Source organism: Oncorhynchus gorbuscha, linkage group LG04, assembly GCF_021184085.1.
Source record: "Oncorhynchus gorbuscha isolate QuinsamMale2020 ecotype Even-year linkage group LG04, OgorEven_v1.0, whole genome shotgun sequence".
In the NCBI taxonomy this organism is placed as follows: Eukaryota; Metazoa; Chordata; class Actinopteri; order Salmoniformes; family Salmonidae; genus Oncorhynchus; species Oncorhynchus gorbuscha.
Genome location: NC_060176.1, coordinates 60290401 through 60434579, shown reverse-complemented (window position 1 = coordinate 60434579; position 144179 = coordinate 60290401). Strand labels below are relative to the sequence as shown.

At 43.1% G+C, this 144179-nt stretch overlaps 3 protein-coding genes and 1 pseudogene across 3 annotated transcripts; 1 reads left to right on the top strand and 3 right to left on the bottom strand.

The window, feature by feature from the left end:
• Nucleotides 1-4378: 4378 nt before the first annotated feature.
• Nucleotides 4379-16097, bottom strand: LOC124034387 (cationic amino acid transporter 4-like). Its single transcript, XM_046347516.1, has 5 exons — nucleotides 15973-16097; nucleotides 13747-14803; nucleotides 12832-13550; nucleotides 9132-9240; nucleotides 4379-7197 (listed from the first exon to the last, which is right to left on the bottom strand). The coding sequence occupies exons 2-5, from the start codon at nucleotides 14726-14728 to the stop codon at nucleotides 6980-6982; spliced, it is 2028 nt and encodes a 675-aa protein (XP_046203472.1). The 5' UTR covers nucleotides 14729-14803; nucleotides 15973-16097; the 3' UTR covers nucleotides 4379-6979.
• A 1080-nt stretch (nucleotides 16098-17177) lies between these two features.
• On the bottom strand, nucleotides 17178-22940 carry LOC124033019 (annotated as a pseudogene).
• Nucleotides 22941-24171: 1231 nt separating this feature from the next.
• Nucleotides 24172-67190, top strand: LOC124033018 (rasGAP-activating-like protein 1). Its single transcript, XM_046344946.1, has 22 exons — nucleotides 24172-24303; nucleotides 24616-24672; nucleotides 26560-26673; nucleotides 27141-27202; nucleotides 38790-38919; nucleotides 40534-40615; nucleotides 40743-40883; nucleotides 41061-41152; nucleotides 41384-41501; nucleotides 41934-42087; nucleotides 44644-44708; nucleotides 44962-45074; nucleotides 48169-48361; nucleotides 48537-48674; nucleotides 49162-49300; nucleotides 54088-54263; nucleotides 57688-57825; nucleotides 57957-58092; nucleotides 61635-61755; nucleotides 62393-62444; nucleotides 63677-63710; nucleotides 63852-67190. The coding sequence occupies exons 1-22, from the start codon at nucleotides 24239-24241 to the stop codon at nucleotides 63998-64000; spliced, it is 2469 nt and encodes an 822-aa protein (XP_046200902.1). The 5' UTR covers nucleotides 24172-24238; the 3' UTR covers nucleotides 64001-67190.
• Nucleotides 67191-71939: 4749 nt separating this feature from the next.
• LOC124034386 (E3 ubiquitin-protein ligase DTX1-like) lies at nucleotides 71940-123302 on the bottom strand. Its single transcript, XM_046347515.1, has 9 exons — nucleotides 122632-123302; nucleotides 90532-91312; nucleotides 83948-84009; nucleotides 83635-83796; nucleotides 77758-77819; nucleotides 77460-77609; nucleotides 76981-77142; nucleotides 76054-76143; nucleotides 71940-75620 (listed from the first exon to the last, which is right to left on the bottom strand). Exons 1-9 carry the CDS (start codon nucleotides 122888-122890, stop codon nucleotides 75396-75398), a joined length of 1953 nt encoding a protein of 650 aa, XP_046203471.1. The 5' UTR covers nucleotides 122891-123302; the 3' UTR covers nucleotides 71940-75395.
• Nucleotides 123303-144179: the final 20877 nt, after the last annotated feature.

Below are 144179 nucleotides of genomic sequence, written 5' to 3'. Positions count from 1 at the left end.
AGAAGTAGTATCTTGGGGGGTCGTATAAACACAGATGTCATCGTTGGCTGGGTTGATTGATCTCACAACCGAAGCATTTTTCTCTTATATACTCTCCAATCACCACGTCTAAAAGTGCTGCTACAGAGGCCTTGATGGTGTCCACAAAAGTAGTTCTGACCACCCCATCAAACACATCCTCAGGCGGTTTAGAATCAGGCAATCTGAACGCTGTGCGTTACAGGGAAGACATCCTCCTCCCTCATGTGGTACCGTTCCTGCAGGCTCATCCTGACATGACCCTCCAGCATGACAATGCCACCAGCCATACTGCTCGTTCTGTGCGTGATTTCCTGCAAGACAGGAATGTCAGTATTCTGCCATGGCCAGCGAAGAGCCCGGATCTCAATCCCATTGAGCACGTCTGGGACCTGTTGGATCGGAGGGTGAGGGCTATGGCCATTCCCCCCAGAAATGTCTGGGAACTTGCAGGTGCCTTGGTGGAAGAGTGGGGTAACATCTCAGAGCATGAACTGGCAAATCTGGTGCAGTCCATGAGGAGTAGATGCACTTCAGTACTTGATGCAACTGGTGGCCACACCAGATATGGACTGTTCCTTTTGATTTTGAGATTTTGACCACCCCCCTTTGTTCAGGGACACATTATTTAATTTCTGTTAGTCACACGTCTGTGGAACTTGTTCAGTTTATGTCTCAGTTGTTGGATTTTGTTATGTTCATACAAATATTTACACATGTTAAGTTTATATATATATTTATTTTAGCAAGCTAGCTTCATACTTTTTCTGACATGCCGAAAATGCAGCATTGTTGATTACATTTGACATTTCACCGCCACCAGAATTTGACATGTAACTACAGTTTGCATTGAATTGTGGGTCATATCAACCCCACAAGTGACCAAAGTTGTTCACTTTGAGGGCAGAGGGGGCAACGTTAGTGAATTGGACCTCCACTTAAGATGGCAATCAAACTGCATCCAGTTTCTACTGGGATTCCCCTGAGGGAAAGTGGATAGCGCAAGGGATGAGGGGGTAAAAATAACATATTTAGACTGCAGCCTTATTCCAAACACTTAAAAGACACACTCTATCCTATCAGGCCTCAAATTAAGTGAACACTTCTGATGACGTATCATAATGTTTGACGAGTATACACTTGCAGGGCAAGGGGTGAGGGAGTAAGGAATGATTTTTAAATGGACCACCCTTGGCCGGAAATTCATCATTGGATCATCCCGCGATGATTGTGTTTTCAGCCACCTGGAGCTTGTGGGTGCTTTATATGCGCTATGAGTGCATGTCTACTTATATTAAATATATAATTATTAATATACACCTGCTTTATGATAGCTAGCAAACTAATTAGCTAAATAACGTTAGCCTGCCTAGCTGGAACTTCTGAAAAAGGAAAATGTTTTATTTCTACTATTTCCAAAAGATAGCCAAACAGAAACATATTTATCTTTTACGAGACGTGTTTGTGCCGTCATGTGCATTAGTAGCACAATTTCTAACTTGTTTACATTCATTTTTATTTAGACTTTTATGTTGACTTCTCCATTGATTTTGTTTTGAAGTTTTCGCTGAATTTTCTTAGCGGATGTACAATTGTCGCAAATTGAATTATGGGTAGTTTCAGGCCCAGAGTGAACATAATTGTACAATTGCAAACTCGACTAAAACGAGGGGGGGAGGGCTTAAGTTGCAAACTTCCCTTGCTTGGCTAATCATTTGGCCCGCTTCCCAAGATGGCAATGGGGATTCCCCCAAAGATATAAGGCGAGGGTAAGTGGACAAGAGTGTTTCTTTTAGGTGTTGGATAGCCCGCTAATATGATCCATAGTTGGGAGGAACATTTCTTGAGTGCTATTCGATCTATAGTACATTTACACCGTGATTTCAAACTGACCAACTAGTGGGTCAGGCGGCGCCCCTCTGTCTGATTCATATCGCTTGATTTCTGATGATAGTTGTCAATTATATCGACTGATTGCAATTGTATCGGGTGCCTATTCAGAGGACCCCACCTTTTCTTAGTGTCTTATTGGTCAAGGTCACACCAAACACTTATCACCACACCCTATTCAGCCTATCAGCAGCCTTGATTCCCGGGACTTCAGTTTCAGTTGGTATAGCTCTTAGAAATAGCTCTCAGCATTCTTATAGAGAATGGCACTCAACATGTACTGCACTGACACAAATGACTGATAATTGGTTAAAGGAAATTGATAATAAGAAGTTTGTGGGAGCTGTACTGTTCAATTTCAGTGCAGCCTTTGATATTATTGACCATAACCTGTTGTTGAGAACTTAAGTGCTATGGCTTTTCAACCTCTGCTATATCGGGGATTCAGAGCTATCTATCTAATAGAACTCAAAGGGTTTTCTTTAATGGAAGCGTCTCTAATGTCAAACATGTAAAAATGTGGTGTACCGCAGGGCAGCTCTCTAGGCACGCTACTCTCTTCTATTTTTACCAATGATCTGCCACTGGCTTTAAACAAAGCATGTGTGTCCATGTATGCTGATGATTCAACCATATACGCATCAGCAACCACAGCTAATGAAGTCACTGAAACCCTTAACAAAGAGTTGCAGTCTGTTTTGGAATGGTTGGCCAGTAATAAACTGGTTCTGAACATCTCTAAAACTAAGAGCATTGTATTTGGTACAAATCATTCCATAAGTGCTTGACCTCAGCTGAATCTGGTAATGAATGGTGTGGCGGTTGAACAAGTTGAGGAGACTAAATTTGTAACGGCGTTCGTCTGTTGAAGGAAGAGAGTCAGCCCGAAATGCAGCGTGTTGGTTACTCATGACTTTAATAAATGAAGAGCGTAACATGAAATAACTCATAAATACAAAACAACAAACAGAATGTGAAACTTATTACAGCCTATCTGGTGAACACTACACAAAGACAGGAACAATCACCCACGAAATACAAAGCGAAACTAAGGCTGCCTAAATACGGTTCCCAATCCAAGACAACGAGAATCACCTGACTCTGATTAGGAATCGCCTCAGGCAGCCAAGCCTATACCACACCCCTAATCAGCCGCGATCCCAAATAATACAAACCCCAATACGAAAACAACATATAAACCCATGTCACACCCTGGCCTACCCAAACATATAACAAAAACACAAAATACAATGACCAAGGCGTGACAAAATTACTTGGCGTTACCTTAGATTCTAAACTGTCATGGTCAAAACATATAGATTGAATGGTTGCAAAGATGGGGAGAGGTCTAGCCGTAATAAAGAGATGCTCTGCTTTTTTGACAACACACTTCAAAAAGCAAGTTCTGCATGCTCTAGTTTTGTCTAATCTTGATTATTGTCCAGTCGTGTGGTCCAGTGCTGCAAGGAAAGACCTAGTTAAGCTGCAGCTGGCCAATAACAGAGTGGCATGTTTTGCTCTTAATTGTAATCAGAGGGCTGATATAAATACTATGCTGCCAGTCTCTCTTGGCTAAGAGTTGAGGAGAAACTGACTGATTAACTTCTTCTTTTTTAAGAAACATTAATGTGTTGAAAATCCCAAAGTATTTGCATAGTCAACTTACTCACAGCTCTGACACACTACTTATCCCACAAGACATGCCACCAGGGGTCTTTTCACAGTCCCCAAATCCAGAACAAATTCAAGAAAGCGTACAGTATTATATAGAGCCATTATTGCATGGAACTTCCTTCCATCTCATATTGCTCAAATAAACAGCAAACCTGGTTTCAAAAAACAGATAAAGCAACACCTCACAGCACAACACCTCTCCCCTATTGGACCTAGATAGTTTGTGTGTATGCATTGATATGTAGGCTACGTGTGCCTTTTTAAAAATATATGTAGTTCTGTCCTTGAGCTGTTCTTGTCTAATGATGTTCTGTATTATGTCATTATGTTTTGTGTGGACCCCATGAAGAGTAGCTGCTGCTTTTGCAACAACTAATGGAGATCCTAATAAAATACCAAATACCAAATAACATGGCACAAGTGGGCGGGTGGCCTCTGTTGTGCTCTATTGTGAGGGGGCGATGACATTAGAGAGCAGAGAACTCCTTCAATTGCCAACTCCTTAAATTTCACAATTGTGTCTAGAAAAACACAATTGTTTACCCTTAAGTGTGTGTACTGTACTCTATTTATACTTGAAATATAATTGTTCAATGGAAAAAGTAAAATAGATACTGTAGCTGGAGTGTGTCTTTAATGTTGCCTGTGGTGTGTTTGTCTCTTGCTTGACAGACTGATTTAGCCTAATTGTTAACACACAGTACTTATCTCTAAAAGCTAAATGGACAGTGTATAATCCATTTTGTTACGTTAATAGTATGGGCAAGAAACCCTGTAATAATAACAATATTCAGAATGCTGCTTCAAAACATTTATTTGTCACGAAATAACACAGCTTCTTTTAGACTTTATACAACAAAAAATACTTAGAATTTGAATGTGTAAGTACAGAGTACATAGGTACAGTCAGAGCCCATAGCGCATTGTGCTTACTGACACACAAGACAGAGAGCGTAACTCATCGAGGTGAGGAAATGTTCAGCTTGCCAAAAGCACCATAGTGCCAACACCTGTCACTTGCCCACGCAGAAAAAACAGAGACACGCTGGTAGAGAGACACAGACAGTCGTTTGCAGTTAAAATCTTAAACTATGTGCAAAGTTGTACAAAAATCCATTTAATATTTTGTTATCCCCACATCCACCAACATTTGATTACTTCAAAGGCTGTATCTGTTGTTGAAATCAATTGAATGGAATATAGTAGTTTACAATATAATATCCTATGAATAAATACTGAGATTATAACAGGGTAAACTACTTGGATAGAGGTGAAAAGCTACGTAAGCTTTGGGAATCATTCTGTACTCATGAAAACATCTTTAAGGCCATTGGTTGCTTGTGTCACATATTTACATAAACAAATGTATGTTTACAATAACTAATAAATAGTGATAAATAAGAGACAAGACAAACATATTTTTGAGTACAACACTAAGGTGAGCTACAGACACGTGTGAGGTTGGTAGCCGGTAGTGAGGGACTCATGCTTATTTTTCATCATTCTAAGGACTGTGATATATAGAAAACGCTAATAACATCAAGGCAATGTTGTAGTTACATTATTATTATACAGATAAATGGTAGACGTTTTACCGCAATCTCCAAATGTGACAAACAGACAAATATACACCTTATAGGTAACAAAATAATCCGTTCTCAGGACTTGACTGAAAACCTTAGCTATGGGAATGTTATGATTATCACGTTGAGACAATGTTACATTGTCATGACATCTTACTGCCCTCTCGAACACTGTGCTATCAGACAGGGTAGTGAGTAACTGGGTGTGAGAGCGCAATCCCTCTCTGAGGAGGTCAGTGTAATCCAGCACTGCGAGTGAGAGTGATCTGTGCGTGTATGTAATCTAGATCAAGCTATTGGTCAACCGCAGGGACTGCTGCAAATCTGCTGGATTACAGAGGTCTCATGAGGATAAGAGATGTCCTATGGCTGGCATAGTCTGACAAAACACTCAATCCCTGTTTGTTAATATGCTTCTAAACAGCAGCACCAAATACCCTGTTCAGGTACATCATGAACTGGGTTTGTGCTTGCCTTACAAAAAGCATGTATTAAAACACACGTTTATAACTCTCGTCTCGCATTATCACTGTTGTGTATGAGGAGAAATGAGAATAAAACCATAGCTAAAATAATCCAGGTGCTTTTATATTAGATGGTTGTATAAACTAATCTCATGCTAGCACACAGAAGGGGAATGGGTCGCTGTCTAGTTCTTGTGCATTGGGGGAATAACCCTTCTCAGTAGATATTAGGTTGATTGCAAAATCTGGGACACATAAGAGTGAGTGAGGTCATTGGATGGGAGTCAGTGGATTAAGCGAGAGGTTGAAAGGCCTACTCCGCCTTAGAAGAAGAGAGTGACAATCTCATGTGATTGAGACAGAGAACATTAACAAGTGGAGTCGGGTCATTATGATACGAAGCGAGGTACAAAAACATCCCAAAACAGAACATAATATGTGTGTGATATGGCATCAGTGAAATGCAAAATTAAAATGATAAAACAGACTGTTTCACAGCTCAGAAACTACATGCAACAAGTCCGAAATAATCATTAAAATAGAAAATGTATGTAAATGATTTGCGTTTGGCTGAGCAGCCACTAGTGCAGGGGAATGAGGGGGATCTTGAGGTGTGTGTGTGTGTGTGTGTGTGTGTGTGTGTGTGTGTGTGTGTGTGTGTGTGTGTGTGTGTGTGTGTGTGTGTGTGTGTGTGTGTGTGTGTGTGTGTGTGTGTGTGTGTGTGTGTGTGTGTGTGTGTGTGTGTGTGTGTGTGTGTGTGTGTGTGTGTGTGTGAGAGAGAAAGCAAATGTGAATATGTGTTTGTACATGGGTGTGTCTAAACAAAGGTCCTTTCATTCCAGTGGTTACAAAACGAAAAATGCAGCTTATCAACATGACTCAATGTATGCTATGACCAAAAGTATCATCCTACTACCAAACACATTAAAAAGTGAGTGACTGAGAGACATTAAAAAGCAGATCAATTGAGGAGTTGAGAGAAATGCTAACAAGGAAATAACACCTGTGCTGGTTTATCTACCATTTTGTTTTTAAATACAGTGATTATAACCAATAGCAATATCCTAAACAATGCTAGATAGCTTTATTACTATGTTCCCATATTAAGAGATACAATATGTAAAAATAAATATAAATATGTTTCATAATGAGAGAGTGTTAATGTCATTGTGTGTTGTGTACTTACTAACGCAGAGAAACATAGCCTTGTCGCAGTACACACTGATTGTATGAGGCCAGTCACGAGAGGGAAGTCAGAGGAGAAGAGAGTGAGGTAATGTATGAGTAGGAGCAGATAGATGATAAACGGCCCACTGAAATAAAGATGGCTCCCTTCATAGTTCCTACACATCATCTCTTTGCCTGCTGCTCTTCAGCAGACTGGGCGGGGGAGGGGGTGGTGTGGAGGGCGCTGGCGTCCCCATGTCCGTTCGGCTGCACTGACTGGACTGTCTCTACCAGGCTGCCACTAGGGAGCACCACGTACCTGGCAGCCATGTCCTTGGGCTGCAGCTCCCTCAGGCCCTCCTTACTGTGCCATATCCCATAGCCAAAATATACCAGTAGACCTAGAGAGGTGCAACATATACTGTTAGGACCAAAACACATGCTGTTGTTATTGTTATACTGTCATACGGTATGTGCTTAGAAGACACAGCTATAGCGGGAATATGGTGCTAGGAATTGATTACTTAGACATGGCTCAGCCCCTGTCATGTTCAATATTCCCTGTGAAGCCTCTGTAGGCAGACAGGCAGGGTTTGGTAGGTTACTTTCTAAATGTAATCCATTACAGTTATTAACTAAATTGCAATCAGTAATGTTTGGATTTCACAAACTCAGTAATGTAATCAGATTACTTTGTTACTGTTAGATTACTTTCCCCTTAAGAGGCACAGGTTAGTAGCTGGCACAAAGTCATAAAATGAGATTTATAACCTAACCTTAACCACATTGATAACCCTAATGCCTAGCCCTAACCTTAAATGAAGACCAAAATGCAAGATTTTTACAATATAGCCCATTTTGAATTTGCAGCTTGACCCATCTAGCAGAAATTGCTCTGTTTTGCCTCAAGGACGAGACTCGTCCCAATAAATATCAACCTGTTTAAGAAGCATTAGAAGAAAACAAAAATTAATGACCTTAATTGCAGGATAAATCAATGTTAGAGTTTACATAGCTGGCCATAAATGGATGTTGCAGTTTTCTTTATGGGTTGGTTATGTACAGTAGGCTTCTTCTAACCCATTGCTTTCTACTACAGATAATAGGATTAGGCTATATCTTTAAATTGAAAAAAAATCTAACTGGGTCTACCAGATTTCCAGTCATTTCAATGAATTTAATACCCATTGATCTTCAAGAATATGAATTGAAAAGATGAAAATATAGATTAATATGGAAATATAGATTAATATGGAAATCTAGATCAGCCAAATTGTTTTATCTGAGCATAACCCAAAAACTAAGGACTAATCAGCCTAATCTGTTGTTTTTTATTTTGTTGTCATGGAGGTCTGATAAGGCCCATTGCTTTGAACTGCAACAAAATGCAGCCCTCGGAATAGCGTGCTTTGAGCACTACCGAAAGTGCTATTTGCATGTGAAAAACTAGATGGTCATTTTCCATGAAGAGAATAAAAGTCCCACTAGTGGTCTTCTTAAATTAAACTAGTTTTTTTTACAATAATGGAGCACAATACCACGGGGCAGTTTAGAAGGGATGAACTCAAACTTTTAATCCACAGTCTAGGATCTGCAATGCAGCTGTTGCAAGAGTGCTTTTTTCACCGCCTGTCCACTGGGGCGTATTCATTACTCCGATTATGTTGCAAAACGTTTCTTAAACAGAAGCAAACAGAACAAAACGGGGCGGGACCTACCTGACTTTGTCCAACAGAAACTCTAGTTTTGCTCTGTTTGCTTCCATTTGGTTCTTAAACAGTAAATGGTTTCCGTAATGAATACACTCCTGACCGCAAAAACAATGATTGATAAGCAGTTTAAACTTCTTCAATTGAACCATTATTGGGTTAAAATACACAGCATATACATTTGTGAACAGCCATCCACAACAACCACAATATGTAAGGCACAAATAAATTAGAGAGCAGCAGTGTGATTCACATCAATGCGCTACGTAGCCTAAATATCTTCTAACTGCAGCAGGCGCAGGCTAGGAAAGGGTTAACTCCCTCCAGTCAGGCCTTGACTTACTTGGTAGGTTTACTCTCTGTAAACACAAAGTAACCTGCATATGTTTTAATACAAACATGTGCTATGTACTAATAATTTAATAAAACCCTGTTTCATATCCTGTTGTCGATGATCAACCAGTAATAAGTATCCATACTATTTGTCCATCATTTAGGTTAAGAGGCACTGTATTTCAACCACTGAAGGCAAGAGTTCCAGTTCAGTCTGACATGATGTTTCTGCGCTACATAGCACATGGTCCTCACACAACACACATTTGTGCCATTAGTGGAAGTAATCTTACCTGCAGCCACCCATACGGTAAAGCGGATCCAGGTCATTGGGCTGAGCTTCAGCATTAGGAACACATTCATGAGGATGCTTGCACCAGGGATGAATGGGACCAAGGGTACCTAGGAAAATTACAGCAAACAACCTTCATTCTGACATGTAATAAAATGTGTCAAATAATCAATGCCTTCCTTAATTCAATAAGTGTTTGTCGTTGAAGAAAAGGAGGTTGGAGAGCCTAAAAGACCACTAGTCTTGACTAAAATATTAAAAGTCCCAATAGGAGTACTTAATATAATTCAAAAGAATGATCAGGTCTTCATGACAAGATTTTATATTAGGTTGGTGCCAGAAGGAACGTGGGCCCTGCTTGAGCTCACAGAAACAGCTTTTATTTTGTATGAAGAGCAGATCAACCACACGGCAGGGAGTGAGTGTCTGCTGTGACTCAGCTTCAGAGCTGGGTGAAAATGTCACATTAAATGTTGCAGTTCCTATCTACTGGGCTCGAGGCAGTCGGAGTAGAATTTAGCATCTCTAAAGGTGGAGAGACTGCTACAAAAACATCTTAAAACACACAGAGTATTCTTAGTTTATCATAACTACATAAAGACTTAGGGAAATATAACAGGCTCAAATAAAATGCTATTTGTCACATGCCTCGTAAACTTCAGGAGTAAACTAACAGTGAAGTGCTTACTTACGGGCCCTTCCCAACAATGCAGAGAGAAAGAAAATAGCTAAATAATAGAAAAGTAACAATAAATATGCAATGAGTAAACGATAATTTGGCTATATAAACTGAGTATACCAAACATTAGGAACACCTTCAGGGCATGAACTCTACAAGGTGTCGAACGCGTTCCACAGGAATGATGGCCCATGTTGACTCCAATGCTTCCCACAGTTGTATCAAGTTGGCTGGATGTCCTTTGGGTGGTGGAACATTGTTGATACACACGGGAAAATGTTGAGTGTGAAAAACCCAGCAGCGTTGCAGTTCTTGACGAACTGGTGCGCCTGGCATCTACTACCATAAAGGCACTTACATTTTTTGTCTTGCCCATTCACACTCTGAATGGCACACATACACAATCCATGTCTCGATTGTATATAGGCTTAAAAATGCTTCTTTAACCTGTCTCCTCCACTTCATCTACACTGACTGAAGTGGATTTAACAAGTGATATCAAGAAGGGATCATAGCTTTCACCTGGATTCATCTAGTCAGTCTGTATCATGGAAAGAGCAGGTGCTCTGAATGTTTTTTTGTATAGTCAGTGTACACAGGGTACCAGTACTGAGCTGATGTGCAGGGGTACGAGGTAATTGAGGTAGATATGTACATATAACTAGGAATAAAGTGACAGATATTAAACAGTAGTAACAGCGTATGTGTAAAAAAAGTCAATTAAAAAAGGGTCAATGCAGATAGTTACAGTTCAGGAAGGAGACGCGTTCTGTCTCCTAGAGATGGACGTACTTTGGTGCGAAAAGTGCAAATCAATCCCAGAACAACAGCAAAGGACCTTGTGAAGACGCTGTTCCGAATGGCCGATTAATTAGGGCCGATTTCAAGTTTTCATAACAATCGGAAATCGGTATTTTTGGGCACCGATTTGCCGATTTTATAAATATATACAGTGGGGCAAAAAAGTATTTAGTCAGCCACCAATTGTGCAAGTTCTCCCACTTAAAAAGATGAGAGAGGCCTGTAATTTTCATCATAGGTACACTTCAACTATGACAGAGAAAATGAGAGAAAAAAAATCCAGAAAATCACATTGTAGGATTTTTTATGAAGTTATTTGCAAATTATGGTGGAAAATAAGTATTTGGTCACCTACAAACAAGCAAGATTTCTGGCTCTCACAGACCTGTAACACATTCTTATTTTCAATGACGGCCTAGAAACGGTGGGTTAACTGCCTCGTTTAGGGGCAGAAAGACAGATTTTCACCTTGTCAGCTCGGGGGATCCAATCTTGCAACCTTACAGTTAACTAGTCCAACGCAATAACGACCTGCCTCTCTCTCATTGCACTCCACAAGGAGACTGCCTGTTACGCAAATGCAGTAAACCAAGGTAAGTTGCTAGCTAGCATTAAACGTATCTTATAAAAAACAATCAATCTTAATCACTAGTTAACTACACATGGTTGTTGATATTACTAGATATTGTCTAGCGTGTCCTGTGTTGCATATAATCTGACTGAGCATACAAGTATCTAAGTATCTGACTGAGCGGTGGTAGGCAGAAGCAGGAGTGTAAACATTCATTCAAACAGCACTTTCTGTGTGTTTTGCCAGCAGCTCTTCGTTGTGCGTCAAGCATTGCGCTGTTTATGACTTCAAACCTATCAACTCCCGGGCTGGTGTGACCGAAGTGAAATGGCTGGCTAGTTAGTGAGCACTAATAGCGTTTCAAACTTCACTTGCTCTGAGCCTTGGGGTGGTTGTTTCCCTTGCTTTGCATGGGTAACGCTTCGATGTGGTGGCTGTTGTCGTTGTGTTGCTGGTTCGAGCCCAGGGAGGAGTGAGGAGAGGGACAGAAGCTATACTGTTACACTGGCAAAACTAAAGTGCCTATAAGAACATCCAATAGTCAAAGGTTAATGAAATACAAATGATATAGAGGGAAATAGTCCTATAATAACTACAACCTAAAACTTCTTACCTGGGAATATTGAAGACTCATGTTAAAAGGAACCACCAGCTTTCATATGTTCTCATGTTCTGAGCAAGGAACTGAAACATTAGCTTTCTTACATGGCACATATTGCACTTTCACGTTCTTCTCCAACACTTTGTTTTTGCATTATTTAAACCAAATTGAACATGTTTCATTATCTACTTGAGGCTAAATTGATTTTATTGATGTATTATATTAAGTTAAAATAAGTTAATTCAGTATTGTTGTAATTGTCATTATTACAAATACATTTTTTTTTAATCGTCCGATTAATCGGTATCTGCTTTTTTGGTCCTCCAATAATCGGTATCGGCGTTGAGAAATCATAGTCGGTCGACCTCTAGTAGAGATAGTCTGAATGATCGGCTATGAAAAGCTAACTGACATTTACTCCTGAGGTGCGGACCTGTTGCACCCTCTACAAACACTGTGATTATTTTTTGACCCAGCTGGTCATCTATGAACATTTGAACATCTTGCCCATGTTCTGTTATAATCTCCTCCCGGCACAGCCAGAGGACTGGCCACCCCTCATAGCCTGGTTCCTCTCTAGGTTTCTTCCTAGGTTCTGGCCTTTCTAGGGAGTTTTTCCTAGCCACCATGCTTCTACACCTGCATTGCTTGCTGTTTGGGGTTTTAGGCTGTGTTTCTTTACAGAACTTTGTGACATCAGCTGATGTAAGAAAGGCTTTATAAATACATTTGATTGATTGATTTGATGATGGTGTTGATGTGAGTCATGACCAGCCTTTCAAAGCATTTCATGGCTACAGATGTGTGCTATGGGGCGATAGTCATTTAGACAGGTTACCTTGGCATTCTTGAGCATAGGGACTATGGTGTCTGCTTGAAACTCTGCAGGCAGACAACGTTATACAACTAATAATTCTAAGGCGAGGGTTTAGTTCTGCTTCCCTAACTTTATGTGTAGGCCTATACAATAAAGTAAAAGTCAACAAAGTTGCTGCTTTGCATTTACACATTGGGCATAAAATGAAAAACGGAGAATTTGTTTGGCTCACCTGGAAGGTTTTGGTGTTGATATGTGGTTCATGGGCATATATGATGACCAGGCTGAGGAGGAAGGTTGAGCCAAACACCACTATTAGCACGGCGAAGCTCCACGTAGGAAGCTGCAGCTGGTTACTCCCAAACACAAAAACGGCACAGAGGGACACAGAGCTCACCATCACCGCCAGCACAGAGAAGGCCACCACCTCCCCCGGCTCAAAGTCCCCTAGCAACCTGCCCAGGTAGGGCTCCCAGCGGGCCTTCAACACCCCTGGGGCGCTGCGTTCCCTGGTCTTCTGCATCTCCACCAGCTGTAGCTTGTCTGAGAAGGACTCATACTCCTTCAGCTCCCCGCTGTCCTGAGCTATGATCTGGGACTCGGAGGCTTCGGGTGAGGGCTCTGGGTTGTAGTTGGTGTTAGGGGAGGTAGTGGAGTTAACCTTGGAACTGGTCTTCTCCTTCTCAGGCTGGAAGCGCAGCACAATGACACTGGCTGCCACAAAGGTGTAGGCCAGGAGGGTGCCGATGGACAGGAACTGGACCAGGGCCTCCAGGTCAAAGATGAGGGCCATGACGGCCATGAGGAGGCCAAACACCAAGATGGCATTCACAGGGACCTTGGTGACAGGGTTGACCTTGGCGAAGAAGGCGAAGAAGAGGCCATCCTCCGCCATAGCGTAAACAATCCGAGGGAGGGAGAAGAGGTTGCTGAGGAGCACTGTGTTCATGGCTGGAAGAGGGGATGGACAGAGAGTCACATGATCATCAATGCAATCAAAACAGCGAGCTACTGTATGAAGTCAAGATAAATAAAAGTCATACACATTTGCCCTTCAATCAATTATATCATCAACTGACCCAAAGAAACTCAATGACATGATACATTGGTGTGGTTACAGTGGTTAAGTCTTTCAAGAGACACTTACCACAGATGGACCCTACTGCCACGATGTAGCCAGCCCAGCTGTAGCCTCGGCGGAAGAAGGCGTCAGACAGAGCGGAGTTGGGATCGAGGGAGTGCCAGGGCACCATGAGAGTGAGGACAGTGGAGACCAGGATGTAGGCTGTGGCTGCCATGCACAAGGAGATGGCTGTGGCCATAGGAATGGCTCGCTGGGGGTTCTTTGCCTCCTCGCTGGAGGCTGCAATCACATCGAAGCCAACAAATGCGTAAAAGCAGGTGGCTGTGCCTGCCATAACCCCAGACACACCGAACGGTGCAAAACCTCCTTCTTTCTGGCTCCAGTTGACTGGATCGGCCAGCACGAAGCCAAACACCAAGATGAAGAGTATGACAACCAGACTAACAGCGGAGAAGATGTGGTTGAGCCAAGAAGAGACTCGCACTCCGAAGGTAATGAAGATGGTGGCAACCACGAGAATCCCGGCGGCCAGCAGGTCAGGGTAGTGGGCGATATAGGGAACATTCCACTTCATTATGTGGTTCTCTGTGTAGTTCTGGATAGTGTGGTTAAACATGGAGTCCAGGTAACCACTCCACGCCCGCGCCACCGCGGCCCCACCAATCATGTACTCCAACACTACGTTCCAGCCAATGAGAAAGGCCCATATTTCTCCACAAGAAACATAGGTGAACATGTAGGCTGAGCCCGTTCTGGGCACGCGAGCCCCGAACTCAGCATAGCAGAGGGCGGCCATCAGGGAGGCGATACCTGCTATGAGGAAGGAGAGGACCACGGCAGGTCCCGCGGTGTCCTTGGCCACAGTGCCTGTCAGGACGTAGAGACCAGAGCCCACCATGCCACCAACACCCAGCAGGGCCAGGTCCACCATGGTCAGGCAGCGCTTCATTGATGTCACCATCAAATCATCATCCAGGGTCTTCAGTCGGTTCAGCCTTTGGCAGAAACGCACTGCCGGGACGCAACCACGCCCACAGGTCGCCATGGTTACAGGATCACACTCGGCAACTTATCAGTCAAGATGCTCAAACTGGATCCATTCTCCTCCTGATTAATTGACCTGAGAGACAAAAATACAAAATACATACCATCATACAGGGACAAAGCCTGTGACCGCAGAGCAGGTAGACAAAAGCAACTCATCCTAATGAGGACTTCATCTAACCTTTATCTGAATGACTCCATCCTCTCACCACTGCTGCCTATCTCTGAGCATGTTGTATTACACCTCTGCCCTTACCAAGTGGAAGGTGGAAACTATTGCTTTTCTATTTTTAGAATTGAAGACTAATATTCTTCAACTTGGCTTATTAGGATAGCTTGATACATTTCAGTTAGGACTATCTGAGTAATGTCAAATCTATAAATAGGCATATCTATAAATTATGTAATTTAATACATGTTTTGAAAGATATCATTTAGTCTATTACTGATTAATAACTGCCCATGAAAAAGAGATCTGTTTGATCTGCTCTGACTGTTTGACACGTCTTCTTTTCTCTTGAAGACTAATGTTGAAGGTAATATCCTATTGTAGCCTATGTAAGGCTATATTCCGCTTACATCCTGCGAAGACTAAAAGTGTCAGATATCTCAGCAAATAAAAGTAGCCAACCGAACACACAACTATTTGGGTAGGTTAAACGCTGTGGAGCCAAAATCAATCATCAAAGGTTACGTTTTATGCGATAGAATGGGACCAGCCCGGGATCCGACTCTTTTTGATGTGCCGTTTCCAATTACTGCGTACGGTAGGCATATGGCGAGTTCTGCCGCCCTCAATGCAAGAAATACATTACGTAAAGCTTTTATTCCCTACTGAAATAAACACTGATACAAAGTGAAACGACCATACACCCGTCCTCCATAATAACTGTGATTCGTGTAATAATTGTGGAGTCATGGCGAGAATGAATCGCTTTAAGTGCGTCGTTTTTACAAAAGCCAGCCACATTAATAATTTATAACAAAATGGAAACTCATACAAATGTTATTAATGACAGGCTATTTCAATAAAGCGATGGCGATAGCTGATTATTCTATGAAATTGTACTTGTCTGCGTTTTATATATTTTTTTTATTATGGCACGAACAAGGTGTTGTAATAGGTAGATTATGGCAAAAGCCAGGGGAGAAACTCTACCATTACTGCTATTCTGCATAAATAGTCTAATTTATTTGATTTAAAAAAACGTTCTAATATGGTAACAAATAAAAACATGTGTTTACCTTAAATGCTGAATATCGCTTATGAGTAGCCTATCTCAGGCCCGGTTGATATCCTTTGAAACCCTCAACGACAGACAGGGAGAAAGGTGGAGATGGAGAACGAGAGGATAGAGAGCTGAGCTCTCGATTCTTAAAGGCACAGTACGAGTTTATTGTTCATCTGATGACGACGGGATCAGCCATCAGATAAGGTCACGCAAGGCCAGCGTTTAAAGGTCCAATGCAGCCGTTTTTATCTTAATTTCAAATAATTTCTGGGTAACAATGAAGTACCTTACTGTGATTGTTTTATTAGCTTTTTAGCAATGAGCAATTTCCCAAGCAAGAATTTAGCTAAGACTGTCTGGTAGTGGTCTGAGTGGGAGGGCAAGCCTGATGGCCAAAACTCCATCCCACAAATCAGGCTGAAATTGCAAACAGCTCTTATGCTAAACGAGCATTATCATTATCACAATTTCACAGTATTATTTTAGAGTGGAAATATATAAAACATAGGACAATCACGTTTTTGACTGCACGGTAACATATGCCTAAAGTAAAGTTGTCAAAAGGGTTGGTTTTCATCTACCATAATAACAATAACTGGATGCTACAGTATCAGCATACAAATGACATTCAAATCATCTAAGATTGTATAGTACTAGTACATTTAAATACTTTACCCAATGTTTTGCCTATTGTCACTCAACTAGACTAATAATGAAACAATGAGTCACAATCAAATAAATACCTTTTAATTCATGAACACATTTTACATTGGCCAAAATCATGGTAAACATGAATAACATTTTTGTTTAAAAAAATATCACAAACATGATAAGTTGGATGGATAAGATGACTTATTTCCATTTGGCATCTGTGTGACTGAGTGGCAACACAAATGCAAAAGTATCTACAGCCTTCAGTGATTCTTCAAATTCATACACTCTCTTCACAGCCCCATTGTCATCCATAACCAGTCATTTCTACATAGATTCACAAAGAAATACAACTTCTTGGTTTCCATGTGCATTGAACAGAACACACACAGCCCCTGAGGACATGAACCTCAACATGTTGGAAGAGAATGTGTATCCTGAGCCCTGCTCAAGCTCTCATTAACAAGAGGACAGGATGATGCTCTTGTGTCTATCCACTCTTGGATATGCTCTTTAGTATCCAGTGCTTTCACACAATCAGACCCTGTCTATCGGCCTGTCTGTCTCTCAGGACAGGCCTCCTTACTGGGACTCTTTCTGTAGAAGTTTAAGTATCCTTCTGAGCCGGTTCATCTGCATTGTCAACTCCTCAAATGACAAGAAGGGAACATGAAACCTCCGAGCCATTATTGTCAACGAGCAGCGCAGTTCTGCAAGAAGAAGAATTCTACACATGGCGCACGCCCAAAAACACTTAAAAGTGGCTTGCACTCTACTGCCTCTAGGATATGCTTCCAGTGAAACAGCTTAAACCCTAAAATAATGGTCTTCTTTGGCTAATCCTGTAGTGTAGCAAGGCTATTTCAATTGTGGAGACAGAGACTCTACCACCATCTATTGGACATTTTCCTACACTGCAATCTGTGTTTCACCCCTTGACCCCGCTGGCAGTGCACTTAGCTTCCAACACTTTAAGACTACAAGACTCTCTTTAGGACTCAAGGCACATATTTCACTAAAAAAAATCAAGATTACTTCAACATTAGAATGATAACAAACTACATCTATCATATTTGGTAGAATAGACATCTGGTTATGAGTATGAGCTTATGTAGAGGTGTAACAGGGTTGGTTATGTTTCACATTTAAACCAGTCAGTCCATCATGTTGCATAGACTAACATCATAGAGGATATTAATTGATTCACTCACAAACATCCACTGTCCCAACTGCACTAGATAGATGAGTACATATAGATACAATTTACTTTGCATTTAGTAGTCCAACAGCACAAGGAATGAATGGGTGTTGTACACATCGATCCAGAGCACCCCAAACATGTTTAATGGGTGACATGTCTGGTGAGTACGCGTGCCATGGAAGAACTGGGACATTTTCTCCTTCCAGGAATTGTGTACAGATCCTTGCGACATGGGGCCGTGCAATATCATACTGAAACATGAGGGGATGGCGGCTGATTAATGGCACGACAATGGACCTCAGGGTCTCATCACGGTATCTCTGTGCATTCAAAATGACATCAATAAAATGTAAATGTGTTCATTGTTTGTAACATGGGGCTCATTATTCACAACTTTGACATCAGCAAGCTGCTCGCCCACACGACGCCATTCGGGTGTGAAGGTCGGTTGGACGTACTGCCAAATTCTCAAAAATGACATTGGAGGCGGATTATGGTAGAGAAATTAACATTCAATTCTCTGTCAACAGCTCTAGTGGACATTCTTGCAGTCAGCATGCTAATTTCACGCTCCTACAAAACTTGAGACATCTATGGCATTGTGTTGTGTGACAAAATGGCACATTTTAGAGAGGCCTTTTATTGGCCCCAGCACAAGGTGCACCTGTGTAATGATCATGCTGTTTAATCAGCTTTTTGATATGACACACCTGTTAGGTGGATGGATTTTCTTGTTGAAGGATAAAATATTCACTGACAGGGATGTAAACACATTTCTGATGAGGAGGAGTAGTAGGAAGGATCGGAGGACCAAAGTGCAGCGTGGTAAGTGTCCATTTTGATTTAATAGAACAATCGAACACTGAAACAAAACAATAAAGCCACAACGAACTAAACGAAACAGTCCTGTACGGTGAATACACAGAACAGAAAATAATCACCCACAACTCAAGGGTGAAAACAGGCTACCTAAGTATGGTTCTCAATCAGGGACAACGATTGACAGCTGCCTCTGATTGAGAACCATACCAGGCCAAACACAGAAATCCCAAATCATAGAAAAAAGAACATAGACTGCCCACCCCAACTCACGCCCTGACCATACTAAAACAAAGACAAAACAAAGGAACTAAGGTCAGAACGTGACAGATGTGCCTTTGTATGTTGTTGTGTAAGAGTTCGCTAGCATGCTTGAGATGTAATGTCGCATTAGCCCCTGCTAATTCAGTTATTTCCATGCTGACAAATCACGAATCTACAGCCATCAACATAGTGTTGTCCTGCACATCTAATGTATTTGTATTTATTATGGATCCCCATTAGTTGCTGCCAGCAGCTAACCTCTTCCTGGGGTCCAGCTAAATAAAGGCAGTTCATACCATTTTAAAAACATAACAATACATTCACAGATTTCACAACACACTGTGTGCCATCAGGCCCCTACTCCACCATTACCACATATCTACAGTACAAAATCCATGTGTATGTGTGTGTATAGTGCGCATGTTATCGTGTGTGTGTGTGTGTGTATGCATGTGTCTGTGTCTGTTTGTGTTGCTTCACAGTCCCCGCCGTTCCATAAGGTGTATTTTACTTTACGGAATGCAAAATTACAATGCTTGTCTTTCATAATTTGGTCAGATACTGTATACTTGGATGTGTAGTGTCAGCATTTGTTGCTGGCATGGCATCGCTAAGTTTGATGGAGCTGAGTTTGCTTTTTTCCACAAAATGTAATTTAAGGTGCTCCAAAGTTTTTTACTATCATTCTTTATGTCATTTATCTTTGTTTCATAGTGTAGTTTCTTCTTTTTATTCAGTTTAGTCACATGATTTCTCAATTTGCAATACATTTGCCAATCGGTTGTGCAAGCCAGACTTATTTGCCATTCCTTTTGCCTCATCCCTCTCAACCATACAATTTTATAAATCTTCATCAATCCACAGGGATTTAAGTTTTTACAGTCATTTTCTTAATGTGTGCATGTTTATTAGTAACTGGAATAAGCAATTTCATAAATGTGTCAAAGTGCAGTGTCTGTTTGCTACTCTTTACACACCACAGACTAACAAATATTCTTTACATAAACAATATAGGAATCACTACAAAACTTGTGTCTACCGACCTCTTATACACAATATTAGGCCCAGCCTCTGGAACATTGGTTTTCCTAGATATGGCTACTATATTGTGATCACTACATCCAATGGATTTGGTTACTGTCAGGACCCGGTTATGAACCCGGGTCTCCAGAGTGAGAAACAGTCACTTAACCAACTGAGCCACGAATAGTCGGCAGAACCCAGAAGATGAGGCAGACACAGTACTTGAGACGGTGTATTTAATGAAGTAAAAAGTGAAGTTCTTCAGGAAAACATGTAACTCCACAACCTCAAAAGGAATTCCATAAGAACAAAGGTAATCCTCCAAGACAAAAAAGGTAAATCCACAAGGTGGAAGGTATTGCACAAAAAGCCTCAAAAGATACTCAAAAAACAAACAAACAAGAACACAAAAAAAAAACAGAATTCCACAAGAGAGTCCACCGGGATCAACAAGAGTACACAGAGTACTAGGGCTGGGTGCTAACATACAAACACAGAGCACAGAACTGAGGAAAACAAAGGGTTTAAATACAATCAGGGGAAACGAGGCACAGGTGCAAATAATAATGGGGATCAAGGGAAAACAAAAGGTCAAAAGGCACAATGGGGGCATCTAGTGACCAAAAACCGGAACAACCCTGGCCAAATCCTGACAGTTACTGCTTTCAAACAAATCTCTGCAGCATTTGTAAAGATATGATCAATAGATGTTGATGATTTAATTCCTGTACTGTTTGTAACTACCCTGGTAGGTTGATCGATAACCTGAACCAGGATGTAGGCACTAGTTACAGCTTGAAGCTTTCTCTTGAGTGGGCAGCCTGGTGAAAGCTAGTCAATATTTAAATCACCCAGAGAGTTAAGCTCTTTATTGACATCACATACATTATCAGGCATTGCACACATGTTATCCAGATACTGACTGTTAGCACTTGATGGTCTGTAGCAGCTTCGCACCAGAATGAGCTTTAGGTGATGCAGATGAACCTGCAGCCATATTACTTCATTAGTATTTGACATGAGATCCTCTCTAATCTTTACAGGAATGTGGTTCTGAATATATACAGCAACACCTCCACCATTAGCATTTCTATATTTTCTGTAAATATTATAACCTTGTATTGCTACCACTGTATCATCAAAGGTATAATCTAAATGAGTTTCAGAGATAGTCAGAATATGAATGCCATCTGTTACTAGCAACTTATTGAGCTTAAGCCACATGTGTTAACATGGGCTATTTTGAGCACTTTTCTTCTGGGATGCTTACTTGTTTTTATTGCTTTACTCGGAAGCTTAGCAGCAGTAGATGTGCTCATGTTCTTCGTGCTAGTGCAGGGTGAGCTGCACACAGTGGATTTCCTCCTAGGGCACACTGGCTCAGTGCTAACAGTATAAATAGGGTTCGTTGGCACATGATTACTGCATACAGTAGCTGTAGGATCAGCAGAGGCACTCAGAACAGTTAGAGGAACATACATGATGTTACTTACATTGTGTCTACCGACACCTCTGGTGTAATGTACATTTGCGGAAGCATTATGACCACACTGCGTCACAATGTTAGGGATTATCTGAGCTGGGCTTGGGTCATTGATAAGTCATTGTCTTGTGTCTATTGTCAGAATAAACAACAATCACCTGGGATCACTGGCTGGACAGTCCTTTCTTTAAAAACACAGCACATGACAGTTACGAAGTACGATCACATCTGTTACACTGATGCAGAGACCAGTCTTCTTGTCTTTGCTGGGTATCTGTTACAGAGGACATTGAATCATTTTGTTCATGTATCTGCCATATGCACTAGAATGTACATTTACAAAGTGTTGATTCAACTGGGGATTGGTGGTTATTTAGAACCCTGGTGTTCTGCTGGTTTATAACCTTTTGGTCCATCTCCACCAAAATCTTGTCATCCATCATCTGTTCCTCTCTCACTTGAATCTCCAGAGCCTGATAGAGACAATTATGTCCTCAGACATGAACAACAGAAATCAGTTATGTGGCTGTGCTATAGAAGGATGTTTGGGATCATTTAACAACACATCAATAACATGTGTTTGCAGTCAGTCCACAAACTGAATTTGAATAATGGTATGATGCGTTGTCAATTCCATACTTCTGTTTCTCCTTGTCTATTTGTTTACATAACTACAAGGTTGTGTGATTTGCAAACCTGCAGGGCTTCTTTATGCTTACGAATCAAATCCTGCTTGAGTACTGGGCATGAGGAAGATAATATTGAGACATTGTAATGGTGAAATCCCTCAGATTCCTTGTATAATGCCACACTAACATACACTCAAGTGGTTTTTGATAAGACAGAGAACATGTGAAACCTAAAGAGAGCGAGACCTTGATGCTCACAGTGCAGATTTAGTCTCTGGTTGTACAGATTCAGGTGTTGGACATCCAGGAGTCCCTATACTATATCATACACTGTTCCATCTATGAGTCTCAGAGCCAGGTCACTTAGTGTGGTGTAGGACAGGCGCTGCTGGAAGGAGCTGGACATGGGGGTAAAACAATAAACAGAGATTACTTCCTGGACCTGGAACCAGAGGTCAAGTTACGTTTCTGTAACTCCCTATTCAATAGGAACCAAAATGCCCGAAATGGGGTGGTTCTACCTAAACTTGTCCAATAAAAACATTCTGGCATGCTTCTGATATCTAACAACTGTAAATAGTTAGGAACAATGAACGCACGTAAGACACAGGGAGAATCTCAATTGAATTTTCTTGATTCCCCGTGCCCTCTCTCCTCACCTTCTCAAAGCAAAAGATCTATGGGAAGGGACATCTGACCTCATCCAATGGGTTTTAAAATGCGGAGGCGGCAGAGAGAGGAAGTGAGAAATGAAGGAAATGCAATTGAGATTCTCCAATGATGCTGGGTTGGGATGGGCAAATCTTTGATAAGGGTTTGTAGTTCTGATGTATGGGAGTTTAGTTTTCTCAGCTAGCTCCGTGCTAGCAATCAAACATGCTTGCTAGCTAGCTAGCTTTACTCTCAGCCATAGCATAGGTTATTAGCATTTAGCAAACCTTTGTAAAAGCTTTGAGGAACCACATAGGTACCTAGCTACAGTTATCTTTAGAAGTTCATCAAAATACAGTATACACAAAGTAGTGTGCATTCCTGCTGTAGTTGGAGGCTAGCTACTGATGCTCGGATGCTCTGCCTGTGGAAGGACAGAAAAGTCTAAACCAAATCCTTGGAACCACAGAAGACTGCTGAGGGGATGACGGTTCATAATAATGGCTGGAACAGAGCAAATGGAATGGCATCAAACACATGGAAACTATGTTCATCTCACCAATTCTGCTCCAGGTATTACCACAAACAAGCCTGTCCTCCCCAATGAAAGGTGCCACCAACCTCTTGTGCTTGGGAGGTCTCAACTCTGACATAACCCCATTGAAGTTGACATTTAAAATGGTTAATGTTAGGGTAGCGGTTAGGGTTATGGTTTAGGGTAGGGCCAAGGATTCCTATTAGCACGACCCATGGAAGGGTTTGTTATCTATAAGATACCTGCTTGTAATTCATATTTTAGACTTGATTTATTACTTTTATTTAATTGCAGTTTTGTCATCATTCGTGGTATTTATCATATTAGCAAAGATACGTTAAATGGAAATATATTATTTTACAGCGACAAAAGAAAGTGTAGGGGTCGCGAGAACAAGCAGGAGCTAAATTCGTCCGCCAGATGGCGCGCGCTGTACACTGTCAATCGAGCGAAGATTCTACAGTTTCCACAGGTTGATCGTGTCATGTGTCATTTCGGCAAGTCGTGTGTAGATTGATGAGAAGGCAATGAAAGCCTAAAGATGTCATGTTTTTAAAAGTAGCCACTGCATTTTTTGTTGTAAAATAGTAGTATGATATAGGCTACAAATGCCAATTTCCTCTGGAAATGAAAAAAGAACGCATGGGATGATTATTTTCTTGAAATGACCCAAATTAGGAAAGTAAATGGCAGTAATTAGTAATTGGCACTATACTTTACATATTTTGTTTTTCCTCGGGTTGTTTCCACCCAAACATTTTATAACATTGTTTGCTTACTTTACTTACCTTACTATTATAAATGTGCAACGTTGCTGTTAATTCTGTATCAAATAAGCCTACTGTACATTGAAAACGATAGATCATTGATTATAACATAGGCACGATACGCCGTCATGCGCAAAAGGTGCCAGAAATGAAGAGGACCCAGTTGCGGAGGAGGCGAGCACCATAGGGAGCACCGTTGAAAGGATCACGGATGTAGAGATTAAATAAGTGGCAAAACCATTCTCAGTTGTCAAAAATGGCCAAAAACACATCCCTATATTTCCGTATTATAGAGGGCAGGAGCCTTCCAGTCAAAGACGTGTAAGTATGTCTTAATTGTACTTATTCAACAGGCAGCAATTACTCCTATTTGCTTATTTATGTTTCTCGTTGTGTGAAGTACTCGTATACTAGGATGTACACTTGTTTGGAAGTTAAGAATACCTTTGTTTTACAGCACTTATTGAGATATTGATGGTAAAATGTGACTCCAAGTAGCCTGGACTTGACAGGTGGTTAAGATATTTCTATCAATAATGTATTTCGCAACTGATAAGGGAAGAGCATATCTGTAGGATTCCTCTGCTACCTTCATTCCATCTTTAAACATATATTTGTATTTTATTTGTCAAGCTCTGGGACCAGTGACCCATACTGCATTGTAAAAGTTGACAATGAAGTTGTGGCCAGGTGAGTCCATCATATCAGTCATATGTATTTTTGTTTTGTTTGCTGCTTAATTTGACTGTTTTTCAAATGTGATTGATAAATGGGCTAAACGTTTACTTCAGAATTGTATGTGACAACAAGTGGCATGCTGCTGCCAAAAACGTTAAAACTGATAGGGCCCTACTGTCAATACAATGGCAAAACATATTTATCAGTTCATAGGAAACCGTGTTGTATCCTATCATGTTGTATTTACTCTATGCCAAACCTCTGATTGCTCTCACACACGTTGAATTCAGAACAGGATAGGAACAGGATGTATAATGAAGCAGTCGGTTGCTGGACTTTGGGTACCCCGCTATGTTTTATACAGGCTAGCATGGCAGGAGTGTGGTATAGTAGGCTAGGTGTGTGATCACTGATAAGGACTGTGGTGTTTTTAGGTTGAGCCCCCCAAGTGCAATTGAACCTGATCCAGGGCTGGCCTTTAAGACACCAGTAGGTAACCATGGAGAGGGGGCATAAATTATTGCAGGGAGCTCCCGTTCCCATTCCCGGCTCCAGGCAGGGGCATGGAAGGCTGATGGTTCATGCCGCGCATTGCCCCGTGTTTGGCTGTGTGTGTGTTCACACAAGTATATTCTGTATATAAATGTCCCATATGTTACATTTGTTGTCTTTTGGGAACTATGTTCCCTGGTTCATTACCTGTCGCATTGTCCTCATGTGGAATGACTAACGAGTTAATCAAAGCGACTAACGAGTTAATCAAAGCTCCCGGGTGGCGCAGTGATCTAGCTGTGCCACCAGAGACTGTGGGTTCGAGCCCAGGCTCTGTCGCAGCCGCCCGCGACCGGGAGGTCCATGGGGCGACGCACAATTGGCCTAGCGTCGTCCGGGTTAGGGAGGGTTTGGCCGGTAGGGATATCCTTGTCTCATCGCGCGCTAGCGACTCCTGTGGCGGTCCGGGCGCAGTGCACGCTAACCAGTTCGCTAGGTGTACGGTGTTTCCTCACATTGGTGCGGCTGGCTTCCGGGTTGGATGCGAGCGTGTTAAGAAGCAGTGCGGCTTGGTTTGGTTGTGTTTCGGAGGACGCATGACTCTCGACCTTTGTCTCTCCCGAGCCCATACGGGAGTTGTAGCAACGAGACAAGACAGTAACTATTAACATTTGGATACCATGCAAAAGGGGGTAAAAAAAAAAAAGAACCCCCCGGCTAATCAAGAATCCCAACATCTCTTTTCTGACAAACTGATGTTTCAGCGGTTGATAAAATGCATTTGTTTTGTCTTTTCATTGAGTTGTTTCCTCTCCCACAATGAGAGGAGTTGGAGGGTTGGCTGACTGCAGAGATCTGCATCAGTCTCTGGCTGTCTCATTCTCAGCTCACTGACTCATTGACTGTGTGCTTTCTGGACACCTTGGTGCTTTGACCCTGCTGTGGAGTAATGCTGTCTGTAAAAACAGAGTTGCATTGTAATAAAGGGATGCACATTACTGATGAAAATAGACCTTCCTGCTACCCATTGGCATAGAGGACATGATGTTGAAGTCATTCCTCAATTTCATGTCTGGACAGCAGGTGTGCAATCTCCAGTTTATGGTTAGAGAATTTGCAGTAGTTAATGTTTCATAATGAATAAGGCAGATTTTAAAATGATTGCATATAGACTTGTATTTTGTTATTCCACACACTGCCTTTTGAAGTTATTGCATTGTTATACTGTCACCGTATCATTTCTTTCAACACATCACAATATTCCGCACACAGCCTTCATTGTAGATTGTTGTCTTTCATTGTTACTGACATTCACAATGAAAGGGATTATGGTTATGAATAAGAAATAAGGGTCATGTAGTACTTGCTGTGGTTACGGTCCCTATAATTTGCACTGTTATCTTGCAGGACAGCCACAGTGTGGAAGAACCTCAACCCTTTCTGGGGAGAAGAATACACACTGCACCTCCCGACGGGGTTCCATTCGCTCGCCTTCTATGTCATGGATGAGGACACCATTGGGTAAGATTGCCTTTAACAGCTGTCAGAGAGAATTATTGTAGTGTTTGTGTCGACAAGTTAGCTGATAATTGTGTATAAACAGGGTATAACCGGTAGAGTTATCATAGTTTTGTAATTGAAGAGATGTTCATGATTGTGTTGGCTTGTTTTACCAGAGGCTGTGATTTTAGAGTTTTGTATCCAGACTGAGTGGGTGAAGAATCATGGATGTGTGTTTTGGAAAAACCTGAAAGCTTTCAATAAACAAACATCAACATACAGATGGTACCACAGATTGAGAAATGAAATACTATCTCAGTCTCCTGATCAACAACCTCCTCAGTCTATGCATATATTCTTACTGTATTATGAAGTCACTTTATAGGATGTTAAGTCCTTTTTTGAGAAATACCTTATGTGAAGACCCTTAATTTCAATTATACGTTTTTGTTAATTGTGACATATGTTCTCCCTTTTTTTTGCGCTAGCCATGATGACATCATTGGAAAGATATCGCTGAGCAAAGACACCATCGGGGCCAAGGTTAAAGGTAAACCTGTTCACTATATGTCGCAATACTGTTTGTGGCTTTAAATGAGTGGGTGGCACTGAGATGATGGGAAAAACTACCAGCACAGAAAAACATCTAAATGCTTATTGATTTATAGAATTGTCACACTACGGTTGTGGGTCTACTTCTCTGTCTATGCCATGCTAGAGAGGGTAAACCAAAAGAGCAAAGGGTCATCAGAGAGGGGTTATTCCCATGACTCCGAGTTAGTCTCTGCCATGTAGGTCACTGTGATTGAAGAGCTGGGTCTTTTTTAGATCCTGTTGCTGGGAAAGTTTGCCAGTGTGTTCTCACAAATCCATAGGTTAATTTAGAGATTCATTTTCTGACTGCTATGCTTGTTAGTTTGATATACACATACTATTACATAGTATATACACATACTATCACATACTCTTCCCTACTGATTCGTCTCTATGAGCCAAACAGCTTCCTTCTCATTGGACAGCGTACAAACAGGGAGAGAAGGGCCTGTACATGGTTACATTTGTTTGCAGGATTGCTTCTTGAGTCAGGGTTTGCATCAACTCCAGGATCATGCATTGTACAGTGCAGCTGTCCTTTTGTTTAAAACACCACTGTAGTCTGTGAGAAGCAACCGAAAGCTTTTCAAACAGCCAGCCTGCACCTTCCTTCACCACAGCACACCTGGCTCTCCTACAGTAACTTTTAATGTGGGAATTAGTTAGAATATATAGCAATAATGTCTTTGCTGTGCTTTTCCTTATCCATGGCAACTGGGAATAAGAATTATATTGTTACTTAGAATGTGTTTTGACAATAGACAAAAGACACTTTCTCTGTTAGTTAGTGTCTTATACCAATGTCTCGCTCCAGGGAACATTCTGCATTCAGTCTTGATTCACTGCAACATGTTGCCACTGAGTCAACAACTCCTTCACAGGATCTTAGGAATTCTCTCATCTTTTGGCTGTGAAACTGAAGTTACTGCCCTCACCACCTTTTATCTCAACCAGAAATGTCAGCACCAGTCCTCATATTATCACGCACAAACAATCCTCTTTTTTGATACTATATATACAAAAGTATGTGGACAGACCTTAAAATGAGTGGATTCGGCTATTTCAGCCACACCCATTGCTGACAGGTTTATACAATCCAGCACACATCCATGCAATCTCCATAGACAACATTGTCAGTGGAATGGTCTTACTGAAGAGCTCAGTGACTTTCAATGTTGCACCGTCAAAGGATGACACCTTTCAAATTTCTGCCCTGCTTGAGCTGTCCCACTCAACTGTAAGTGCTGTTATTGTGAAGTGGAAACATCTAGGAGCAACAACGGCTCAGAGGTGAAATGGTAGGCCACACAAGCTCACAGAATGGGACCGCCGTGTGCTGAAGCACATAGCGTGTAAAAATCTTCTGTCCTCGGGTGCAACACACACTACCGAGTTCTAAACTGCCTCTGGAAGTAATGTCAGCACAATAACTGTTCGCCGGGACCTTCATGAAATGGGTTTCCATTTCATGCCAAGCGTCAGCTAGAGTAGTGTAAAGCTCACCGCCATTGGACTCTGGAGCCGTGGCACTGCGTTCTCTGGAGTGATGAATCACGTTTCACCATCTGGCAGTCCGACGGACGAATCTGGGTTTGGCGGATGCCAGGAGAACGCTACCTGCCCAATGCATAGTGCCAATTGTAAAGTTTGGTGGATGATAAATAATGGTCTGGGGCTGTTTGTCATGGTTTGGGCTAGGCCCCTTAGTTCCAGTGAAGGGAAATCTTAACGCTACAGCATACAATAACATTCTACAAGATTTTGTGCTTCCAACTTTGTGGCAACAATTTGGGGAAGGCCCTTACCTGTTTCAGCATGACAATGCGCTAAAGCACAAAGTGAGATCCATACAGAAATGGTTTGTCGAGATCGGTGTGGAAGAACTTGACTGGCCTGCACAGAGCCCTGACCTCACTAATGCTCTTGTGGCTGAATGGAAGTAAGTTCCTGAAGCAATGTTCCAGCATCTAGTGGAATGCCTTCCCAGAAAAGTGGAGGCTGTTACAACAGCCAAGGGGGGACCAACTCCATATTAATGCCCATGATTTTGGAATGAGATATTCGATGAGCAGGTGTCCACATACCTTTGATCATGTTGTATATGTACCAGACATTTATCCAGGGGAGGACTTATCAGTGGGAATGTGTTTAAGGTTTGAGTAAATGTTCACAATAACAGAGCCAGGCACTGCCCGTTAGAGACACTAGGCATTATTGGTATAGTACTAGGCTGTCTGTTTTCTATGATTTCCCTGATAGGCTTTATTAAATGCCACATACAGTGCCTTCAGAAAGTATTCACACCCCTTGACTTTTTCCACATTTTGTTGTTACAAAGTTGTTGTTACAAAATATATATATATATTTTTTTGTCAAACACTAATTATATCTTGATTACATAAGTATTCAACCCCCTGAGTCAATACATGTTAGAATCACCTATGGCAGTAACTACAGCTGTGAGTCTTTCTGGGTAAGTCTGTAAGAGCTTTGCACACCTGGATTGTACAATATTTGCACATTATTCTTTCAACATTCTTCAAAAATATGAAAAGTGGTACAGTGATGTGTTGTGTTGGATTTCCCCAAACATAATGCTTTGTATGTCGGACATAAAGTACATTTCTTTGCCACATTTTTTGCTATTTTACTTTAGTACTTTATTCCAAACAGGATGCATGGTTTGCAATATTTTTTATTCTGTACAGGCTTCCTTCTTTTCACGCTGTCGATTAGATTAGTATTGTGGAATAACTACAATGTTGTTGATCCATCCTCAGTTTTCTCCTATCACAGCCATTAAACTCCGTAACTGTTTTAAGTCCCCATTAGCCTCATGGTAACATCCCTGAGCGGTTTCCTTCCTCTCCAGCAACTGAGTTAGGAAAGACAATCTGTATCTTTGTAGTGGCTGGGTGTATTGATACACCATCCAAAGTGTAATTAATAACTTCACCATGCTCAAAGGGATATTCAATGTCTGCTTTTTACATTTTTACCCATCTACCAATAGGTGCCCTTCTTTGCGAGGCATTGGAAAACATCCCTGGTCTTTTTTGTTGAATATGTGTTTGAAATTCACTGCTCGACTAAGGGGCCTGACAGATAATTATGAACTCAGCAAAAAAAGAAACGTCCCCTCACTGTCAACTGCTTTTATTTTCAGCAAATATAACATGTGTAAATATTTATATGAACATAATAAGATTCAACAACTGAGACATAAACTGAACATGTTCCACAGACATGTAACTAACAGAAATGGAAAAATGTGTCCCTGAACAAAGTCAAAATCAAAAGTAACAAGTCAATAACTGGTGTGGCCACTAGCAGCATGTTACAATAATGAGTGAAGAGGTGTGGAGTCAGGCGCAGAGAGCAAAAGATGTGGGAAAAACGACACGCTTAAATGTCCCGGAAACATAACATGTACAAAAGTGAAAACACAAATGAACAGAAATATAAACGGACAGCGTGAAACCCAAATGCAAACAAAAATACACTCAACCAACAAAACAGACGAACAAGCCCGCACGAAACAGAAGCGGGCTAAACAGACTATATATAACCCTATCCTAACAACCAAACTAGAAACAGGTGCTACCAATTAGACAAAACTAAACGAAAACAGAACAACGGATCGGCGATAGCTAGTAGACCGGGGACGACGACCGCCGAGCGCCACCCGAACAAGAAGGGGAGTCACCTTCGGTAATATTCATGACAGTACCCCCCTCCTGACGCGCAGCTCCCGCAGCGCGCCGATGCCGGCCTCGGGGACGACCCGGAGGCCGAGGCGCTGGGCGATCCGGACGGAGGCGATGGAATTCACTCAACATGGATGGGTCTAGAATATCCCTCGCCGGAACCCAGCACCTCTCCTCCGGACCGTACCCCTCCCAGTCGACGAGGTACTGCAAGCCTCTCACCCGGCGTCTCGAGTCCAGAATAGCTCGTATCTTGTACGCCGGGGACCCCTCGATGTCCAGAGGGGGTGGAGGAACCTCCGGTACCTCATTTTCCTGCATGGGACCAGCTACCACCGGCCTGAGAAGAGACACATGAAATGAGGGGTTAATACGATAATACGAAGGAAGTAATAATCGATAACAAACCTCATTTATTCTCCTCAGGACTTTAAATGGCCCTATACACTGCGGACCCAGCTTCCGGCAGGGCAAGCGGAGAGGCAGGTTTCGGGTCGAGAGCCAGACCCTGTCCCCAGGTGCAAACACGGGGGCCTCACTGCGGTGACGGTCAGCGCTCTTCTTCTGCCTTATACTCGCTTGGCGTAATGACTCCTGGACTGCCCTCCAGGTCTCCTTAGAGCGCTGTACCCACTCCTCCACCGCAGGAGCCTCAGTCTGGCTCTGATGCCACGGTGCCAGGACCGGCTGGTACCCCAACACGCACTCAAATGGTGACATGTTGGTAGAAGAGTGGCTTAGAGAATTCTGGGCTATTTCTGCCCAGGGAATATATCTCGCCCACTCGCCTGGCCGGTCCTGGCAATACGACCGCAGAAACCTACCCACCTCCTGGTTAACTCTCTCCACCTGACCATTACTCTCCGGGTGATACCCTGAGGTAAGGCTGACCGAGACCCCCAGACGTTCCATAAATGCCCTCCAAACACGGGAGATAAATTGGGGGCCCCGATCAGAAACTATATTCTCGGGCACCCCGTAGTGCCGGAAGACATGGGTGAAAAGAGCTTCCGCAGTCTGTAGGGCCGTAGGGAGACCGGGCAATGGGATAAGACAGCAGGACTTAGAGAACCGATCCACAACGACCAGGATAGTAGTGTTACCCTGAGAGGGGGGGAGGTCAGTAAGAAAATCCACCGAAAGATGGGTCCACGGCCGTTGTGGAACGGGAAGAGGTTGTAATTTACCTCTTGGCAGGTGTCTAGGAGCCTTACTCTGGGCGCACACCGAACAGGAGGAAACATAGATTCGCACATCCCTCCTCAAAGTGGGCCACCAGTACTTCCTCTCAAGACCTCTCACTGTCCTATAAATACCTGGGTGACCCGACGAGGGTAGACAATGAGCCCATCGAATCAATTGATCACGAACAGCCAGCGGCACGTACCTACGACCCTCCGGACACTGTGGAGGCGTAGGTTCCCCCCTTAGTGCCCGCTCGATGTCCGCGTCCACATCCCATACTACCGGTGCCACCAGCTTAGCTGCCGGAATGATGGGAGTAGGATCGATGGACCTGTCCTCAGTGTCATAGAGTCTTGACAGCGCGTCAGCCTTAGTGTTGAGGGAACCTGGTCTATATGAGACAGTGAAATGAAATCTGGTGAAAAACATGGCCCACCTTGCCTGACGAGGATTCAGTCTCCTAGCTGATCGGATATACTCCAGGTTACGATGGTCAGTCCAGATAAGGAAAGGGTGCTTAGCCCCCTCAAGCCAGTGTCTCCACACCTTCAGGGCCTTAACCATAGCCAACAACTCCCTATCCCCCACATCATAATTCCGCTCCGCTGGCCCGAGTTTCTTAGAAAAAAAGGCACCGGGGCGGAGCTTCGGTGGCACACCCGATCGCTGTGAGAGCACCGCTCCAACCCCAGCCTCGGATGCGTCCACCTCTACTATAAACGCCAAAGAAGGGTCCGGATGTGCCAACACCGGCGCCTTAGTAAACATCGCCTTCAACTTATGAAAAGCTCTGTTCGCCTCTGCTGACCACTGTAAACGCACCGGTCCCCCCTTCAGCAGTGAGGTAATAGGGGCAGCTACCTAACCAAAACCCCGGATAAACCTCCGGTAGTAATTGGCAAATCCCAAGAACCGCTGCACCTCCTTTACCGTGGTCGGAGTCGGCCAATTACGCACGGCCTTAACGCGGTCACCCTCCATTACCAAACCAGAGCTGGAAATGCGATAACCCAGGAAGGAAACTGATTGTTTGAAAAACTCACATTTCTCCGCCTTCACATACAGGTCATGCTCCAGCAGTCGTCTAAGAACCTTACGCACAAGAGATACATGCGCAGAGCGTGTAGCGGAGTAGATCAAAATATCATCAATATAAACCACTACACCCTGTCCGTGCAGGTCTCTGAGTATTTCATCCACGAAGGATTGAAATATAGCTGGAGCATTCTTTAAACCGTATGGCATGACGAGGTACTGATAATGGCCCGACGTAGTGCTAAATGCAGTTTTCCACTCATCTCCCTCCCGAATACGCACCAAATTATAAGCACTCCTGAGATCCAGTTTAGTGAAGAACTGCGCTCCGTGAAATGATTCCACTACCGTAGCAATGAAAGGTAGTGGGTAACTAAAACCCACTGTGATGGAATTTAGACCTCTATAATCAATACACGGACGCAAACCACCATCTTTTTTCTTCACAAAAAAAGAAACTCGAAGAGACAGGTGACATGGAGGGCTGAATGTACCCCTGTCCCAGAGCCTCGGTGATATAATTTTCCATAGCCACCTTCTCCTCCTGGGATAAAGGATACACATGACTCCTGGGAAGTGCAGCGTTAACCTGGAGATTTATGACGCAATCCCCCTGCCTATGGGGTGGTAATTGGGTCGCTTTCTTTTTACTGAAAACGATAGCCAAATTGTCATACTCAGCTGGAATGCGCACGGTGGAAACCTGGTCTGGACTCTCCACCATTGTAGCACCGATGGAAACCCCTACACACTTGCCTGAACACTCATCAGACCACCCCTGTAGTGTTCCCTGTTTCCACGAAATCGTAGGATTATGAATAGTCAGCCAGGGAATCCCCAGAACAACTGGAAACGCAGGTCAATCGATAAGGAACAAACTAATTCGCTCCTTGTGATTCCCCTGCGTAATCATCTCCAACGAAATTGTGGCTTTCTTCACCAGCCCTGACCCTAATAGTCGACTATCTAAAGAGTGCACGGGAAAAGGGGGGTTTACTTTTACTAACGGAATCCTCAACCTCTGAGCGAGTCCGCGATCTATAAAGTTTCCAGCTGCGCCTGAATCTACCAGTGCCTTATGCTGGAGAGAAGGAGAATAATTTAGGAAACAAATTAATAGGAACATGTGACCAACAGGAAACTCTGGTAGAGTGTGGTGCTTACTCACCTGGGGTGACCGATGAGTGTTCTGCCTGCCCTCATGATTCCCAGATGAATTCCTCCAGCACCGACCAGACGTGTGCCCTCTCCGGCCACAACTGGTACAGGAGGAGCTTCCTCCTCCGATCTCCCTTGATGCGGTACCTCCTAGCTCCCTCGGAATAGGGGCAGGAGGATCAGGAGGTAGAACTGACAGGACCCTTTCAGAACGTCCACGAGCAGCTAGCAGATGGTCCAACCGGATCGACAGGTCTATCAGTCCATCCAGGCCAAGTGTAGTATCCCGACAGGCCAGCTCCCTTCGGACGTCCTCTCTCAGGCTACACCTGTAATGGTCTATCAGGGCCCTGTCGTTCCACCCTGCTCCCGCAGCCAAGGTCCGGAACTCCAGCGCGAAGTCCTGCGCGCTCCTCGTCACCTGTCTCAGATGGAACAATCTCTCACCCGCCGCACGACCCTCTGGAGGGTGATCGAACACGGCCCTGAAACGGCGGATGAACTCCGGGTAGTTGTCTTTCGCCGAGTCGGGCCCGTTCCAGACCGCATTAGCCCACTCCAGGGCTCTACCAGTCAGGCAGGTGATGAGGACCCCTACTCTCTCCTCCTCTGAGGGGGCCGGTCGAACGGTGGCCAGGTAGAGGTCTAATTGCAGCAGGAATCCCTGGCACCCTGTCGCTGCTCCATCGTAATTCCTCGGAGGCGTCATGTGCAGAGCGCTGGAACCGGATCCAGATGGGGCAGATGGTATAGTTGCTGGTGGGAGGGTCGGTGGAGTAGTAGGGAAACCATTCCTCTCCCAACGATCCATCCTCTCCTCCATAGTGGGAAGAGGAGTGGTCTCCATATCATGGTGCGGGCTTCTGTTACAATAATGAGTGAAGAGGTGTGGAGTCAGGCGCAGAGAGCAAAAGATGTGGGAAAAACAACACGCTTAAATGTCCCGGAAACATAACATGTACAAAAGTGAAAACACAAATGAACAGAAATATAAACGGACAGTGTGAAACCCAAATGCAAACAAAAATACACTCAACCAACAAAACAGACGAACAAGCCCGCACGAAACAGATGCGGGCTAAACAGACTATATATAACCCTATCCTAACAACCAAACTAGAAACAGGTGCTACCAATTAGACAAAATTAAACGAACACAGAACAACGGATCGGCGATAGCTAGTAGACCGGCGACGACGACCGCCGAGCGCCACCCGAACAAGAAGGGGAGTCACCTTCGGTAATATTCGTGACACAGCATTAAGTACTGCAGTGCATCTCCTCCTCAAGGACTGCACCAGATTGACCAGTTCTTGCTGTGAGATGCTACCCCACTCTTCCATCAAGGTACCTGCAAGTTCAAGGAAATTTCTGGGGGGAATGGCCCTCACCCTCACCCTCTGATCCAACAGGTCCCAGACGTGCTCAATGGGATTGAGATCCGGGCTCTTCGCTGGCCATGGCAGAACACTGACATTCCTGTCTTGCAGGAAATCACGCACAGAACGAGCAGTATGGCTGGTGGCATTGTCATGCTGGTGTGTCATGTCAGGAAGAACCTGCAGGAAGGGTACCACATCAGGGAGGAGGATGTCTTCCCTGTAACGCACAGCGTTGAGATTGCCTGCAATGACAACAAGCTCAGTCCGATGATGCTGAGACACACCGCCCCAGACCATGACGGACCCTCCACGCCCAATTTGATCCCGCTCCAGAGTACAGGCCTCAGTGTAACGCTCATTCCTTCAACGATAAACGCGAATATGACCATCAACCCCGGTGAGACAAAACCGTGACTCGTCAGTGTAGAGCACTTTTTGCCAGTCCTGTCTGGTCCAGCGATGGTTGGTTTGTGCCCATAGGCGACCTTGTTGCCGGTGATGTCTGGTGAGGACCTGACTTACAACAGGTCTACAAGCCCTCAGTCCATCCTCTCAAAGCATATTGCAGACAGTCTGAGCGCTGATGGAGGGATTGTGCGTTCCTGGTGTAACTCGGGCAGTTGTTGCCATCCTGTACCTGTCCCGCAGGTGTGATGTTCGGATGTACCGATCCTGTGCAGGTGTTGTTAAACGTGGTCTGCCACTGCGAGGATAATCAGCTGTCTGTCCTGTCTCTCTGTAGCGCTGTCTTCGGCGTCTCACAGTACGGACATTGCAATTTATTGCCCTGGCCACATCTGCAGCCACATCTACATCATGCCTCCTTGCAGCATGCCTAAGGCACGTTCACACAGATGAGCAGGGACCCTGGGCATCTTTCTTTTGTGTTTTTCAGAGTCAGTAGAAAGGCCTCTTTAGTGTCATAAGTTTTCATAACTGTGACCTTAATTGCCTACCGTCTGTAAGATGTTAGTGTCTTAATGACTATTCCACAGGTGCATGTTCATTAATTCTTTATGGTTCATTGAACAAGCATGGTGTGTTTAAAACGGGATCGATATGATAACAGCCAGTGAAAGTGCAGGGCACCAAATTCAAACAACAGAAATCTTATAATTAAAATTCCTCCTACATACAAGTATTTTACACCATTTTAAAGGTAAACTTGTTGTTAATCCCACCACAGTGTCTGATTTCAAAAAGGCTTTACGACGAAAGCACACTAAACGATTATGTTAGGTCAGTACCTAGTCACAGAAAAACACTGCCATTTTTCCTATCCAAAGAGAGGAGCCATAAAAAGCAGAAATAGAGATAAAATGAATCACTAACCTTTGATGATCTTCATCAGATGACACTCATAGGACTTCATGTTACACAATACATTTATGTTTTGTTCGATATAGTTCATATTTATATCCAAAAATCTCAGTTTACATTGGTGCTTTACGTTCAGTAATGTTTTGCTTCCAAAACATCCGGTGATTTTGCAGAGAGCCACATCAATTTACAGAAATACTCATCATAAATGTGATGAAAATACAAGTGTTATGTATGGAACTTTAGATAAACTTCTCCTTAATGCAACCGCTGTGTCAGATTTCAAAAAAGCTTTACCGAAAAAGCACACCATGCAATAATCTTGAGTACGGCTCTCAGACACAAAAACAAGCCATACAGATATCCGCTATGTTGTGGAGTCAACAGAAGTCAGAAATATTCACTTATCTTTGATGATCTTCATCAGAAGGCACTCCCAGGAATCCCAGTTCCACAATAAATGTTTGTTTTGTTTGAATCCATCATTTATGTCCAAATACCTCCTTTTTGTTCGCGCCTTGAGTTCACAAATCCAAATTCACGAACTCGCAGGCCAGACGAAAAGTCAAAAAATTCCATTACAGTTCGTAGAAACATGTCAAACGATGTATAGAATCAATCTTTAGAATGTTTTTAACATAAATCTTCAATAATGTTTCAACCTGAGAATACCTTTGTCTTTAGAAATGCAATGGAACGCTACCTCTCACGGGAGCGTGCCTGAATGAGCTCATGGCACTCTGGCAGTCCTTCACAGTAGAAGCCTAAAAAAGGTTCTAAAGACTGTTGAAATCTACTGGAAGCCTTAGGAAGTGCAATCGGACCAAATTTCAACTGTATCTTGGATAGGCAAAGAGTTGAAAAACTACAAACCCCAGATTTCCCACTTCCTGGTTGGATTTTCTCTCTGGTTTTTGCCTGCCATATGAGTTCTGTTATACTCACAGACATCATTCAAACAGTTTTAGAAACTTCAGAGTCTTTTCTATCCAAATCTACTAATAATATGCATATCTTAGCTTCTGGGCCTTGGTTGCAGGCAGTTTACTCTGGGTACCTTATTCATCCAAGCTACTCAATACTGCCCCAAGCCATAAGAAGTTAATTAAACCCTTTACAATGAAGATCTGTGAAGTTATTTTGATTTTTATGAATTATCTTTGAAAGACAGGGTCCTGAAAAGGGGACGTTTCTTTTTTTTGCTGAGTTTATGTGTTGTGTACAGAGACGAGGTAGTTAGCTTAGTGGTAAGAGTGGCAGTTAGCCTAGTGGTTAGAGTGTTGGGCCAGTAACTGAAAGATTTGTGGATCAAATCCCCAAGCTGACAAGGTAAAAATCTGTTGTTCTGCACCTTAACAAGGCAGTTAATCCACTCTTCCAAGGCTGTCATTGTAAATAAGAATTTGTTCTCAACTGACTTGCCTAGTTAAATAAAAAGTTATTCAAAAATCATGTTAAACATTGTTATTGCACAAAGTGAGTCTATGTGACTTGTTAAGCACATTTTACTCCTGAACTATTTAGGCTTGGGGTTGAAAGGGGTTGAATACTTATTGACCCAAGACATTTCAGCTTTTCATTTTTTATTAATTTGATTTTTTTTCTAAAAATATAATTCCATTTTGACTTTATGGGGTATTGTGTGTAGGCAAGTGACAAAAAAATCTCAATTTAACACAACAGAATGTAGAAAGAGTCAAAGGGTGTGAACACTTTTTGAAGGCACTGTATGTGTTATAATGTCCCCTGTGTCCAGGGCTGGATAACTGGCTGAATCTGACCCGGGTGGACCCGGATGAGGAGGTGCAGGGGGAGATCCACTTTGGTCTGGAGCTTCTCAGAGATGCCAAAGGTATAGGACTACGATGCCATTTCATAGAGGCCAGGTAAGGCACGTACTTTATTGGTTAACAATTGATGCGACTTTAAGCTGTTATGGTCTCTTGTTGAAATGTATAACTGCTTCTTCAATCTCAAAAGATCGGCAAAATGATCATCCTCTTTGACATTTCATCATACAGTGACTAATGTGTTGTGGATGAATTCACAATATCTGCAATGCTCAGCAATCAATGTTGTTGTTGTCGTCTTTATTCTTAAAGTAAATACAAGCCCTAGAGGATATTGTGTTTACCTGCCTGTTGAAGTGTCAGCAGACACCAAAGCCAAAGAGTTACAGAAAGCAGATTTTGAGGAGGATAAGCTCATTTCATTTAGCAAAAGGAACGTGCCACAGAGACATCCATAAGAAATAAGAGGCAGAGAGGTCCCTGAGAGGGCTTCAGTAAGAGGATGGAGACTGAGCACTGTGAGCATGGCCGCCATCCATCTTGGCTGTTTCTGAAGGCTTTATGCAATCATTGGTAACATTCTCAATACCCTCTGAAGGAGGGCTTCCAACTAGATCTGGCCTTCTCTCAGCACTGCCATACGTTTAAAATGAGGGGGTTCAGTTGATTTATTTTCTACTAAGAAATCCTAACATTTTCCCACTGAAGTCTTCCAGCTAACCTCTGCACAGAGGGTGACAACCAAGAACAATGAGCATAGTGTTCCAGAGAATTGAGATTAGGGGATGAAGCAACTTTGTTTTCTCTCTTGGAAGCAGAGCACCGCATGGAAAGCAGATTTTAGAATGTCTGGTGCTCCTTTGCCTTTGTGTCCTGTAGACAAGCCCCCCCCCTCCCGGGTACACTTACTATCTCACTACACTCACTATCTCACTACACTTACCATCTCACTACACTAACTATCTCAATACACTTACCATCTCACTACATTCACTATCTCACTACACTCAGTATCTTACTGTCTCACTACACTTACCATCTCACTATCCCACTATACTCACTATCTCACTCTCACTACACTCACTTTCTCACTACACTTACTATTTCACTGTCTCACTACACTTACCATCTCACTACACTTACTATCTCGCTACACTCACTTTCTCACTACACTTACTATTTCACTGTCTCACTACACTTACCATCTCACTACACTTACTATCTCGCTACACTCACTAGCTCACTACACTTACTTCACTGACTGTCTCACCATCTCACTACACTTATTGTCACTACAATTACTATCTCATTACACTCACTATGTCACACTCACTACTACACTCACTACATTCACTATCTCAGTCTCACTAAATATATAATCTCACTACGCTTATTATCTCACTACCCCACTATACTAACTATCTCACTACACTCACTCTCACTACACTTACTATCTCAACACACTTACTATCTCATTATCTCACTACACTTACTATCTCACTATCCTTACTATCTCACTACACTTACTATCTCACTATTACAACTATACAGCCCCTCAAAGTTCTTTCATCTTTAGATTTGGCAGACTAATGCAAAATGTAGGAGAATGATATATGCATATATCACCCCACTCATTGAATAATTCCAGCACCCTGTAAAAGGCCAGGGGTTGCTCATGCACTGATGTGATTCTGTTTGTTGACCTCTTAGAGACTTGGCACCAAGAGACATTTCTGGAACCTCTGATCCCTTTGCCAGAATCCTCTACAATAACCACAGTGCAGAGACTTCGGTAAGGAGGGAGATGAGCTGAATAATGTGTACGTGTCTGAATGAATCATCAACTTTAGCGGAGACAAAGATTATATGAATATGTTAAATAGTATATGAAATGTTTTTCTTCTGTGTTTGTCTGTCAGATCATTAAAAAGACTCGTTTCCCACACTGGGGTGAGACCCTGGAGTTGGAGCTTGAGACAGAGGAGCTGTCTGAGGGAGGGACTGTCACAGTGGAGGTCTGGGACTGGGACATGGTGGGCAAAAATGACTTCCTGGGAAAGGTGAAGTGGTTATGTTCCTAAAGTCCAATCCCTCATACTGTTGTTAATCTGTGAGGACACGGTATACTTATCTCTACTATATAGAATGATTCATACTTTTACAAATACAAATATTTGGTGGTATAATACCTTTTCAGTTTAGTGTATGATGTATTGGTTATCTGTTTTCATGTTCAGGTGGAAATCCCTTTTGCTTGCCTGCATAAAACACCTCTGGTACAGGGTTGGTTTCGTCTGCTGCCCCTGGGAAACAATGAGGATGATGCTGGGTAAGGAGTGTGTGGGTGTTAGTGTGGTTGTGTGGATGTGTATCGGTTTGTGTGTGTAAGAGAGAGAGGGAGGGGGTGTTTTTTATGTATATTGTGGGCACATTCCCTTGGTAATGCTCAGCACTACCTGTTCTATAACATTCTTGTGCTAAGCGAACTTCTTGTGAGTATTGTTTAATTAAGAATGTCGTGACTGTAGTGTCTCTGAGGCCTTTCTCTCGCTGTCCACAGAGGTAAGCTGGGTGCGCTGCGACTGAAGGTGCGTCTGGTGGAGGACCATATTCTTCCCTCCATGTACTACCAGCCTCTCATTGACCTGCTGGTGCAGTCAGTCATCTCTCCTGCTGAGGTCAACATCACACTGCTGTCACATACACAACCCATTGTTATTTACTAATTCTACAGGATATTTTTCTGATTTGTTCAACCACTAATGTGTTACATTTTTCATGCCATTTTTAATGTTAAATGTAATCTTTATTTAACTCGGCAAGTTAGTTAAGAACAAATTCTTATTTACAATGACAGCCTACCGGGGAACAGTGGGTTAACTGCATTGTTCAGGGGCAGAACGACAGATGCCATGGTGCGTGATTCCTTTCTATGAAAATATATTTACTTCTTTAGATTTCTTACAATATAGCACATCCTTTCACCACAGTTTATACACTATATAGAGCCTACTGTGCCCCATGGCTGACAGACACATAGCCAGCTTCCTCTCATAAATGAACAACTGGCTAATAGACCCTGACTGTCTCCACCCTCTGACCGATCCCAGGTGGAGGACGGCAGCCCCCTGACCATGCTGGAGGAGGTGACCACAGTGGAGAGCCGGCAGGACGTGGCCATGACCCTGGTCAAGATCTACCTGGGGCGGGGCCTGGTGGTGCCCTTTCTGGACTACCTCAACACCCGCGAGGTCAACCACACCTGTAAGATATAATGGCTGTCTGGGGAATTTAACATAGGACAGGAAAGTCATATTCCTGAGCGTAATGCTTTTCTAGATGCTCTTGTCAAAAATCATGGTTATATGACCACTGTCTCTTGGATGTAGTGAAACAAATCCATGTGCAGCTGTGAACAACCAGACATTGTAGGTTAAGGTAATGGGCAGTTTTGGAAGGAGCTTGTGGCTGTGAACAACCAGACATTGTGTAGGTTATGGTAATGGGCAGTGTTGGAAGGATCTTGCAGCTGTGAACAACCAGACAGTGTGTAGGTTAAGGTAGTGGACAGTGTTGGAAGGAACTTTGAGTGTATATGTGCTAGGCAGATTCAAAAAGAGCCCAGTTGATCACCTGCTCTTGTTCCTGCGTATCCTGCAGAGGCTCTAAGCAATGCTGGTATTTAACTCTGATTTGACGCTCTCTCTCTAATCGCAGCAGTAGCCACGGTCAGTCTGTCTGTGTGGGCGGGCGGTGCAGCATTATATTAATCAGACCTCCAGCAATTATTCATCCTTACAGTTGTTTGTCAAATTCTGGGTGTTCATTAATTATGTTCCTGTCTCCACTCGGGTCCCCAGGCTAAGTCACAAGGAGTTTAGTTGTGCTCTTCTTCTTTTTTCACTTTCTGTTACTGTGGCTTGTGATAACAAGCAAAGTTTCCATAGCAACTCCACACGATCTAAAAATGGAGCTCGTTGATCATAAGATCAAAATAGATATTGGGGAGTAGAAAAATCTGTGAGAAAAATATGTAAGAAAAAAAAAGAGAAATTCATTTATGCTGAAGAAGTGGTGTGGTGGAACAAACTTTTAACATCATTTTTAATAACATAAAAGAGCAGGCAGCTCTTCTCTTCTCACAAATGAGCTTCTGGCCTACAACTACACTGATCAAAAATATTTACACAATATGCAACAATTTCAAAGATTTTACAATTGTTACAGTTCATGTAAGAATATCAGTCAATTTAAATAAATTCATTAGGCCCTAATCAATGGATTTCACATGACAGGGAATACAGATATTCATCTGTTGGTCACAGATAGCTTAAAAGGGTAGGGGCATGGATCAGAAAACCAGTCAGTATCTGGTGTGACCACCATTTGCCTCATGCAGCACGACACATCTCCTTTGCATAGAGTTGATCATGCTGTTGATTGTGGCCTGTGGAATGCTGTCACACTCCTCTACAATGGCTGTGTGAAGTAGCTGGATATTGGCGGGAACTGGAACATACTGTCGTACACATTGATCCAGAGCATCCCAAACATGCTCAATGGGTGACATGTCTGGTGAGTATGCAGACCATGGAAGAACTGGGACATATTCAGCTTCCAGGAATTGTGTACAGATCCTTGCGACATGGGGGATGTGCATTACTATGCTGAAACATGAGGTGATGGTGGCGGATGAATGGCACGACAATAGGGCTCAGGATTTGGTATCTCTGTCTATTCAAATTGCCATCGATAAAATGCAATTATGTTCATTGTTCGTAGCTTATGCCTGCCGATACCATACCCCTACCGCCATCATGGGGCGCTCTGTTCACAACGTTGACATCAGCAAACTACCCAACGCCATATATGCTGTCTGCCATCTGCCCAGTACAGTTGAAACCAGGATTCATCCGTGAAGAGCACACTTCTCCTGTGTGCCAGTGGCACAAGGTGGTGAGCATTTCCCCACTGAAGTCAGTTACGACGCCAAACTGCAGTCAGATCAAGACCCTGGTGAGGACAACGAGCACGCAGATGAGCTGACAGTTTGTGCAGAAATTATTTGGTTGTGCATACCACACTTTCATCAGCAGTCCAGGTGAATGGTCTCAGACAATCCCGCAGGTGAAGAAGCCGGATGTGGAGGCCCTGGGCTGACGTGGTTACATGTGATCTGCGTTGTGAGGTCGGTTGGACGTACTTCCAAATTCTCTAAAATGATGTTGAAGGCGACTTATGGTAGAGAAATTAACAATCAATTATCTGGCAACAACTCTGCTGGACTTTCCTGCAGTCAGCATGCCAATTGCATGCTCCCTCAAAACAGTGGCCTTTTATTGTCCCCTTCACAAGGTACACCTGTGTAATGATCATGCTGTTTATTCAGCTTCTTGATATGCCACACCTGATAGGTGGATGGATTATCTTGGCAAAGGAGAAATGCTCACTAACAAGGCTGTAAACAAATGTGTGCACAACATTTGAGAGAAATAAGCTTTTTGTGCTTATTGATATTTTCTGGGATCTTTACATTGCGTTTATATTTTTGTTCAGTATAAAACATTTTGCCCGGCAATAGGTCATATCACTATGACTACATCAATCCCTCCAAGGATAAAGCTAACTTTGGTTGCAAATGGTGTCAATGAAAGTCCTCTTTGAAATTAGATTAGCGCTAGTATTAAAGTAGCCCTAGTTGACCAAGATCAGTATTTGGTTTATTACTCCTCTTGGCCCCATACACAGTGGTTTAGAAATATGATGTCCCTGAAATGTATAGCCTACATTCCTCTACTCTTTAATGTATCTCTCTGACAGTGGATCCAAACACCCTGTTCCGGTCCAACTCTCTAGCTTCTAAGGCCATGGAACAGTTCATGAAGGTGAGTAGGAATTCGAATCATATTGTCTGGGCATGCTCCCTCTGACAATCCAACGTGTTAGCTGGATTCTCACTTTGCTCTTCCCAGTCTCACAGTAAAGCACTATAGCCTAGTCCTAAAGACATGGGAATGACTTAAATCTAAGAACCATTGTTGTTCTGAATAACTGGCATTAGCTGTGTAAACTGACTGGATATATATAAAATTGCTTTGAATGGATGTTTTCTAAATGTGAGGTATTGTGCACTGGCAGGCTGTGGGGATGCTGTACCTTCATGAGGTCCTGAAGCCCATCATTAACCGCATCTTTGAGGAGAAGAAGTATATTGAGTTGGACCCGTGTAAAATTGACCTGAACAGAACCAGGTAAACAGAAAATACTGGTGTCGAAATACAGGTGTGATGATTGTTTACACCCTCAGAGATACACTAGTTTCCTGGATAACAACCCATAACATCTACAGTATATGAGACTTGCATCATAGCATAATCCCCACCTCCTCCACAGTGTAACTGGAGACGACAACATCAAGACATGAAAAAGGAATATAAAAATGGGGGAAGTTTGTTGCCTGGCAACCAGAGAGAACCCCCTGAGATGCCAATCTCTGACACCCACCCATATCCAGTATATATCATCCCTATATCTGCCCAGACCAGACCAGACCTGATCATTTACACAGACTGATCCTACATCTCCTTAGGCTTAACCTGCTATCTACTGTACCACATTAGTGCTCAAGTTTCCACAGACGTAATAACACTGAGGGATCTATTGAGACATGAAATGTATAAGATGGCGCCTGATTGACAAGATGGTGCCGATAGAGATAGCAGGTTCGCTTCTAGTCCTTAGGAAACTGTGAAGTATTTTTTGTATGTGTTATTTACATTTACTTACATTATTAGCCCAGCAAACCTTAAGTGTTATTACATACAGTTGTGAAGAACGATTGGATATCAGAGACACTGTCACGGATGTGTGGAGAGATGGACCAAGGCGCAGCGTGATTAAAGTTCCACATATTTATTCCAGCGAAACTTCCAAACAAAAATAGAAACAAACAACGAACCGTAACATCAGAGGTGCTACATGCACTAACTCAAAACAAGATCCCACAAAAACCCAGTGGGAAATGGCTGCCTAAATATGATCCCCAATCAGAGACAACGCTAAACAGCTACCTCTGATTGGGAACCATACCAGGCCAACATAGAAATAAAACAACCTAGATTACCCACCCTAGTCACACTCGGACCTAACCAAAATAGAGAATAAAAAGGCTCTCTATGGTCCGTGCGTGACAGAGACGTCAACTTACCAGCACAAACAACACTACGACCAGGAATACGACTTTCCCAAAGCGGATCCTTTGTCTGCACCTCCCAGGGCATTTGAACTGATCCCAGAGGCTGACCCAAAATGGAGGAGAGGGTGCCAGAGCGGTCTTTTAGTGAGGCTTCGGATGCGAGCACACCACCCACCGCTTCCGAGTATATTACTCGCTGATGTCCAGTCCCTAGTTAACAAAATCTACGAAATCAGAGCAAGAATTGCTTTCCAAAGACATATCCGGGATTGGAACATCACGGAGATATGGCTCGCTGGGGACATGCTGTCGGAGTCTGTACAGCCAACGGGATTTTCAGTGCATCGTGCTGACAGGAACAAACATCTCTCCGGTAAGAAGAAGGGCGGGGTGTATGTTTCATGATTAACGACTCATGGTGTAATTGTAACAACATACAAGAACTCAAGTCCTTTTGTTCACCTGACGTAGAATCCCTCACAATCAAATGCTGACAGTATTATCTCCCAAGAGAACTCTCCTCGGTTATCGTCACAGCCGTGTATATCCCCCTGCAATTGGATACCAAGACGGCCATCAAGGAACTTCACTGGACTTTATGCAAACTTGAAACCATATATCCTGATGCTGCATTCATTGTAGCTGGGGATATTAACAAAGCTAATTTGAGAACAAGGATACCTAAATTCTATCAGCATATCGATTGCATTACACGAGCGAAAAACACGCTCGACCCTAGCTACTCTAACTTCCACGATGCAAACAAGGCCCTCCTTTTGGCAAATCTGACTGTGACTCCATCTTGTTGCTCCCCTCCTATAGGCAGAAACTAAAACAGGAAGCGCCCATGCTTAGGTCTATCCAACGCTGGTCTGACCAATCAGATTCCACGTTCAAGATTGTTTCGATTACGTGGACTGGGATATGTTCCGGGTAGCCTCAGAAAATAACATTGACGTATACTCTGACTCGGTGAGCAAGTTTATAAGGAAGTGTATAGGCGATGTTGTACTTTCCCTAACCAGAAACTTCAGAAAATACAGTGCCACCGATGCAGCCCGCTACCAAAAACTGTGGGCTCTCCAGTTTTTTTTGCTGTCCCCTAGCCACATTGATGGGACAGCAGTGGAGAATGTGGAAAGTTTTAAGGTCCTCGATGTACATATCACCGACAAACTGAAATGGTCAACGCACACAGACAGTGTTTTGCGAAGAATGCTCAACTTCAGGAGGCTGAAAAAATGTGGCTTGTCACCGAAAACCCTCACTAACGTTTGCAGGTGCACAATTGAGAGCATCCTGTCGGGCTGTATCACCGCCTGGTACAGCAACTGCACTGCCCACAACCGCAGGGCTCTCCAGAGTGTGGTGCGGTCTGCACAACGCATCCCCGGGGGAAAATGACCTGCCCTCCAGGACACCTACAACACCCGATGTCACAGGAAGGCAAAAAATATAATCAAGGACAATAACCATCCGAGCCACTGCCTGTTCACCCAGATTCCATCCAGAAGGCGAGGTCAGTACAGGTGCATCAAAGCTGGGACAGAGAGATCAGATTGTTAAACAGCCACCACTAGCACAGAGAGGCGGCTGCCTTCCTACAGGCTGATATCATTGGCCACTTAAAAAAATGGAACACTAGTCACTTTAATAATGCCACTTTAAGAATGTTTACAAATCTCACATTACTCATCTCATATGTATATACTGTATACTGTATCCTTCACTATCTATTCTTACTATCTATTGCATCTTAGCTGCTCTGTCACTGCTCATCCATATATTTTATACTTATATATTCTTATCCCTTTCCTTTACAATATTGTGTGTTTTAGGTTTTGTTGTGGAATTATTAGATACTACCTGTTAGTTACTGCTGCACTGTCGGATCTAGAAGCACAAGCATTTCGCTACACTCGCAATAACATCTGCTAACCATGTGTATGTGATCAATTACATGTTATTTGATTTGATAGATGTTGATGTATTGATTTGGCCAGTGCGCAGACTTCATAATTAGTGACAATGCTGTCTGTACAAAGCAAAGTTCACAGTATGGTTCCCGCAGGCCTTTGTGTTTCAGAGCTCTTTTGAATTGTCAGTATACATTTCATTTCAATGTAACACTGACCCCTGTCTCTCTGGAGGCGTATCTCATTTAAAGGTGCGGTGTCTGAGGCTGAGGTGAGGGAGAGCAGTGTGGAGATGCTGCAGGGCTATCTGTCTAACATCGTGGAGTCCATCATTGGGTCAGTTACCCAGTGTCCACCTGTCATGAGGGTGGCCTTCAAACAGCTGCACAAGAGGGTGGAGGAGCAGTTCCCTGAGCCAGAGAATGAGGTCTGTTTCAAACCCAGAGGTCAAGGGTCAAATTCAGCTACAAATGTCACCTAGATGAAGATGTGTTTTAATAATATAATCATTGCAGGATAGTGAATAGACATGGGGATGTTGTCAGTGCATGTATTTTATTCATCTCTGTTGCACACCTTCCCTCCTGGCCCTCTCCCCTTAGGATGTGAAGTATCTGGCCATCAGTGGGTTTTTCTTCCTGCGTTTCCTTGCCCCTGCTATCCTCACACCCAAGCTCTTTCACCTGAGGGACCAGCATGCAGATACACGCACCAGCAGGACACTGTTACTACTGGCCAAGGTACGGACACACACACGCATACGCACACACATGCACAAACAGTTTTTATCCTACAACAGTGCCACACAGTTCCCGCAGAGTGAAACAGCTGTGGAGAATAGCGTTGCTGTCCGTGGTGCTGAAGTCCTGTTGCTATGGGTCCTCTACAGAGAATGGTCTATTTTTACATCTGTGTGCAGCCAGGCTTGGGTTCAAAGCAGAGCTTCAGAGAGGGGTCCTTCAGAGAGGTTCCCATGCCAGGTGTGGGCAGGACAAAGAGGGCCTCACAGCAAGCCTGCTCATGGGGATGTTTGATGTTACTCAGAGACACATAGGGAGAGAGAGGGGTGTAGTAGTCTGTTACAGGAACCATAAGCACATCCTGATGATACTGTGCTGCTCATTTAATATCAGAATTGATAACGGCACTCCCTGCCCATTTGACACAGATGGTAACAGTACAGTAGAGAGTGGTGGGTGAACATGGCTGTGTTTCTCTATGTGCCAGGCAGTGCAGAGTGTGGGGAACCTGGGTTTGCAGCTGGGCCACGGTAAGGAGCTGTGGATGGAGCCCTTGCATCCCATCATCCTTTATAGCGTGGCCTCTGTTAAAGACTTCCTGGACAAGCTCATCGACATTGATAGCGGTAAGAAGCACCAGCAGGACACTGTTTATTCAGTAATGCATTTTTTTAACCTTTATTTAACTAGGCAAGTCAGTTAAGAACAAATTCTTATTTACAATGACGGCCTAGGAACAGTGGGTTAACTGCCTTGTTCAGGGGCAATTAGGGGCAATTAGAGATTTTTACCTTGTCAGCTCGGGGATTCGATCTATCAACATTTCGGTTACTGGCCCAATGCTCCAACCACTAGACTACCTGCGTCCCCATAAGACCTGGAGTTTTTCCTCACCATGTCACCTTACCAGGGGGAAACTCTAGGCCCTAGTAGTAATGTATCAGTAGCCTGCTGAAGAGCAAGCAGATAACCGTAGAGATCAGAGATAAGGTAGAGCCACTGGGGGGGGGGGGGGGGGGGGGGGAGCAGAGCTTGGCTGGGCTCCTATCCTGGCAGGCTAGCCAGTTATTGCTGGTATCAATAGATACAATAAACCCAGTGGTGAAATATTCATAGGCAGCTGGGAGCTGATACTGGGACTAAAATGGAGTGCGGTGGGCTGCGCGTTGAACTGTGGAGCCCTCGCCACCCCTACACACCACACTGGATACATAGCACACCTATGCCCTTTTCTCATCATCGCTTGTCAGCCAGTCCATCTTATCCCTCTGGAATATCATATTCCAATCTCCATGTCATCTCAGCCACTGGGCTGTCCCTCAAAGGCCACTTTGACATTTAATACACTTGATGTGAATGTGTTATGCAGGAGTGGATTTGTATCGTTCCATCTGTCTGAGGGTGTGCCCGTGTTCATTTTGGCACTCTGTTTTAGATTTACTCTAGTCTTAGTCATTTTGACTAAAATATCATTAAGTCACATTTTTGTCATTTGAATAATGATTTAGTCTAGTTATTGTTAAAATGACTAAAATAGTGGGCCATTTTATTCAACAAAATGCCCTTTAATTTTAGTCACAACACATTTGTATTGCCTCAACCTATAGCGGCAAAAACATACATAGCCTTGTCCTACCAACATATTATTTCTGCATAACTTCATATTCTCTTCCCAACAGCAGAAATACTGTATGAAATAATTCATAGTAAATAGATATTGCACATTACATACAAAACAAACAGACACAAGCAAGCGCAGAAAAAGAGTTGCACAATCACCAGATGGTTCCGCAAAGTATTGCCGAAGGGTTGCACCTCCGTCCGGATGGATTGCACCTCCGTCCGGATGGATTGCACCTCCGTCCGGATGGATTGCACCTCCGTCCGGATGGATTGCACCTCCGTCCAGATGGATTGCACCTCCGTCATTCAGTCACGTCATTGCCATTGTTATCAAGGTTCCACAGACACATTGGTGTCCAAGAGTAAAATGGGAGCTAATGACTGTTTTTCCCAGTGATGTAGTAGTCACTGAACCTCAAGTCCGAATCAAGTCTCAAGACGCCTGTGCTCCCGAAGTCCCTAAATCCCTAAGTCCAAGTCCCAGTGCTCAAGTCTGAGTCACTGGGTCAACATTAAATCTAAATAAAGTTATTTACCCAGTCAGATATAGTGTAGTGGCAAGAGGAATTTAGTCAATCAATTGTTTGCTATCCCTTTTCTTTCTGTGCCTCCAAATGTTTGCATATAGGCTACTAGTAATGTTACAGGGCCAGATAGAACCCATGAATAGAGTTATTCCATATTCAACATATTAGAGCCATGTTTGTTCTACATAGAGATACGATATCTGAACGTTCCAAAAGGTTGAGTCCTGCTGAACGTGTCCCAGGTTGGCTATAGCTAGCTAATGAGGTAACATGACTGAACAAGGTGTAGCCTAAACAAATTATTAACAGTCCAGAAGTAGCCTCATTTAGAACGGCCTGCGATGTGCTTAATGGATGTAAAATACGGCTCTCCAATGCACCATAGAAAGAAAAAATCATAGCGTTGATATTATGGGTCATATCGTTTGAATGGTAAGGGCTAGCTAGAATCAAGCCGTTTTCTCTGAGGAAAAGCGGGAGACTTTGCTACGTTGTTTACAGAACCTGGCTATGAAATGCAGTGGGGAAAGTGGGAGGGTTGAGCATACTCAAGGGATAGAAAAACATACTGTTGTTTTACTATTAAACTCTGTAAAGGGTTGCGTCAATCTAATCTGGTATCTGTAATGCTCCGGGTGTCGTGGGTGTGGAGTCAGACGCAGGAGACAGAGAGTGCAATGCTGTGCTCTTTAATGCACCAACGCACCACAGGGTGTCTCACAATAATAACGGCCCCACACACGGGGAATGAAAAATGTACAACTGAAAATTCACGACCAGGAACAAACACGTTCCTCTACTACAGAGCCGAAGGTTACAATGATTAATCCCTCCCAACAAACAGGCGGGCCCGGCTGTCTAAAGAAGCCCAACTAATTATCACAAACAGGTGCTACCAATAAACATACAAGGAGGGGGAGGAAAGACAATCAGTGGCAGCTAATAGGCCGGTGACGACGACCGCCGAGCGCCACCCGACTGAGAAGGGAAGCCACCCTCGGTCAAACTCGTGACAGTATCGGGATAAAGTGTAATTCAGAGTCATCAATTTTCCTTCAAGTATTTATTTAACTCAAGCAATAAATGGTAAATGCGGATTTCGTATATGCGGGCTCTCTGTCACACCTCGCAGGGCAAACAGAGAACTGGCCAACACCCTAACGGTATCTTCTTTAATACTCTGACAGAAGTAGTTCCTACTTCCGAGCTGGCCTGAGTAGAGACCAAGTGTGGTTTAAACTTACTCAGCCTATCGTTGGCGCACAGGCTGGTCCCAGCCTCTTGACGCTCCAGTTGATAGATGTAACTGTTGCTGTGTAGAATATCTATGTGCTCGTACCCTAGATACCGTTATCACACATCTGGTTTCTATTATTGCTAGGTTTGAGTTCTAACCATTGCTACACCATGTTCTATATGTGTCCCCCACAACTCATGATAACTGCCTATACCCAAGGTTAGCCATAGCCTTTCCGCTAATGTTACTTCTAACACACACAGACACCCTCATGATAGGCCAAGGTCTTCCCACACATCGCTTGCTCCAAACAGCTGATGTGTGCGGACGGAGTGTGGTGCGTCCTCCCATTGTTGAACAGAACTGCACGGCGCATCTGTGCTGCTAATATTCATTGTGCTTATCACTGAAAAGCTCTCAATTTCTCCAAAGATTATTGTCCAGTCCACTTAGGAGTCAGATTTTAGTCACAGAGATATTTTTGTCTCGTCTCATTTTAGTCAACTGAAGAAAAACAATAGTTATAGTTTATTCAACTTGTATAGTTATGTCTTATTCAACTTGTAGTTCTGAAATGTTTATTGCTTGCCTACATTTCATCAGGCAAGAAAATGGCCTTGCCGAACCCTCCCCCTTCTAATTTCCTTAATTAACTTTGTGACAACAGTCGAATACTTTCTGTGGCACACATCAGAGTCGAATACTTTCTGTGGCACACATCAATACTTTCTGTGGCACACATCAGAGTCGAATACTTTCTGTGGCACACATCAGAGTCGAATACCTTCTGTGGCACACATCAGTCGAATACTTTCTGTGGCACACATCAGAGTCGAGTTCTTTCTGTGGCACACATCAGAGTCGAATACTTTCTGTGGCACACATCAGAGTGAATACTTTCTGTGGCACACATCAGTCGAATACTTTCTGTGGCACACATCAGAGTCGAATACCTTCTGTGGCACACATCAGTTCTTTCTGTGGCACACATCAGAGTCGAATACTTTCTGTGGCACACATCAGAGTCGAATACTTTCTGTGGCACACATCAGAGTCGAATACTTTCTGTGGCACACATCAGAGTCGAATACTTTCTGTGGCACACATCAGAGTCGAATACTTTCTGTGGCACACATCAGAGTCGAATACTTTCTGTGGCACACATCAGAGTCGAATACTTTCTGTGGCACACATCAGAGTCAAATACTTTCTGTGGTACACATCAGAGTCAAATACTTTCTGTGGCACACATCAGAGTCAAATACTTTCTGTGGCACACATCAGAGTCGAATACTTTCTGTGGCACACATCAGAGTCAAATACTTTCTGTGGTACACATCAGAGTCAAATACTTTCTGTGGCACACATCAGAGTCAAATACTTTCTATAGAACCAACTTCACGTCAGGATAGGCAACCAAAATTAATAATGAAATGCATACTAACGTGATCATTGATGGCTGCCTTGAAGGACACAAATAAAAAATGCTATGTGCTACTAAGATCAGTGAAATGTAGGCTAAACTGACAACGGAGTGAATTGAGTGTGTACGTGTTCATGCAAGGGGGCGGGGGGGAATCTGGCACCTGCACCTCAAATGTTCTACTGCTCGAGCTCCTGTTTCACCTAATATAATATTAGCTGAAAAGTATTGTGGAGCTCCTGTACCTAAATAGTCCAAGTATTTTTATCACTATCTTTGACAAAATGAACACGGGTGTGCTGAACACAAGGGTGACAAGGGAGGCAAGAAGACACAAACAATGATGTACAATGAGATAATGCATCATGTGCTGTAATGTAATTCAACAATATGTACACATTAACCATAACTGTACTGCTACAGCTCTACCTTGTGGACATATCGATAAAACATAAGAACTTCTGTTTCTGTGCTCCCCTTTTCACCCATCACATTTCTCTCTTCCTTTCTCTCACTCCCTTCACCTCCATCACTGTTCCTGTTCCATCTTTTTCTCCCTCTCCTTCCCCTCTCTTTTCTCTTGCTCCCTCTGTCTGTCTGCAGTGTCAGAGGTGCCCCAGAGGGCTGTGTTCCTGCCCTCAGTGACAGTGAAGGAGGGATATCTCCAGAAGCACAAGGCCGAAAGCCCCCAGCTCCTGTCCCGCTTTTCCTTCAAGAAGCGATACTTCTGGCTGAGCAGTGAGACACTGTCCTATGCCAAGACCCCGGATCCCTGGCAGGTCTGACCCATACATACACAATCCTACCCATAACCAGCTCTATTGGCAATTCCTCCATTCTTTTACATCAGATAAAGACAAAACAAGAAAACATGAAGTCCTCTGAAAGTAACTCATTATAACAAGGTAACACCATTTCCTCTGGTGATGAATTGGCTCCTGTACCCTTCAAAGGGTGTTTGATCGTCATCCTGCCTCGTAAAAAAATACATTTGCATCACCCGTCTGCCTTATTTGTGTTTCTCTCTGTATGAGAACATCATTAGTAGGGAGGCTATTATATCATGTGATGCCCAGTCTCTTGATAATGAGCTTCTCTCATTTGCCTAGCCAGTCCAGGACAGGAGTGGGGATTAGGGAGAGAATGATAGGGGGTAGAAGGGGAAGGAAGAGAGAGGGGCAGAGAGCGAGCGAGAAAGAGAACGAGAGAGAGGGGGGGGAGGGGCACGAAAGAGAGGGATAGAAATAGGTGGGGTCAGAGGAAGAGAGATGTGGAGAATAGGCCAGTGAAAGAGGGTTCTCTTTGAGCGGACTTCTTCCTTTGTGTGGCTGGAGTAAATGCTAGGTTCATTGAAGGCTGTGGATATTCATACTAACATTGCAAATCCAACTGTGGACCATATCCCCTCCCACTGTGCTCTAGCCTGAGTGAGGCAGGCTTCCCGTGGAAGCGGCTGATTTATACCTGTACATTAAAGCAGCCTTCCTGACATTTTTCTCCTGCCCTGCTCTCTCCCACTTTCTTCTCCGTCTCTCCACCACTCTTTTCTCTTCAGTCCTTTTTCTTTGCGAAATGGTCTTGAATTGCTTAATGCTCAATAAAAAGTAGGGGAAGGATGAAAGCAGACATACTCTATCTACTGTACCCATAAGGGTGGCACGGGCCTAAACTCGCCTGAGGAATAGCTGATAACTGAATGATTCCTTTGATGTGTATTTGCCTGCATCAGAAAATTGCCTACAAAGAGTAATACAGGAGTGCAACATGGAGCTGTGTGCTTTAGAGTTCGACCGATTATGATTTTTCAACACCGATTATTGGAGGACCAAAAAAGCCGATGCCGATTAATCAGACAATTTATTTGTTTGTTGTTGTAATATTGACAATTACAACAATACTGAATGAAGACTTATAACTTAATATAATAATTCAATAAAATCAATTTAGCCTCAAATAAATAATGAAACATGTTCAATTTGGTTTAAATAATGCAAAAACAAAGTGTTGGAGAAGGAAGTAAAAGTGCAATTTGTTGCCATGTAAGAAAGCTAACGTTTAAGTTCCTTGCTGAGAACATGAGAACATATGAAAGCTGGTGGTTCCTTTTAACATGATTCTTGTAGTGATCTTCGTCTGTTGTTTGTAGAAAGTCAGACCGAAATGCAGCGTGTAGGTTACTCATGACTTTTAATGAAGCTAATACGGTACATGAAATAACGGAAGAAGAAAACAACAAAAGAATGAAACTAATACAGCCTATCTGGTGACTAACACTAAGACAGGTACAATCACCCACAAAATACAACGCGCACTCAGGCTACCTAAATACGGTTCCCAATCCGAGACAACTAGAATCAGTTGACTCCAATTAGGAATCGCCTCAGGCAGCCAAGCCTAACTAGACACACCCCTAATAATACACACTCCCAATTAATACAAACCCTAATACGAAATACAACATATAAACCCATGTCACACCCTGGCCTACCCAAACATATAACAAAAACACAAGATACAATGACCAAGGCGTGACAATTCTTCAATATTCCCAGGTAAGAAGTTTTAGGTTGTAATTATTATAGGAATTATAGGACCATTTCTCTCTATACGATTTGTATTTCATATACCTTTGACTATTGGATGTTCTTATAGGCACTTAATTATTGCCAGTGTAACAGTGTAGCTTACGTCCCTCTCCTCGCTCCTACCTGGGCTCGAACCAGGAACACATTGACAAGAGCCACCCTCGAAGCAGCGTTACCCATGCAGAGCCAGGGGAACAACTACTCCCCGCTAACTAGCTAGCCATTTCACATCGGTTACACCAGCCTAATCTCGGGAGTTGATAGGCTTGAAGTCATAAACAGAGCAATGCTTGAAGCATTGCGAAGAGCTACTGGCAAAACGCACAAAAGTGCTGTTTGAATGAATGCTTACCGGCCTGCTGGTGCCTACCATCGCTCAGTCAGACTGCTCTATCAAATAATAGACTTAATTATAACATAATAACACACAGAAATACGAGCCTGCTGGTGCCTACCATCGCTCAGTCAGACTGCTTTATCAAATCATAGACTTAATTATAACATAATAACACACAGAAATACGAGCCTGCTGGTGCCTACCATCGCTCAGTCAGACTGCTTTATCAAATCATAGACTTAATTATAACATAATAACACACAGAAATACGAGCCTGCTGGTGCCTACCATCGCTCAGTCAGACTGCTTTATCAAATCATAGACTTAATTATTACATAATAACACACAGGTCATTAATATGTTAGAATCCGGAAACTATCATTTCGAAAACAAGACGTTTATTCTTTCAGTGAAATACGGAACCGTTCCGTATTTTATCCAACGGGTGGCATCCATAAGTCTAAATATTCCTGTTTACATTGCACAACCTTCAATGTTATGTCAAAATTACGGAAAATTCTGGCAAATTAGTTCACAAAGAGCCAGGCGGCCCAAACTGTTGCATGTACCCTGACTCTGCATGCAATGAACGCAAGAGAAGTGACACAATTTCACCTGGTTAATATTGCCTGCTAACCTGGATTTCTTTTAGCTAAATATGCAGGTTTAAAAATATTTACTTCTGTGTATTGATTTTAAGAAAGGCATTGATGTTTATGGTTAGGTACACGTTGGAGCAACGACAGTCCTTTTTCGCGAATGCGCACCGCATCAATTATATGCAATATAGGACACGCTAGATAAACTAGTAATATCATCAACCATGTGTAATTATAATTAGTGATTATGATTGATTGTTTTTTATAAGATAAGTTTAATGCTAGCTAGCAACTTACCTTGGCTTCTTACTGCATTCGCGTAACAGGCAGGCTCCTCGTGAGGCAGGTGGTTAGAGCGTTGGACTAGTTAACCGTAAGGTTGCAAGATTGAATCCCTTAGCTGACAGGGTAAAAATCTGTCGTTCTGCCCCTGAACAAGGCAGTTAACCCACCGTTTCTAGGCCGTCATTGAAAATAAGAATGTGTTGTTAACTGACTTGCCTAGTTAAATAAAGGTGTAAAAAAATCTGTATATTTTTTTAATCTGCAAAATCGGCTTCCATAAATACCTATTTCCAATTGTTCTGAAAACTTGAAATCGGCCCTAATTAATCGGCCATTCCGATTAATTGGTCGACCTCTAGTGTGCATACTGATACTGTGATATCTGTGCATCCTGCAGGTGCGCTCCTCCATCCCCATCCAGTGTGTGTGTGCTGTGGAGAGAGTGGATGAGAATGCCTTCCAACAGCAGCATGTGTTGCAGGTCGTCACCCAGGACAACGATGGACAGATGCACACCATCTATACCCAGTGCAAGGTATTGACAGACCTCCAGTCACTGACCACACTATTACTGACCCTTGACTGGGTTGACTTTGTGGTGCTTTCTTTTCATCACTGTTCTCTGTGGTTTGTGCATACGTTGTGTCTGTCTGACTGTGTCTGCAGAATGTGAATGAGTTGAACCAGTGGCTGTCAGCCATCAGGAAGGCCAGTATCTACAACAGGCGCATGCTGCCCTCCTTCCACCCAGGGGCGTACCGAAGTGGCAAGTGGACCTGCTGCCTACAGGCTGACCGCGCAAGTAATTAAAACATTGACTTATGTAGGAATCTTTGTTGAAGTACCACACTTAACATGTTAGTGCTTCCTTAACACTTCATAATTATCTTTTTATCTCACATTTATGTGCACTATTAACACCAGCACATATGTATTTGCTCACTTAGACTTAGAATCTCACAGACAGATTACCATACCCTTGTCTGTACATTATGCCTTGAATCTATTCTTCCGAGCCCAGAAATCTGCTACTTTTACTCTCTGTTCTGAACGCACTAGACGACCAGTTCTTATAGTCTCTACCGTACCCTTATACTACTCTTCCTCTGTTCCTCTGGTGATGTAGAGGTGAATCCAGGCCCTGCAGCCCCCAACACCACTCCCATTCCCCAGGCACTCTCATTTGTTGACTTCTGTAACCGTAAAAGCCTTGGTTTCATGCATGATTTCCTAGCCATGTCTGAATCCTGGCTTAGGAAGGCCACCAAAAATCATGACATTTCCATCCCTAACTATAACATCTTCCGACAAGATAGAATTGGCAAACGGGGCGGAGTTGCAATCTACTGCAGAGATAGCCTGTAGAGTTCTGTCATGCTATCCAGGTCTGTGCCCAAACAGTTTTGTATTCTACTTTTAAAAATCCACCTTTCCAGAAACAAGTCTCTCCCCATTGCCGCTTGTTATAGACCCCCTTCAGCCCCCAGCTGTGCCCTGGACACCATATGTGTTTTAATTGCCCCCCATCTATCTTCAGAGTTTGTACTGTTAGGTGACCTAAACTGGGATATGCTTAACACCCCGGCCATCCTACAATCTAAACTAGATGCCCTCAATCTCACACAATTTATTAAGGAACCTACCAGGTACAACCCTAAATCTGTAACCATGGCCACCCTCTTAGACATCATCCTGACCAACTTGCCCTCTAAATACAACTCTGCTGTCTTCAACCAGGATCTCAGCGATCACTGCCTCATTACCTGCATGTGTAATGGGTCCGCGGTCAAACGACTACCCCTCATCACTGTCAAATGCTCCCTAAAACACTTCAGCAAGCAGGCCTTTCTAATCGACCTGGCCCGGGTATCCTGGAAGGATAATGACCTCATCCCGTCAGTAGAGGATGCCTGGTTGCTCTTTAAAAGTGCTTTCCTCATCATCTTAAATAAGCATGCCCCATTCAAAAAATGGAGAACTAAGAACAGATATAGCCCTTGGTTCACCTCAGACTTGACTGCCTTTGACCAGCACAAAAACATCCTGTGGCATTCTGCATTAGCATTGAATAGCCCCCGCGATATGCAACTTTTCAGGGAAGTCAGGAACCAATATACTCAGTCAGCTAAGGATAGCTTTTTCAAACAGAAATTTGCATCCTGTAGCACTAATTCCCAAAAGTTTTGGGACACTGTAAAGTCCATGGAGAATATGAGCACCTCCTGTCACCACCGATAGGATGCACTGTCACCACCGATAAATCTACAATAATCAATCATTTAATTGAGCATTTCTCTACGGCTGGCCATGCTTTCCACCTGGCTACCCCTACCCCGGCCAACAGCTCAGCACCCCCTGCAGCAATTGCCCAAGAACCCCCCCCCCCCGCTTCTCCTTCCCCCAAATCCAGACAGCTGATACTCTGAAAGAGCTGCAAAATCTGGATCCCTACAATTCAGCTAGCGTACACAATCTGGACCCTCTCTTTCTAAAATTATCCCCTGGAATTGTTGCAACCCCAATTACTAGCCCGTTCAATCTCTTTTTCGTATCGTCTGAGATCCCCAAAGATTGGAAAGATGCCGTGGTAATCCCCATCTTCAAAGGGGGTGACACTCTAGAACCAAACTGTTATAGACCAATATCCATCCTGCCCTGCCCTTCTAAAATCTTTGAATGCCAAGTTAATAAACAGATCACCAACCATTTAGAATCACACCGTACCTTCTCCACTATCCAATCTGGTTTCCGAGCTGGTCATGGGTGCACCTCAGCCACACTCAAGGTCCTAAACGATATCATAACCGGCATTGATAAAAGACAGTACTGTGCAGCCATTTTCATCGACCTGGCCAAGGCTTTCGACTCTTGTCAATCACCGCATTCTTATCGGCAGACTCAATAGCCTTGGTTTCTCAAATGACTGCCTCGCCTGGTTCATCAACTACTTCTCAGATAGAGTTCAGTGTGTAAAATCGGAGGGCCTGTTGTCCAGACCTCTGGCAGTCTCTATGGGGGTGCCACAGGGTTAAATTCTCGGGCCGACTCTTTTCTCTGTATATATCAATAATGTCGCTCTTGCTGCTGGTGATTGTCTGATCACCTCTACGCAGACGACACCATTCTGTAAACATCTGGCCCTTTGGACACTGTGTTAACTAACCTCCAAACGATCCATATGCCATACAACACTCCTTTTGTGGCTTCCAACTGCTTTTAAATGCTCGTAAAACTAAATGCATATTCTTCAACCAATTGTTGCCCGCAGCCGCCCGCCCAACTAGCATCACTACTCTGGACGGTTCTGACTTAGAATATGTGAACAACTACAAATACCTAGGTGTCTGGTTAGACTGTAAACTCTCCTTCCAGACTCACAATAAGCATTCCAATCCAAAATTAAATCTAGAATCAGCTTTCTATTTCGTAACAAAGCCTCCTTCACTCAGGCTGCCAAACATACCCTCATAAAACTGACTATCCTACTGATCCTTGACTTCGGCGATGTCATTTACAAAATAGCCTCCAACACTCTACTCAGCAAACTGGATGCAGTCTATCACAGTTCCATCAGTTTTGTCACCAAAGCCCCATATACTACCTGTACGCTGTCGTTGGCTGGCCCTCACTACATATTCGTCGCCATATTCGGCACCAGGTCATCTATAAGTCTTTGCTAGGTAAAGCCCCGCCTTATCTCAGCTCACTGGTCACCATAGCAGCACCCACCCGTAGCACGCGCTCCAGCAGGTATATTTCACTGGTCATCCCCAAAGCCAACACTTACTTTGGCCGCCTTAACTTCCAGTTCTCTGCTGCCAATGACTTGAACAAATTGTAAAAATCACTGAAGCTGGAGAGTCTTATATCTCCCTCTCTAACTTTAAGCATCAGCTGTCAGAGCAGCTTACCGATCACTGTACCTGTACACAGCCAATCTGTAAATAGCACACCCAACTACCTCATCCCCATATTGTTATTTATCTTCTTGCTATTTTGCACCCTCTACTTGAACATCATCATCTGCACATCTATCACTCCAGTGTTAATGATAAATTGTAATTATTTCGCCTCTATGGCCTATTTATTGCCTTATCTCCCTACTCTTCTAAATTTGCACACACTGTACATAGATTTTTCTGTTGTGTTATTGACTTCACGTTTGTTTATGTGTAACTCTGTGTTGTTGGTTTTGTCACACTGCTTTGCTTTATCTTGGCCAGGTCACCGTTGTAAATGAGAACTTGTTCTCAACTGACACCTACCTGGTTAAATAAAGGTGAAAAATGTTATATATAAAATTAGAAAAGTGAATACACTGTATGGCCCCTCTCTTTTGTTCAGCTTCAGGTTGCAGTTGCACTCACTCTGCAGTGACTCTGGGCGACTGGAGTGACCCATTAGATCCAGACGCAGAGACCCAGACCATCTACAAACAGCTTCTTCAGGGAAGAGACAAGCTCAGGTCAGTGGAATACACTTTGACATGAGACATTTGGAGGCTGTGATAAACCTTGACAGACAGACAGACAGACAGACAGACAGACAGACAGACAGACAGACAGACAGACAGACAGACAGACAGACAGACAGACAGACAGACAGACAGACAGACAGACAGACAGACAGACAGACAGACAGACAGACAGACAGACAGACAGACAGACAGACAGACAGACAGACAGACAGACAGACAGACAGACAGACAGACAGACAGACAGACAGACAGACAGACAGACAGACAGACAGACAGACAGACAGACAGACAGACAGACAGACAGACAGACAGACAGACAGACAGACAGACAGACAGACAGACAGACAGACAGACAGACAGACAGACAGACAGACAGACAGACAGACAGGGTGCAGTTCATTTACTTGTCATAAGGGGTCTACATTGTAACACTAGGACTACTCTTATTCATTAGAATATAGCCTGTCACTCAGGAACACATCAGTGTGGACTATGTTCAGCCTCTCTCACACAATACTTTCATACTTTGTTACAAAATGTTTAACATTGATAAACATGTTGCTCAGTGTGTTCATGTGAGTGTGCTGTGCTGTGCCCTGTGCTGTCCTGTGCTGTGTGCTAAAAGGAAACAGTATGTGGAGGTGGAGGCTGAGATGACCACAGAGGAAGAGAATAGAGTGAACTCAGACAGACAGACAGACAGACAGACAGACAGACAGACAGACAGACAGACAGACAGACAGACAGACAGACAGACAGACAGACAGACAGACAGACAGACAGACAGACAGACAGACAGACAGACAGACAGACAGACAGACAGACAGACAGACAGACAGACAGACAGACAGACAGACAGACAGACAGACAGACAGACAGACCCAGACAGACAGACAGACAGACAGACAGACAGACAGACAGACAGACAGACAGACAGACAGACAGACAGACAGACAGACAGACAGACAGACAGACAGACAGACAGACAGACAGACAGACAGACAGACAGACAGACAGACAGACAGACAGACAGACAGACAGACAGACAGACAGACAGACAGACAGACAGACAGACAGACAGACAGACAGACAGACAGACAGACAGACAGACAGACAGACAGACAGACAGACAGACAGACAGACAGACAGACAGACAGACAGACAGACAGACAGACAGACAGACAGACAGACAGACAGACAGACAGACAGACAGACAGACAGACAGACAGACAGACAGACAGACAGACAGACAGACAGACAGACAGACAGACAGACAGACAGACAGACAGACAGACAGACAGACAGACAGACAACAGACAGACAGACAGACAGACAGACAGACAGACAGACAGACAGACAGACAGACAGACAGACAGACAGACAGACAGACAGACAGACAGACAGACAGACAGACAGACAGACAGACAGACAGACAGACAGACAGACAGACAGACAGACAGACAGACAGACAGACAGACAGACAGACAGACAGACAGACGACAGACAGACAGACAGACAGACAGACAGACAGACAGACAGACAGACAGACAGACAGACAGACAGACAGACAGACAGACAGACAGACAGACAGACAGACAGACAGACAGACAGACAGACAGACAGACAGACAGACAGACAGACAGACAGACAGACAGACAGACAGACAGACAGACAGACAGACAGACAGACAGACAGACAGACAGACAGACAGACAGACAGACAGACAGACAGACAGACAGACAGACAGACAGACAGACAGACAGACAGACAGACAGACAGACAGACAGACAGACAGACAGACAGACAGACAGACAGACAGACAGACAGACAGACAGGGTGGGACTACTCTTATTCATTAGAATATAGCCTGGAACACATCCTGGTGAGAGACTGTCAAAGCAGTGCAGAGGAAGAGAATAGAGTGAACTCTGGGCGGCTCCCTGGTGAGAGACTGTCAAAGCATTGCCTTTTTAATATGCAGTTCGATCAGTTTTAACACCTTAGCTGTCAGAGAGGTTGGTTCCCTAGACATTTGTACTGTCATTTAAAGCATTCACGTTGCTTCAAATCTCTCTCTCCCCCAGATGGAGCAGACTGTAGCGTGGAGCTCCTGAAGCACAGGCAGGCTGCAGCGGTTCGGCTACTTGGAGTGGTTCTGGATCTGGAGCAGGCCCATGCCACCTTCCAGCGGCAGGAAAGAGTGGAGGCTGGTAGCCTCATCCTGACCCCCTAGATTGGGCCTTCCCTGGGGCCTGAGCCCGGGTCTGAAGGGGAGAGCAGAGTCCTGTATCAGACTCAATGGAGTAGGAAAACTAAGCGACCTGCTCCCTGTCACGTTGTCTGTTACATGTGATGTCTAGAGGAACTCTCTTCTCATCCAGATTACTACTTCATAAGCCAGAATGAAGAGGATACCCATTCTGTAACATCCTTTGCCTGGGATGTTTGATATCACCCACTGGTTTTCAGCTGTGGCGGAGAAGTTATCTAGTGAAATAACTGATTGCCACAGGTCTTGCATTCAGATGAACTGCGACATAAACTTCTGCTACTCTCCCAAAGCTTGGGTTCTTATCGATTGAGCAGGACACAAACTGAAGCAGGGGCACGCATGTAGTGTGTTATTCCGTGGTACTGCATTATCGTATCAAGGAATGCAGTGCATGCCCTGCATCCAGCGTCTGTGTAATGTGAAGAATTTTGTTTATATTCAAATCATTATATGGGTCGTTCCAGCAATTCGGTGCCTTTTAAGAAGTGTAACTTGGTAAAAAAAAAAAAAAGAATTGGGGGGGATTTCACCTCATTTTAGCATTCTGTCATAAAGAGCACACGTTTTCCCATCTCAAGAGGTTCAATTAAAACAATTACTATAGTAAGTGCCTTTTAAATGTCAAATAAAGTAACAGGGTTGCGAATTTCATCTTAAAATCAGCCATAAATCCCCTTTTGACAGGGGGAATGAAACAGGGAGTGGCAATTGAATGCAGGCTTCCCATTTGTATGTATTTGTTGTTACAACATTTCTAGCCTGTCTATGGGTAACACTAATAAATAATAATCTTCAGAAATGACTTTTTCAGAGCAACAATAACTAGGGCTTTACAATGATGGTGAATATGTGGAGAAATGTTGGGGTTAAGTGGGTAAAAAACATCCTCGAAGTCACAGAGGGTAGGGACGGAGGGACCTCCCTAGAAGTCACAGAGGGTAGGGACGGAGGGACCTCCCTAGAAGTCACAGAGGGTAGGCACGGAGGGACCTCCCTAGAAGTCACAGAGGGTAGGGACGGAGGGACCTCCCTAGAAGTCACAGAGGGTAGGGACGGAGGGACCCTAGAAGTCACAGAGGGTAGGGACGGAGGGACCTCCCTTGAAGTCACAGAGGGTAGGGACGGAGGGACCTCCCTAGAAGTCACAGAGGGGACACGGAGGGACCTCCCTAGAAGTCACAGAGGGTAGGGACGGAGGGACCTCCCTAGAAGTCACAGAGGGTAGGGACGGAGGGATCTCCCTAGAAGTCACAGAGGGTAGGCACGGAGGGATCTCCATAGAAGTCACAGAGGGTAGGGATGGAGGGACCTCCCTAGAAGTCACAGAGGGTAGGGACGGAGGGACCTCCCTAGAAGTCACAGAGGGTAGGGACGGAGGGACCTCCCTAGAAGTCACAGAGGGGACATGGAGGGACCTCCCTAGAAGTCACAGAGGGTAGGGACAGAGGGACCTCCCTAGAAGTCACAGAGGGTAGGGATGGAGGGACCTCCATAGAAGTTACAGAGGGTAGGGACGGAGGGACCTCCATAGAAGTCACAGAGGGTAGGGACGGAGGGACCTCCCTAGAAGTCACAGAGGGTAGGGACGGAGGGACCTCCCTAGAAGTCACAGAGGGTAGGGACGGAGGGACCTCCCTAGAAGTCACAGAGGTGTAGGGACGGAGGGACCTCCATAGAAGTCACAGAGGGGACACGGAGGGACCTCCCTAGAAGTCACAGAGGGTAGGGACGGAGGGACCTCCCTAGAAGTCACAGAGGGTAGGGACGGAGGGACCTCCCTAGAAGTCACAGAGGGTAGGGACGGAGGGCCCTCCCTAGAAGTCACAGAGGGTAGGGACGGAGGGACCTCCCTAAAAGTCATAGAGGGTAGGGACGGAGGGACCTCCCTAGAAGTCACAGAGGGGACACGGAGGGACCTCCCTAGAAGTCACAGAGGGTAGGGACGGAGGGACATGCCAACGTGCTGAATTTTAGCAAGTATTTATTCATATAAAACAAATTGGATTTATTGAATTATCCATGTGGTCTATTTTAAATGGTACTTCATTTAATATAACAGGCTTTTAAAATTCAATATCGGTGCACAATGTCTAATTAGAATATCAAGGGGCTCCAAAAGGCACTGTTTTCATGTAACGACCCATACCTTGGAGGACGATTATGCAATCTACTGTAGTTTTAGATGGATCTACCTGAATGTATGCTATTTGGATATTGCTTTTATTTATGGGTTTTTTACTCTCTAATTTATATATTTCAATTGATAACATCCACAATGTTGTAGTAAGATTGTGCTGTGTTCATATTAATGATGGTAATGCCCTGTGAGATTTCTAAGTAAGTGTTTTTTATTAATACAATGACACACACGCCATAATTGCTTGAACAGTCACTTGTTTGCTATTAGTATATTGTTTTCACTGTTGCCATAGTGAAGCTTGTGTTTGGTGCTGTTGCTCCGTGGATTTATGGGAAGTAACTCAAACTCAAATGTGTGGCTTTGATATGAAAAACATATTTTACATAGTCCACAGTTGATTGGTTAATTGGTAAAAACGTGTCTTTGAAGCAGTACTACTGACAATATTAAACAGTAGATCAAGTGGCATGTTTACTGTTCTCAGCTCATTGTATTTGAAGTCCTTTTAAGACAGCTGAGTTTGAGTGATGTGTCATACAGTAAATGTCATTCTTTTGTAATGAATGGAATTGAACATATGTAGATCATTTCTGTTCTACTCTAGTTAGGGTCCCATCACCCTCTGTAGAGAGCTAATGATGTCGACTCACAGCCGTTTGAGCGTATCCGGTCTTAGCCATACCTTAGATTTTGTATACATGTATGTATTTCCTACAATTTTGACCCAATTCAGTGTGCTGGTTTTGAGCCAAGCTCAGAGGAGTAGAGATGATCCAAGCTCAGAGGAGTAGAGATGAGCTAAGCTCAGAGGAGTAGAGATGAGCTAAGCTCAGAGGAGTAGAGATGAGCTAAGCTCAGAGGAGTAGAGATGAGCTAAGCTCAGAGGAGTAGAGATGAGCTAAGCTCAGAGGAGTAGAGATGAGCCAAGCTCAGAGGAGTAGAGATGAGCCAAGCTCAGAGGAGTAGAGATGAGCCAAGCTCAGAGGAGTAGAGATGAGCTAAGCTCAGAGGAGTAGAGATGAGAGCTCAGAGGAGTAGAGATGAGCCAAGCTCAGAGGAGTAGAGATGAGCCAAGCTCAGAGGAGTAGAGATGAGCTAAGCTCAGAGAGAGCTAGAGATGAGCTAAGCTCAGAGGAGTAGAGATGAGCTAAGCTCAGAGGAGTAGAGATGAGCCAAGCTCAGAGGAGTAGAGATGAGCTAAGCTCAGAGGAGTAGAGATGAGCTAAGCTCAGAGGAGTAGAGATGAGCTAAGCTCAGAGGAGTAGAGATGAGCCAAGCTCAGAGGAGTAGAGATGAGCTAAGCTCAGAGGAGTAGAGATGAGCTAAGCTCAGAGGAGTAGAGATGAGCCAAGCTCAGAGGAGTAGAGATGAGCTAAGCTCAGAGGAGTAGAGATGTGTGTTCTTGCACATTGATGAGTTGTCAAACTCCAAGTGTGTGAGATGAGTTTCGTGGAATGGCGTGCACCATTGAAAATGCTTTCTGTGGAGGTGTGTGAGATGAGTTTCGTGGAATGGCGTGTACCATTGAAAATGCTTTCTGTGGAGGTGTGTGAGATGAGTTTCGTGGAATGGCGTGCACCATTGAAAATGCTTTCTGTGGAGGTGTGTGAGATGAGTTTCGTGGAATGGCGTGTACCATTGAAAATGCTTTCTGTGGAGGTGTGTGAGATGAGTTTCGTGGAATGGCGTGTACCATTGAAAATGCTTTCTGTGGAGGTGTGTGAGATGAGTTTCGTGGAATGGCGTGCACCATTGAAAATGCTTTCTGTGGAGGTGTGGGAGATGAGTTTCGTGGAATGGCATTGAAAATGCACCATTTGAAAATGCTTTCATGTGGATTCTACGTATGGGTGGTCCCGGGAGATGAGTTTCAGATGAGTTTCTTGGAATGGCGTGCACCATTGAAAATGCTTTCTGTGGAGGTGTGGGAGATGAGTTTCGTGGAATGGCGTGCACCATTGAAAATGCTTTCTGTGGAGGTGTGAGAGATGATTCAAATGCCAAACTGCATTTGTTGCCATGGTAAATCGTGTACTGTCTTTAATTTAGTAGTATTTTCTTTAAATTAGTGACAAGGAAGTTTTTTTTCTGGATCAGTCTTGTCGATTCAAGAAAGAAAAGCTAAGCGTATTGGATTGTTACAATTACACAGTTATCAAATTATATGTTACTGATATCCGAGTAGATTATTGACCTATTATTGTAATCTGTTTAGTAAATTGTATTTAACTTGGCTGGCTATCTTTAGAAGGTTATTATAGACCACTGTTGAATTCCGCTGAATTTCATTAAGCCGCCTCTCAAGTTCAAATCCGGACAAATATTGATTGTTGCTCGTTGACTTGTTATTTGTTGAAAGAGGGCTGCAATTTAGAAAATGAGCTTACATTTTATATTGCTGACACAAAATGATTGCATGCACAAAGCGGATGGTTACAGATTGGTGGCAACATCAGCTGTATTACTGTGAACTGTATTGGAAATATTGAGTAAAATGTAATGTTACCGCTACTACTTAGTTTGAATCTGTGTTCATGCACACACTGAAAAACCTTTTGAATTTACAATGCTTTTCCTTCACATTGTTGTCCAACCTTACCCATTGTACCCATCTCAATTAGGATGAGGTCAGGTGATTGTGGAGGCCAGGTCATCTGATGCAGCACTCTATCACTCTCCTTCTTGATCAAATAGCCCTTACACAGCCTGGAGGTGTGTTGGGTCATTGTCCTGTTGAAAAACAATGATAGTCCCACTAAGCGCAAACCAGATGGGATGCGTATCGCTGCAGAATGATATGGTAGCCATGCTGTTTAAGTGTGCCTTGAATTCTAAATAAATCACTGACAGTGTCACCAGCAAAGCACCCCCACACTATCACACCTCCTCCTCCATGCTTCATGGTGGGAATCACACATGCGGAGATCATCCGTTCGCCTACTCTGCGTCTCACAAAGACAAGGCGGTTGGAACCAAAAATCTCAAATTTGGACTCATCAGACCAAAGGACAGATTTCCACCGATCTAATTTCCTAAGCTTGTGTTTCTTTGCCCAAACAAGTCTCTTCTTATTATTGGTGTTCCAATAATGTGGCTTCTTTGCAGAAATTCTTTGCAGCAATTCAACCATGGATGCTTGATTCACGCAGCCTCCTCTGAACAGTTAATGTTGAGATGTCTCTTACTTGAACTCTGTGAAGCATTTATTTGGGTTGCAATTTCTAAGGCTGATAACACTAATGAACTTATCCTCTGCAGCATAGGTAACTGGATCTTCGTTTCCTGTTGTGGTCCTCATGAGTTTCATCATAGCGCTTGAAAGTTCTTGAAATTTTCCGGATTGACTGACCTTAATGTCCAAAAGTAAGGATGGACTGTCATTTCTCTTTGCTTGTTTGAGCTGTTCTTGCCATAAATGAACTTGGTCTTTTACCAAATAGGGCTATCTTCTGTATACCACCCCTACCTTGTCCAAATAAATGGACATATTGGATATATATCGACAGAATTAATCGAACAAAAGGACCATTTGTGTTGGCTGGATTCACAACAAGTGTTGCTTTAATTTGCTATCTTGCATGTGTGATTTCATGAAAGTTTGATTTGTATAGTAATTTATTGAATTTGGCGCTCTGCATGTTCACTGGCTTTAGGCCAGGTGGGACGCTAGCGTCACATATCCCAGAGGGGTTTTGACAAAGGCACACCTTTAATTGAAGTGCATTCCAGGTGACTACCTCATGAAGCTGGTTGGGAGAATGCCAAGAGTGTGCAAAGGGTGGCCACTTTGAAGAATCTCAAATATAAAACATATTTTGATTTGTTTAACACTTTTTTGGTAACTACATGATTCCATATGTGTTATTTCATAGTTTTGATGTCTTCACTATGTACATTGTAGAAAATAGTAAAACATGTGTCCACACGTTTGTCTTGGTACTGTGTATATACAGTAGAAGTCAGATGTTTACATACACTTATGTTGGAATCATTAAAACTAGTTTTTCAACCACTCCACAAATTTCTTGTTAACAAACTATAGTTTTGGCAAGTCGGTTAGGACATCTACTTTGTGCATGACACAAGTCATTTTTCCAACAATTGTTTACAGACAATTTCACTTATCATTCACTGTATCACAATTCCAGTGGGTCAGAAGTTTACATACACTAAGTTGACTGTGCCTTTAAACAGCTTGGAAAATTCCAGAACATTATGTAATGACTTTATAGAAGCTTCCGATAGGCTAATTGACATCATTTGAGTCAATTGGAGGTGTACCTGTGGATGTATTTCAAGGCCTACCTTCAAACTCATTGCCTCTTTGCTTGACATCATGGGAAAATCAAAGGAAATCAGCCAAGACCTCAGAAAAAATTAAGACCTCCACAATCTGGTTCATCCTTGGGAGCAATTTCCAAATGCCTTAAGGTACCACGTTCATCTTTGCAAACAATAGTACACAAGTATAAACACCATGGGACCACGCAGCCGTCATACCGGGGCGGCAGCGTAGCCTAGTGGTTAGAGCGTTGGACTAGTAACCGGAAGGTTGCGAGTTCAAACCCCGAGCTGACAAGGTACAAATCTGTCGTTCTGCCCCTGAACAGGCAGCTAACCCACTGTTCCCAGGCCGTCATTGAAAATAAGAATATGTTCTTAACTGACTTGCCTGGTTAAATAAAGGTTTTAAAAAATAATAATTTTAAACGCTCAGGAAGGAGATGTGTTCTGTCTCCTAGAGATGAATGTACTTTGGTGCGAAAGTGTGAATCAATCCCAGAACAATAGCAAAGGACCTTGTGAAGATGCTGAAGGAAACAGATACAAAATGATCTATATCCACAGTAAAACCATATATCGACATAACCTGAAAGGTCGCTCGGCAAGAAAGAAGCCACTGCTCCAAAACTGTCATAAAAAAGTCTGACTACGGTTTGCAACTGCACATGGGGACAAATTTTTGGAGAAATGTTCTCTGGTCTGATGAAACAAAAATAGAACTGTTTGGCCATAATGACCATTGTTATGTTTGGAGGAAAAAGGGGGAGGCTTGCAAGCCGAAGAACACCATTCCAACCGTAAAGCACGGGGGGTGGCAGCACCCCCACAACCCCCTGTGTTCAGCACTAATGCAACTGTTTATGTCCAAAAAATGTGTTGTATTTTTGCTCTGGTTGTCCTGAAAAGAAAATAGTAAAACACTTCATTGTGAAGCTAAATGTAAGGACAGAAATGAAAGTCAGATAAATGAAAAGCTGTTTTTTTGCTGAGGTCTCAGGACTGATAGGGTTAACACCTTCCTTGGTGATGGAGGTGAGTGATGAGAGGAATGGGCCTCAGCTGGGAGGGAGGGGGTCTGGGGTGTCAGACCATCTGAGCTGCTGTGTCACGGCTAGGACTGGGAAAGGGGAGATGCGCCCCGTGACAGACACCATAGGTTGTCCTCGGGATTACCAGGGAGACCTCCCATGACAGCTCCACAAGCTGTTCCTCCAGGTCTGGAGGGGAAGCAGGAGGACTGGGGTATATCTGTTTTAGTATTCACCCCAGTGCCTGCATGCATGCATACCCAACCCCCATCTTTCTCACACATCACCAATATTTATCAGCCAGTGACAGAAAATGACCATAAAGCAAAATTGACTGCATAACGATGCTCAGAGCACAGGGCAGCCCGGAGAAGAGGAGAACAGAAGAGCAAAAGGACGAGGACATGGTGGTAACGAAAGACAGTAAAGAACGAGAGGAGAGAGAAGGTCAAACAAACTACCCCGTTGAGGGCACATTTATTTTCCACATGAAACAAACAAACATGCAACAAAATCATCCCAATCCAATAGAGACTGGTTCAGATTCAGAGCCCTTTAATGTCTAATCAATGTCTCTAATCTTGCCTTTATTTTTTTGCCATTCATTTTATTTTACACTTCAAATCTCCATTTCTCTTTGTGTGTTTAATTGAATGCTTTATATGTAATATGTTGCTTCTGATGAGAAATTAAATGTGAATGTTAAACCATAACCACATTGTTCTGACATTTTGTCTGTAAAAAAAAAAAAATCGTCATTGAAAATGCAGATGATGACCTGATGACCTTTTATGTGAAACAGAGAGAGGAGCAGCAAAGTGCTATTTCATGCTCATCTCTTTCCATCAAACCCTCTTCAGAGATCAAAACACACAGATAAGTATGGAGCAGTCCACCATGCCAGTCCACACAGGACACAGCTCGATGACATCTCTAATGATTTCATTACATTTTTCACCTAGAACATTTTTGCCTTGTCAGCAGACTTGTTGACGTCTTGAGTAACATGCACTTCTATGACATTTTTTAATTTCAGCCCCCAAATGTCTACTGTTTGAATATTTTAGAAGTTTAAACCAAGCATTTTCGCACACACGCGCACACACACACACACACACACACACACACACACACACACACACACCAATTTGTTGCAGACATATCTGTGTACACAGATAAGTGCAATATGCTGTTGGATGTTTTCAATATGATTGTGAAGTAAACTCCTCATGAGACTGGATACCACACCTAATCAATATATGCTATGGAGAATCATATGGAATGTTTCTTTAATTACTGTAATATAACAATGTTGCACACTATGAATGCTCAATTGAAAACAATCAATCTTTTAAAAAATACATCAAAAATATGTGTTCTCCTATATGGAGAATTTGAGCTATACCTTTGGATCACTGTCTCCTTTGGTCACAAATGGACACGCCTTACAGAATGTTGAACATCCATTCTTTCTGTCCCCAACACCTCCGGATCCCTCCTGCTACACAAGGTACAAATTGGTCGCATATATAATTGCATAAATTCTATACCTCTGTCCAAAACTAGACCATAAAACGTCTGCTCACAATTAAGCTCCCATGTACAGACCACTGAACGTATACGGACTGTATGTGCACACCTGAAAAGCTGAGGAGGCCTAGACAATGAAATATTTGATTAATATTACAGGTACATATGTAAGCATTTGGAGACTGGAAATCTGAGCATGATCTGGTCTTGAAATATTATCTGAAAACATTTTCCCTGTACAACTCAATGAGTCTCACTTAAAATGGAAAATTCCCTGATAAGACTGAAATCATTTCTTTCATGTTTTTCCCTATTACGAGGGTGACAAAAAGCTTAACATGTGTCAACTTGCAAAAGGATAAAGAAGAAATTAAAAGACCAATTGGCTCTTGTTTTTCATTCTCACCAGTTTGAGGTACTGACAGTATCCTCCTAGTGGTTCTCTTAGGTTATACAAGGTAAATAACAGAATTAGAATTCTATGGTCAATGACCCATCTGGAGTATAGGGTCGACGTCATGCTGCTAAACTCCCCCCAGCCAATAATAAAGAGGAACTGCTGTACTTACTGAATCCCTCAGGGGCTCCACTTCACAGAATCTACATGAACAACAGCAGCAAACGCTAAGACTACTGCTAATACAGTATAAGACGCTCATAACCTAGCATACACATTTCAGCAGTCCCTGACATACTGGCAAATCACATATGCCAGATGTGATCTACTCATTTGACATGTTTCTGTGTGTATATAGATATGTGGGCGGGTAGATGTGAATGTTTATTTTCTTATATAGAAGAGTATAAAAATAAATTAAACTTATACCATATGACTCAAATTGAGCATACATGTACATTTAAAGGTAGATCACATTTGCAAATGTATAGATATATACTGTATATATATATATTTGAAGCAATACAAGACAAGATTATAAACATGAAAATAAAAAACAGCAGCTATAGTAGCCAATACATTTAAAGACATCTTCCAAAAATGAAAGGATTAATTAAAGAAAACTGCTGCCTCAAAGTGCTACGGAAGACTATGATTCAGTCGAAGATATTCAAAAGCATTTAAAGGATCAAACCCTGTGAAATGGGTGGCGCACCATAAAAACCTCAACAAGAATCTCTTCTGGATTATACCAACATCTCCACTCATTAAAATGGATGAGTTAATATCAATAAGGTGCATACCGTTTTAACAAACATCTACCTGGTCGGTTAGATGCTTATGTATGAACCTATATCAGGTTTCACTTCCAAAGGCATCCTCTCTGGTTGGCACACCATTAGAATAGACATTTACTGTGAGACGGCTGGGTCCTCAGATCCTCTGACTGGCTCTCTGTCAGGTGGTGCATTTGAACAATCAATAGACTCATTGGCCAATGGTGCAAAGCCCTGTGAAACAGCCCTGTGTAGCCAATCAGAGATGTCCTCTCTCCTTTCTGAGAATCACATAGCCGTGACCGTCAACTCAGATCTACAGACAGCTTTGGTGTGGAAAACCACCAAGCTAAAACTAGCAATAGGCCTCACTTTTAAAAGACTCTCACGAGCAACCACATCTGATGTCATAAGTTCAACTGTGTAGATTTGGTGTGAATTAGACTAATGCAATTCTGATCTGGAATTGCAACCATGCTTTTCAAATTATATAAGTAAATTCTGCATATTAAAATTATCCTGAAGACTTCCACACAAACACCAACTACAACTTGATAAATCACTTCCCTATTCTTTCAAAAATGCACATCTGAAAAAAGTTGAATAAATGTGGCCAGACATGTAGAGCCTTTGGAGCCCTAGCCAACTGTTTAGCAAAAGTCGCAGTTATGTGGTCAACATTCAATGCAAACTCTGGGCCATATGTTTCGGTGGTGAACATTAACAGACATCTCCTCCAATGCCATGATGTCAGTACAGAAGAGAAGGTTCAATATCCTGTCTCAGAGGAATCAATGACTGTTGATGTGCATCAATGTCTAAACCCCACAATAGCCAGTACACATTGAGATCAGTTTTAAATCCTGTCTTTACATTCCTTTAACCTATCAGGTTGAAATTTTGGCAAAAACACACCTGCTCAAGGCATGGACAAAGAGACATCAGTCGGAAAAGTTTTACACTTATGTTTAGGTAAATGCAAATAACAGTATAACACAATCATGACGTTGTCGTGTCATTATTATGTCATTTGCTATATATTAGTTTGCCCACATACAGAACATGAGGGTCTGTAGGTCTGTTCTGGGTGTGGGGAGCAAAAGACAGCTATCTGGCCTGCATGTTGCCTCCTCATTCAGAGGCCCTGTCAGATATGGATATGGGAGGTGGTCCTCTTGGGCCTCTCTGTCCCCCCCCCCCCTCAGTCCTTCAGGTTGTCCTGTCCCACCCCTTGGGCTGACAGCTCTGTCAGAACGTTGTCCAGGTAGTTGGGGTCTGGGTAGCCGTGCCCCGTCAGGTTGGAACCAAACTCTGTCTTGTGGTGGATCTCATTCCACACCACTGTGTCTGACTCTCCCGTGGTGCTGGACGTGCCGATGGTGAAGATGAGGCGGCGGTCCCACGCCATGATCAGGAGCTTCAGGACCTGGGGACAGACAGATGAGAACCCAGGTAGATGACATACAGCAGTTCACAGTGCACTGTAATCACCATCTCTCTTTCTAGTTCATTCAAGGGGGGTATGAAAGGGAACTGGGATACAGTACCTAGTCAGTTCCACAACTAAATGCATTCAACCGAAATGTGTCTTCCGCATTTAACCCAATCCCTCTGAATCAGAGAGGTGACGGGGGCTGCATTAATGGACGTCCACATCATCGGCGGTCGGGAGTAGTTGTTGTTGCCTTATTCAAAGGCAGAACTGCAGATTTTTCCACCTTGTCGGCTCGGGTATTCAAACCAGCGACCTTTCGGTTACTGGCCCAATGCTCTTAACCGCTAGGCTACCTGCCTACTACATCATGTATTTTGAAGAACTGTTCTTCCCATATACAGATAGATAATACTGTAAGTCTTACCCTCCTGCCTTTGTTATTGTCTGGGAGGTAGCAGTGCCGGGGGAACCCCCTAGCGCTGAACTTCTTCCCTGGGTTGGGATGCTCTGTGGTCTGGTGAAAAGGACAGAAACAGTCACAACCCCTCTCTTTCTCTTTCAATTAACATTCAGCCAAGAGGGAAATGTGCCCCCGGGACAAGCTTGTATATTCGTAGTCTGACTACTCTGGTGGCTTTATTTGCACTCTTTTAAAGCATTAATTTTTGGGGAAATGGCTGCCCCTCCCAAATGAACCCTTTCCCCCTTTCATCAAGAAATGTTCTTTATAAAAGCTGTAAAACAACCAATTAACTGTCATGCTGTGTGATGCAGGTCTTATGTGTTGACATGCCACACCATACTCATTGTACTCCACTCTACTTCAGAATGTACTGTATCATTACTATATCATGACTTTCTTACACAGAGTACAGCTGTCAGTGTAGATGTGTTAAAAGGGGGGAGTGAGGAGTGTGAGTGGTGTGGAGGGGCACTGTGAGTGGGCCGTGGCATGTTGTTCTGCTGCAGTGTGGATGACAGGGGACAGACAGCCCCAGCCTCTCTCTCCCCTGCACAGGGATGCTCAGCCTGCTCTTCTGGTAGAAAGGTCACTTTATTGACTCTATTAAAGCTCAGCTCTGCAGAAAGGATGAAATATGCAGCCCTCTCCTCTCCCTGCAAAGAGAGGAGGTGAATCGTTCTCTCTTTCTCTTTATGAGGATGCAGTCACACGGCTTAGGGACACTTCAATCCCCTGAGCAACACGAAACACGTTATCAAATATCCTCTGAAGCCTCCTCATGTCAGACCCAGCAGTGTTATAGCACCGTAGATGGAAGAGAATAGACTTAAGAAGGAGAGCCAGTGGATGAGTGGACTGTGTGAGTGTGGAGGATATGAGGGTGGTGACCTGTAGGCCAGCAGGAATGTCATAGACGATGCGGATGGTCTTGGCCTCTGGGTAGCCGGGCAGGCAGTGGGGGATGACATGGTACTCCATCTTCCCAGGGGGCTGTGTGCCAGTCTTCTCCCCATAGATAGCCTTACAAGTGGGGCACTGCAGACTGCCATCCTGGATGGGGACAGATTCAATGTTCAATATTCATAACTAATCTAATCAAACAAATTTAATCTATTCGAGAGTTGGTTTCTTGACAGTGATCCTTCTTCTGTCCTTAATTGACTTTTAAAATGACCATGAACTGTGTTTAGCAGAGTAAGACCCGCTTCCGATTAGTTTGATATCAATCTAATCTAATTGTTATCATAGCATACCCCATCACATCAAATGGGGGGTGTAATTTCACCCACTACTATACAATTTCACCCACTACTATACAATATAATATTGATACCATAACAAGCGCTGGCGCGTATGCGCCTTCTCACCTTGTTGCCATTGTTGTACATGGCAACCAGGCACAGCAGATGGTACATGTGCCCACATTTGCCAAGTTTGCCCACCACCTCTGGCTTTATGCCCTTGACACCCTCGTAGCCTGACGACATCACCAGCCTCTCCCTGCAGATGGTGCAGTCCTGGGAAGGGAATGTGAGTGGGCACCAGTTAGACCATAAGAGCTACTGCATGTTACTGTAGGGTTGGGATGCATAGCAATAATACACTGTACAATGATTACAAACTGTATTAAAACTGTGTACGTGTGTCATCCAGGACTCTCCTTACCTCATCAGGGGCTACTTTCACTTTCTCCGTGTATCGCCGCACCACATCCTCTGGGTTTTTCCCTTGCAATCAAACACAACATTGAAGGCATGTGGTTGAAAGGAACAAAAAAACACTTACTCACACATAATCATTACTCGCAGACAGATGTGTTTTGTCCTTTGAAGACCCAAAGATGACTAGATGGATCTACATAAAGAGGCTTCTATTTGAGCAATAGGTAAACCCAGTGACTGGTCTGGGTCTAAATTACCATAGCCCTGCTTGATTGTGATGAGACCAGTCCAAGAAGAGAGTGTGGGTGAATAAATACAGTGTGTGATGTTGAAGAGGAGGTCACCTTCAAAGTGACACAGAACAATGAGCCATCACCCACACACTAGGCTAATCTCAGAGTGAAACCAAGCTAGCATAGCTGACAGGAAGAGAGGAAGAGACAGAAAAACAAAAGTGACAATGTGATTAATCGATGGAGAGGGTGAGAGAGAGAGAGAGAGATGGAGAAGGTTTGAGTTAGGGGAGAGTGGGGTAAGTTGAGACATCTTTTACATTCAGTATCACTACGTCAAGGAAAATATAGTATTCTTTCAGGATGTTGTGTATCTCTGGAAGTAATCAGAATTCATGTAAACAACCGTTTTGAAAACATAGCTTGGCACAATTTACCCTAAGTATGGAGTAAGTTGAGCATAGGTTGGGTACGTGGGTGATGATGTCCTGTGACAGTGGGTGATGGTGCTGGTAGGTCAAAGTTGAACTCATGGAATGGGGGTGTGGTATATTGTATATCTTAAATGTATACCCACATTCTTTTCAGATATAGATCTATCTGTTCAATATCACTTCCCCTTCCATTTCTTGACCAGTTGTTGTTTCAATGTGACCATCCGTAGGCAAGTTCTCTGCATTTGAGGCTACTAAGCCTATGAAACGGTCTGTGAAATTCTTGATATGTTTAGCATCTCAGACTCAATGTGATCAGATGAGACCTTGTGTTCCTCTGCTACTCTATCATAGCCTCACTTTCACACAGGTACATTCTCATTTTCTTTTTTTCCTTCAGTGTCATTCAGTCTATTTTATCATCCCTTGCTGCAGCTCGAATTGGACTTCTTCCCTTCTCTCACTTCCTTGGCTGCTCTCTCAAGAACCTCAAGGGGGGCCATACTCCTGCTTTATGTTTGTATAAACGGGAATGATGATGACAGCTTTGTAACAATAATAATGCACTATCTTTTAAAAACTTTTTTAAACATTTATTTAACTAGGCAAGTCAGTTATGAACAAATTCTTATTTTCAATGACGGCCTGGGAACAGTGGGTTAACTGCCTGTTCAGGGGCAGAACGACAGATTTGTACCTTGTCAGCTCGGGGGTTTGAACATGCAACCTTCCGGTTACTAGTCCAACGCTCTAACCACTAGGCTACCCTGCCGCTCCAAATCTTGAGTTCATATGCATGACACATTGCAAAAATATTATGCATAAAATGGACTAAATGTGATCATTATTTGTATGGGGTATCATAGTCATTGGCTCAACTTACCCCAAGGCAGTGGTGGAAAAAGTACCCAATTGTCATACTTGAGTAAAAGTAAAGATACGTTAATATAAAATGACTCAAGTAAAAGTGAAATCACCCAGTAAAATCCTACTTGAGTAAAAGTCTAAAAGTATATCGTTTTAAATATACTTAAGTATCAAAAGTAAATGTAATTGCTAAAATATACTTAAGTATCAAAAGTAAAAGTATAAATCATTTAAAATTCCTTATATTAAGCAAACCAGATGGCACAATTTTCTTATTTAAAAAAAAAAGTTACAGGTAGGCAGGAGCATGCTTCAACACCGCAACATAATTTACAAAGGAAGCATGTGTTTAGTGAGTCCACCAGATCAGAGGCAGTAGGGATGGCCAGGAATGTTCTCTTGATAAGTGTGTGAATTAGACCATTTTCCTGTCCTGCTGAGCATTCAAAATGGAACGAGTACTTTTGGGTGTCAGGGTAAAAGTATGGAGTATAAAGTACGTAATTTTATACTCTGTCAATCACCGTATTCTTATTGTCAGACTCAATAGCCTTGGTTTTTCTAATGACTGCCTCGCCTGGTTCACCAACTACTTTGCAGACAGAATTCAGTGTGTCAAATCGGAGGGCATGTTGTCTGGACATCTGGCAGCCTCTATGGGGGTACCACAGGGTTCAATTCTCAGGCCAACTCTTTTCACTGTATATATCAAATCAAATTTATTTATATAGCCCTTCGTACATCAGCTGATATCTCAAAGTGCTGTGCAGAAACCCAGCAAGCAATGCAGGTGTAGAAGCACGGTGGCTAGGAAAAACATCATATATCAATGATGTTGCTCTTGCTTTGGGCGATTCCCTAATCCACCTCAATGCAGACGACACCATTCTGTATACTTCTGGCCCTTCCTTAGATACTGGGCTAACCTCCAAACGAGTTTCGATGCCACACAACACTCCTTCTGTGGCCTCCAACTGCTCTTAAACGCTAGTAAAACCAAATGCATGCTTTTCAACCGTTCGCTGCCTGCACCCGCACGAGCGACTAGCATCACCACCCTGGATGGTTCCGACCTAGAATATGTGGACATCAATAAGTACCCAGGTGTCTGGCTAGACTGTAAACTCTCCTTCCAGACTCGTATCAAACATCTCTAATCTAAAATCAAATCTAGTCGGCTTTCTATTCCGCAACAAAGCCTCCTTCACTCAAGCCGCCAAACTTACCCTAGTAAAACTGACTATCCTACCGATCCTCGACTTCGGCGATGTCATCTACAAAATATCTTCCAATACTTTACTCAGCAAACTGGATGCAGTCTATCACAGTGCCATCCGTTTTGTTACCAAATCACCTTATACCACCCACCACTGCGACCTGTATGCTCTCGTCGGCTGGCCCTCGCTATATATTCGTCGCCAGACCCACTGGCTCCAGGTCATCTATAAGTCTATGCTAGGTAAAGCTCCGCCTTATCTCAGTTCACTGGTCACGGTAACAACACCCACCTGTAGTACACGTTCCAGCAGGTATATCTCACTGATCATCCCCAAAGCCAACACCTCATTTGGCCGCCTTTCCTTCCAGTTATCTGCTGCCAGTGACTGGCACGAATTGCAAAAATCGCTGAAGTTGGAGACTTTGATTTCTCTCACCAACTTTAAACATCAGCTATTTGAGCAGCTAACCGATCGCTGCAGCTGTACATAGTCCATCTGTAAATAGCCCACCCAATCTACCTACCTCATCCCCATACTGTTTTTATTTACTTTGCTGCTCTTTTGCACACCAGTATCTCCAATTGCACATCATCATCTGCTCATTTATCACTCCTATGGCCTATTTATTGCCTACCTCTTCATGCCTCTTGCACACACTGTATATAGACTTTATTTTTTTTCTACTGTGTCATTGACTTGTTTATTGTGTTATTGGCTTGTTAATTGTTTATTCCATGTGTAAATCTGTGTTGTTGCATGTGTCACACTGCTTTGCTTTATCTTGGCCAGGCCACAGTTGTAAATGAGAACTTGTTCTCAACTAGCCTCCCTGGTTAAATAAAGGTGAAATAAAAAATAAAAATTAAGGTCACCATTATGAAAACTTAGGACAATAAAGAGGCCTTTCTACTGACTCTGAAAAACACAAAAAGAAAGGTGCCCAGGGTCCCTGCTCATCTGCGTGTACGTGCCTTAGGCATGCTGCAAGGAGGCATGAGGACTGCAGATGTGTCCAGGGCAATATATTGCAATGTCCTTACTAAGACATTGCTACAGGGAGACAGGACGGACAGCTGATCATCCTTGCAGGGACAGAACATGTGTAACAACATTTGCACAGGATCGGTACATCCAAACATCACACCTGTGGGACAGGTACAGGATGGCAGTAACAGCTGCCTGAGTTACACCAGGAATGCACAATCCCTCCATCAGTGCTCAGACTGTCCGAAATAGGCTGAGAAGGGCTGGACTGAGGGCTTGTAGGCCTGTTGTAAGGCAGCTCCTCACCAGACATCACCGGCAACAACGTCGCCTATGGGCACAAACCCACCGTTGCAGGACCAGACAGGACTGGCAAAAAGTGCTCTTCACTGACGAGTCGCGGTTTTGTCTCACCAAGGGTGATGGTTGGATTAGCGTTTATCGCCGAATGAATCAGCGTTACACCGAGGCCTGTACTCTGGAGCGAGATCGATTTGGAGGTGGAGGGTCCGTCATGGTCTGGGGCGGTGTGTCACTGCATCATCGGACTGAGCTTGTTGTCATTGCAGGCAATCTCAACGCTGTGCGTTACAGGGATGTCATCCTCCTCCCTCATGTGGTACCCTTCCTGCAGGCTCATCCTGACATGACCCACCAGCATGACAATGCCACCAGACATGCTGCTCGTTCTGTGTGTGATTTCCTGCAAGACAGGAATGTCAGTGTTCTGCCATGGCCAGCGAAGAGAACGGATCTGAATCCCATTGAGCACATCTGTTGGATCGGAGGGTGAGGGCTAGGACCATTCCCCCCAGAAATTTCCGGGAACTTGGAGGTGCCTTGGTGGAAGAGTGGGGTAACATCTCACAGCAAGAACTGGAAAATCTGGTGCAGCCCGTGAGGAGGAGATGTACTGCAGTACTTAATGCAGCTGGTACTGACTGTTACACCAGATACTGACTGTTACTTTTGATTTTGACCCCCCCTTTGTTCAGGGACACATTATTCCATTTCTGTTAGTCACATGTCTGTGGAACATGTTCAGTTTATGTCTCAGTTGTTGAATCTTGTTATGTTCATACAAATGTTTACACATGTCAAGTTTGCTGAAAATAAACGCAGTTGACAGTGAGAGGAAGTTCCTTTTTTTGCTGAGTTTAGTACTTTCAATTATTTTTACTTAAGTACTTTACACCACTGCCCCAAGGTAAACATTTTGACTATATTAGCCCACACAGCTACAAGGATGCACTTTCATCCTAGGTTTAGAACCTCATATTGTAGATTATAGAGACCTCAACTGATGTATAAAACAATCTTTTGGACCTAACTTGCTTACCACTTTGCCATGTGGTTTCTTCCTTCACAGACTCCATGAAATTATGACATCTTCCTAAATATTTGGTCACAATTCATTTTGTGTATCGTTTCCTAGAAACAAGGGATGACTCAACTAACAATTTGGCTCAACTTACCCCACTCTCTCCTATGCATTTCAGGCACTGCCTTTTTAATGGCTTCATTAGCCGGATCAAAGGCCTCTTTAGCCTCCTTTTGAGTGGCAGCCAGAACAGGTCAGGATAACCACAAATATCTGTCCTGTTCTGCCTTGCTCCATGTGGGCTATGCTGCACCAACGCAGGAACAATTGGCTGCGACCCATTAATCAATGTTTGTTGTCATCCCATCCCAATTCCACCGCCTGGGTCTAAGGCTGGGGATGGAAGGATAGAGGGAAGAGAGGAATGGAATAGAGTTGGAGGTCTGGGTAAACAGGGTGATGCAGGGCTGGAAAACCCACAGCCTCACTGACCAATTAGGACAAAAACTCGCCCGGGGTCGCCTGGAATTTCCACAGCGTCAAATAGACTTTGGCCTAGCGCCAAAGCTAAAGCCACACATCTCACCACTAGATCATCATCAACTCATCTCACTACAATAGCTTCCTCTTAATTCTAGTTGTGGAAAACGCTCTGTTCATTTTAATGTGGTGGGTGTGACTGTTAGCCCTCCCTTTCCCTTCTTATCCAGAGAAGATATTTACTTTACATCTCAATGTCTCAACAGCATCTGTCTCACGCTCCATGACAGACCCTTCTCCCCTCCAGTGGTCCTAAGAGTTCTCCCTGTCATACATACAGACCTCTCCTGAGGTGCTTCTTCTTGGTCTTGCGGCGGATGCCGTTGACCCCAGGCACAGGCTTCATATCACTCTTGTTTATGGGCGGCGGGTGCAGAATGGGTTTAGGGGCCCTGGTCAGACACACAGGCAGGCCAGCCGCACACATCAGGATACCAGTAATACCTGGCATAGACACACATGCATACAATAAAGAAAAGAGTCATGTTGGTTTACTATTACGAGTAAGAATGGATGCGAAAGTTAAAGCACTCAATTAAATGCAGCCTCGGGAAAAAAAATGTTATTTCTAATTGCAAAAGAGGAGAACAATTACCTGCAATTGCTGGGTGAACTGGTCCAGAGACAGTAAGGTTCTTAACAGGGAGGGGAGGGACCCTACAGAGAGAAAAACATCCAATATGAAATCAAGTTTTCAAAAGAGTAAAAATAATGACACTACAGTTAGTTCACACTTTTTATGAACTGCACATTCTCAGTTAGAACGGCCACACTTACACAGATGTGGAATATGATGCCATTGTGCGAATAGTCCATGGTCACGTGTACTACACTAGCTATACCACAAACACAGTCAGGCCAGCTTGACTTATCTACTGACTGTTGAACCAGGGCATGATTCAGAACACACACTCCACACAGAGGACGAAGACGGTTGTTTACTCTCAGAGACATCTAAAGTAGAAAGCGATAGAAAGCTGTGCACAAAGCATGTTGGTCATGAGGAGCCTGTGTGAGTGTGTGTTGGTAAGTGCCTTTTGAGAAAACATGACCTCAGCTCCAGTCTGGTAATAGAGGGCACTCCCACACAGGGCAGACCAGGCTGCAGAGAAAGGTCACCTGTCAGAGGAGATAGGGTAAGAGACCGCAGACTGAGCTTCTGTTGCTGCTGCTGCTGCTGCTGCTACTCTATGTGAAGAAAAGGAACAACTGATCTGCAGTGACGGAGAGGACCACGTAGAAGAAAAGGAACAACTGATCTGCAGTGATGGAGAGGACCACGTAGAAGAAAAGGAACAACTGATCTGCAGTGATGGAGAGGACCACATAGAAGAAAAGGAACAACTGATCTGCAGTGATGGAGAGGACCACATAGAAGAAAAGGAACAACTGATCTGCAGTGATGGAGAGGACCACATAGAAGAAAAGGAACAACTGATCTGCAGTGATGGAGAGGACCACATAGAAAAAAAGGAACAACTGATCTGCAGTGATGGAGAGGACCACATAGAAGAAAAGGCAGCCATTTTGATGTCAACACAACCAAAACAGTTGAGTGCTTAGACAACGGTAGCAAAGAAAAGACAGCAACTTTGTATGACTGAATTATTACACTGTATTAACTTACATAGTATTTCAATACAGTAGAATGATATACATTTAGAATGATATACATTTTCTCAGTTTCCCAAAGGTGTTATGTAACATTAATACCATTGATCTAGGAGATCCCTTCCCCCATCTCTCTCTCTGTCTCTTTCTCCTCTCTCTTGCTCCAGCACCTCCCTTATAAAATCCCTAAAGAGATGCTGCTTTGATATGAGTAGAGTCCTGTGATCCTTTGCCAAGGGACCCTTTCAATGAACTCTGGAGAAATAAAAGGCCCACGTGACCTGGACACTCTGGGTCTGACCTGCCTTATCTCCACTCACTCTCAGGGGAACTATTGTAGTGCTACGCAGGGCCAAGCCACAGAGTAGTAGAGTAGAGATTTGAAGCGTGTAGGCCAGGGTAATGACCTAAACTATAGCATTGATGTATACTACCATTCAACAGTTTGGGGTCACTTAGAAATGTCCTTGTTTTTGAAAGAAAAGCACTTTTTTGTAAAATGTGATCAGAAATACAGTGTAGATAGACATTGTTAATGTTGTAAATGACAATGTCAGTCTATTCTTGTTCAGAGAAATGAAGGCTTTTCCATGCGAGAAATTGCCAAGAAACTGAAGATCTTGTACAATGCCGTGTACTACTCCCTTCACAGAACAGCGCAAACTGACTCTAACCAGAATAGAAAAAGGAGTGGGAGGCCCCGGTGCACAACTGACCAAGAGGACAAGTATGTTAGAGTGTCTAGTTTGAGAAACAGACACCACACAAGTCCTCAACTGGCAGCTTCATTAAATAGTACACGCAAAACAAGAATAGACAGACAAGTTTCAGAAGAAAGTGCTTTGTTTCTGGCCATTTTGAGCCTGTAATCGATACTCAACTAGTCTAAAGAAGGCCAATTGCATTGCTTCTTTAATCAGAATAACAGTTTTCAGCTGTGCTAACATAATTGCAAAAGGGTTTTCTGATGATAAATTAGCCTTTAAAATGATAAACTTGGATTAGCTAACACAACGTGCCATTGGAACACAGGAGTGATGGTTGCTGATGATGGGTCACTGTACGCCTATGTAGATATTCCATAAATAATCTGCTGTTTCCAGCTACAATAGTCATTTACAACATTAACAATGTCTACACTGTATTTCTGATCAATTTGATGTTATTTTAACGGACAATAAATTAGCGTTTCTTTCAAAAACAAGGATATTTCTAAATAACCCCAAACTTTTGAACAGTAGTGTATGTCAGACAGCTGTGTGTCCCATGTATGCTTGAAAGACATATATAATTCAGGCATTTCATGGAGGGCGTTGTTTGTGAATAAACAACTCATTCCCAGCAGAAGAGAGCAACATCCAACAAGAGCCCTTTAGCGCTCTCACACGCACGTGGAAGTGGTACAGCATTTGTAAACATTACATGTTAACACCATGAGATCATTCAACCATATAACCTCTTGCTGAGCAAAAACACCCAACAGCATTCCTTTCTACATTTTATTTCAAAATATGGGAAGCTAGTAACTCCAACTTTAAGCTTTTAACAAGACCCTTGAGTTCTTCTGGGGCCAGTGACCCGGTCCTTCCTGCAGCTGCAGCTGGGGCTCATGCATTTGGGCCACTGCTGACCTACATCCTCCCTCCACCCCTTCACCAGGGCCATGGTCACGAGTATACAGCTGCTAACCTAAAGGCCTCACACTTGCTCCTAAGATCTACTGAACATTTAGTTGTATTTACATCTATTACTAAGGCTGATGGTCAGATTTTACCAGGAGGAAGTACCTTACAGTAAAGGTACACATGTTCACTGAACACATATGTGTTAGGCTACAGTATTGTAGGAGTGTTGTCGTATTCCATGAGTTAGTAAGTACCCATTAACCTTTTTATCGCCTTGGTTCCGTCAACCCTTGGCACTCTCTTCATTCTCTGCTCTCTCTTGTCCTCACCTCTCTCCCAGACTGACTTTCCAGCCTGACTTGAGCAGGACTTAATTAAACTGAGAGCAATGTGATTTCCTCCCGATAGAGAACAAATCAGGCCCCGTTAGAGAAATGCTGACGGAGCCATTATATCTCCTCATCTGTTTATCTTTGCACCAGGAAGACAGGGGGAGAAGAGGAGAAAACTACAAAAATGCTTCATTTTATATTGATGTGATGGAGGACTGGGAGAGGCAGGCAGGCCCTGCCCAGGGAAAGAGAACAGCAGGAGCAATGCACTTCACAAAGCACCCAAAAACAGACAAATAAGCAATAATGACACAGAGCATCTATACAATTTCATCGGTTTGGTCTGGATGGGCCTTCTTAATTTATTCCGTTATTTATCCTTTCATTCGATCTAATGGAGACAGGGCTGAGGGCTCCAGTGGAGAGCAAAGCAGTGCAGTGGTAGGGCTGTGTAATCCCTGCTGCTTCCTCTGGCCTGTTCTCACCAGATAGCTAAGCTCTCCAGTCTGAACTGTCCAACACCGTTAATCAATTAACAGGAGACATGAGCACCAAAACCAATCCTACTCACTCAGCCAAGGGCAGAGAGCTGGGCAGCATAGTACCATTAACCGCTTCATAATGAAATGAGCTAGAAGTGCAAGTATAAAGGATCTCTCTTACCATGCCTCCTCCGGTGGTGTCTTCATCTTCAGAACACACACAAAGAAATGAAAACAATTCTATCTTTTAGACAGCACAAACAATCTCTGGGTTTATCTGTGATCTCAAATGGGGAAGTGAATGGAGGAAGTTGAGATGAGGAAGTGGCTTGCTGATGTTGAAATGACAAAAATCACCTGCTAACTGTCTCTGTGTCAAATTCGCATCACAGTGAACTGGAGCAAACTCTGCAAGTGTCTCTGCAACTCTGTGCTCTGTACACTGCAGATAGACAGAGAACCAGAGGCCTTGTTCATTAGGAACTATCCCTCAAACACTTAATAAGGTGATATGCTCCTTATTATACTAACCCCTAGGCTACCTGGGGTGGCAGATAGCCTAGCGGTTAGAGCGCCTACATAGGCGTAGAGGCCCAGATCAAATCCCGGAGCCGACAAGGTAAAAATCTGTTGATCTGCCTCTAAACAAGGCAGTTAACCCACTCTTCCTAGGCTGTCATTGAAAATAACAATTTGTTCTTAACTGACTTGCCTAGTTAAATAAAAGGTACAATTTAAAAAAAATCCACTCTAGTTTCTTCCTATTTGGAAGAATAAGTTACTAGTTGTAGGGTTGTTTTTATACATTGCTTTTATAAATGTTATGACATTTGTTATTTAGGTGCAGAAGATCAAGCGTAAAAGCCAATTGGAAAGCGAATTGCAGGTGGCAACCATTGGAAACTCAATATGAAAAGCCAATGTGAAATGTCAAGACAGACCAGTAGGGGGTGCTCTTTACTCCCCCTCTGATATTCACGATGAAGTCACAACAACCACAATGTTCGAGGAGATTGAAACTAAGCCTGAAATTATCTGGTAGTAAACGAGTTAATTAGACTACCTTATGATAATTTACATGTTATCACAAGGTTACTATTTCAACTGCATTCTTTGTCATTGGCGACAAAGGTATTGTGTCCACTATGTGTGGGTTTTACTGTTATCTGTCCATAAATGCACTAGCTGAAATGTGTGAGGGTATTCACGAGTCTGTCTGTGACGATATTCACGTGTCTGTGTGTGAGGGCATTCAAGTGTCTGTGTGTGAGGGCATTCAAGTGTCTGTGTGTGAGGGCATTCAAGTGTCTGTGTGTGACGGTATTCACGTGTCTGTGTGTGAGGGTATTCACGTGTCTGTGTGTGAGGGTATTCACGTGTCTGTGTGTGAGGGTATTCACGTGTCTGTGTGAGGTTATTCACGTGTCTGTGTGAGGTTATTCACGTGTCTGTGTGAGGTTATTCACGTGTCTGTGTGAGGTTATTCACGTGTCTGTGTGAGGTTATTCACGTGTCTGTGTGAGGTTATTCACGTGTCTGTGTGAGGTTATTCACGTGTCTGTGTGTGAGGGTAATCACGTGTCTGTGTGTGAGGGTCTTCAAGTGTCTGTGTGTGAGGGTCTTCACGTGTCTGTGTGTGAGGGTCTTCACGTGTCTGTGTGTGAGGGTCTTCACGTGTCTGTGTGTGAGGGTCTTCACGTGTCTGTGTGTGAGGGTCTTCACGTGTCTGTGTGTGTTGTTGTTAACCACACTCTTCCTTTGTGTGTAGAGCTACTTGCCTGGGAAACGTTGTTCTCCACCTCACCCCTTTCTCTCTGTCTTTCTCACAGTCTTCCCCCACAGCCTCTCACAGTTCCCTCCTGCCCACTGCACAGAGAGGTGAGAAACAAGCACTCCACCCACTCCAGGCCTCTGATTTGATAGGGCCCTTATAAATCACCACAGGACTTCTCAGCTGTTACACACACACACACACAATAGTACACTCCAGCCTGTTTCACACACTCAGGTGAGCTAAGGGCAATATCAATCTGCCACCTGTCCCCTCAGTGATGTGCTTCCATGAGCTGCTAACACCACACATTCCCTTACACAGAACTAGGCCTTGTGAAGTCAGTGTGTCTGCCCGAAAGACAGTATCATTTCAATGTATACTGTCTAACTGTTTCTCTCCCCATCAGCCGTGAGAGGGAAATGAAATGAAATGAGTTAACCAGCGGGTATATTTTAGTAAAGAAAACAGGATAGGGACTGAGGTATAGGTTACAGCTCTAGATACTACTTTCCTTCAGTACTCTTCACTGAATCGCTCTCGGGTCAGACCGCTCTGCTCAAGCTCCCATTTTTCCCTGATCTATTATTCATCTCTCCCCAGTGTATCTCTGCCTCCATGGCAAATGGGTTTCCACAGCTACACGGGAGAACAGCTTTACACATGGACACACACAGGCGTACACTTCCACAAGAACACACACTTAAACACACACACACACACAGAACAGAACAGAACAACCACCCAGTGCTTATCATCGAATAACACCACTGTGTGGTAGAAATGAACTGGGTAAAATTAGAGGCACAGAGCAGATAAAAGCTATTCCGAGTCTATTGAGACAAGCGTAAGCTTATTATTCAGGACAACCATGCTAAGATTGAAATGTGGAGCAGAAGGAAACAGTTCCCCACACTCCCCGGTGCAGGAAGAGATGAGAGACGAGACAGTACAGAGAGGAGAGGACAGAGAAGATATGGGATAAAGAGGAGAGATGAGAGAGAGAGGCAGCTGAGGCAGTATAGCTGTCAATGACCTGGAGCTGCCTCTGCAGAGCCATTGATCCCCCAGTTAACAAGAGGTGCAGTAAATCAGTAGACACACAACAGAGAGATGGGGGGGAGAGAGAGAAAGAGTGACACAACACAATGCACAAAGACACATACACTATATGCCAGCAGAGGTATTGTAAAGCTGTACAGCAGACAGGTAGACAGACAGAGCAAGAGTTATTTTTCCTTATATACCTTTCATTGCTTTCATCTGTTGTCATCTAATTTAAAATGCATTCCTAGTGCGTTTGTGTTTTGTTTTGCAAATCTGTAGTGGAATGTAATCCAAATGAATGTCATGGTTACCCTGGTGGGATGGCTCCTCTGGCAGTGCCCATGGAAATGCGCTGGGTGCCCGGCCGGTTCAGGTTGTTCTGCCCATTGATGATGGCATGGTGACCGTGGGAGTGTGCGTGGGCGTGGGAGTGGCCATGTGCAGGCGGAAGGGACGGCAGCGCCGGGGAACATGGAAAGTTGGCACTAGACAGGAGAGACTGCACCTGTTCAGCTTTGGCTTGGCCTCCTCCTGCGCTTATGTTGTTATGTTGTATATTATTGGTTCCAGCACTAGAGGTGGGGGACCAGAGGGTGGTTCCAGCGAAGGTGTTACTCTGCCGTACCACGGTGAGCGTGCCTGTAGCCCCCGAAGGCCCGGTAGCCCCCCCATACAGCTTACGGTGCTGAGAGGCCAGGATGGCATTTGAGGCAGCCCGCGTGCTGTTGACCAGGATGCACTGCTGGCAGGGGCAGGGCTGGCCGGAGCTGGCTCCCACGGGCCAAGACTGGGACTTGGGGATGGAGCCCATGATGAGAGGGTAGGCCAGGTCCATGCGTCGGCGCAGGCGGCGTTTCCTCTGGCTCTGCCGGTTGGTCTGGACCATGCTGTTGAAGTCAATGAGGTAGCAGAAGCCCAGAGAGGTCAGGTCCAGCCAGGGGTGCTGCTTCTCATAGGCGTTCTGGATGGTCACACAGATCTCCATGTCGTAGGGCGTCCAGGAGCCGCTGTCGTTCTCCCACTCCCACACCACACCCTTCCCCGGGGCCGACGACGGCTCATAGAAGTTCCTGTGGACCGGCCTCATGGTGCCTGGAGGAAGAGAGGGAGGATAGGAGGTCAGAGGAAAGGGAATAACTGTATGCATCCATCATAGATTATTCACATACCAAGATATCAAACCACTTTTCGTTTAAATCATCATGCATTTAAATGTATAATTCATTGAATAAATTGACCAAGGAAGCATCAAAATGAAAAAGCAACCCAGATACTAATATGTGAAAATGACAGACTGTCATGATTTTCTACAGGTCTCTTTGTTGAGGAAGGGGAAGGGGAGGGGGAGATGGAGGTGTACCTCTGCCCCTCTGCTGATGGGCCCTCAGCCCCCACCTCCATTATAACACAATTATTGTGGTCACATGGGAAATCAGGACACCTCTCCCCATCCATCTCCTGGCTCTCCGGCAGGGAACAACAGAACCCTTCCCCCATTTCATTTAGCGGCTAAATGCACACTCCCTTGGAGGGTAGCACCGGGGTGATAATGGAAGGATGAAGGTGTGTGTAGTGGGGCTGTTGGGGATGGGTGGGGGTCAGTGTTGGTAACCCCCCAGTCATACAGTCCAGCACCACTGGCTCCAGAGAATAAAACGCATCAGCAGAATCAGCAGCGCTGACCTTGAATTCCTGCCGCAAACTGTGGTAAAGGACTTGGCTTGGTGGCTGATTTCATTTGGAAGGCTGCTGAAAACCTCTGCACACAGACATCGACACACACACACACACACACACACACACACACACACACACACACACACACACACACACACACACACACACACACACACACACACACACACACGAAATAAAAATAAGAAACACACGAACATGAGCCTAAGAGGGATACATTAACATGCAGATTTACACCGTCTAAAAAGAGTGTGTTCTCAGGTCTCTGACCCAATAACTGGATGTGCAGCAGCTTCACACTCTCTTGTTAAATGGTATGTTAACACTAGCCTTATAAATATTTAATTATGTGGAGACTTTATTAGCTGGGCATCACTTTAGCTTCACCAACTAATGGTGAGTAAAAATAAACTGTCCCTCCCTTTAAGAGACATGTCACACCCTGACCATAGAGAGCCCTTTGTTCTCTAATTGGGGATCATACTTAAGGGTTCCCTGTTCCCACCTGCTTTGTGGGATATTGTTTTGTGCACCATGTAGTCCCGGTTCGGTTATTGATTTATTGTGTTTTGCTTAAAGTTTCACTTTGAAATAAGTATGTGGAACTCAACATGCGCTGCGCCTTGGTCGCGTTCTTACGACAACCGTGACAAGATAATTAGCTATCCATAGGCTGTAACAGAAGCTAATGTAAAGACAAAGCTGCAAAGAAATATACTTCACAAAAATATAAATTCAACATGCAACAACTACAAGTTGAAGCTACAGTTCATATAAGGAAATCAGTCAATTGAAAAAAAAATCATTAGGCCTTAAGCCCTAATCTATGAATTTCACATGACCAGGAAGATATGCATTTGTTGGTCACAGATACGGTAGGGGCGTGGATCAGAAAACTCGTCAGTATCTGGTGTGGCCATCATTTGCCTCGTGCAGTGCAACATATCTCTTTCGCATAGAGTATCAGGCTGTTGATTGTGGCGTGTGGAATGTTGTCCCACTCCTCTTCAATGGCTCTGAGAAGTTGCTGGATATTAGTGGGAACTGGAACACGCTGTCGTACATGTCGATCCAGAGCATCCCAAACCTGCTCAATAGGTGACATGTCTGGTGAGTATGCAGGCCGTGGAGGAACTGGGCCACTTTTATCTTCCAGGAATTGTGTACAGATCCTTGTGACATGGGGATGTGCATTATCATGCTGAAACATGAGGTGATGGCGGCGGATGAATGGCACAACAATGGGCCTCAGGATCTCGTTACGGTATCTCTAGCCATTCAAATAAAATACAGTTGACATCAATAAAATACAACTGTATTCCTTGTCCGTAGCTTATGTCTGCCCATAGCATAACCTCACCGCCACCATGGGGCACTCTGTTCACAACGTTGACATCAGCAAACCGCTCGCCCACACAACGCCAAACAAGTGCTCTGTGTTTGTGAGGCCGGTTGGACGTAATGCCAAATTCTCTCTAAAACAATGTTGGAGGCGACTTATGGTAGAGAAATTAACATTAAATTATCTGGCAACAGCTCTGGTGGACATTCCTGCAGTCAGCATGCCAATTGGGCAAACCCTCAAAACGTGTGCTGGGGACAATAAAAGGCCACTCTGAAATAGGCCGTTTTGTCACAACACAATCCCACAGATGTCTCAAGGTGCACCTGTGTAATGACCATGCTGTTTGATCAGCTTCTTGATATGCCACACCAGTCAGATGGATGGATTATATTGGCAAAAGAGAAATGCTCACTACCATGGATGTGCACAAGTTTGTTCACAACATTTTTGAGAAATTTGCTTTTTGTGCATATGGACAATTTCTGAGATCTTTTATTTCAGCTCTTGAAACATGGGACCAACACTTTACATGTTGTGTTTATATTTTTGTTCAGTGTATATAAATAGTGACATGCCCAAATGGAGGGTTGATTGTAAATCATGTTTCCTTGGTTATTAAAGCTAAATACCATCAGAATATGATGAAGGTAGGGTCATGACACTCCCATGAGAAATAACCCCTCACTAGGGTCAACTTGTGAATACATTACCCCATCCTATTACAGACTATAAATCATATACATCACATGTAAACCGCAGGATATAACCTGTCAAAAGAAGAAACATGGGAATGTTGAACAGCCAAGAGCCACCCCTCTAATTAAATGACTGATTCTGGTCTAGTGTTTGTTTGTGTATGCTGTGGTATTGACTGGGGTTAGCTAGGGCCTTAAGGAGAAAGTGAAGGTCACATGAAACCAAAACAGGAAGATCCACTCACAAACAGCACCAACAACCTCCTCACAGTACCTCATATGGCTACCTGACCAATGTACTAATCTACTGTTGTATATATAATGGCTCGAGCCCAAAGCTGAGGCAGAGTTGTTGATCCTCTCCGTGCGACCCAGCCGACCCTTCATGCCCTTCCTGACAGGAAACGGAGAGAGAGTGGTCACTTCCTGTCTGACTATGTGCTTTTGGCAGCAGTATCTCCCTTCCTGGAGTCTCTCCTCCTTCTCTCCCCTGCCCTGTCTCCCCTCTCCTCCTCCCCCTCCTCATGACATCCTCCAGCTGTCCTTGCCCACCACGGCAGCGGTCCCATTGGGTGAGGAGCAGTGGCTGTGTGATGTATCACTGTGTCAAGCCTCACTGTGGGACTCTAACCCCAGCTCAAACATGGGGTGAGTTGATGGTGAACTAAACTGTTAAGACTCATTCCACAAGTTCTGGAAAACTTAGTGGCTTCCTGATGATCTGTTCCCTCCCTGACAAAGTCTATCATTCATCTCTCTGTTTAATGGGGTTGTTTTTGCCTTGAGTTGAAGACAGGTCAGTCTGATTCCCTCCCTTTGTCTTTCCTCAGGTAGGACATGTCACTGCATCCTTCATTAGATAGCCCCCCAGATAATACAACAGGCCTCCTAAAGGAAGTAAAAGCAGATGCAATGTCACTTGTTCTGATATTATGTGAGCTCGTGTCTTACCGCAGACTGGCTGTCATACGTGTTTGCTGATTCCACAAAACAGAGGACCAGTTACATCATCTGCAGGGCAGTTAAATCATCATAAAAGTTGAACTCTTGGGATACACAGCAGCCATACTTTACAAACACTGAACATAATCAATAGCATAAACAAATATTTATACAGTGCTGTGAAAAATAATTTTCCCCCTTTCTGATTTTCTCTACTTTGGATACTGAACGTTATTAGATCTTCAACCAAAACCTAATATTAGATCAAGGGAACCTGAGTTTACAAATAACCCAAAGAATTGATACTTAGTTTATTTATTTTAATCACAAAGTTATGCAACACCCAATTCCCCTGTGTGAAAAAGTAATTTCCCCCTTACACTGGAGTGTAGCCTAGTGGTTAGAGCTGTTGGACTAGTAACTGAAAGGTTGCAAGATCAAATCCCCAAGCTGACAAGGTACAAATCTGTTATTCTACCCCGCAACAAGGCAGTTAACCCACTGTTCCTAGGCCATCATTGAAAATAAGAGTTTGTTCTTAACTGACTTGCCTAGTTTAATAAAGATTTTTTTAAATGAAATACTCAATAACTGTTTGTGCCACTTATGACTGCAACCAAATGCTTCCTGTAGTTGTTGATCAGTCTCTCACATCGCTGTTGCATGCAGAGATGCTTTAACTCAAAGACATTTGTGGGTTTTCAAGCATTAACTGCATCTCAATTAGATAGAGATTAGGTTAGGACCACAAATGTGTTTATTTTCATCCATTTTCATGTAGACTTGATTGTGTTTTGGATCATTGTCTTGCTGCATGACCAGGCTGCGCTTCAGCTTCAGCTTACAGATGATAGACTGATATTCTCCTGTAGAATTATCTGCTGCTGAACAATTCATAAAGATCGCAGACGGACAATTTACATTGACCCCCCCCCCCCTTGTACACTGCTGCTATTCGCTGTTTTGTTTGTTACCTATGCATAGTCACTTCGCCCCCACCTACATGTACACACCTAGCCTGTACCCCTGCACACTGACTCGGTACCGGTGCCCCCTGTATATGGCATCATTATTGTTATTCTTTTTGTGTTACTTTTTATTATTTATTTTATTTTAGCCTACATGGTAAATATTTTCTTCTTCTTGAACTGCACTGTTGGTTAAGGGCTTTAAAAAAAGTAACAGACTCGGTCAGGGAGGGGTTAAAAATGTCAGTGAAGACACTTGACAGTTGGTCCGCGCATGCTTTGTGTACATGTCCTGGTAATCCGTCTGGCCCAGTGGATTTGTGAATGTTGACCTGTTTAAAGGTTTTGTTCACATCGGCTACCCATAATGTTATCACACAGTCATCCAGAGCAGCTGGTGCTCTCATGCATGCTTCAGTGTTGCTTGCCTCAAAGCGAGCATAAAATGCATTTGGCTTGTCTGGTAGGCTCGCGTCACTGGGCAGCTCACTTCTGGGTTTCCCTTTCTAGTCCTTACTAGTTTTCAAGCCATGCCACATCCGACGAGCGTCAGAGCCAGTGTAGTAGAATTCAATCTTAATCCTGTATTGATGCTTTGCTTGTTTGATGTATACTGGTAAGATTTTCAGATATTACACGTTTCTAATTTTGACAGAAAGCGGTTTCATTTCAAGTGTACTGTTAGGTAGCTAATGTTAGCTGGGTGGGTCGCTAGCTAACATTATGTGTATGATCTTATTCTTCTCAGACACATTTGCTTGACTGGTGAAACCACAGATATGGCAAGTAATGTTCGGTGAGCTGTTCTCTCTCTCTTCGATGTCTGGAAGTAGCTGGCAAGTTAGTACAGAACGGTTGGATCAACCATTAAAGAGTTGGGTGGGGCTTAAGGCTTAAGAGCAGTGGTTGCCAACCGGTCGATCTGGTCGTTCTTCAAGGCATTCCTAGTTGATAACCAAATATTTCTTTAGAAAAGCCAACAAGCTATAAAGGCTTGCGCCTGTTTTTTAAAAATCGTGTTGAGCTGTTGCCGGTAGGTGCACTTGATTCAAAAGTCCTACGCACCTGGTAAGCAAAGTGTTTTCCATGAGACAAACTGGCGGACCGCCAAATCTGTGACTAAATCTAGAGCACCTACTGTGCTGCCCAATCGGATAGCTCAAATCACTATGGTTACAGAGCTTCCATGACCATGGCCACAGCTAAGTTTAATAGGCTACTAGCCTACGCAAGATTTAATAACTTTTAAAACCATGACCACAGAGAGACTGTCAACGGATACAGCAAAGTGCTGATGTTTTTAGGAGTGAGTTCTTACTATTAACACTATTACGAAACACACTTCTCCGTACAATGTGAATTTGTGCATGAGGCAGATGCGGTGCAACTCGAGTTTCGCCATCAGGTGGCGGTGGCGGTGTCTCCTCTCTCTGGTCAGTCTCACTGGAGAAAAGGAAGGAGAGAGCAGGTGGAAGACGGTGTCTCATCTCTGGTCAGTCTCACTGGAGAAAAGGAAGGAGAGAGCAGGTGGAAGACGGTGTCACCTCTCTCTGGTCAGTCTCACTGGAGAAAAGGAAGGAGAGAGCAGGTGGAAGACGGTGTCACCTCTCTGATCAGTCTCCTTGAAGGAAAGGAAGGAGAGAGCAGGTGGAAGACGGTGTCTCCTCTCTCTGGTCAGTCTCACTGGAGAAAAGGAAGGAGAGAGCAGGTGGAAGACGGTGTCACCTCTCTGATCAGTCTCCTTGAAGGAAAGGAAGGAGAGAGCAGGTGGAAGACGGTGTCACCTCTCTCTGATCAGTCTCACTGGAGGAAAGGAAGGAGAGAGCAGGTGGAAGACGGTGTCTCCTCTCTCTGGTCAGTCTCACTGGAGGAAAGGAAGGAGAGAGGAGGTGGAAGACTGTGTCACCTCGCTCTGGTCAGTCTCACTGGAGGAAAGGAAGGAGAGAGCAGGTGGAAGACGGTGTCTCCTCTCTCTGGTCAGTCTCACTGGAGGAAAGGAAGGAGAGAGCATTACATTACATTACATTTAAGTCATTTAGCAGACGCTCTTATCCAGAGCGACTTACAAATTGCAGGTGGAAGACGGTGTTACCACTCTCTGATCAGTCTCACTGGAGGAAAGGAAGGAGAGAGCAGGTGGAAGACTGTGTCTCCTCTCTCTGATCAGTCTCACTGGAGGAAAGGAAGGAGAGAGCAGGTGGAAGACTGTGTTACCACTCTCTGATCAGTCTCACTGGAGGAAAGGAAGGAGAGAGCAGGTGGAAGACTGTGTTACCACTCTCTGATCAGTCTCACTGGAGGAAAGGAAGGAGAGAGCAGGTGAAAGACTGTCTCCTCTCTCTGATCAGTCTCGCTGGAGGAAAGGAAGGAGAGAGCAGGTGGAAGACTGTGTCTCCTCTCTCTGATCAGTCTCACTGGAGGAAAGGAAGGAGAGAGCAGGTGGAAGACGGTGTCTCCTCTCTCTGGTCAGTCTCACTGGAGGAAAGGAAGGAGAGAGCAGGGACTGTGAGAGGCGATTGTGAAAAGTTGTTTTGAACGGTCATCCAACTCCGAATTCCAAGTAGGAAACTCGGGCATCTTTCTAGAGTTCCGACGTTTTGACCTGGAGATCACTGACGTCTTGATTTGACCTCGTTGACCATCAGATGCAGGTACCATCAGTCCAGTCAAATAAAAAAGCTAATGATTTCAATTCATGCTCAACAAGTGCTAAACCAACTGATCTATATTGTTATCAAATCTCGAGTTTTGAAATATAATATGGTCTGATTAACAATATTGGCAGGCCAATCATATAGCCAATATGCTGTGATAATGTATTAGGCCTAGTGCCCAGACCTCATTCCTATTAAACTGTCTGTGTGAGGTTAATGTAACATAAAATCTGAGCAGTAGATCTCAGCTTGCTTTTTGACTGCAAAAGTGATCTTGACTCAGAAAAGTTTGGTGACCACTGCTTAAGAGGGTGTGAACAATGCTGAATGGGTGTAGACAAAGAAGGGCTTTCCAATAGTAGTACCAAAACAGTTCTCAAAAGTGAGTTTACAAGTTCATTAACTTTCAAAGGAGAATTACTTTCCCATTGTTTCCTCAAATTTTGTGTATGATTTACCATTTTGTAGCTCTGAGTCTCTACTTTCATCCAATGTAAAAAAAACAGAAATTCAAATGCTGCTACATAAGACCGAATCCCGGTGGTGAGTCACATATACACAACAGATAGGTGCAGTGAAATGCGTTGTTTTACAGGGGCAGCCGTGGTAGTATGGCGCCCCTGAAGCAGATTAGAGTTAAGTGCCTTGCTCTAGGGCACAGACAGATTTTCACCATGTTGGCTCAGGTATTCGAACCAGCAAACTTTTGTTTACTGGCCCAAGGCTCAAACCGCTATACAACCTGCTGCATTAGCACACTGCACACCGTGTACACAGGCAAAATCCCTAGCTAAGGATTACCTTAAGGTAGTTTCAAGACTGAGCTAACCCCTTTATACTCATATGGTCATAGTAAATCCTATCCAAATCTGTCCATTTGGCTTGTTGATGTGTCCCTCCTGACTCTGTGATGTTTCAGTGGCCTCCCAGGGGGATCCTACAACACCCTGAATGGAATTTTCACAGATAATTTAATAGCACAAGTAAAACCTGACTTCATCAAAAACCCGCTGAAAAATTCATGAGATTCAGGCTTTGTTGTCAGAGAAACGCGGAGGTAGGATTTGTTGTCATAGTCATGGAAGCCTCCAAGGGTTTGTCCACAGCTGTGTGCTCCTAGTAACAGTCTCCTCTCCTCACGGAACAAAGTCCCAGTGGGGTGGACAGCCTCCTGTCCTCTCTTCCCTCTCTCATCTCCTGCTGACGCCAGCCTTCTCTTTCCCCTCCTGTCACTCCTGGCTAGTCACCAACACTCACTGACCCATTGTTCACATTTTCCAACCTGTCACTCATTGGCCACCATCCTGATCTTAGACAACACTCTTGTTGTCCACCTAGGCGATGGACAGATCTAGAGCTGGGAGAATCTGTTATAGTCAATTAAGGTCCACATTACCCAGCACTCATGGACACTCTTACTGACACTTGTGGCTGCTTCGAGTGATGCATTGTTGTCTCTACCTTTTTGCCCTTTGTGCTGTTGTCTGTGTCTAACCATGTTTGCACCATGTCTGTGCTGCTACCATGTTGTGTTGCTACCGTGTTGTGTTGTTGTCTTAGGTCTCACTTTATGTAGTGTCGTCACTCTTGTCGTGATTTGTATTTTGTCCTACATTTTTATTTGAATCCCCCGTCACCGCAGGAGGCCTTCTGCCTCTTGGTAGGCCGTCATTGTAAATAAGGATTTGTTCTTAATTGACTTAGTTAAATAAAGGTTCAATAAAAGCATAATGTGGTGCGATAAGCAGGCTGATGAGAAACCCCCTCGTGCCCCCAGCTACAGGCCTATTATGTATCCTAATAATTGACAAGCTTCTCCAATTCCCCATGGGCCACGCTGAGCTTATTAAAAAATAGCTCCATGATTTCCTGTAACGACAGAGGGAGAGAGACCAGTAACAGGTAGCCTACACTGTGAGGCTGCTGAATGCTGGCTGAGGGGTATTTAACAGGAAGAGGGAAATATTACAGCAGCCAAACTGACTCGCCAGCAGCGTACACTGTGGCACTTGGTCAGGGGCACTCTTTTTCTCACTAATATATCAGAACATAACATGCATTATAGCTGTACTTTTATTAAATCAGGGTTTGGCATATACAAGCTTTTATATTTCACTTCTGTAGGATATATAGCAACAGTATTTCATACAGTTCATCAACCTAATTTCTAACTAAAAGTTTGAGCTGTACATTACTTTGCACTTTAAAACATTCATTCTGTTGTTTATTATCTTGAACATATTCTCTGTGACAATATTGTATAACAGTGAACGCAGTGAATAAACAATAAGTATTCCATTAAGTTCAACTGTATACAGGCAATAAAGTAATTGAGGTATGTTTGATGTTTTCCATATGTATACAGGCAATAAAGTAATTGAGGTATGTTTGATGTTTTCCATATGTATACAGGCAATAAAGTAATTGAGGTATGTTTGATGTTTTCCATATGTATACAGGCAATAAAGTAATTGAGGTATGTTTGATGTTTTCCATATGTATACAGGCAATAAAGTAATTGAGTTATGTTTGATGTTTTCCATAAACCCCACTAGCGCAGCCAGGAATGAAATTTCACTTCCATCTCCTCAAAACGACCTTCACAAACAATTAACTGATACAGTTATGAGAGAACACACAGAACCAGTTCTTAGTGAAAACACAGAACCAGTTGAGAGAACACATAGTAGCAGCTCTTAGAGAACACACAGAACATGCTCATAGAGAACACACAGAACCAGTGAAGAACACACAGAAACAGCTCTTAGAGAACACAAAGAACCAGTGGAGAACACACAGAACCAGCTTTTAGTGACACACAGAACCAGCTCTTAGAGAACACACAGAACCAGTGGAGAACACACAGAACCAGCTCTTAGAGAACATGCAGAACCAGTTGAAAGAATACACAGAACCAATTAGGGAACACACAGAACCAGCTTTTAGAGAACACACAGAACCAGCTCTTAGAGAACACACAGAACCAGTTGAAAGAGCACACAGAACCAATTGAGAGAACACACAGTAGCAGCTCCTAGAGAACACACAATAGCAGCTCTTACGGAACACACAGTAGCAGCTCTTAGAAAAACACACAGAACCAGTTGAGAACACACAGAACCAGCTCTTAGAGAACACACAGAACCAGTTAGGGAACACACAGAGCCAGCTCTGAGAGAACACAGTAGAAGCTCTGAGAGAACACATACCATGAGGGTGTATAGGAGAACAGATGAAACTGCATTATCATTATGAGATAAAACATCTAGGTCAAAGATCTCTTCAATGTGATAAATAGTAGTGAAAATGCAATCTCTAGGTGGGTGCTTCTCATGAAACCAGTTTTAATTAAACATGTGTGTAGCAAATTGAGTTACAAAAGTATGATGCATCTGTAAAAATAAACTAGCATTCTGAGGACTAAGATGTCTAGGTTTGTCATTTTTTTTGTCAAATTATAATTTCGCCAGAATTTCTTTATATTTTCACTCCAAATTCTCATTATCGAAAGCATCCAAATTAAATTCTCAGGTCACTTTATACAATTTTACTTTGGAAAAACCTAACTCATTTGTATGAAACACAACATATGTTGCTGTAGTTTTGTCAATAAATCTTAGAAATGGTATACTAGTTTAAATTTACATTAAACTATAATATTTATTATGTACAAACACAGTGTCTGTGGACATGTCTCATTACCGTAAAACTTTTTCAAGTTCTTTCAAGTTCTTTGGAGCACCAGAGTGGCGCAGCGGTCTAAGGCACTGCATCGCAGAAGTGTCACTACAGACCCTGGTTTAATCCCAGGCTGTATCACAACTGGCTGTGATTGGGAGTCCCCTAGGGAAGGGGAGGGTTTGGCTGGGGGGGATTTACTTGGCTCACAGCGCTATAGCAACTCCTTGTGCGGGTCGGGTGCCTGCAGGCTGTTCTCGGTCGTCAGGTGAATGGTGTTTCCTCCGACACATTGGTGCGGCTGGCTTCCGGGTTAAGCGGGTCCGCGATTTGGCGGATCATGTTTTGGAGGACGCATGACTCAACCTTTGCCTCTTGAGCCCGTTGGGAAGTTAAGGTTGCTGCCCCTATTACCCCTATCATCTCCAACCTTTTTAACCTCTCACTCCTTTCTGGGGAGGTTCCTAGTGCTTGGAAGCCAGCCACGGTTTGTCCTTTATTTTTAAAGGCGGAGATCAAGCTGATCCTAACTGTTATAGGCCTATTTCTATTTTGCCCTGTTTATCAAAAGTGTTGGAAAAACTTGTCAATAATCAACTGACTGGCTTTCTTGATGTCTATAGTATTCTCTCTGGTATGCAATCTGGTTTCCGCTCAGGTTATGGATGTGTCACTGCAACCTTAAAAGGTCCTCAATGATGTCACCATTGCCCTTTATTCTAAGCAATGTTGTGCTGCTATTTTTATTGACTTGGCCAAAGCTTTTGATACGGTACACCATTCCATTCTTGTGGGCCGGCTAAGGAGTATTGGGGTCTCTGGCCTGGTTTGCTAACTACCTCTATCAAAGAGTGAAGTGTATAAAATCTGCTGTCTCAGCCATTGCCTGTCACCAAGGGAGTACCCCAAGGCTCAATCCTAGCCCTCACGCTCTTCTCAATTTACATCAACAACATATCTCAGGCAGTAGGAAGCTCTCTCATTTAGTTATATGCAGATGATACAGTCTTATACTCAGCTGGCCCCTCCCCGGATTTTGTGTTAAATGCTCTACAACAAAGCTTTCGTAGTGTCCGACAAGCTTTTCTCTACTGTTAACCTTGTTCTGAACACCTCCAAAAAAAAGGTCAAGTGGTTTGGTAAGAAGAATGCCCCTCTCCCCACAGGTGTGATTACAACCTCTGAGGGTTTAGAACTTGAGGTGGTCACCTCATACAAGTACTTGGGAGTATGGCTAGACGGTACACTGTACTTCCCTCAGCACATATCAAAGCTGCAGGCTAAAGTTAAATCTAGACTTGGTTTCCTCTATCGTAATCTCTCCTCTTTCTCCCCAGCAGCCAAACTAACCCTGATTCAGAAGACCATCCTACCCATGCTAGATTACAGAGACATAATTTATAGATTGGCAGGTAAGGGTGCTCTCAAGCGACTAGATGCTCTTTACCATTCAGCCATCAGATTTGCCACCAATGCTCCTTACAGGACACATCACTTTACTCTATACTCCTCTGTAAACTAGTCATCTCTGTATACCCGTCACAAGACCCACTGGTTGATGCTTATTTATAAAACATTCTTAGGCTTCACTCCCCCCTATCTGAGATATCTACTGCATCCCTCATCCTCCACATAGAACACCCATTCTGCCAGTCACATTCTGTTGAAGGTCTCCAAAGCACACACATCCCTGGGTCGCTCCTCTTTTCAGATCACTGCAGCTAGCAACTGGAACGAGCTGCAAACACTCAAACTTGACAGTTTTATCTCAATCTCTTCATTCAAAGACTTTGCGTGATGTATTGTGGTCTCTACCTTCTTGCCCTTTGTGCTATTGTCTGTGCCCAATAATGTTTGTACCATGTTTTGTGCTACTACCATGTTGTGTTGCTAACATGTCATGTTGCTACCATGCTGTGTTGTCATGTGTTGCTACTTTGCCATGTTGTCTTAGGTCTCTCCTTATGTAGTGTTCTCTCTCGTGCTGTGATGTGTGTTTTGTCCTATATTTATATATTTTATTTTTTATCCCAGCCCCCATCCCCACAGGAGGTGTTTTGGTAGACCGTCATTGTAAATAAGAATTTGTTCTTAACTGACTTGCCCAGTTAAATAAAGATTAATAAAACATATAAAGTGCCAGCGATGAGACAAGATCAAAAGAGTGCAAAATACAGAGGAGTAGTCCTTAAAAATTGAGTTATTTGCTTATATGTTACAGAATGAGGTTCTTATTCTCAAACACCTTTACCCCACTTGGCCTTCTCATTACCGAAACGGCTAAAAGCTGTAATTGGGGAAATGTTTTTAAAATTCATTTATTTTCAGTGTTATGTTTAACTCAGGCCTTTTCGTTAGGGAAACAATGTTAAAAATGTTAAATGAATATTTTGTGGAAATTGTGGTCAAATGCATAATATCTCCTGAAAAACCATAATAAAAAATAATAATTATGAAAGAGATAAGTACAGATCCTAATCTCAGTGACCCAAGAACAAAATTGTGAATGACCCAGGTATGCTCCAGTTAGCATTAGGACCCCTGAAACACATGGATGGCATGGAAACAGTATCAGCATACATTTTCACAATGTAATAAAATATACATCATAGGTATTGTGAGATACTGTACGAGCGCTATACCAGCACGTCCCGAACTCATCTGATTTCACAGCGCTATAGTATGTAATGATAACCGCGTGGTATCAGTAACTGACTTGAGAATGTTACTGGCTACAACATACAGGTTGTCACTAGTTGCCACTAGTTGCCACAGCCGCAAGTCAGAAGGCCTGCCTACTCGACCAATCAGATGAGGGAGTGTGATGACGAGCATTGCGACCGGCTTGCAGGAGCAGACAAAAGACATGCATTTATGTTATCAAAAATAAAAAAGGAATGTAGACATACATAACTGTATATTATTCATACACTTGACATACATGGTACTTTTATACACAGTATTACATGATAGGAATACAGTTTGATATATACAAGCGGTGAAAATAGGACAAATTTAAGCACCCTCCACGGGATCTTTAGTGACCACAGAGTTGGGACACCGGTTTAAAGTCCCATCTTCTTCAATTTTATTGAGGAACATTCCATTGTTAGTTAGTACAATATTATTTAAATGACATTAATGTTGTTAAAGTGTATGGTATCAATTACAGTGACCCATCTTTGATCTTACTGCCTTCCTGTTCATTTCAGCAGCATATTTCTCTTTGTCTTTTGTAAGTCGCTCTGGATAAGAGCGTCTGCTAAATGACTTAAATGTAATGTAAATGTGTGTCTTTCCCCTGGTGTCATTCATACGTCTTTGTGCCCACAACTTGAAACAGAACACCATGGAATGGGAGACTTTTACTCTCCCAACTGAGTTTTTTCCCTGCCAAAGGCTGTGCAACTAAAGTCTAGAATATGATATATTACTATTAGAATAAAAGGTTTGTAGGGAAACTAACAATGTTGCTCTGTCAAATAGAAAATCTCCTCAGTGATTGTAATGGAATCCCTTATGCTAGCTAACTCGATTTAGGTGAGAGTAGCTAAAGTTATCTAGTAGTTACGTAAAAAAGAGATGACAACTTGCCCTTTTGCCCAAAACAATGTTATGAATTTTAGTGACGTTGCCAATTCTTGTTCCTGAATGTATTTAGTTATTTGGTAGTCAAACTGGAGATGAGCTATTTCGAAAATGAGGCTATTCCTGCGAAAGGAATTTACATCACACTCCCTCATCTGACTGGTTGAGTTGGTGAGTCTTCTGACTTTGTGGCTGTGGTAACTACTCCCCAACCTAGAATCCCTACAGAAGCAGCAGCAAGCTCCTCTCTCTAGCCGACGTGATAGATGAACAAAGGATGAAAAGGTACAGGTGGTTGGGAGGGCAGGAAGAGGCTTGCGGGAGAGGGTTGGTGATGTGCAGAGAGCTACTCTGCCACGGAGGAATAAAATAATGTCTCACTCTCCCTCTCAACCAGGCAAGCTTACAATGTGAATACTGCAGCAGAGCAGATCAGCCCCCTCTGACTCAGTCCTCCTCAGTCAGGCTGCCAAACAAGAAAATCTAGGGGGGGGGGGGGGGGGGTAGCTTATCCCCACCCTCCTGCCCTGGGGAGCTAGCCAGTTACAAAGCACTTGTGCAGAGTATGGTTGTAACAAATAGAGACAAACCCCCAAAAACTTTCTAAAATTGAGTTTGGCTTACCACATGAAGACTGATATTGTACTGCAGCAATGCAATGCAACAGACCCTTAAACAACCCTCCTGACTTTGCTCTGGATGAGGGCGTCTAAATGACAATAAAAAAATAAAAAATAAGAGACACTGCCCAGGCCTGCCACAGAGGATACAGTAAGCAGCCTTCTTGTTGGCAGAGCAGGCACTATGCAGTACTGTAATGTGTTGGGGCGGGAGATGGGTGGTGGCGGGCGGGGGGGCCTGTGCGGTGAGTGCAGGTGTCTGTCTGAGCCATCTGGAGACAGTGCAGTGCTGGAGCTCAGAGGCCTCCATCTCTGACAGGTGACCTTGCATGTGGGCAAACAGCATCTCTCTCTAACTCCACTCACTACAAGAGAGAGAGTGACAAGCACACGCAATCCCACCATCAACCCACGCCTGCTCTAAGCAGTCTTTATCTACTTGACAGGACGATATTTCATGTTAGCCATCAGCCAGTAAAAAAGCGTGCAGTGCAGTGCACTCCCCCTGACCCTGGACACTCATTATGTGAATTTAATCAAGCCCCAGGAAGGTGATTTTGCTATGTACTGCATAACAAATAATACAACTAATGGGGGATCTTTCTCACTCTCTACTCTTGGCAAATGTAGAGAGAAAAGCGTAGATGGTGTGTACACACTAAAAACAATGGTTCTATATGGTGCCAAATAAGGGTTATTTGGCTTGTAACCATAGTGGAACCCTTTTTGGTGCTATATGGAACCTTTAAGGTTCTATAAAGAACCATGCTCTTAAGGTTCTAAATGGAACCTGTATGGTGTTTTATAAAAAACTATTTCCTAAGCTTCTATAAATAAAATAATTTTAAAAAGTTTCAATATACAGTAGCACCCAAAGAGGGTTCTGCTATGGTTACAACCCTTTTTGGGGCTATATAGAACCCTTTTGTTTGGTTCTTTATGGCGAATGACAAAGGTTCTTAATACAACCAATCTCAAAAGGTTCTTTGTAGGACAATACAGTTTTTTAAAATTCTGGTTTAACAGCAATATTATATTGTTACAATTCTTTGTTTTATTATTGTGTTAATTAAGAAGTTGAATCAGGTGTGCTAACTCTGGAACAGCTGGGGATCCCTGAGGAGAGAATTAAGAACTGACTTATTCAATCGTTCTCAAATGACATAAGGCCATACGTCAGTCTTTCACAAAACACTGTCACTAGCCACAGTCATGTCATTTCATAACACAACCGATTAGATCAACTGGATTGACACTCTCACTCCTGGTTGCACAAAAAGAGCCGTGAACAAACCACTCACCCAAATATTCTAATGGGCCGTCGCCCCTACATTTGAATTATCACTAAAAGAGGAAATAACCTTTTTTTAACTGCAAAGAACCATTGAAGGGCTCAAGGGGTTCTTGGGGTCAATATGGTTCCACAAAGAACCATCACCCTTCCCAAAGAACCCTTGAGGAACCCTCATTTTTTGGTGTGTATTATACCCTATAGCCTCTGCTTCCTGTAGGATGCTGTGGTTGAGTGGACAGGCTATTATTCACTGTGCTGTTGATACAGGGCTTAACCCATACAGATCCTATTCAATTATTAATATTGTTTTATCTGGTGTATTTTACAATTATTTCATGTTGTTCCAAAAGTATTGGGACAAATGTACTTATATGCATATTAAAGTAGTAACTAGTTTAGTATTTGGTCCCATATTCCTAGCACACAATGATTACGTCAAGCATGTGACTCTACAAACTTGTTTGTTTTGGTTGTGTTTCAGATTTTTTTGTGCCTAATACAAATGAATGGTAAATAATGTATTATGTACTGTAATTTTGGAATCACTTTAATTGTAAATTACAATAGAATATGTTTCTAAACACTTCTATACTGAACAAAAATATAAATGCAACATGTAAAGCGTTGGTCCCATGTTTCATGAGCTGAAATAAAAAAGATCCCAGAAATATGCGGCAAAATATTATTTCTCAAATGTGTTGACATCCCTGTTAGTGAGCATTTTATCCTTTGTCAAGATAATCCATCCGACACGTGTGGTATATCAAGAAGCTGATTAAACGGCATGATCATTACACAGATGCACCTTGTGCTGGGGACAATAAAAGGACACTTTAAAAATGTGCCGCTGTGTCACAACACAATGCCACAAATGTCTCAAGTTTTGAGGGAGCATGTAATTACATGCTGACTGCATGGAATGTCCACCATAGTGTTCTACTGGCAGCCGCCAAACCCAGATTCGTTGATGGACTGCCAGATGATGAACCGTGATTCATCACTCCAGAGAAAGCGTTTCCACTGCTCCAGAGTCCAATGGCAGCGAGCTTTACACCACTCCAGCCAACGCTTGGCATTGCGCATGGGGATGTTAGGCTTGTGTGCAGCTGCTCGGCCATGGAAACCCATTTCATGAAGCTCCTGTTGAACAGTTCTTGTGCTGATGTTGTTTCCAGAGGTAGTTTGGAACTCGGTAGTGAGTGTTTACACGCTTTAGCACCCGGTTGTCCCATTCTGTGAGCTTGTGTGGCCTACCACTTTGCGAATGAGCCGTTGTTGCTCCTCGATGTTTCCACTTCACAATAACAGCACTTTCAGTTGACTGGGGCATATAGTATATATGTGAATTTGTCCCAATACTTTTGGTCCCCTTAAAACAGAGGAATTATGTACAAAAAGTGCTGTAATTTCTAAACTCAAATTAAAGCTGAGTCTACAATTTAACCTCATAGTCATTGTATCATTTAAAATCCAAAGCCAAAACAACAAAAATGTTGTCACTGTCCCAATAGTTTTGGAGCTCATTGTATGATGAAATATGAATGACTAGTTCTTTGGGAGACTCCTGAATTCGGGATAACTGTCTTCTATTGGAGTTATAGCCTTTAGCCTACACTGGTGCACACTAAGTATTGTATTTTCAGGACAGTACAATGATAATTACATGTAGCTAGTATACTATGAATAGATGAAGGGTGCTTATTGTTCCTAAAATAAAGTAAACAAATCAACTTTAGATGTATAACTGTTCCAAATGCAAAGAAATATATATTTTTCCAAGATCAACTATTGAGGGGAAAAAAGTCTCTAGGGCATTCTCAAGCAGATTATTGGAAGTTCTAGAGGCTATATTGAATTATATTTATTGACATTCTAGACAAAGTTCCCCAAGGGGACACAATTCAGTAAAAAACTACATTAATGCATTTCTATTCAAATATTTCAATCATTTTATTATTCATCAGATTAAAATCAACGTGGTAATATTCCATCTAACAGATTGCGCTGCAATGTGTGATCTTTGCTTCAGATCTATCGTCTGTTAGGCATCCATATTAACTGGGAAACCATCTGCAGTGAAAACCCACACACACATTTTCAACCAGAGAAAAGACATCTCTGGTGTGACTCCTACTCCCTTTCACATTGACTAATGTCTCTCAGACTGATAGAAAAAACAGTATGTGAGAGTCAGAATGGTATTGAGGGCTATTCCATTTCTTAGACAGTTAAATTCACCTTGAGACAGTAGTAACAAACCCCGACGGTGTGTTTGCCTTCATTATTAATGAGACGTCTGGAAAGTGAAGCCGCTCGGTGCTCCCTTCAGGATGGACAGCTCAGAGTCAGGGGCAGGGCCGGCTGAGCCTGGGGGACCGCAATTCTGCCCCTTTTGCCATGGGGTGGAGATAAATTGTTTCAGTTTTAAAGCAAATTTCCTGTAATTCTACACATTTTGCCATGTTAATGATGTCTGAGAGTAACAAACCAAATCAATGAGGGCCCCCTGGAGGTCAGGCCACCAGGGTACCTGAACTAACTTATCAATCTAAAAAATTGTTAGCTGACATGGCTAATTGAGTGAGCAGTGACTAACATACTAAAAATTGCTGATGCACTACCAAATTTCGAACTTGCACCTTGTGTATTCTACTATTCTAACTATAATCAGTACTTTGAGACCCTGACTGAGATCCTAAACACACACACACACACACACACACACACACACACACACACACACACACACACACACACACACACACACACACAGTACCAGTCAAAAGTTGAGACACCTACTCATTCAAGGGTTTTTCTTTATTTGACTATTTTCTAGATTGCATTAAATATATTTTGATTTGTTTAACACTTTTTTGGTTACTACATGATTCCATATGTGTTATTTCATAGTTTTAATGTCTAGTGGTTAGAGCATTGGGCCAGTAACCGAAAGGTTGGTGGATCGAATCCTTGAGCTAACAAGGTCAAATCTGTTGTTCTGCCCCTGAACATGGCAGTTAACCCACTGTTCCTAGGCTGTCATTGTAAATAAGAACTGGTTCTTAACTGAGTTGCCTAGTTTAAAAAAAGTGATTTTTAAATATTTTTTTTTCATCTACAATGTAGATAATAGTAGAATAAAGAAAAACCCTGGAATGAGTAGGTGCCCAAACATTTGACTGGTACTGTATTTACATACAGTACTTACATACAGTACTTTTTGGGTGGGTGGGGGGGGGGGGTTCTGGGGCCCCAGGCAACCACTTGTGTCGCTTATGCCTGGAGCCGGTCCTGTTCAGGGGGGCTCTGCCAAGAACACCTGGTCAATATTATTCACCTCACAGGCTGCGGCAGGATGTTTCTCCTGCTGAACACTCACAGAACTTGGAGTGGGACCAAGAACAGCTTACAGGTGAAAGTGAGAAAGATGGAGAGAGAAAAGAAAAGCGTGCAAGACAGACAGAGAAAGAGAGAGATTCACATTGATATTCTGCAGAGTGGCCATGCGGCAAACAATCAAAATAAGTGATTGTGGTACCGTGGGAGAAGTCTGTGTGTGTCAGACTGTGAACCCCCAGGGTTGTCTTCCAGACGTGTCTTGTATCGTCCCTCCCCTGGCTTGTTGCAGTCACCCCCCTCTCATTTTCATTAGTACTTGGGAAAGCCTAAGGGTTTGAGTAAAGTCTTCACAGTTCACATACCAAAGACCTGGGGACAGACAGACTGCACACATCTTCTAACCTCTGGAGCTAGGACAGAAAGCATGCAGAAATAAAAACTCAAAACTCTCCTAAACTAGTTCATATCAAATTGCCAAACAACAAATTATGTTTGTCTTTAGTTGAGAGCTGATGTAAACTTCTGGCAGCATCATCCACTTATTTCTGCAATGATTCAAAACAGCACCAATGTAAACTTGAAGCCAATATGTTCTTACATCTATTTAATCGTTAAAGCCTCAAACTGAGCTCTACTTGTTCACTTCAGTTGTTTTGATGGCACACCGAGAATCAAACCAGGTGGTCACAGCTTAACTACCAATGTCCTTCTGACACCCAGAAGATGGTGATAGATTAAACCAGGCAGCAGAGTGAGAGACCCTAATGGAGTTGTTTAGAGAGAGAGGAGACCGAGACGCTGATCTGAGTGTCCTCCCAGAAGGATTCACCGGCAGAGTGCAGTTTTAAAAGCTGTAGCCTCGATGAATGAGAAAGATATCCGCCTCAGAAGTTAAAAGTAGTGACTCATTGAATTAGAGGTTGACAGGAGGGAGAGATGCCCTGGGTGTCTGACTGCGCTGTTGCGAGTGCCAGGTTGCCAGCCCAGAGCAGCTGGTTTACCATAATCAGGGAGGGAGAGGCCACATCTCAGACTATGTCTCCTCCTCACAGGACCAAGTCCAGAACTACACACACTACAGCCCCATGGTCCAGGAAATAACAGAAACAAAGGGTCACTTTCACCCCAGGAGCTGGAGCAGTTGGCTACTACCTCTCCAAGCTGCTAGAGAGTGGAACAGTACCAGAGCTACATTCCCATTCCAGAACCATGAAATGGTGATGAGATCAGTGAGGGGAATGGATATCAGGAGTGTATGACTGTGTGTACTTGGTTGATACTGAAAGAATCAGTCTTTATAAACAGTATTTATGATCCATATGCATAAATGCTGCATAGCCCCCTCAAGGTAGAATGTGATCCTGCAATGATTCTCAATCAGTCGGTCGCTGCCCATATTTGGGTCACATAAGGCTTCGAGTGGGTCACAGGCGTCTGAGTACATTTTTACAACTTTCTTAATTGAAAATTACTCCAGTCTGAACTTAGATGACTTCAAATCAAAGTCACGTGCGCCGTATACAACAGGTGAAATGCTTACTTACAGGCTCTAACTAATGGTGCGGGAAAAAAAGGTATGTGTGTGTGTAGGTATGTAAAGAAATAAAACTGTAAAAGGACATGAAAAAAAAGAGTAGCAAGGCAATATACAGACCTGTTAGTCGGGCATATTGAGGTAGTATGTACATGTAGGTATCGTTAAAGTGACTATGCATACAGCGGGGCAAAAAAGTATTTAGTCAGCCACCAATTGTGCCAAAAGTTCTCCCACTTAAAAAGATGAGGCCTGTAATTTTCATCAGAGGTACACTTCAACTATGACAGACAAAATGAGAAGGAAAATAAATCCAGAAATCACATTGTAGGATTTTTAATGAACTCAGCATTTTTTGTCAGGATGCTCTCAATGGTACAGCTGTAGAACCTTTTGAGGATTTGAGGACCTATGTCAAATCTCCTGATGGGGAACAGGCTTTGTCGTGCCCTCCTCACAACTGTCTTGGTGTGTTTGGACCATTCTAGTTTGTTGGTGATGTGGACACTAAGGAACTTGAAGCTCTCAATCTGCTCCACTACAGCCCTGTCGATGAGAATGGGTGTGTGCTCGGTCCTCCTTTTCCTGTAGTCCAATCTTCTCCTTTGTCTTGATCACCTTGAGGGAGAGGTTGCTGTCCTGGAAACACACGGCCAACTCTCTGACCTCCTCCCTATAGGCTGTTTCATCGTTGTCGGTGATCAGGCCTACCACTGTTGTGTCATCGGCAAATTTGATGGTGTTGTGGTCATGCAGTCATGAGTGAAGAGAGAGTACAGGAGGGGATTGAGCACACACCCCTGAGGGGGCCCCATGTTAAGGGTCAGCGTGGCGGATGTGTTGTTACCTACACTTACCACCTGGGCGACGGCCCGTCAGGAAGTCCAGGATCCAGTTGCAGAGGGAGGTGTTTAGTTCCAGGATCCTTAGCTTAGTGATGAGCTTTGAGGGCACTATGGTGTTGAACGCTGAGCTGTAGTCAATGAATAGCATTCTCACATAGGTGTTCCTTTTGTCCAGGTGGGAAAGGGCAGTGTTGAGTACCCACACGCAGATTGTATTTTGGCAATTCCTTCTCACGATGCAAATATTGGATCGTGACTGAGACAACGTGGTTCAATATGGGTCCTGAGGCAAAACCAGTTGAGAGCCACAGCTGTAAATTGTATTACAACTGGCAGTACTTTCCATTGATGTGATCTACACAAGGCAATGGCAAAAGGACTTCTAGTCAGAGTGAACAGGGGTGGGTGGAAAAGGAAAAAAAGAGAATAGGGATAAAGAGAGAAACAGAGAGCGAGAGAGGGCAGGTCTGAGCTGTGCACTTGTACCTTTACTCTCAGGCTCTCCCTGTAAGTCCTCAGCTCCTCCAAGCACCCTTCTTATAGCCTTTTGCATGCTAAACAATAATGGGTGTGCCTTAACTAAAACTCCTTTCAAATACGAGAGGGTAAAAGTGCTTTCGTGAGTTCATTTGGGAGCATCCTGTAGCTTGTGATTCATCAAATCTACTCATCTCAGCTTTGGATGTAATGACGGTAAATCATGACACTAGTGTTAAAATGAAGGTAGGAACATTCTCTCTCACTCAACAGTCTTAACACTGACATGGTCTTATCTAACCAGTGCATAGAATATCTGCTCAAAATAACCCCATTGTGTCAATCCACAACACACCTGCCTTGACAGGGAGGGCATCACACACACCAACTCCAGTAACGTTTTAATTTCACACAGTGACGCCTGACGGCCAACTCATACCTGACCTGTAGCACGTACATAGCAGGAATCCTTCACAGAACTCCCTTCCACACATCACTGAAACGACCCACACACACACACACGTAAAAAAAAAACACACACATTGCTGCCCCCCCAACACACCTGCAGTACACTCTCAGCAAGATGCTGTCGACAGCAATAGAACCAAGACCGCAGTGACTGCCGGTTGTCATCTACACATAAAAATGGAAAGTGATGGCTTTCATTTTCTGTCTCTCTTTTTTCCACCACAGGCAGTGTAGTAATCACAAACACGGTTTTAATTAGTCAACGAGGAGCGTGAGCACAGAGAAAGCAGGTCAGAGGAGAGCAGGTTCTCACGCCTACAATACCGAAACAAACAGGGAGTAGAAACAATGCACGACACTGGCCATAGCAATGGAATGGAGCCGCTCTGATTGACTACACACTAGAATGTCAGACCAGCAACCCACAATATAGCCTACTGTAAATCTCACTCAGTAGCAGAAAAGTTATTAACTAAAGGCTACAGTGTTTCTGAAGAATATTGTGTTTATAAACAATTTATCTAAAAGGGTACATATACTCTATATATATATATAAAAAGGATTTGGAGACATGCGCAGGAATACACCCAAAACAAACATGTATACAAAACACTGGGATGTACCCAAACAGAAGAGCAAGGGTAAACCTCGTAGAACGACACGTAAAACACAATGCACAAAACAAGCAGTACAGGCTGCGACAACACATACGTACTCACACGACCAACGGACATGTGAACAATAATCCACAGCCCAACGGGGAAACAAAGGGCACATTTATACAAACGCAATCAGTGAGGAATTGGAACCTGGTGTGCGTAATGACACAGTTCAGTGCAGCCTAGAAGGCTGGTGACGTTAACCTCCGGAACTGGTAAAGAGAATGAGCAGCAGTACCAGGGGGATCCGTGACACAAAAGATTAGGAATAGCTCTCTAATATTGAATTCAACCCCATTTTGCTCTCAGAGCAACCTCAAATCTACGGGGCATGAATTCCACAATGTGACTAAAGAGTTCCACAGGAATGCTGGCCCATGTTGACTCCAACACTTTCCACAGTTATGTCAAGTTGGCTAGATGTTTTTTGGGTGGTGGACCATTCTTGATACACATCGGAAAATGTTGAGCGTGAAAAACCCATCAGCGTTGCTGTTCTTGACACACTCAAACCGGTGCGCATGGCACTTACCACCATACCCCCGTTCAAAGGCACTTAAATCGTCACTCTCTGAATGGCACACATACACAATCCACGTCTCAATTGTCTCAAGGCTTAAAAATCCTTGTTTAAACTGTCTCCTCCCCTTCATCTATACTGATTGAAGTGGATTTAACAAGTGACATCAATAAGGGATTATTGCTTTCACCTGGATTCACCTGGTCAGTCTGTCATGGAAAGAGCAGGTGTTCCTAATGTTCTATACACTCAGTGGTACAGTATGCACATTCTATAATGTCTTTATAGTCATAGCATAACATGAAGTAGTCACAGGTTCAACATGTTGATTAGTCATAAGCTGCTGTGGAGTTTCAAGCGTGTTGATTTCCATGCTAAAATAACATAGCACATTCATGTCTCATGGGATGAAATTACAAACAACAGTGTTTGTGTGTCTAATGTCATGTTCTGCATATGTAACACTCATGTAGTGTTCCGTGACAGTGTGTGATGCATAGATGGGGTTACTGGCTTCTCTACATTGGCTTTCCATCATCAGGAGAAAGAGAGAAATGGTGGAGATGCAGCACTGAGGTTATGCATGGCAGTGTGAACCCTTTCAGACTGGCAAGTGTCAGGGAGAGTGTTAGGGTATGATAGCGTTGGCTGATAAGCTCCTGTGTTGTACTATGGGAGTTAGTGGAGTGAAAGGGGATCAGTCCACAGCAGTGTTTAGGGTTTCAAACACCCCTCTGGGAAGGTAAATGGATCGATCCACGTTGGATATGAACTAACCCATTTCCAGCCTCCAGACAGGTATTCTTCCACACACACACACACGCGGATGCACTTATGCAGGCACAAGTTGGTAAATATTTTTTTTTACACTTCACCACAGACTGGTATCTTCTCTTCACAAGCCAGCACAGAACTGAGATCTGTGTAATCCCTGTGTTTAAAATGTCAGTAGCATGTAGATGTGCCTGGCAGGCTCATAGAGAGAGGGGCCCTGCTGCACAGGCTGTGGTGTGTGCTGCTGCCGCCATGCTTCACTGATTACAGGGAGAAGAAGAGTTAAAATAGAGCTGCTGCCGTCTCATTAGGGTAGTATGGGCTATGGGTTTGGTGTGTGTAGGTCTATGGTCTGGATCCTACCCATTGGCGGTCTGGGTTTGCCCAAAGCCACAGGAGACTGTCCATATCCCGGACAGCGTGAAGAGAGAGAACACACCACCCAAATGACAGAGCACTCACACTCAACCTGGCACACCATGGACACACAAGCATAACACAACACTGCTGTTTCCAGCCTCTAGCTCCATCCACAGCTCCAGTAGACAGAATCCCCACTGGCATATAAACCACGGTCTTCCCAAGGAAGAATACGAGGCCCTACAGCAGTCTGATTGATTGTGGTTTTGCACCTGTCCTTCACATAGCAAACATCCACTGTAAACAAATGTATTGAAAGCCATAAACAGAGCTGAGGCTACGGTTTCATGTAAATGGTGGCAGTGCATCAATATGGCATTGCCTCTCACCAGGGCCCTATATGAAGACAGATCAATAGGGCAGCCATAGCTTGAGGAGCCTATCACAGTTTTTAGGAGGAGGAGAGGGTGTCCAGGATGTCGTCCGTCTGCACCTTTTGTGACAGTTTTATCCCAGCCGAGGGGGAAGGTAACACGGAGAATGCCACAATGAGGAGCGATAAACGTCAGGCCCAGCGCCATGGTAATGGCTGACAAACGGTTGGCTGGTTCCTCTCTCTATCTCAGCCACCCAGTCCTAGACACGTGCAGCTCTCTGTTATACTCTATAAGCGGGCACAATGACAGGAAGAGCAAAAAGAAAATCGCCCACGGCACTTCTTTAGGCAGGTTTGACAGGCAGCCATGCTAAGTTACTGCCTCTGTCACATTCACACCAGCTAATATGATTTCAATCCACATAGCAAAACATTATTGTTAGCCAATCCTGTGTAACCCTAGTGAGGTGATATTTTATGAAAAAGGAATAGACTGCACTAGCTGGTATGGGACACAGGGGAACTACTACTTCAAGGTCTCAGAGCAAGTGACGTAACCGACTAAGCTAGCCGTTTCGCATCCGTTACATACTGACTATTTATTGGATAACTCTATCCTCTATTTCTAAGAATATCTCTATCTACTAACTAGGTAGAGTGAAATGTCGCTTTGCTCATCATAAATGATTGATAGGTTTGTCACCACTGTGAGTACAATAAGATGAACCATGAAAATACCACATCAAAACCTAACATGAAAACGATTTATTGTTCACAATTTTTTTTTACAGAAAATATAATTTGTCTTTTTTTTATGGCGATGGAGAGAGTGGCGATTAGAGCAGTTGCTTGCTCCCTTGACTAATGCTCCGCTGTCTCAGCAAGGTCATGACATTAAAACTGTAGCATAGAAGAGGATGGAATAGAAGTGGAACTGACAGCGTTTTCGAAACATGAAATCGTATTAAAAATCCATTCATATACACCCCCAGGAAGAACATAACACTTTTTAAAAACATTTTCTGACAAGCGAGCCCTTTTTCACAAACTCATAGAATGTTTGGGAATAATGTAGATTAAGGCATTTGTGAAAATTCTATAGCGATATAGAGTGGGAAAATGGCTGTGTGTTTGGACAATTTATAGACACAGAAACAAATAAAACCTAAACAACATGTCTTGTCCAGGCCCGGAGTCTACACAGACCGGTGCGCCATAGCCAATCAGAGCTCAACAGACCTTTATGCAAATAACTATTTGCCACACGGGCCTGCCATCATTCACTTTAAACTGGACTGTGTGTTTACAGGCAGTAACAAAAGCGCGACTTTAGATCACTAGAACAAACGCATTCGCCGTGAATGGATTTCTGCAAATATGTAAATACCATGGGAGTCCTCTTAGATTTGGGAACTTCAAAATTGCACTGTTAAACGATGGGGAATAAAATGCTTGTCCCAACCCACATTTGGACAACTGACTGGGAACTTGCCTGCCCGCCCATTTGAAGCATGCCAAATACGTTTGATTGACAACTAAGGGTGCGTTCGTAAATTGCCTCCAGTGTGCTTTGAGTCGTTCGTAAATTCAGAGCGTTGTCAAATTGTCTTGTTTGTAAATTCTGCACGCATAATTCTGCAAAAATATCCTCCGTGTACAACGTAAAACACCAAATAATGCATGCAGAGCAGAATTAGGCCGATACCCACTAATTATCAAAATCCAGAAAAGAGCCGTTAAATTCTACAACCACCTAAAAGGAAGCGATTCACAAACCTTCCATAACAAAGCCATCACCTACAGAGAGATGAACCTGGAGAAGAGTCCCCTAAGCAAGCTGGTCCTGGGGCTCTGTTCACAAACACAAACACACCCTACAGAGCCCCAGGGCAACAGCACAATTAGACCCAACCAAATCATGAGAAAACAAAAAGATAATTACTTAACACATTGGAAAGAATTAACAAAAAAAACAGAGCAAACTAGAATGCTATTTGGCCCTACACAGAGAGTACACAGCGGCAGAATACCTGACCACTGTGACTGACCCAAAATTAAGGAAAGCTTTGACTATGTACAGACTCAGTGAGCATAGCCTTGCTATTGAGAAAGGCCGCCATAGGCAGACATGGCTCTCAAGAGAAGACAGGCTATGTGCTCACTGCCCACAAAATGAGGTGGAAACTGAGCTGCACTTCCTAACCTCCTGCCCAATGTATGCCCATATTAGAGACATATTTCCCCCAGATTACACAGATCCACAAAGAATTCGAAAACAAATCCAATTTTGAAAAACTCCCATATCTTTTGGGTGAAATTCCAGTGTGCCATCACAGCAGCAAGATTTGTGACCTGTTGCCACGAGAAAAGGGCAACCAGTGAAGAACAAACACCATTGTAAATACAACCCATATTTATGCTTATTCATTTTATCTTGTGTCCTTTAACTATTTGTACATTATATATATATATATATATATATATATATATATATATAATATGACATTTGTAATGTCTAATGTTTTTAAACTTCTGTATGTGTAATGTTTACTGTTAATTTTTTGTTGTTTTTCACTTTATATATTCACTTTGTATGTTGTCTACCTCACTCGCTTTGGCAATGTTAACACATGTTTCCCATGCCAATAAAGCCCTTGAATTGAATTGAATTGAAATTCAGAGCGTTTCGCGCTCCGAGTGTTCAGAGTGCGCACTGCACTTTGACGCGGGACGCTCTGTCAGAGGAGTAGGGTTGATCCGAGCGTTCCTCCCAAAGGTAGTCAAGCTAACTAGCTAAAGTTGGCTAGCTTCCTAACTACTTCCAGACGCTAATGAGAGAACACCTAACTCTGACCATTTTACTCACCCTAGCAGAGCTAGTTCGGCTATTTACATGTTATCTAGAGCATTAGTGACTAACACTGCTGCTGGCAACAATTTAAAATCCGTCATATTCAGCGAGTGTTGCGCGTCTGTAAATTAATCAGTTATTATGCGCTCTCTGGCACACAGAGTGATCTGAAAACGGAGTAGATCGGCAGAGTGAATTTACGAACACAAGAGATATGCTGACTGGATAACAGTTGTTCATGTTCAGTATAGCTAGTTAGCTAGCAAAGCGATTCACATTTCTTGCTAGCTAACCAAATGACACCTGCATCTCTAGCTGTAGCCACAGAAACAAGATATGAGGGGGAAAAGTCGGGTCACTCAACCACTCCTCCAATGACATTTAATTAATGGGACCCCATGAGTCAATACATGTTAGGATCACCTATGACAGTGATTATAGCTGTGAGTCTTTCTGGGTAAGTCAAACCTGGATTGTACAATATTTGCCCGCTATTTTTTAATTTTTTATTCTTCAAGCTCTGTCATGTTGGTTGTTGATCATTGCTAGACAGCCATTTAAGTGTTGCCAGAGATTTTCAAGACGATTTAAATCAAAACTGTAACAAGGCCACTCAGGAAGATTCAATGTCGTCTTGGTGCGTAACTCCAGTGGATATCTGGCCTTGTGTTTAGGTGATTGTACTGCTGAAAGGTGGATTTGTCTCCCAGTGTATGTTGGAAAGAAGATTGAACCAGGTTTTCCTCTATGACTTTGCATGTGCTTAGCTCTATTCCTTTTCTTCCTAAAAAACTTCCTAGTCCTTGCTGATGACAAGCATACCCATAACATGATGCATCCACCACCATGCTTCAAAATATGAAGAGTGGTACTCAGTGATGTGTTATATTTGCCCAAAACATAATGCTTTGTATTCAGGACAAAAGTTAAGTTCTTTGCCACATTCTTAGCAATATTACTTTAGTGCCTTATTGCAAACAGGATGCATGTTTTGGAATATTTTTATTCTGTACATGCTTCCTTCTTTTCACTCTGTCATTTAGGTTAGTATTGTGGAGTAACAACAATGTTGTTCATCCATCCTCGCAGCAATTTAACTCTAACTGGTTTCAAATCACCATTGGTCTCCTGAGCAATTTCTTTTCTCTCCATTAACTAAGTTAGGAAAGATGTAAGATTTTATGTATGATAAAAAAAATTACAATGCAAAACATCCACATACAAGCGACAACATACAGATGCACACAAACATCCACAACATCACCCATGCCCAGACCACCTGCTCACACCATCTCCAGCGCCCGTATCACTCTCCGCCACATGGCCTCAAACTGCACCATTTTGTTCCTCTCCGTCGCCCACATACTTTCAACATTTAGATAATAAAGCATTTGACCTTTCCATTGTGTTAACTGTAAATCTACCAATCCGCCAATGTTAAGTATATAGGTTTTTTCAAGATGCCAAGAAAAGTATTTGTCAAACCCATTGGGTAGCTCACTGCACCCTCATATGCCATGTCTTGAAATATGCATACAGACAGATTAAAATTATATTTACATTGTACTACTTCTGACAGCCAACTTTCTAACTCAGCCCATAACTTCTGGATTTTATAGCATTCCTAGAAGGCATGCATTATTGTGTCATTATTCGTTTTATACTTCCGTTGTGCTGTAGAATTTGAATTGTGTAAATTCTATACATTAGTTTATACTGGATTAAGCGTACATGAAATTACATAACTGTAATTTCATTAGTTATGTTCCAACATTCCCTCCAATATCAGTTATTTTAAAGTTTTGGTTCCAGTAGCTTATATTTTTCTCAAAGAGTTTCAGTTGGAAAGGCTCTCTGCAATGTTTTCTATATAAATATATATCATACCTACCATATTAATATATTTTCTGAATCAAATAGGGTTCCCTCAAGATTACTCTGATGTCCAAAAGATTCAAATCGAAATGTCTTAATATGAAACTTAAGTTGCATGTATTTGAAAATATCTACAATGGTCAGTCCAAAATAGCTTTTTAAATCTGTCATGGAAATAAATTAATTTCCTTTTACCAAAGGAATGTTCAATGTCTTCTTTAAAAAAATGTTACCCATCTACCAGTAGGTGTCCTTCTTTGCAAGGTATTGGAAAACCACCCTGGTCTTTGTCGTTTAATCTGTGCGTGAAAGTCACTGCTCGACTGAGGGACCTTACAGATCATCGTGTGTGAGGGGGTCCAGAGATGGGGTAGTCATTCAAAAATATTGTTTGTTAGAGTTAGTCCATGCAAATTATTGTCTGACTTGTTAAGCACATTTTTACTCCTGAAGTTATTTAGGCTTGCCATAACAAAGTGGTTGAATCGTTATTGGCTCAAGACTCTTCAGCTTTTCATTTTTTATTAATTTGTATAAATTTCTAAAACCATAATTCCACTGACTTTATAGAGTATTGTGTGTAGATCAGTAACACAATACCTGCATGCAATCAATTTTAAATTCAGGATGTAACAGCAAAATATGGAAAAAGTCAAGGGGTGTGAATACTTTCTGAAGGCACTGTAAATAATATGTACTGCATGCTGTGGCATGGACTGCACCTTTTACATTGTTCATCTATTCAACCATTGAAATTCATAAATAATAATAATAGGAAATAGCTATCATTGTCTGTAACCCCTGTATGTATCACATGATGATGAACTACACAGTGGTTCTTGAATGGTTCTTACCTGTGTCCTGTCTGAACTGGTGCATGGACTGCAGGTCTATGACGTAAGGGGCAAGTTGGGCATCCACCTGTCCAAGGACCACAGTCCCCTGCGCATCCCCCTTCAGTACGTTCTCTATGTGGTGGCAAGTTGTCACGTTGTAGGGCCGCCAGCGCCCATGTTCATTCAGCCACTCCCACACCACCACCCGGGCCAGGTTCTGAGGGGGGTACCCCAGCCCGTTGACTGACACCAGCACCCCAGAGCCTGGCCGTGCCATTGTCCCACTATGGTAATCGTGGTTCAGCCACTCCTACTAAAGCACAAGACCACTGCTACCCAGCAGGTCACCAGAGATGCCCACACATTTCTTCTTTTTTAAAACAACAATTACAACTGTGAGGTCAGCAGTCACTCTGATAGTTCTCAGTCAAGTTGTGTTGTTTCCAGGGCACAGGTCCGGTGGAGTCTTCAAATTCACTCCAGAAACTCACTGTCTTACTGAAGGGGTTTTCTTCACAGCAGTTGACTTCTTCTTTGATCAGCGTCTTTTTAAAATGCCAAAAGCAGCAAGGCTCCCTCCTCTTGTGGCATGATGTGTTTGAAGTGGCTGAAGATGTTGATGAGCTTTGCAAAAGTATACAGCCGGAGCAGTCTCAGAAAACCCCAGCAGAATGAACATGGGATATACTCTAAATCAGACAGGAGACAGGAAAGTACATGTGATACCAACCAGATTGAAAATGCACAATGGTAGAATTGGTCCTGAGTTTATTTTTAAACTAAAGGGGAAAAATGGCAACAATAACCATAAACAGATTACCATTTAAATTCATTCATAGGATACCATCAACCCTTGCAATGTTATTACCCCATAATAAGCATGCTGCTGCAGGAGCATACATTCTTTGCGTAGTGATTTCTAAGTAGTATGGTGACACAATTTCTATTGTGAGCATATTTATCACCTGCAGGGTTTCACAAACTCGGTCCTGGGGCCTCATGGGTGGAAGTTTTGGTTTTTGCCCGAGCACACGTCAAACTCATTCCACGGAGGATCGGGTGTCTGCGGATTTTCGCTCCTCTCCTGTAATTGATTGATGAATAAGGAACTCCCCTCACCTGGTTGTCTAGGTCTTAATTCAAGGCAAAACCAAAAGACACAAAGCCCTCCATGGAATGAGTTTGACACCCCTCCTCTAGCACTACACAACTGCTTTAAATAATCAACTCACTATCTATTTTTTTCTCTAGCACTACACAGCTGCTTTAAATAATCAACTCACCATCCATTTTTTTCTCTAGCACTACACAGCTGCTTTAAATAATCAACTCACTATCCATTTTTTTCTCTAGCACTACACAGCTGCTTTAAATAATCAACTCACTATCAATTTTTTTCTCTAGCACTACACAGCTGATTCAAATAATCAACTCATCATCAAAATTAGATTATCTGAATCAGCTGTGAAGTGCTAGGGCAAAAACCAAAACGTTCACGCCTGGGAGGCCCCAGGACCAAGTTTTTGGAAACCCTGATCAAAGGCAAGGTAGGGATGATTGGAGTCAATCATGCCATGGATGTAGCCTACACAAAGCAAAACCATAGGCCTGGGGATGAAGATTGTAATACCATGTCTTGGCAATACTGGACAATCATGATCCACACACTTCCCATCGCGTAGAAGGGGTGGGGGTGGTTTGGGATTTAATTACTTCAGTTTATTTATTCATAATTTACAATTATGTGCACGATATTCCTCAATGGTATACAATATGACCGAGATCTCTACACCGACATGTTGCATTCCTGTTCACCTTTCAAACGTCTGTGAATATAATTATAGCCTAATACAAAACATAGTACTGAGATCTTAATTCTAAATAAATAAAAATATAGGCTATAGACGTCAAAGCACAATTTTCACCGGACTCGATAAACCATTGTAATTATCGAGGTTAATTGTTCTAATCCAGTGGAGTTTGCATTGACATATTCATGCAAAAATAAACACAGGTGCAAAATCAAATCATAGGTTGTGATCTAGGCTATAACGCAGGCATACTTACAAATGTTGTCTTCTATTATGCAGGACAGACGCGTTATTCAAGCCTGTAATATTTCCTTCCTTAAAATTACAAATAAAAATGCATTTCTGATTATAGATACCCTCATAATCAAGCAGAGCCTCGTTATTTCCAATTATTTGCTATGTTTTGTTTTTTTGCATCTGGGTTTATCGAAACTCCGACAGTCCGCTATGGATAAACAATAAAACGCATGCCCCAATTACAATCATCCGAACGTTAGAGGTGCAGAACCATTCTTGCTGTAGGACTGTTCTGGTGTTTTCCCCTTTGATGTATTAAATTAATTCGCTTACACACTGAACATGCAAAGTGGTCCAAAATTACTCACACGAGCACCTGTAATGGAAATCTCTACGGTCCTCTTGGCTACGCGCGTAATCGCGTAGAGTTGTGGAAAATTCAGAGGATGTTGCGTCGCTGAAGTGAAAATGAGACGACGGTGAACAGTCTATTCTAAAAACCGCAACATATTGGTAACATGTAAAGGAATTAAATCAACTATATAAGCCTATTTATTCAACACATTTTTAAAATCATTGCATGAAATGGGTCATCTTCAACGCTTTGATCTGAGGGCTTCCGGTGAATTTCATTAGGCTATATACGGTAGACCCAAGCCGACAATGGGAGAAAAGCCTACATGGTGTGCACATAACAGCACACTGGACTGTTGCTCCACAACCCTCAGTAGCATCGTTGTGGGAAGCGACACAAGAGACAAGATAGGATATAGGCTATAGAGAGATAGGCCTAACAGAAAGACCAGTCTCGCGGCAGCGGATACTTCCACGTATGACTTGAGTTATGAATTTGACATTATTATAGTGTAGCGAACCGTGTCTAGGTAAGCCTGTTACGACCTCCCCTCAATACTTATTGAAGCAGCCGTTTGCAAAGATTGCTACATTGGTGGGATGGGGCCACCAGAGAGGTGTGTACACGTGAGTGAATTTGTATAGTGCAGTGTGAGGGACTTGGTCTAGGACAAATCCCAAATTGAGCCCTATGTACTTGTAGAGATTTGACTGTGTCCCAGAGTGCTGAAATAGGATCAGTTTTGCCTTTAAGGTCATACTTAATAAGGTTAGGCAATAGGTACAGGAGGGGACCTGATCCTAGATCAGCACTTGTGGTAAAGTTGCCTTCCATTCTCTCTCTCTCTCTCTCTTATATATATATACTGCTCAAAAAAATAAAGGGAACACTAAAATAACACATCCTAGATCTGAATGAATTAAATATTCTTATTAAATACTTTTTTCTTTACATAGTTGAATGTGCTGACAACAAAATCACACAAATTATCAATGGAAATCACACAAATTATCAATTATCAATCAAATTTATCAACCCATGGAGGTCTGGATTTGGACTCACACTCAAAATTAAAGTGGAAAACCACACTACAGGCTGATTCAACTTTGATGTAATGTCCTTAAAACAAGTCAAAATGAGGCTCCGTAGTGTGTGTGGCCTCCACGTGCCTGTATGACCTCCCTACAACGCCTGGGCATGCTCCTGATGAGGTGGCGGATGGTCTACTGAGGGATCTCCTCCCAGACCTGGACTAAAGCATCCGCCAACTCCTGGACAGTGTGGTGCAACGTGGCGTTGGTGGATGGAGATGATGATGATGATGTCCCAGATGTGCTCAATTGGATTCAGGTCTGGGGAACGGGCGGGCCAGTCCATAGCATCAATGCCTTCCTCTTGCAGGAACTGCTGACACATTCCAGCCACATGAGGTCTAGCATTGTCTTTCATTCGGAGGAACCCAGGGCCAACCACACCAGCATATGGTCTCACAAGGGGTCTGAGGATCTAATCTCTGTACCTAATGGCAGTCAGGCTACCTCTGGCGAGCACATGGAGGGCTGTGCGGCCCCCCAAAGAAATGCCACCCCACACCATGACTGACCCACCGCCAAACCGGTCATGCTGGAGGATGTTGCAGGCAGCAGAACGTTCTCCACGGCGTCTCCAGACTCTGTCACATCTGTCACATGTGCTTAGGGTGAACCTGCTTTCATCTGTGAGGAGCACAGGGCACCAATCTTGGTGTTCTCTGGCAAATACCAAATGTTACATTGTGTTGTTTAAGTGTTCCTTTTATTTTTTTGAGCAGTATATATATATATATATATAGTGTAACCTACTACAGTCTGCACTAAGAGGTCTGGACCTCTATGTCAGGAGGTAGTCCTGTACTTGTTCTGTAACTCCATAGTTACATGGTTCAAGCCCTGCTCTGCCTGTATCTCCTCAATCACTACGCCTATTTGTTCTATCCCTGTATGCTTTAGTCTTTTGATATAAATATTTGGCGTTGACAGTCTGTACTAATAGTATAGTGCCATCTTCTGTCTAGATATGGAAATGTAGGCTATAGGTAAGAAATGCAATTATGCCCACAATTGTATTCATCCCATAAGCTGTCTCTCCGCATCTTTCAACCTATGATACAATATGAGTCCCTTCTCTGCCTATAAATAATACATAGAAAATGCAGTAGATCTAATAGATGAGCCAGCCCTTTTCTTTTGTAACATAAATAATGCAAACAGTAAACATGTCGTCATCCTCCACTAATGATATTTTAGGTAATTACTATTAGCTCCCACCTTGGCCCAATCAGTGTAATTTTGCAAATGCCAGATCACTATAACAAGATGCGTAATTCACCCAGTTTTCATCAAAAATCGGGCCCGTACTGTCTGAGATATCGCGTGTGACGAACGTACTGACAGATTCACAGTCCATTCCCAATTTCATCGTGGGGGACAATAAAATACTGAATTGAGGTATTTGAGGTACAGTTGAAGTTGGAAGTTTACATACACTTAGGTTGGAGTCATTAAAACTCGTTTTTCAACCACTCCACACATTTCTTGTTAACTAACTAACTATAGTTTTGGCAAGTCGGTTAATAATTAATGAATTTTTTCAACAATTGTTTACAGACAGATTATATCACTTAATTCACTGTATCACAATTCCAGTTTACATACACTAAGTTGACTGTGCCTTTAAACTGCTTGGAAAATTCCAGAAAATAATGTCATGGCTTTAGAAGCTTCTGATAGGGTAATTGACATAATTTGAGTCAATTAGAGGTGTACCTGTGGATGTATTTCAAGACCTACCTTCAAACTCAGTGCCTTTTTGCTTATCATGGGAAAATCAAAAGAAATCAGCCAAGACCTCAGAAAAACAATTGTAGACCTCCACAAGTCTGGTTTATCATTGGGAGCAATTTCCAAATGCCTGAAGGTACCACATTCATCTGTACAAACAATAGTACGCAAGTATAAACACCATGGGATTACGCAGCCATCATACTGCTCAGGAAGGACACGCGTCCTGTCTCCTAGAGATGAACGTACTTTGGTGCGAAAAGTGCAAATCAATCCCAGAACAACAGCAAAGGGCCCTGTGAAGATGCTGGAGGAAACAGGTACAAAAGTGTATATACAGTGCCTTGCGAAAGTATTCGGCCCCCTTGAACTTTGCGACCTTTTGCCACATTTCAGGCTTCAAACATAAGGATATAAAACTGTATTTTTTTGTGATGAATCAACAACAAGTGGGACACAATCATGAAGTGGAACAACATTTATTGGATATTTCAAACTTTTTAAACAAATCAAAAACTGAAAAATTGGGCGTCCTTCCAGTTCTCTGCTGCCAATGACTGGAACGAACTACAAAAATCTCTGAAACTGGAGACACTTATCTCCCTCACTAGCGTTAAGCACCAACTGTCAGAGCAGCTCACAGATTACTGCACCTGTACATAGCCGACCTATAATTTAGCCCAAACAACTACCTCTTTCCCTACTGTATTTAATTAATTTATTTATTTTGCTCCTTTGCACCCCATTATTTTTATTTCTACTTTGCACATTCTTCCATTGCAAATCTACCATTCCAGTGTTTTACTTGCTATATTGTATTTACTTTGCCACCATGGCCTTTTTTTGCCTTTACCTCCCTTCTCACCTCATTTGCTCACATCGTATATAGACTTGTTTATACTGTATTATTGACTGTATGTTTGTTTTACTCCATGTGTAACTCTGTGTCGTTGTATCTGTCGAACTGCTTTGCTTTATCTTGGCCAGGTCGCAATTGTAAATGAGAACTTGTTCTCAACTTGCCTACCTGGTTAAATAAAGGTAAAATAAAATAAAATAAAAATGAAAAGAAACTGCCATGTGTTGAAACGTAAGTAGTTAGTTTCATCTTGTTATTGATACCATGTCTTGTTTTAAGGTGTTTTGACTGATTTCATGTCAATGCTAATAAACATTGGAGACTAAATATAGTTTCCATGCTGTCAACAATCTAAGTCAACCATGTCTGTTTTGCCTCTTAGTTCCACACGCCTCAGTTTTGTTGCTAAACAACCAACCTGTCTATGTTGAGTCTTGTAACCAAATTGTGTTACAATACGAATATCCTTGATTGATTTATATGCATTTATGTGGCAGACCACACCTATGTGAAGGGTTTTTGGTCGATATGTTGCTTTTGGTACTAGTCTGGAAAATATTGCTTTGAGATACCTTTAGCCCTAGAACCACATATGGAGCGATTTCAGTGCCAACAGAAATGGTATTTGATATTTATAAATTGTATGAGGATATTGAATTTTCAATATAACATTTTAGAATGTTTAATTCACAAATTTAAACATTGAATTCATAAATTGAACTTTTATGATTTGAAACTGAATTGAATGCAAATCAAATTTACATTTGATTGAATATTCAAATTCAATATTCATATATTCAGTTTCAATATGGTAGATATTGCATTGTCTGTGTATGAAGTTTACAACTCATAATTTAAAGTTAATCAAAGTTTAATTTAATCAACTTCTCAGAACATTCCGATTCAGTTTCCAAATTCAGTGCTCTTTATTCAGATTCAAAACCAAAGACAACATCCTGGTACTTTTCCAGGTAGAAAAGGTAGAGGAGAACATATAGAATAAAACGCTCTCTGTGGTAAATAGAATATTCTTGTCGTTTCTGATACCAATGTGGCATGCTCAATTTATTTTCTTTCTATGAATTTGTCTCCAGTGTTTGAGTCGCTTTGGCTAAAAGCCATTATGACCCCATTCCTGAAAGCTAAGACTCTCTGGAGCATGGATGTGCCTTCTGTTCCCCTTTTTAATCTTACTCTTGTTACTGACTGGGTTCGAACCAGGTCTCCTGCCTGTCACAAGACAATGTTAGCGCACTTAGATAAAGCCCATAGGAATTAGTTCAAGAAGCTAACACAAGTCTTCAAGTCTCCAGCAAGGTTCATCGAACCACCTGGGTTGCATTTCACCCCCCCTTTGACTTCATACTCCGAGATCATGGCACCAATATAACTGACTGGGTTTTCGAAATCAGACCTAATGCACAACAATACACAAGCATAAGGATCTGTGCACCTCATTTAATGAGAGCGCAATATAGCTGGTTTGGTGGTCCATCCATGTGATGAGTAACCTCGTAATTACCAGACTGATTACCACGTGTAATGAACCATTCATGTAAGCTGGCGGGATCTGGCCGCTTGCGAGGCTATATGATGAGCAACCTCGTAATTACCAGACTGATTACCACGTGTAATGAACCATTCATGTAAGCTGGCGGGATCTGAGCCGCCAGACTGATTACCACGTGTAATGAACCATTCAGGCTATATGATGAGCAACCTCGTAATTACCAGACTGATTACCACGTGTAATGAACCATTCATGTAAGCTCGCGGGATCTGGCCGCTATATGATGAGCAACCTCGTAATTACCAGACTGCGTGTAATATATGATGAGCAACCTCGTAATTACCAGACTGATTACCACGTGTAATGAACCATTCATGTAAGCTCGCGGGATCTGGCCGCTTGCGAGGCTATATGATGAGCAACCTCGTAATTACCAGACTGATTACCACGTGTAATGAACCATTCATGTAAGCTCGCGGGATCTGGCGAGGCTATATGATGAGCTACCAGACTGATTACCACGTGTAATGAGGCTATATGATGAGCAACCTCGTAATTACCAGACTGATTACCACGTGTAATGAACCATTCATGTAAGCTGGCAGGGATCTGGCCGCTTGCGGGAGGCTATATGATGAGCAACCTCGTAATTACCAGACTGATTACCACGTGTAATGAACCATTCATGTAAGCTCTATATGATGAGCGGGATCTGGCCGCTTGCGCGAGGCTATATGAGGCTATATGATGAGCAACCTCGTAATTACCAGACTGATTACCACGTGTAATGAACCATTCATGTAGGCTATATGATGAGCAACCTCGTAATTACCAGACTGATTACCACGTGTAATGAACCATTCATGTAAGCTCGCGGGATCTGGCCGCTTGCGAGGCTATATGATGAGCAACCTCGTAATTACCAGACTGATTACCACGTGTAATGAACCATTCATGTAAGCTCGCGGGATCTGGCCGCTTGCGAGGCTATATGATGAGCAACCTCGTAATTACCAGACTGATTACCACGTGTAATGAACCATTCATGTAAGCTACCAGACTGATTACCACGTGGATCTGGCCGATCTTGCTATATGATGAGCTATACCAGATGATGAGCAACCTCTATATGATGAGTAATTACCAGAGACTGATTACCACGTGTAATGAACCTGATTCATGTAAGCTGGCGGGATCTCTGGCGAGGCTATATGATGAGCAACCTCGTAATTACCAGACTGATTACCACGTGTAATGAACCATTCATATGATGAGCTATATGATGAGCAACCTCGTAATTACCAGACTGATTACCACGTGTAATGAACCATTCATGTAAGCTCGCGGGATCTGGCCGCTTGCGAGGCTATATGATGAGCAACCATTCGTAATTACCAGACTGATTACCACGTGTAATGAACCATTCATGTAAGCTCGCGGGATCTGGCCGCTTGCTATATGATGGCTATATGATGAGCGGGATCTGGCTGCTTGCGAGGCTAATGATGAGCCTCGTAATTACCAGACTGATTACCACGTCGTAATGAACCATTCATGTAATGAACCATTGCGAGGCTACCAGACTGCGGGATCTGGCCGCGGGATCTGCGAGGCTATATGATGAGCAACCTCGTAATTACCAGACTGATTACCACGTGTAATGAACCATTCATGTAAGCTCGCGGGATCTGGCCGCTTGCGAGGCTATATGATGAGCAACCTTGGCTGAGATATGAAGACATGTTAGCTTGACTGACGGTGTTCTAACCCAGGTCTCCTATAAACCAGACAATGCTATTTTTAAAGTCTCAGTCAAGACACTCTTCACACGAGCGAGGTCACCGAACCACCTGCGGTACACTTCACCCCCCTTTGACCTCGTCCTTGAAGAGACCCATCCAAGTCACAGGACCAATGCCTAGGCTTTATCTCAACAGTCTAACACAGTTTTAATGCAGTCTGTTCCATATGACTACCCTTGCTGGAGACTTTAAACCAGGGGTGGACTGAGACCAAAAATCGGCGATGGCATTTCTAACACATTGGCCCATTATTTTCCTTAAGGCCCCCATTATTATTAGCCAGATAATTATCATTTTGCATAAAACATAGTTAGACAGGCCCACTGGGCTAAAAATGGACCACCCATTTGGCATTTGCCCAAAATGCCAGACAACCAGTCCACCCCAGCTTGAAACTAGACTGTCTAACACATCTTCAGGTCTCAGGCAAGGTTCTCATCACATAAGCATGGATCACCAAATCACGCAAGTAGACTTGTATCTGCACAGAAATTGTATTTGAATTGCATATATATATATATATATATACTTAGAGATGGTTGTTTATTTATTACATCTCTTGCCACTAGAGGACACTCGTTCTCTGCTTCACACATACACCAGGTTACTTGTGTTTCTGAGAGGAGGACCTCTGCTGGATGTAGAGCAGACTCCTGGAGAGAGGGAATGAGAATGAGAAGTAACTGAGAATGCATGCAGATGTCAAAGGTGGGATCTGAACCCAGGTCCCCAACGGTAGAAACCGTGAGTCTTAACCGTTAGCCCAATAGGAAATTCCCACTGGGTGACACTGATTTTGAAGTTGCAAGCAGGGCTATATCACGAGGTCATGAGCCCGACTCAACATCTGCTACATTCACCTCCCTTTGACCCAACCTCCTCCCCCCAAGAGAACGTTCCACAGTTGGGCACCATAGTCACGGTCGGGATCTGAATCTAGGTCTCCCATGGGATAAACCAAGGTCTTAATGGTTAGCCAATAATCATAACTGAACATTATGAGTTTTCATTTATACACAGAAAGAAGCTGTCCCACACTTTATTACCAATAAAAGATGCCGTCTTGCCATTTTGCCTTTGACCAAACCTACATGATTTGTAAAAGATCTACTTTAAAACATAGTACTTGTGTTGTAACAGTATCATGGCAGTGTGATAGTGTTCGTCTAATTTTACACACACCCAGTGTTACAATAGTTGCAAAAACACACTGTGTAATGAATTACCTGTTTCCTGTGGCAACACATCATTCAGAGCCCCACCTGTTTTGAGCCCCACCTGTTTAGCTAAAATAAAAAATATAAAAAATAAACATGATTATTTTTCCTGTTTTGCATGTTATTTTGACATTAATATGTATCACATATCAGTTTGAAAACAATGTAAGAAAAAAAAAAGTGAATGAAGTCGCATACAAACAAGGTCTCGTTTTTGCTTTTTCCCAAATAAGGCAGTTCCAAAATGCAGATGTTTCAGCCTAGCTCAGTGCTTTCTGTGGTGGTGGAGCAGTCAACGGAAAATACTGAGCGTAGGGGTTGGTAATGTTCTCTAGTTGCCCCGTGTTTGAAAATCGCCATGATCTCTAGTTGTGCAGTGACACTACTTCACTGCGGGGACACTACACGCAAAATCTACAATGATTTATTTCAGCTTTTATTTCTTTCATCACATTCCCAGTGGGTCAGAAGTTTACATACACCCAATTCGTATTTTGGAAGCATTGTCTTTAAATTTTTTACGTTTGGTCAAACGTTTCGGGTAGCCTTCCACAAGCTTCCCACAATAAGTTGGGTGAATTTTGGCCCATTCCTCCTGACAGAGCTGGTGTAACTGAGTCAGGTTTGTAGGCCTCCTTGCTCGCTTTTTCAGTTCTGCCCACAAATTTTCTATATGATTGAGGTCAGGGCTTTGTGATGGCCACTCCAATACCTTGACTTTGTTGTCCTTAAGCCATTTTGCCACAACTTTGGAAGTATGCTTGGGGTCATTGTCCATTTGGAAGACCCATTTGCGACCAAGCTTTAACTTCCTGACTGATGTCGCTTCAATATATCCACATAATTTTCCATCCTTATGGTGCCATCTTTTTTGTGCACCAGCCCCTCCTGCAGCAAAGCACCCCCACAACATGATGCTGCCACCCCCATGCTTCACGGTTGGGATTGTGTTCTTCGGCTTGCAAGCCTCCCATTCTTTCCTCCAAACATAACGATGGCCATTATGGCCAAACATTCTATTTTTGTTTCATCAGACTAGAGGACATTTAGCCATTACCTTGTGCGCTAGGAACCTTTGTCCACCTTGGCCATTCAATCTCAATGGATCCACACTCCTTAAATTATTTCACTGCATCTGAACTATTACCTGTTGTGCTATTGGATAATCCACCTTCCTATGCTGCTTCCATCCCCCTAGTGACCAACATCAGAATAGTATAATTGCTTTTTCTTTGTCGGACCCTGGTAATGTCCTTTGCATAAAATCATTCTTTCCAGTTGGTACTGCCTGGGTTCCCCAAGGAAAGGCTTTTGAGGTGGGTTTATGGAAAATCATTACCTGTGTGCCAGATGTGTTCCCCTTTCCCTGTAATCCTACATATATGTCACTGCCTTCAACCATTCATTATTCTCCACATCCCCATCCACAAAGGGAACGAGTAGGATTTGGAGAGCAATAAATACCCTGCATGTGTGTTTCCATGGTTGCGACTTTCTTGATTACCATAGTGTGTGTGTATGATGGTGTCCTCGACATCTGATGACTCTTTAGGTTCTGTGGCAGAACCCTCTGTTGGTTCTTCTGGCCTTTGGTCTCGGCCCTCTGACTGTGGTCTCCCATGTTTCTCCTCTGGCCCCTCCTCATCGGTGGATCTCAGCCTCTTTCCTCCTCTGTGTTCTAAAGCAGGATGGTTGCCAACCTGGGAGAAGCCTGGGATGGGAGAGATGGTGCCATCCGGATCTCTTGGATTGGTTCTGCTGCTTTCCTAGCGTGAGCGTGGAGAAAACTTACAACAGAAGTTAGTTCTTTCATGTACTCAAAATGGTCACACCATGTCTTAGTTATGTCTATCTGTCGGTCAGTCATAGGTCTCACCCCTGGGGTGTTCATTTGTCGTCTTGTTAACATTTCATAAGGTGTACACCCAATACCTTTGTTAAGGCTGCTGCACATTTTCACGAGGACAAGGGGCAAGCATTCCACCCAGCGCATTTTTGTGGAATGGCAGGCTTTTGCAAGCCCCCCTTTGATCATTTAATTAGCCCTCTCTGTAATCCTGTTACTCCACGGGTGATCGATGGACACAAACTTCTGGTCAACACCCATAATTTTGTCCACTTGGGCAACCACATCGCCTATGAGATGGGTCCCATTGTCTGCAGACATACCTCAGGCACTCCGAACCTGTGTATAATTTCCCTAACTAGCCATTTTGCAACTGTTCGCGCAATGCAGTTGGTGGTGGAAAATGTTTCCACCCACCTGGTGAACCTGTCAATTATCACCAGGCAGTTTCTCTTTCTGTCACGTTCTGACCTTTATTTCCTTTGTTTTGTCTTTATTTATTATGGTCAGGATGTGAGTTGGGGTGGGCAGTCTGTTTGTTTTTCTATGTTGGTTTTTGTGTTCGGCCTAGTATGGTTCTCAATCAGAGGCAGGTTTCGTTAGTTGTCTCTGATTGAGAATCATACTTAGGTAGCCTGGGTTTCACTTTTGAGTTGTGGGTGTTTGTTTCCGTGTGAGTGTTTGTTGCCACACTGTACTGTTTCGGTTTTCGTTGATGCACGTTATTTTGTTCTTGTGTTCTGTTGTTTTTCGTATTAAACATAATGGACACTTACCACGCTGCGCATTGGTCCTCAGAAGAGGAGGAGGAATGTTACACTTTCTTTCTTTTTGCTCTACCATTTTGGAGTGGGGAACTTCCCTGGTTGCAGTGGAGTTCCCTTGTCTACTTTATATAACAAACATGTCGCGCAACGATAAATGAACAGTTCAACATGTATATTTTTAACGTGCTGATTCAAATTTTGTCAAAGCCATTGGGCCGAAATATTCTCCTCCTCATATCCCCCCTTTGATGAATGGCTCAATCCATGAGCCAATCGGCATATATTAAAGATCATGGTTGATGGTAAACAGGGCATGCCAGACAAAAGATGTAGCCTTAAGCCAGACCTAGGACAGAGAGCACACCCTCTCTCCCTCCACACTTGGTGACTGAGAATATCAGCCTGCTGCCGTTTCTCAAGATCAGTAGTTTCAGTTGACACAAACGACAAAAAATAAAATGCATGTGTGTGACAACGGGAAGCAGCCATCTTGGCCACCTCATCAGCTATGCTGTTATCAATTCTAGCACAATCACAGCAACCTGTGTGTGCCTCAACCTTAACAGCAGCCAATGTGTTTTCACATAGCTTCAATCAACTGTTCAACATAAGGTCTGTTTTTAAATAGGTGTGCCTGTGGAATTAGTAAACCCTCTTGCTCTCTAAACCCCACTAGCAAGTAAGGGCCTTCCCTTCCCCAATTCACAAGATGTTGTCAGAGCTAATAAATATGCCTGTTGCGTGGATAAATGGTCTGGTAGGGGCCGTATAATATCACCTTCCACATCTACTACAGCTAATCCTACATGTTTCTTCCCTGTGCTTTGATCTATATAAGCAGAGCCATCAACAAACAGCACCATGTCAAGCAGAGGTTCATCAAACAATTATTTGTCCAGTACACATTCCTAGGCTGTCCCGATGTCCCTGTTATTATTACTGATGATTTGCTCAGAGAAGCCCAAACAACTTGTCCAGGGTTGTCTTAACAGGAACAGTGAACTCTAGTGTCTTATTAGAAATGGTAGGTCATGTCCTTAACATTCAGAGTAACCATTGGCTCTTCTCTTCCATCACTGAATTCATACTGAAGCAGGGGAGTCGGGTGCCTTCATTGTTGATTCTGAGGGAAATAAGAACTGTTGGTGTTGTGATTTCCCGTTGGCCATGGCTGTCCTCTGTCATGAACTTGTCCTCCTTGTCCATAGGGCATAAGTGGCCCCGGGGAACATTTCCAGCTGTGGCTGAGTTTCCTCTTCCTCTACCAGGCCCAAAGTTTCTTCTGGCCCTGTTGTAACCTCTTCCATTTTCCCCACTGCGAACTCACATGCCCCAACTGCCCACAGGTTCAGCATTGAGGGTTGTTCCATTCACAAAGTGCTCTGGCGGGCCTACCTCCTCTTCCAGTCCATGTTTATGGGTCACCATAATGTTGAGTGGTGAAAAGCACATACCCTGCAGGCACCAGGTTCACAGGTGTGACTGATGTGAATGTGTGGAAGCTGCAGGCTGTGGTTATGATGAGCCTGTAGAAACAACTTGAGCAGATGTCTAGGGTCTTCCAGTCTGTCCCTTTTTGTGGAGTGAGTTGCGGTGGCGAGGGAAACTCCCTCCAGGAACTGTGCCTCCTTTTTCTTCCAGCACCATCATTCCCATCACCGTTTCTGATACAAGGGCACTTCTCTTCATCCCCTTCTCCTTGTCTGAAATACCTCCTGGACTAAATCCAACCTAGTCTTGTTGAATGAACCAGCCATTGGATATCTATGTTCTCATACCATCTCTGTCCAAACATGCCGTTTCTTAAAAGGAAATGTAAATCCCACAACAGGAAACTTCTTTTGCATATATTCAACAGGCGTAACAGGCTTCATTGCTCCCATCTCCTCATTCTGGTTTGACTGTGCCATGGTGCTCTGGCTTTTTATTTAGATAGTCTGCGTGTAATGTGTTTTCCAATTTCTATAGGGTTATTCTAAAGTGGGTGTAAATATGTAGGAATATGCCTATATGAATTATTCTCTATCTCCTTTCAGTGTGTGTTAAACAACAGTGGGTGACACTGAAATCCTAATTCTACTCTCACTTACTCCAGGCTATGGTAAATAGTACATGGTTCTCCTAAACTTAAATATATTTCACACACAGGCCTCACATAGACAACCACATGCTAGACTTCAATTCCTAAGGGTAGAGTATCAGTAATATTTCATTCACCAGTTCCCCCTGGTGATACCGGCACAAAGAAATTTGCTATGAAAATCTCTACAGACCACCACTTCCTTGTAATAATTTGACTGGTATATTAGGGGTTGTAGGGTTGTACCTCTCCTATACTATCCTATGGTAGGAAAGTGTCACTAACAAATATGTTCAACCTGTTATTCAAATAACTTCCGTCCTACTCCTAACTTCTTATTCCACCATTGGCCATTACCTAATAAAAAAATCTTTACAGGCCTTTGCAGACATGGTGAGCATCTGTTTGGTTTTATTTGACAGTCAGCCGTGTAATGATAATGATGTAGGTGCCCTATGTTAGCCTTTCCTACCTATTATCTAACTTGAAAATAATATCAATAGTATTGTATCAGTTTGAACTCTATTTCATCCACTCTTCTCACATGCCCATAAAACACAACCTCCTATCTTCACCAATTCCACTTAAAAGGCTTCTTATCTCTCCTCCTACAAGTAATTATAGGTTGTATGTCAACTAATACAACATATGTTGAGGGTATTACTAGTTCCTTGGGGTGTAGGGTAATACACGTCCTATAGGAATTATCTTTATCAAACCTGCCTCTTCTTATACAATGTCAGAACTCCTTCCTGCTGTCTTCACTTCCAAAAATCCCTTTCTTATACTATTCCAATTTAATACCTTTATCTATACACTGTTCCTCATGCTCCTCCTTATCAAAAATAACCAATTCTCGATTCGTTCATCTCCGCACCCACTGCACATTTCACTCACACCAAACACATCAGGACAGACAGCATATTATTCCTATCTTCCAGGTGCCCCATAGGTTGTCGCCTGTTTCAGAACTTTCACGCTAGATAAAGCTTCTGATCCTAACTACTCTTGAGTACCCTTCTGGAAGTTACCCCAGCACCCCCAACACGCTAGAAGGCGAGCTACTCTTCTTAATACATATGACATATATAACACACATTGACATACAACAATTACCACACATTCATTGACTTATACAGGCACATTTTAGGTTGCTTTGTTTTTACAATTACAAGAGGGAGGCGGCGGTTTTACATACCAGCAAAACACTGAACATCCACATCTTATAAATTACAGATTTCGATATAACAGGTGTCTGCTTAGCTTACAATTTGGTGATCAGAGAAGGGGGTTCAGGTTCCGTCCAGTAGCGTTGCACTCACTCCCTCCTGGCAAGCTCGCCAAATGTCGGTTCCGTTTTTCTGTGCTCCGTTTTTATTTAGTTCTGACTTGGTGTACAGGGAGAATACTATAAGAACGGCCCATGTTCTGAATTCTATCACTGTACATTTCAAGTGCTGAACAAATATTTATATTGACTACGTCCGTCCTAGCTCGCTCATTAATGTCTTAATCGAAACTACGGATTGCCTCTTATCCGCTCTTCTACCCCTTATGCCATAGTTTTCACATCTCAATTGTCAGTAGAAACATCATTTGTTTAAGCAAGTCAGCCATATCAGCTATACAGTACAAAAGTTTGTGGTCAATTAGAAATGTCCGTGTTTTTGAAAGAAAAGCACATTTTGTCCATTAAAATAACCTCAAGTTGATCAGAAATACAGTGTAGACATTGTTAATGTTGTAAATGACTATTGTAGCTGGAAATTGCAGATTTTAAATGGAATATCTACATAGGCTTACAGAGGCCTATTATCAGCAACCTTCACTCTTGTGTTTGAATGGCACGTTGTGTTAGCTAATCCAAGTTTACCATTTTAAAAGGCTAATTGATCATTAGAAAACCCTTTTGCAACTATGTTAGCACAGCTGAAAACTGTTGTACTGATTAAAGAAGCAATAACACTGGCCTTCTTGAGACTAGTTGAGTATCTGGAGCATCAGCATTTGTGGGTTCAATTACAGGCTCAAAATGGACAGAAAGATCTTTCTTCTGAAACTCATCTCTAATGTTACGGATAGAGGTAACCTGTGTGTTTATTTCTTTTCTCTCCCTCTCCCCTCACAGGTGGCATTCATCATTCCCCAATCAGTCGCTAATCAGAAGACACATCTCCTTTTTCCATTACCCAATCACATCCCCTTTCCCTTGGTTTAAAAACCCATTCAGTTGTTTCCTCTGGAGCTCAATCTCTCTGTCAATGCCATCTGTCTGTAGATCTCTTGTTTGGTTTTTGCAACTACATGTCACTTTGTCCCCACCTGTGAGTATTGGTTTTGTTATGGTGTTTGTTTGACGGTGGGAAAAGGGGGTACCAGGATAAGGCGCCCATGGGCATACATTACCTGTCGGAATACTTTGTATAAAAACACTAGTTAGAACTGGGCGGACCACCCACTGTATTTTTGGTTAGTTAGTTAGCTGTTGGTGAAGTAGGCTAGTCTAGCTTAGGGGTGTTTTTGGATACTTACTATTTCTTTCCTTGGGTCCAGCTCAGCCCCTTTTCCTGCTCCCCCATTACTGTGTGTTTTCAAATAAACCAACTGTGGGAGGTGCTTCAGGAAGCATTGGCTGAAATCTCTTCAGATTACCTCTACAAATTGATAACTAGAATGCCAAAGGTCCACAAGGCTGTAATTGCTGCAAATTGAGGATGATTTGATGAAAGCAAAGTTTGAAGGACACAATTATTATTTCAATTAAAAATCATTATTTATAACCCTGTCAACATCTTGACTACATTTCCTATTCATTTTGCAACTCATTTCATGTATGTTTTCATGGAAAACAAGGACATTTCTAAGTGACCCCAAACGTTTGAACGGTAGTATGTGTTTTTAAAAGTCAATTAATGAGGCTGAATTAAATGTTTCGCTTCCAGACGAGGCTCTGCTGATAGCCAGGTGTAGCAGGGGTAAGGATTAATTCACATGGTGCTGAAAAGAAAGCTCTGCTGTTGGGACTGCTTTATGTAGACCCTAACAGTTTGTGGGCACCGATTGTCACCATTATAGTGCAATTAATGTATTGTTTAGTGTTGTGTAGTGACTTTGCTGGCATGCATCTAAAAATATTAAGTTTGCCCCACCAAGATGTACATGCTTAAATTGCCACTGCATGTTTCTCATCCTACTGTATGTCCACTGGAAGCCTGAAACTTCAAGCAGTTTCTGCTTCAGATTCTTCATAGACTCGGCTCCCATGCTTGGTGGACGTGGTGAAAGCTTTGGACAGAGGTTAGATTCTTTCCAACACACACCACATTAGTGAGAAAAAGGACCACTTTATTATATTGTCATATATATAGTATTCAAGGACAAGTGTGATGTGAGAATGACAATAAGTGATTATATAATGCCATTATTTTGGTACTTGATGCATTTTTTTCTATATTAAAAGTAAAACAACCAACCAATAAATAAATCCATGACATATGTACAGATATCACAAAGTTGCGTGTCTACAATGTCTTAGTGAAAGCTATGACATTTCCATTTGTGTCACATACATGACACACACACACCTCACTCTTGCTTCCACATAAAGAACACATACTGTACACCGCCCAATTTGACCAATTCTTAAACCGCATAAAGAACTTTCCAATTACCAATTCATTTGTGTGACTCTTTCCTGTTTGTCCATATAGTGACATGACTTCACAATAAGATGAAAAACATTCAGGGAGTATTAGTTAACTTCTATAGCATGTACTTTTATATACAGTAGCTTGTTGACATGACTGGACAATATTGCTGACCAGATGAAGTATGGATGGATAACTTAACTGTAGTAGTAACCAGGGGTGAAAGTAAGGGGTATCTGTCCCATACAGCGTCCTGGCTAAATTGCGTTGTGGTTTGAGGAGAACACTTACATTTTGTCAAGGCGGGGAGCTGAGTGGCAGAAACACTCGTGGACAAGGCAAGGTTGAGTGGCCGAAACCCAAGGCTCGCAGTTGATTAATCAATTCATACCACAAATCTAGGCCTAATGACAATCGTAGAATGTCATTACAATACACGTAGGGGGTTTGTAACAGATGTCTCTTTCCATTCATCAAATTGTGGGTGCACAGTGCACTGTTGGGGTTTGGATGTTGAAATTATTTTGTGAGTGGACGAATGTCCGCGAGTAGCCTACAGGAGCGCCTTTGTTGAGTGACTGATTGACAATCAGATGAAAACACAATGACTGCTGTTGTTTATTCCACATTAAAAACATAAGGGGAAGGGGAAGCTTTCCCTAAAGTACATTGAATTGCCAAAATGATATATCCTAATTAGCTTCCTGTCTATACTTAAATAAATAATTCAAAACCGTCTACTACAACAAAAAGCATGACTTGGCAATAGAGGATCATTAGCTTCTTTAAAAAAAAAAAAAATCGCCTAGGCTACAGTCGGAAGTGCCCGCAATTTGGGCAGCGCACGCAGCAAATATCAAATACACAACATATGTGGACACTTACATATCAAACATCTCATTCCAAAATCATTGGCATTATTTGGAGTTGGTCCCCCCTTTGCTGCTATAACAGCCTCCACTCTTCTGGGAAAGCTTTCCACTTGATGTTGGAACATTCACCCACAAGAGCATTAGTGAGGTCGGGCACTGATGTTGGGCTTCATCCCAAAGGTGTTCGATGGGGATGAGGTCAGGGCTTTATACAGGCCAGTCAAGTTCTGTCACACCGATCTCAACAAACCCTTTCTGTATGGATTTCGCTTAGTGCATGGGGGCATTGTCATGCTGAAACTGGAAATGGCCTTCCCCAACCTGTAGCCACAAAGTTGGAAGCACAGAATCGTCTACAATGTCATTGTATGCTGTAGTGTTAATGTTCCCCTTCACGAGAACTGAGGGGCCTAACCCGAACCATGAAAAACAGCCCCGGACCATTATTCCTCCTCCACCAAACTTTACAGTTGGCACTATGCATTGGGACAGGTAGCATACTCCTGGCATCTGCCAGATTAGTCTGTCGGACATGCCAGATGGTGAAGCGTGATTCATCACTCTTGAGAACGCGTTTCCACTGCTCCAGAGTCCAATGGCGGCGAGCTTTACACCACTCCAGCCGATGCTTGGCATTGCGCATGGTGATCTTAGGCTCGTGTGTGGCTGCTTGGCCATGGAAACGCATTTCAATGAAGCTCCCGACGAACAGTTCTAACGTTGCTTCCAGAGGCAGTTTGGAACTCTGTAGTGAGTGTTGCAACCTAGGGAAGAGGATTTTTATGCACTGCAGCACTCCTCAGTACCGTTCTGTGAACTTGTGTGGCTGATCTGAGCCGTTGTTGCTACTAGACGTTTCCACTTCACAATAACAGCACTCACAGTTGACCAGGGCAGCTCTAGAAATTTGACTAACTTGTTGGAAAGGTGGCATCCTATGACGGTGCCACATTGAAAGTCACTGAACTCTTCAGTAAGGCCATTCGAGTGCCAATGTTTCTCTATGGAGATCCTTTGGCTTTGTGCCTGATTTTATATACCTGTCAGCAATGGGTGTGTCTGAAATGGCAGAATCCACTAATTTGAAGTGGTGTCCACATACTTTTGTGTGTGTGTATATATATATATATATATATATATGGCAAGTCGGTTAGGACATCACTTTGTGCATGACAAGAAATTTTTCCAACAATTGTTTACGGACAGATTATTTCACTGTATCACAATTCCAGTGGGTCAGAAGTTTACATACAAAGTTGACTGTCTTTAAACAGCTTGGAAAATTCCAGAAAATTATGTCATGGCTTTAGAAGCTTCTGATAGGCTAATTGACATAATTTGAGTCAATTGGAGGTGTACCTGTGGATGTATTTCAAGGCCTACCTTCAAACTCAGTGCCTCTTTGCTTGTCATGGGAAAATCAAAAGAAATCAGCCAAGACCTCAGAAAAGGCTGGTTCATCCTTGGGAGCAATTTCCAAATGCCTGAAGGTACCACGTTCATTTGTACAAACAATAGTACGCAAGTATAAACACCATGGAACCACACAGCCGTCATACCGCTCACCAAGGAGACGCGTTCTGTCTCCTAGAGATGAACATACTTTGCTGCGAAAAGTGCAAATCAATCCCAGAACAACAGCAAAGGATCTTATGAAGATGCTGGAGGAAACAGGTACAAAAGTATCTATATCCACAGTAAAACGAGTCCTGTATCGACATAACCTGAAAGGCCACTCAGCAGG

Excerpts from the sequence above, each read along its gene's own strand:
- LOC124034387 (XM_046347516.1), bottom strand. The coding sequence starts at position 14,728 with ATGGCGACCTGTGGGCGTGGTTGCGTCCCGGCAGTGCGTTTCTGCCAA. Across the intron at positions 9,241-12,831 it reads TCAACACCAAAACCTTCCAG|GTACCCTTGGTCCCATTCAT; the intron begins GTGAGCCAAACA and ends TAATTTTCCTAG. Across the intron at positions 7,198-9,131 it reads TACCGTATGGGTGGCTGCAG|GTCTACTGGTATATTTTGGC; the intron begins GTAAGATTACTT and ends GCACCTCTCTAG.
- LOC124034386 (XM_046347515.1), bottom strand. The coding sequence starts at position 122,890 with ATGGCACGGCCAGGCTCTGGGGTGCTGGTGTCAGTCAACGGGCTGGGG. Across the intron at positions 83,797-83,947 it reads AGTTCACCCAGCAATTGCAG|GTATTACTGGTATCCTGATG; the intron begins GTAATTGTTCTC and ends TGTCTATGCCAG. Across the intron at positions 77,143-77,459 it reads TGTACAACAATGGCAACAAG|GATGGCAGTCTGCAGTGCCC; the intron begins GTGAGAAGGCGC and ends GTCCCCATCCAG.
- LOC124033018 (XM_046344946.1), top strand. The coding sequence starts at position 24,239 with ATGGCCAAAAACACATCCCTATATTTCCGTATTATAGAGGGCAGGAGC. Across the intron at positions 24,304-24,615 it reads AGCCTTCCAGTCAAAGACGT|CTCTGGGACCAGTGACCCAT; the intron begins GTAAGTATGTCT and ends TTATTTGTCAAG. Across the intron at positions 49,301-54,087 it reads GCTCATCGACATTGATAGCG|TGTCAGAGGTGCCCCAGAGG; the intron begins GTAAGAAGCACC and ends GTCTGTCTGCAG.